The sequence below is a fragment of the Aquarana catesbeiana genome, linkage group LG09, assembly GCF_042186555.1.
Source record: "Aquarana catesbeiana isolate 2022-GZ linkage group LG09, ASM4218655v1, whole genome shotgun sequence".
NCBI classification, from domain to species: domain Eukaryota; kingdom Metazoa; phylum Chordata; class Amphibia; order Anura; family Ranidae; genus Aquarana; species Aquarana catesbeiana.
In genome coordinates, this window is record NC_133332.1 from 166,025,630 (window position 1) to 166,130,217 (window position 104,588).

Sequence of the window (104,588 nt, forward strand, 5' to 3'; positions counted from 1 at the left end):
TGTAAGGTAACAAAATGCATACACCTAGATATGCCTAGACCTGCCAACCCCCGCAGTTGTTTATTATCTACCTCAGGTGGGAAATCTGGATTATAAATCACCAGAGTTAATGGAGATGGATAGGGAGAAAGGCCTTTTATAGGGAACGTCTGAATAAGAACTGCAATTGTAGCCCCAATTGTGGGATGCGACTTCAATCCACGAAAGTGTTTGTGGGCGGCCCAAGGAAGGCAGACAGAACAATCGGTGATGCCTGTTGTTCAATTTGCACCCAAAGTTTAGTCTGCTGGGACTACACCATGATACCACTCTAGACAAGTTTACAGCTCGGCGATATGAGATCAGGTCAGGCAGTCCAATTCCCCCCTTGGATTTAGGCAGAACTACATAGAATGACAGAGTCTGGCCGCTTTATTACTCCAAATAAATTTAGTCAGCATTGTTCAGCACGAGAGGAAGAAGGCTTGAGGTAATTTAATACGTATTGCTTGCATTAAGTATAAAATCTGGGGGGAGCATTGTCATCTTAAATGCATTGCATCTCCCGAACCATGTGAGAGTAAGAGTTTGCCAAAATTGATGCAAGATGCATTCGCATTTTGGATAACAATGGTCAAAAATCAAAAATTCATCTTATGTAATCGAGCAGTGTCCGGAGTCAGTTTAACCCCCAGATATTTCATAAATGACTGAACCCAGTTGAACCAATATTCGCTTTGCAACTTAGTAATACACTTCGTAGAGAGAAGTATACTCATCGCTTCGCTTTTAGCGTAATTTATACAAAAATTAGAAAGATACTTAAAGAATTTCTTGGAAGTATCTTTAAAAGAAAAAGTATATAAATAGTAAGAAAGGGCAGTCAGATCATATTGGCCCCATAAAGAATGATATAGGGAATCTGGTTACTAAGGATGGAGAGATGGTGAAGGTATTGAATTTATTCTTCTCCTCAGTCTTTACGGGGGAAACGGGGGGCTTCAGTAACCAAAACTGCAATGTTTATCCTCTTGACACGTCACAGGAAGCACCCTCATGGCTAACAGAGGATAGAATTAGAAATAGACTTGAAAAACTTAACATTAATAAGTCACCGGGACCCTTGCACCCAAGGGTCCTTAAGGAACTCAGTCAAGTAATTTCCAGACCATTGCTCCTAATTTTTACAAACAGTCTACTCACAGGAATGGTACCAGCTGATTGGAGAAAAGCCAATATAGCACCAATATTTAAAAAAGGGCCTAGATACATCCCTGGGAATCACAGAACAGTTAGCCTAACATCAATAGTATGCAAGCTCTTGAAGGGGATAATAAGGGACTATATACAAGGTTTTAGTAATGAAAACGGTATCATTAGTAGTAATCGGTATGGATTCATGAAGAATCGATCTTGCCAAACCAACCTATTAACCTTCTATGAAGAGGTGAGCTGCCATCTAGATTAAGGAAGGGCTGTAGACGTGGTGTACCAGGATTTTGCAAAGGCATTTGATACAGTTCCCCATAAACATTTACTGTACAAACTAAGGTCTGTCAGCATGGACCAAAGGGTGAGTACTTGGATTGAAAACTGACTACAGGGATGAGTTCAAAGGGTAGTGATAAATGGGGAGTACTAAGATCCGGTGTGGAAAGCGGGGTCCCCCAGGGTACAGTCCTGGGACCAATCCTATTTAATTTATTCATAAACGACCTGGAGGATGGGATAACCAGCTCAATCTCAGTATTTGTAATAATACTCCACAGGATGTAGAAACCTTGCAGGAAGATCTGAACAAATTAATGTGGTGGGCAACTACATGGCAAATGAGGTTTAATGTAGAAAAATGTAAATTAATGCATTTGGGTGGCAAAAATATGAATGCAATCTACTCTCTAGGGGGAGAACCTCTGGGGGGAATCTATGATGGAAAAGGACCTGGGGTCCTAGTAGATGACAGGCTCAGCAACGGTATGCAATGCCAAGCTGCTGCAAGCAAAGCCAATAGAATATTGGCATGCATTAAAAAGGGGATTAACTCTAGAGATAAAAAACGATAATTCTCACACTCAAGACTCTGGTTCGGCCGCACCTGGAGTATGCCGTCCAGTTCTGGGCACCAGTCCTTAGGAGGGATGTGCTGGAACTGGAGAAAGTCCAGAGAAGGGCAACAAAGCTAATAAAGGGACTGGAGGATATTAGTTATGAGGAAAGATTACGAGTAATGAACTTATTCTCTGTGGAGAAGAGACGCTTTAGAGGGGATATGATTTCAATGTACAAATACCTTACTGGTGACTCCACAATAGGGATAAAACTTTTCCACCAAAGGGAATTTAAAAAGACATTCGGCCATTCCCTAAAATTAGAAGAGAAGCTGTTTAAACTTAAACTGTGTAGAGGGTTCTTTAGTGTAAGAGCAGTAAGGATGTGGAATTCTCTTCCATAGGCAGTGGATTCAGCGGGGAGCATTGATAATTTAAAAAAACTATTAGATAGGCACCTGAATGACCACAACATACAGGGATATACAATGTAATGCTGAAATAAAAACATACACACAGGTTGCACTTGATGGACTTGTGTCTTTTTTCAATCTCATCACCTATGTAACTATGTACTACTTTGTTCATAGACCTGTCAGACTTAGAGTTTTTTTCATCAAGCCCCCTTCCCCCATTTTCTCTAATATTTTATCTTATTTTTCACATACATTGTATCATGAGTTTGGATAGCGCTTGTGTGCATGTGGCTGTTTGAAGAGGTACGCACGCATATAACCATATTTATCTGCCGGTGCGTGTGTTGTGGTTGTGTTTTTGCATATGCATATCCATGTGCGTTTATCTGTGCAAATTAGGTTACTCACACATACAGTTGTATGCAAAAGTTTAGGAACCCCTGACAATTTCCATGATTGTCATTTATAAATATTTGGGTGTTTGGATCAGCAATTTAATTTTCATCTATCAAATAACTGAAGGAGACAGTAATATTTGAGTAGTGAAATTAGGTTTATTGGAGTAACAGAAAATGTGCAATATGCATCAAAACCAAAATAGACAGGTGCATAAATTTGGGCACCCCAACAGAAAAATCATATCAATATTTAGCAGAGCCTCCTTTAGCAGAAATAACAGCCTCTAGATGCTTCCTATAGCCTGTAATGAGTGTCTGGATTATGGATGAATGTATTTTGGACCATTCTTCCTTACAAAACATCTCCAGTTCAGTTAGGTTTGATAGTTGCCAAGCATTGACAGCCCACTTCAAATCACCCCACAGATGTTCAATGATATTCAGGTCTGGGGACTGGGATGGCCATTGCAGAACATTGTACTTGTTCCTCTGCATAAATGCTCGAGTAGATTTTGAGCAGTGTTTTGGGTCGTTGTCTTGTTGAAATATCCAGCCCCGGCATAACTTCAACTTTGTGACTGATTCCTCAACATTATTTCAAGAATCTGCTGATATTGAGTGGAATCCATGCGACCCTCAACTTTAACCAGATTCCCAGTACCAGCACTGGCCACACAGCCCCACAGCATGATGGAACCTCCACCAAATTTTACTGTGGGTAGCAAGTGTTTTTCTTAGAATGCTGTGTTCTTTTTCTGCCATGCATAACGCCCCTTGTTATGACCAAATAACTTAATCTTTGTTTCATCAGTCCACAGCACCTTATTCCAAAATGAAGCTGGCTTGTCCAAATGTGCGTTTGCATGCCTCAAGCGACTCCGTTTGTGGCGTGTGTGCAGAAAAGGCTTCTTTCGCATCACTCTCCCATACAGCTTCTCCCTGTGCAAAGTGCTCTGAATTGTTGAAGGATGCACAGTGACACCATCTGCAGCAAGTTGATGTTGTAGGTCTTTGGAGGTGGTCCGTGGGCTGTTTTTGACCGTTCTCACCATCCTTCGCCTTTGCCTCTCCAATATTTTATGTGGCCTTCCACTTCTGGCCTTAACAAGAACTGTGCCTGTGGTCTTCCATTTCCTCACTATGTTCCTCACAGTGGACACTGACAGCTTATATCTCTGCGATAACTTTTTGTAGCCTTCCCCTAAACCATAAAGTAGAACAATCTTTGTTTTTAGATCATTTGAGAGTTGTTTTGAGGCCCCCATGTTGCCATGAGAACAAGAGAACAACAGCTTGCAATTGGCCACCTTAAATACCTTTTCTCATGATTGGATGAACCTGTCTATGAAGTTCAAGGCTTAATGAGCTAACGCGTAGGGAGTGGCTGGAATTAGACGTACATTGGAAGTGATGTGAGAAGACACTGAGAATGCCATTTGAATTGTTCTTGCTTGTTTTTTATGTTTTTAATGTAAGAGTCCACCTATTGACACTATAATAAATGTACCCCTAGTATTTTAACACACTACACTATTGGAGGCATCCTTTTTTTCTCTCTTTTCCCCTTTTGGCTGTGGCATTACACCGGAGCTTATTATGGCTGCCCAGTGGAGGATTGCTAAAGATTGAGAATAGGTTTATGACCCCATCAACAGCGTATTCTAGCAGGAAAAGGCTCCAATAGGAAGCTGTGGAGAGTCCTATTTATCCATTGATGCGATTTTCAACATTTCTATGAGGTGAGAGTTCTGTGAGACTATTGCTTCAGGAGGCAGTTTGTGGAGTATTTTATCGACTATCTGCTGCTGTTCACTTGCCTGTTTCATATATTATCCATTGGTTGTACCACTTTTTTGATTTTTGATTTTTAGGACGTTATCCATTGGTGTAAAAAACATTTTTTGGGACTTCCGTTCTATATAGGGCTATTATTATTTTGCTCAGGACTTTGAGTATTATTTGCATTATTTGCACCTGCATATCTTTGTGGAGTTTTTTTTTTTTTAATTCTTTATTTAATTTATATATATCCATACATGAAAAAAAAATTAACAATAATCGTACTTCAATACATTAATAACTCCCCTCATAACCCCTTAAACCCCCCCTCCCACCCTTCTAAACCAAGAACCCCTCCCCCTCCCTCCCCCGCAGACTCCACGCTTGTATTTCCTACCAGGTACCATTGCCTACTTGCCCCACTGGTATCGAATCAACACAGCCTCTTCTCAGCATACTTTGCAGACTTCTTAAAGGCCACCCAACTTGCCCATCTACCTCCCATTGTCACCTGCTCCCTAATTGACGGGTCTCTCTCCTTTTTCTCAAGATTATATGTTTCCTGCACTCTAATGCCCCGTACACACGGTCGGATTTTCCGATGGAAAATGTCCGATTGGAGCGTGTTGTCGGAAATTCCGACCGTGTGTGGGCTCCATCGGACATTTTCCATCGGATTTTCCGACACACAAAGTTGGAGAGCAGGAGATAAAATTTTCCGACAACAAAATCCGTTGTCGGAAATTCCGATCGTGTGTACACAAATCCGACGGACAAAGTGCCACGCATGCTCAGAATAAATAAAGAGATGAAAGCTATTGGCCACTGCCCCGTTTATAGTCCCGACGTACGTGTTTTACGTCACCGCGTTTAGAACGATCGGATTTTCCGACAACTTTGTGCGACCGTGTGTATGCAAGACAAGTTTGAGCCAACATCCGTCGGAAAAAATCCTAGGATTTTGTTGTCGGAATGTCCGAACAAAGTCTGACCATGTGTATGGGGCATAAGGAACCAATCACTGATCTTGGGGCCTTCAAGCTTCTGCCATTTTTTAGGGATTTCACTTTTTGCTGCGTTCAATAACACGGGGATAATGGACACATTATACTCCCTTTTTCCTCCCTCCAAGCTGTGAAACAAGCATACCCATGGGTCATAAGGGATTATTTTACCCGTAATCTCCTCTGTTATTTGGATTACTTCCAGCCAGAACTTTTTGACCACCGGGCAGCTCCACCAAAGATGAGCCATAGTCCCCAACACCCTACAGCCCCTCTAACAGTTCGGAGACCTATCTGGTTGGTATTTATTAATTTTATCAGGAGTAGCATACCATCTGGATAAGCACTTGTAGTTTGTCTCTATTGTTTTTATATCTATTGCCGAGCTGTGTGTTGCCTTCAAAATGTTTCCCACTGCGTTTTCCTCTAGTGTTGCCCCCAGGTCCCTTTCCCATTTTTTAATGAATGGTGGCATTTCCATCTCTCCACTGTTTAATAGCATTTTATATATCACAGAGACAAACCCTCTGGACTTGCTACTGCAGAATATTTTCTCTATTGGTCTAAGATCTTTTTCCTCTCTTATGGGCCCGGGAAGACTTTCAACAAAGTGAGAGAGCTGAGCATACCGCCAGACATTTAATTTCATTAAGTCCCTTTGTGTGGCTAAGTGCTGAAAAGTGCAAATTTTCCCTTTCTTCATAATATCTTTTAATTGTATTTCATTATTCATGATCCAGTTTCCACCTACTTCCTCCATCCCCGGGGGAAACGGTTCATTATTTTTTAAATATATCAGTGGTGAGTTATATTCCCAACTATTGTTTATGTGCATCAGGTCCCAAATTTTAAAGGTGAGTTGTGTGATAATGTGTGTGTCTGGACCTAACTTTCTAAACCGTGGAGGATTCCATAACAAATATTTCAAACGTGCACTACTTAAACTCATTTCCAAACTAACCCATCTTTTATTATACCCTCCCTTGACCCATTCTACCGCCCGTGCAATTACTATTGCATTATAATATTTTTTGAAATCTGGCATAGCCAACCCCCCTTGTGCTTTTTCTCTACATATCACCTTGTGTGCTACCCTAGGTTTCTTATTATTCCACACAAACCCATTTAATATTTGTGTCAATTTTTTAAAAAAAATTTGAGGCAATGGGATTGGGAGCATCTGCATTTTATAGAACACTTTTGGGGCCAACACAATTTTAACTGAATTAATTTGCCCAATCCATGAGATCGGGCGATGAACCAACCTTTTTACTTCTGCACGGATTTCGTCCAATAGAGGGATAAAATTGAATGCATAGATCTTCTTTACCGAGTTTGATAACTTGACCCCCAGGTACTGTATATTTTCTCTCACTGGAAAGGGGAATGTATTTCTAATCCACGCCTCTTCTTTCTTGTCTATGTTGATGTTTAGAGCTTCGGATTTTCCCAAATTAATTTTGTAATTTGAGAGCTCTCCGAACCTCCTCACTATGGATAATAACGTAGAGAAGGACGTCGTCGGCATAAGCAGCCAATTTATGCTCCTCCTTCCCAACAGTACAGCCTCTTATATCCGGGTTTTTTTCGTATGGCAGCTAACAGAGGCTCCAGTGTTAAGACAAATAGGAGGGGGGAAAGCGGGCAACCCTGCCTAGTGCCGTTCTTCATTTCGAACTGAGCTGAGGCAACATTGTTGACTTTCACAAATGAGGGATGATTATATAAAATTTGAATCCATTTTATCATTTTCTCTCCTACACCCAATGCTTCCAGCGTGTTAATCATGAAACCCCAGTCTACTCTGTCGAAGGCCTTCTCGGCATCTATAGACAGAAATAGTCCTGGGGTTCCGCTGCTCTTAAAGGCTTCTGCAATGAGCAAGGACCGCACCCCATTGTCTCTACTCTCTCTCCCTGGGACAAAACCCACTTGATCCGGGTGGACCAGGTGCACCATTTTCTCCTTAAACCGTGTTGCAAGCACCTTCGCATACAATTTAATGTCTGCGTTTATAAGCGCTATAGCCCTATAACTGGAACATAGGGTGCGGTCCTTGACCTCCTTAGGTATTAAGGTCACAGCCGCCAGCAGAGCACCCTCACTCAGCGTGCCCTGCGTCCCGAGCTCATTCCAGAGCCAGCACAGCCTCGGGACCAAAGAGTCCCCAAATGTTTTGAAAAAACAAGCCGTAAATCCATCTGGGCTGGGGCTTCTCCCAGTGGGCGAAGATCTTAGAGCCGAGCGGATTTCTTCCTCCGTTATGGGGTTATCCAGATCTTTTATATCCTTTTCAGCCAGTTTATTAAGCCCTGCCTCCTTTAAAAAGGTCTCGACCCTTTCCTTTTTCCCACTACTACACCCTTTTGTATCAACAGAGTACAAAGATGTAAAATACTGTCTGAATTCCTCGCCAATTTCTCTCGAAGAAAACCTCAGGTCCCCTTTTTTATTTTGGATCCTATCGATAAAATTTATATCTCGTTTTCTCTGCAGAATTTTTGCCAGATGTTTACCTACTTTATTTCCCCACCTAAATTTGACTCTAAGATGTCTATTCATAATTTGGTTAGTCTCCTCGTCCATTAAATCTCTTAATTTGTCTCTTCTGATGGTCAGCAATTGCAATGAGGTCCTATCAGATCCTGTATGGGCTTTATGTATCTGTTCTAACTTAAATATTTCTGCTATAAGTGTTTCCTTTTTTATTTTTATTTCTCTTTTCAGTCCCGCCCCAATAGAGATCAGGACCCCTCTTATATAAGCCTTAAAGGCTTCCCATACAGTAGCCCCCGAGATCTCTATCATTTATTAGAAAGAATGCTTCTATTTCCTGTTGAATTTTTTCAGCAATCTTAAAATCCTTAATTAAATTCTCATTTAGGCGCCATGTAAACGGGGGTTTTTGCACTCCTTTTAGTCTTAATTTCATTGTGACAGGGGCGTGGTCTGACAGTGTTCTGATCTCAATCCTGGTTTCTTCAACTGCCTCCAACAGACTATGATCCACCATCAGATAGTCCAGTCTAGAATAAGTCCCATGCACGGGGGAGAAGAAGGTATAATCCCTGACCCCAGCATTCTGAACCCTCCACACATCCATCAACTGACAGTCATGTAATTTTTTCCCTATTCTTCTCAGGGTACTCTTACTCATCCCCCACGCATTTGACGAACTATCTAAGGATGGGTCCAAGATGAAGTTAAAATCTCCTGCTACTATCATCTCCCCCTCTCTAAATTCCAACAGACAGTTGAGTACCTTAGAAAGAAATTTGGTCGGATCCCTATTCGGGCAATTAACATTGGCAAGGGTGAGGGTCTTCTCTCCAATTCTAATCTTCAAAAAGAGAAATCGCCCTTCTGGATCTGTCTTCCTATCTATTAAAACAAAATTCAAACCTTTTGCGAAACCTATTGCCACCCCCTTTGCCCGTTTCAAAGGAGAGTCACTATATATCCATTTTGGAAAATGCCTAGAATAAAGCTTTATACCTGATTCCCACACTAAATGGGTTTCCTGCAAAAAGACCACGTCTGCCCCATAATGGTGCAGTTCTCTCAACACTGTATGCCTCTTATTGGGAGAATTCAACCCTTTAACATTATATGTCAAACATTTAAAATTCATTTAACCTGGACCTAGAGCCTTACTTAAGACCTGGTATTTACCTGCGGCGCTCTGTGTCGAGCGAGTCTGCTCAGGAGAGAACCCCCCCTTCCTCCCCCCCCCCCTCTTAGTTTACTCCAGATTTTTGCTTTCTCCTCAAATTGGTGGAACTTCACTATGACATCCCTGGGCGCCTCATCTCTCGCATTTGGGGGTTTTCTAATCCTGTGGACTCGATCGATTTTTAACTCACACTCCGGATTTCTTCCCAATAGAGGATTGAAAACTATGGTCAAATCTTCTCCTCTCTGCTCTAGTAGGGATCTGATTCTTAGGTTTTATCGCCTATTTTGGTTTTCCTGTTCTTCTAATTTATACAACAACTCGCATTGGCACCTCTGTAGTGTTTTTACTTGATTCTTTAACGTAGAGATTTCTTCACCCTGCTGTTCCACCACCTTCTCTACTTCTTCCATTCTCTTAAGTAGGTGGCCCATGTCTGTCCTTACATTAAGAATTTCCACCTTAATTGCCTTTTCCAGCTTCAAAAACATATCTTGTATCACCACTTTTGTGGGGAGTGCTTCACCTGCCGGTCCTACAGGGTCTGTCTCCATACTCAGATCTGGTTCTCCTTCAGAATGAGTCCCTGCATTGACCGTCCCCCTTGGGCCCCTTTGTTTTTAGTTACGGACTTTTTTTTATCCTTTGTCTCTTGTTTGTTTTCCGTGCCTGGACTTTTTAGAAACTTTTGGATTGAATTCAGACTGTCTCTGGGCTTGTTAAGGTCTGCAGATTTTTGGGAACGTCCTCTCATGTTCACCCCTCCACAGCACACTGCCAGTTCCCTTTTTGTGCTAGCTTTTATCACACACTATAAACACAGTCCTGCTCAAGGCCCAGATTTATCCCACAGTATGGAAAAACCGATACAGCTTGTATTCAAATCTCAGTGACCGACCCTTTAAGGAATTGCAGCAATTCCCTTAACTGATATTATGACCGGATGAGGGAACAAGCAATAGACACAGCTCCACTCTGAACCTTTATTCTCCACTCCTGAGACAGTAGCAATATAGCACCATAGAGTCCCCTTACAATCTCCAGGTTAAATGATCGGTTTGGTTTCCTTCTGAGGTCAGCTATGACAGGCAAATATCACAGTTCATGTAGAAAAAATTCAGCCAAGCTGATCCTACCTGGATCCAGGGGCCCTCAAGGGGGGGAGTCACAAATTTCGGTGTGGGCTTCTTAGCCCCTTATCAGAGCCAGCACTGTAGTGAGAAAGAGGGGGGGTCCCCGCGCCTCCTGATCTTCTGGTTGCCGCCACGGATCGTCCTATTTAAATATGTCACTTCACATCAGTTCTCCGTGACCTGTCACAGCGCAGCTGCCAGGCTGGGGAGAGCAGGACGGAGCACCGTCGGGAAGCCACAGACGAGGGGGGAAAGCCAGGGGACCCTGCAGCCGCGAACCTCCGCTCCGCCAGACCTCCGTAGGCTGTGCTGAAACCAGCACCAATCCGCGGCTTCCGTATGGCCGCCTCTTCTGCTCCCTGGAGCCAGCTGTCTAGCGGACCTGTCTGCCATTTCGGAGGGGGTTTCTCTCGTCCGCCACGGGCTCTCACCCCGTGCTTTCTAGGACGCCATCCCGTTCAAACTTACTTCCTCCACCGCCCCACCACCGGGCCCCGCCCCCAAACCTCGGCACGTCACATCCAGCAATCAGTTATTCCCCTGTGGCATTTGTGCTTTGTGGAGTTTTAATATATTTTTGCACTTTTAATATCGTTCACTTTATGAATCCTTCTGTGGATTTTTCATTAGGATTAGCTGTAGTCAACTGGATATAATCAAGATACTGCACTGGATTTTTACTCTCATTATTAGTTAAGAGATGGTTGAATGCTTAATAATAAAGAGACGAATGTTGTTTATGTTATTTAATTTTCTTACAAGCATTTAATTATTTATTAACAAACCATATATCCATTAATCATTTACTTGGTATCTTGCAGATTGTAATATTATGCATTTAATTATTGTGTATATCAATAATTTATTGCTATATCAATTATCAACTAATTGTTTTTAATGCGAGAGATCTTCTTATATTGACTTAATGCGTTTTTACTCTGTTTGTTTAAATAGATACTATCACTTTGTTTAAATAGTACTTCTTCCCCTTGCTACAATGCAATCAAATGTATCATCCATCTCTGTTTGGCACTTTATTCTCTGTCATTTAAGCTGTTACAGCCCCTCTGCATAGTGTGGTTCTCCCATTTTGTCTCAACACTGCTGTGTATATAAAATACTGGCCCATTCCCTGTGCGGACCAACTTGACAAACTTGACAGTACCTGTTGGAGGTACACAAGGGATGGCCATAGATGCTACCGGCTTTATCTCCATCTCTGGCAGATCCAGCTCGATTGGAAGTAGTACATCACCGAAACAGCTATTCTGTGATTTTTCATTTATTGCACAGCTTCACCCTTCCTGCCCCTAAGTGTGTTATTTCTTTTTGGAAAATAAATGATTCTATAAACTGATCCTTCACCTTTCTGTTTGCCCTCTTACATGTACATGGATGGATCAATCCAAGTTAGGAGTAGCAGAACCTCTAACTTACTAAAGATTATTAGACATTTATTTCATGAACTGAATATTTGCTCCATCATATAGAGTGTGTTGTTGTTTAAAACACTATAGAAAGAGGGACTAGGGACTAGGGACTAGGTATATCAGCGAACATCTGGTGAATGAACCTGGAAAGCGACAAGCAATTTGTCACTTCTGGGTTTACACATGTCATTCCCTGACAGAGCTAGAAAACAAGCCGATCAAGCATCAGGGGCAGACTTGGCTAGGGGGCAAGGGGACAATTGTCACCCGTGCCACTCTGATGCCCTGTAAAAAGGCCACACCTGAGCCTTTGATCATTGCCCAATGTGGGTCTTGGTGTCTCCACCTTTGTGCTTGGAGAGGAGATTTGGAATCTGGGGGCAAGAGGAAATTTGAAGGATTTGTACTAGAAGGGGAGATTTATTTGGGGGGGGGGACATTTGTGCTGGGGGTTTCAGCAGGGGAAGCAGATTTGTTCTGGGAGTAGTAAGTATTTATGCTTAGCGGATAAGTATGCAGATTAGTGCTCTTTTGTTCTTTTTTTTTGGGGGGGCTTGCTGACACATAATGCTATAATGCTCATACATCTTGGGGGGGGGGCCCAGTTTGGCATGTTCGCTTTGGGCTCTAGAAGACCTTGTCCCAGCACTGCCTGTTACTCAACATCTCATTCACACAAATCCTGTGAATGAGATATTGAGAGACAGGATTCAGAGTGAACAGCCCCACCCATACTCCACCCCCTGATGTGGACACACATACAGCCCTGTTCTAGAAGTATGGAAGGTGTGCGTGCCACAGGCTACAAATTGGAGTACAAACTCACTTTAGGCTGCAAAATTGGTGAGTGAGTCCACTGTCTAACCCCCCTCCCCTCCACCTTGACAATTGCGTGTGTCCCTCCCTTGCCTCCGCTGCTCTGAGTCTCTAATCACAGCAGCAAAAAATAAATAAAAAACTTGGAGATTTGGAGTCTAAGAGCAAGAGAAGGTGCTTTATTTTTTAGGAATACGTACCTGAATAGAATTTTCTTATTTCAAACCAGAATTTAGTGACTCTTTAAACAGCATTTTTAGGCAGCGTTAACAATGAAATTTCCACCATTCTCTTGTAGCACTAACTCACAGTGAAGCTGCTAGTTTAAGCGGGTCTGTTACCTTCACTTTGCTTCCCTCTGTTTCACCGGCACCGGGTCTAGGGGTTCCGTTGAGTTTACCTCTGGACGACACACGCACCAACACTGGAGTACGTTTTCAATGCTTTATTGAACAGACAAACTTTAGGAAGTAGGAGGAAAGAGGCGGAAAAGGAAACTCTCAAGAGAAACTCAAATATCTTCTTGCAAAATCTTAGCGACAAATGTCCCAGTAGAATTTAGATAATTATGTGGAATGTGCTCCCCTTGTGGGACACACTCTTTGCTCGTCTGGATAGGCCTCTCTCACCAGTCTAGCAGCCAGTACGCAGCACCAATCTAAAGTCTCTGCCACAGACTAGTTTGGGGGGGGTAAATCTGCACACTCCTCTGCCACAGGATGTATCAGATTCTCTGCGGTGAACAGTCAGTCACAGTGCCTGAACCTTTAAGCCGAACCGTCAACACTATGCTGTATGGTTACTTCTTTTTGGATATGTCCTCCAGCCGAGTCACCAGGCCCCTCTATAGACCAGCACGCTGCGTGATCTCTCCAAGACGGGTCCTCCCCTGGGATCTCCTCGGCCATCCAGCTTCGTCACACAGGACCAACAGCTCAGGACCATTCCTCGTCTGCGGTGGTAGGCCCCAGACAAGCCTCTGGACCCACCCCTGCGCCGCAGCATCGTGGGCCTCCCGATCAGAGGACCACGAGGTAGCTTCTTAACGCATACCTGTCGGCCAGGAGAGCCAGCAGGTGGCTGTAAAAAACGAACCCTAGAACATGGCGTCTGTCCCATAAATACCCTCTTCCCAGAATGCAACTCGGAGGACCACCTCCACCGAGCTTGTCTCCGAGACAGAGGAGCATCTATACACTTCGACACGTTGCCTTTCTAACACTGACCAGTGGTAACAGCGACACCCACCGGTCAGCAAGGAAGCACACACAACGTCAGCCAAGCTGGAACAGAGGCGAATTTTTAACCTTCTTAACACACAATTTACAAAATTTACCTAATCTGCAGTAGATTGTAAATCTACCAGCGTTACACTCCTCTCAGGTTATAACATTTCAAATCAGGTATAGAGTCATGCTGTCTGCATTGGCTGTTGAAATGTGAGAGAAGATGTTGACCTTGTGTGAATACTGTATTTCCATCAATCTACTGCCATCTACTCCTGCAGTCTTCAAATGTTTATAGTGTTGTCATGTTTCAGGCACTGGGAGAGGGTGGAGGAAGTGAACAGTTAGCACACACAGGTTTAAGAATGCGGCACTCAGGGACCACATAATGAATTTATCAGAAGATCAAAAGATGCATTTACAGGCTCCAAGCTAAATAGTTATAAAGCATGAAGATACATTTTCTTATCAAAGGCTATCTGCATAAAAAGATAAAAAGTACAAAGTATAAGGATCCAAAAAAATGAAAACACAAAAGCAAGAGAAAGGAACGGAAGGGGCAGAAAGGAAATACAACAAAGGTTCACTCTTCTCCAGTCTGGGTCAGGTATGTCACCTTTTGCCAGTCAAAGAGTTATGAAGTCTCCATCAACTCCCACTATTCAGAAGTGTAAAGGAACTTATGCTAGTAAAACCATTTGTAAAAAGAATTTGTCACACGTGCCCCTCTCAGTCATTATCAAATATTCCATCTCACATACTGTATATCATTAGTTTTAGCCAACCACATAACCTGGAGAGTGACTGCTGTTGTGTCCAGACATCTGGGATACAGCTTTGTGCTGCACTGATTAAATGAGGCAAGATTGCTCGCCAATAAGAGGAGCTAGGGAAGTCATTATGTTGCAACAGAAAGAAGGCAGAGTTCAATGGAAGTTCATAGTTTGTAACCCTTCTGTTAGGTTGGGCCATAATCATTGGGAGCAAACTCTCCCAACCCGCCCCCACCATTACCCACTCACAGACCCTCAACTGAGTGTGTCAGTCCAGAGCAATCTCCATTCTTTAAGAGCAACTTAAAGAAGGCAGGGTTCAATGGAAGTTCATGGTTTGTAAATTTCTGGGTAATGTGGTGTACCTCAGACCAGAATGTACTCAAATTATCACATGATCAGAAAATGTGCAATATGTCTCCCAAAGCCTCACCACACCACCTGCATAATTCAGAACTCTGCAGAAACATGTTATGTAATCTATGTGGTGTATAATACCATCCTGGTTAATATTTTAAAACCAGATTCCTGGAATTTAGAATATATAGAAGTTTTGTAAGTGAAGAGCAGCATTATATCATTTTCTGCCGTGGAGAGAGTAATCTGCAAATCACATTCACATTTAGATATGAATGAATTTGAAATCCAGATAATTAAGCAGTACATGAATCAAGGATAATGCATTTCGAAGGGGGAGGGGGGTCAAAGAGTGGCACAGTTGTTCAAATTGTGTAAGATCCCATGATAAAGCTGATGCTGGTCGGAGAAATGTCAAGTAGTGCGAAAGCTGGGCTTTGCTACAGAATGTCAAGTTAGGCAAATGCGGATGCAATGTAATTTTCTCTATCGTGGGTCATCGGCCCCTAACCACAAAGTGGTGGGCTCTAAAGAATCACAGGTCCAGTAAGACTCTAAAGCAGGGGTCTCCAGGCCAGGCCTAAAGGTGGGATTCCCCTAAATTGGCATAAGTGGAGGAGAAGGCTAACAGTCCAGGTAACTCCAATGGTGGGATCGGACTTAAGGGAGTGCAGTATCCCAATCGAGTACCATGGAAGGGCAGGAAGGGGCAACACTGAAGCCCATTGCTTAAGGGAACTATTTCTGTACAAGTCAATAACTCTAGTCAACTGGCCTGCAGTGTGGTAGAGAACAATGTCAGGGAGTGCCATTCCACCATGTAACTTCGCAGGTCAAAGGCGCATTTGAGTAAGTCTCAGAGGTTTACAGGTCCAGGGAAAATGCTATGTTTAATGACTTCAAATAGGAGGTTGGCACCTGTATCAAGAGAGCATGCACAAAGTTTAATATAAAATTCAGGGCATAATATTAAATAATGGGGCATTATTCCTCTCACTAGTACCCATGATGGGGCACTATTCCTTCCACTGATACCAGCATTGGGGTACTATTCCTCTCACTGGTACCAACAATGGGACATCCCACTGACACCAACAACGGGGCAGTATCCATCCTACTAATACTAATAACAGGGAACTATTCATCCTACTAATAATCATAGACGCTATGTAATTTTTTTTCACTCTCACTGGCCACCAAGATGGAGGCATTGTTTAAACCCACTGACACTGAGGCATTTACTACTCTAATTGTCCACAGTTGGATCCCCTAAAGTATGATTGACAGTAAACTGGCCTTTGGTTTACAAAGTTTGGAGACCCCTTCACTATTTAAAAGCTGGATTGAAGACTGAAAGAAAATACAAGCAATCTCACCTTTCTCCCTTATTCCTTCTCAATGTTATTGCTTTGTTTGACTTTGTGTGCTTTTATCCTCAGTTATATAGGGCTGCCCTGTATACGATGTACTGTTTTTGCTTTTCTGTATATTCTAAAATGAAACTTTCTTAGTTGCTTTTTTGCATATATTCTACAGCTACCATCTGCAACTCACATTGTGCTCTTTATTTTGTCTGACAAATTATGTCTATGTAATGTGATGACTGTCAATAAACCTTTTGTTAAAGAAAATACAAACAATCTCACCACAGCTGCAATTCTCATTTAACCAGTTTTGAATTATATTTTAGTCATTCATTAAAGCGTAACTAAACTTTCTCAATCAAAATTCATTATTTTTAATCCTTATGCTGCTAGCATTAGTAAATAAATACAAAGGAACATTGTATTTACTTGGATTAAACTTTTTTTTTACATTTCTTCAGTTGCTTCCTGGTTTCTGGCCTAGGCTCAAATGATATAATACATGCCAGAAGTATTTCATCTGGAGGTAAGTGCTTTCTCAGCTAAGCACACACTCTTGCCTTCATTCCTGAGCTAAGGGCAGATGGATCCCAAGAAGTACATTTTACATTAATCATCTGCCCTTTCTCAAGATGACCACAGCTATAAATGCTAGGGGGTGTTTTTCGAATTGATTTCTCAACAAAAAAAAAGCATGGAGGCATGGTTGGTGAGTTTGCTTTGAATATTAAAAATTACCTAAATAGTGTTTTCAGTTTGTGGTGCTCAGATACATAGTTCTGATTTGAAAAGTTTAAGTCATGTCTAAAATGTCATTCTATCTGTATTACATTCCTTTACTAGTTACAATTTCATTGGCCAGTACATAAAACTAGAAAATAACTAAAAAAAAAAAAAGATGACTGAATAAAATTGACCTATGGGCATATTCAATAAGTGGTACAATGGAGTAGGATACTGCAGTTCGCACTTGTCTGGCTTTATTATATTATATTTGATAAAACATTTTGGGGTTGATTTACTAAAACTGGAGAGTGCAAAATCCGGTGCAACTCTGCAAAGAAACCAATCAGCTTCCAGGTTTTTTTGTCAAAGCTTAAGTGAAAATTAGAAGCTGATTGGCTACCATGCACACCTGCACCAGATTGTGCATTCTCCAGTTTTAGTAAATCAACCCATTATGTTTTTGAAATAGAAAATATTGTAAAATATACAGGAAAACATAATGTTCATGTTCAAGTTCATGTAAACACATGGGCAAAAAAGAGAAGACATGAATTGTGCAGTTTCCTTTCTAGAACGAATAAAAACAGAATAATTAGTACTAGGCCAACACAGCAAACATAATGGCCAAAATTTGAAAGGAGAGAAATAATTGTATATCGCTGTCACCTTAATCAATATTGTGCACTTGTTTACTTAAGTTGTTTGGCAAGTAAATGTGCAGTCTCTACAGGTACGGTAATTTATTTCTTTCAATTTTCTGCTCTGTAAAACCGAATGTTGTAAATATTATGTGTAGAAGGCTGGCACAGGAACTGCATATTTAAGTGTGGACACTGATATTTTGCTTGGACCATGCAGTAAACCACAAACTGCACTGAGGAAAGCAGCTCTGTTTGTATAGAAGGGAGAATGGTTGACCTGCTTTTAAAAGAAAAGTGACAAATTACACTATGGATGTGTGAAAATGAGATTCATAGTTGTATAATGCCCTTTACTTTATGTGGAATCTCACATCCTACCCATGTACAGCAATAGCTGAGATGTAAGGTTCCATAGTCTGCATAACGCTTGATACAGTTGTGAATGCTTTGTGGTCCCTCTTGTAGTAGTGATAGGCAGCTTCCAGCAAACTGTGATTTGAGTATGAGGGTATGAGTATGAGTAGCTTATTTCAACAGTATACAGAGTCAGATGAACATATGTGGGGCTGTCACAGTCAAAGGGTTAGGCTCGGAGACCAGTAGCTATAGCAGTAGAGAGGTTCCCACCAACCAGCTGGAAAAGTACACAAGTAGGTCACACTGGCGGATGACACAGGCTCGTCTGAGGTGCGGCCAGAGCGCCTAGCATTTAACTGCTTGCCGACCAGCCACCGTCATTATATGGCAGCAGGATGGCATGGCTGCACGAATCGTAGGTGTATGTTGGACGCTTTAAGAGCTATAGGGGGGCGCACGCACCCGCACCACAGCGCTGGAGCCAATCGCTCCATAGAGAGCCAGAACGGGGATCTGGCAATGTAAACAGACAGATGCCTGTTCTGTCAGGGAAGTCAGCCCACTCCCCCATAGTTATAAACACCTCCCTAGGGAACACTTAACCCCTTGATCGCCCCCTAGTGTTAACCCCTTCCCTGCCAGTGACATTTACACAGTAATCAGTGGCTATTTTTAGCTCTGATCGCTGTATAAATGTCAGTGGTCCCAAAAAAGTGTCAAAAGTGTCCGATCTGTCTGTCGCAATGTCGCAGTCCCGCTAAAATCATTTAAGTTCATTTTTTTTCTCATTAATGTACACACAGCACCTTATATTGACAGAAAAACACAGAATTGTTGACATTTTTGCAGATTTATTAAAAAAGAAAAACTGAAATATCACATGGTCCTAAGTATTCAGACCCTTTACTGTGACACTCATATATTTAACTCAGGTTCTGTCCATTTCTTCTAATCATCCTTGAGATGGTTCTACACCTTCATTTGAGTCCAGCTGTGTTTGATTATACTGATTGGACTTGATTAGGAAAGCCACATACCTGTCTATATAAGACCTTACAGCTCACAGTGCATGTCAGAGCAAATGAGAATCATGAGGTCAAAGGAACTGCCTGAAGAGCTCAGAGACAGAATTGTGGCAAGGCACAAATCTGGCCAAGATTACAAAAAATTTCTGCTGCACTTAAGGCTCCTAAGAGCACAGTGGCCTCCATAATCCTTAAATGGAAGACATTTGGGACGACCAGAACCCTTCCTAGAGCTGGCCGTCCGGCCAAACTGAGCTATCGGGGGAGAAGAGCCTTGGTGAGAGAGGTAAAGAAGAACCCAAAGATCACTGTGGCTGAGCTCCAGAGATGCAGTCGGGAGATGGGAGAAAGTTGTAGAAAGTTAACCATCACTGCAGCCCTCCACCAGTCGGCACTTTATGGCAGAGTGGCCCAACGGAAGCCTCTCCTCAGTACAAGACACATGAAAGCCTGCATGGAGTTTGCTAAAAAAAACACCTGAAGGACTCCAAGATGGTGAAAAATAAGATTCTCTGGTCTGATGAGTCAAAGATAAAACTTTTTGGCCTTAATTCTAAGCGGTATTTGTGGAGAAAACCAGGCACTGTTCATCACCTGTCCAATACAGTCCCAACAGTGAAGCATGGTGGTGGCAGCATCATGCTGTGGGGGTGTTTTTTCAGCTGCAAGGACAGGACGACTGATTGCAATCGAGGGAAAGATGAATGCGGCCAAGTACAGGGATATTCTGGACGAAAACCTTCTCCAGAGTGCTCAGGACCTCAGACTGGGCCGAAGGTTTACCTTCCAACAAGACAATGACCCTAACCACACAGCTAAATTAACAAAGGAGTGGCTTCACAACAACTCCATGACTGTTCTTGAATGGCCCAGCCAGAGCCCTGACTTAAACCCAATTGAGCATCTCTGGAGAGACCTAAAAATGGCTGTCCCCCAACGTTTACCATCCAACCTGACAGAACTGGAGAGGATCTGCAAGGAGGAATGGCAGAGGATCCCCGAATCCAGGTGTGAAAAACTTGTTGCATAATTCCCAAAAAGACTCATGGCTGTATTAGATCAAAAGGGTGCTTCTACTAAATACTGAGCAAAGGGTCTGAATACTTAGGACCATGTGATATTTCAGTTTTTCTTTTTTAATAAATCTGCAAAAATGTCAACAATTCTGTGTTTTTCTGTCAATATGGGGTGCTGTGTGTACATTAATGAGGAAAAAAATGAACTTAAATGATTTTAGCAAATGGCTGCAATATAACAAAGAGTGAAAAATTTAAGCGGGTCTGAATACTTTCCATCCCCACTGTATTGGCCTAAACTGAGGAAGAAATTAGTTTGTCGCTCTGTTTTTGTTAATAGCTTAAAAAATAAAAAATGCAAAGGTGATCAAATATCACCAAAAGAAAGCTCTATTTGTAGGAAAAAAAGGACATAAATTTTGTTTGGAAACAACGTTGCACACCTGCGCAATTGTTAGTTAAAGCGACGCAGTGCCAAATTGCAAAAAATGGCCTGGTCATTAAGGGGGTAAATCCTTCCGGTCCTTAATGGTTAAACAAAATTTCTGTGAATAGTAGGAGAGAGCAGAGAGATGATCTTATTAGTCTGTTGCTGGTCATCTACTATCCAGTCAAAGTTTGATGTCAGGAAGGTGACCTAGCTGTGTTTCTTAAAGTGGAATTTTAGTCAGAAAATTAAGTCCTGCTAGATCACTTCACCCTGGCCCTTTTTTCAGGCATAGCTTTGTAGAACATTAAAAATAAGTGCCTATACTGTTTAAAATCCAGTAATACACTGTCTCACCCTGCCCTGCACATGCTCATTTGCGCTCTATTTTTAGGCACTGTGCCAAATATATATAGGCTGATCTGCTGACAGCCTAAAGATTCACTGCTGTTCAGGGGCTTGGGGCTTCAAAGTTTGGCTTTAAAGTCTATCCTCTACCTGAATGGCTCTAAAATCATTCTCTCACATCATATTTTTTTTGTTATGTTTTTTGCTTCAAAGTCTGCTTGCTCTTGCACAGTGCTTTCCAGTATTCTGATAGCCACTTTGATCTTTTATACTCTGATTCACACACAGTACAACATTTTATAGAACTACTAAAGTAACTAAAGACCTTTGTGTATTTAAGTCCCAAGGTCTTCCCTCGGTTTTCTTCCCTCTTGATCTTTCCCCAGTCTTTGATACAGTTGCAGTAGACTACTGATCCTGATTAATTATCTGTGCACAGGTGGCATTAGCAATTACACACGTGTTTTTCATGTTGCTGTAGTATCATATCAGTGTTTCTTTTTTGCCTCTCCTTTTATTTCTCAGATCATTTTTGGGAGTAGCCTTATCCTGCATGGCTGTGACTATTTTAAAGTCATTTCCAGGGAACCTAATAATAGGCCAGGACATCAAAGCCTATACCCATAAAACTTTATTGAAGAATGACAAAGCATTACAATTCCCAACAGGAATTCGTTTTCAAAGTTGTGTTACAAATTTCTTAAAGGGCAGCTTGAGTAAAACAGCCAAATAGACCATTGAAGCACATACATAGGAAAAGTTTTGCTTATAATATAAACTAACTCCTGTAACTTCTTTTTTTTAAATTCCTGCCCACTCTGTTTCATTGTTTCACGTCTTGCCTGCACTTTGGAGCACTAGTGAACAGATTGTTTGACATTCTCTGAGCTCTTTTTGTCCTAAAAGCCTACCAACAGTAAGTACTTCTACCTCCAACCTGTCGCAAGTGTAGTATGTGTTTCTCTTTAAAGTTTATTTGTGGGGTACCTTTTTGTCAGGGCTGCTGTGCCTGTCTGTGTTTCTGCACTCTTTAACCTGTATCACTGCTGTGTTTGTGCCTATTTAACCACTTCAATACCTGGCACTTTTATCTCCTTCCTGCCCAGGCCAATTTTCAGCTTTCAGCGCTGTCACAATTTGAATGACAAGATGCGCAGTCATGCAATACTGTCCATAAACTAAATTTTTATCATTTTGTTCACACAACTAGAGCTTTCTGGTATTCAATCACCACTGGGTTTTTTATTTTTTTGCTAAATAAACAAAAAAAAAACAGACATGTTTGAAAATATTGCGTTTTTCTCTGTTTCTGTTATACAATTTTGCAAATAAATAATTGTTCTTCATAAATTTAGGCCAAAATTTATTCTGCTACATTTGTTTGGTGAAAATAACCCAAATCAGTGTATATCATTTTGTCTGTAGGAAAGTTATAGAGTCCACAAACTATGGAATATATCTGAAAATTGATCAATCCTGATGTACTGAAGGCCTATCTCATTTCTTGAGGCCCGAAAATGTCAGGACAGTACAGATATACCCCAAATTACACCTTTTTGGAAAGTAGTCATTTCAAGGTATTTAGTAAGAGGCATGGCAAGTTTTTTCAAACTGTATTTTTTTTGTCATAATTTTTGGAAAATGAAGAAATTAAAAAAGAAAGAATTTTCACAATTTCTTTTTTTCTACATACTGTCACCAGTGCAGTACAGAATCATCATATAATTGGTGCAGTGGTGATTAGGGACTGGTGACAGTACGAAAAAAAAAAAAAACTTAAAAAAAAATGTATTATTTATTACATCTTTTTATGTTTTGTTTTTTTTTCCATAATTTTTATTGTTTTCTGGATAATTTGTACAAACAAGAGGTTATCATACAGAATGTGTCAAATAACGCTTATATTGGAAGAATGGTAAATACAGTATGTGTGGTTCATCTGATAATAATAATTTGTACTCTTAAAGTAATAGCAATTGTTATTTTTTATTTTTTTTTTAAACACACTGTGACCACAGCAATATATTTTTACCATACTAACATTGTACTACTCTGGGGAAGTGATCTGGATTTTTTTTTTTATTATGCTTGCTTATAGCCAGTGGCATCGCTAGAGGGTGGCTATTGGGGCTATAGTGCCGAGTCTGGGCCCCAAGTCTCTTATCGGGTGGGTGCAGTATGTCCCGGTCTGGAATGCAGGGGACAGGGGCGGACTGAGCTGTGGTAGCGCTGACCTCAACCTGATTCTACTCTTGGTCACTGATTGCTAGAGCCGCCTAGCATCTAGCAACCAGTGACATCACGGCTGCAACTCCCTTCCTGACCAGCATTCAAAGCGGAGGAGGATTCCACTTCCTCCTTCTCTGCACTAGTGCTTGTGGGGCCTAAAGAGTCATGGTCCTGGGATTCCTGGACTGGAGTGTCCCGCCGCTGGTCCAGTGGCGGCGTGGGGTGCAGAGCAGCGGCATCAAGCAGGGAGGATGAGGACTCACCGCAACCCTGAGCAGCATCCCCGACGCCTCCCCGAGCCTGCTCTTCTTCTCCTCTCCCAGCTCGCTGTGACTGGAACAGGAAGAAAACAGGCTGACCGAGGGCGGGTGGGAGATAGGTGGATCACACATACCTACCCACACAGACAGGGGCTGGAACAGTAGGGATTGCAGGCTATGGGGTCTCTCATCCACCCCCCCTCTCTCTTGGCCCTGTCTGTACCATGTGATCACTGTGACCAATCACAGCTAGCAACACAATTGTACACAATGGATGGCATAAATGGTTTGCGAAAGTCAACTGCTGTGATTGGTCACAGCAATTACATGGTACTGGCAGTGAGCTGGTACACTAAGCAGTTATCTGCTGTGTCCGATAGACACAGCCAAGGACAGGTCATGCCACAGGCGCTAGGCACGATCCGGGAGGATGTCATATGACGATCAACAAAAGGGCCGTCCGGCCATCATTTTTCCATAGGCCTGACGGGAACTGGCTAAAGGCTGGTTTCTAAGTCTGTTCTGATTCTGTCTGCTTATGCAGTTTTGCTGGAAATTTCTATTTAAAATATCCTGTTATCTGACCTGTATTGGCTCATGTAGTGTTCTGATTTGACTAAGAAGTAATTTGGGAAAACAACTGAGCCCTGTGGGAGACCAGCAGATCAACACTACCAGCAGTGTCAGTTGAGCAATGTTCTACCGCATGGGTAGCGGGAGAGGTATTTACTAGCTTCTTTTTGTAGAAAGACCTTTTTTAAAGCTGAACTTCAGCCTTACCTTCAGTCTTGGACAATAGTTTGTATCCTCTCCTGTTCTAAAATTTCTTATACTTGAAAGAAGGTTGAAGTTCATAGTTAAGTGTATTCCTGGGTTTTCTGTAAGTTTGACTGGTTTTGGCCCACTGGTTTTGTGCGATGCAAAAAGGAACCACCTAGGGGGATAAAGCCTGAACCTAAAAAGGGAAAAGAGTAAGGGATGGCTGGAGTCAGATGGGGCTCAGAAATGCAGGGGTTGGAATGCTGCCATGCTGTCATCTGAGCCTGGAAGACCAGAGACTTTCTGAAATCGGTGTTTACCCCCTATGGACTCATCCAATTATGGACTTAAGCTAAGCAGGTATGCTGGGGCAGCCACAAGCCTGAAGATAGGGATTAGGGATTTTAGGAGCATGTCTGCACTTTATTCAGAACTGTTACCTGTAATTGTCACTGTGTTAATTTATTCTTCAGTAAAGCTTTTTGAACTTTGCCTGGTCTGAAGTTACTAAAGGGGTGCAATGTAAGTAATGTAAGCACATATAGTCTACACATCGGGTCACTAAATACATGAGTATATGAAGACATTAGTACAAGAGTTATTACAGTGTGAACATACAAGTGGTTACCAAGGGGAACAAAGGTTTCTTTAGCAGTCTGTCGTAAGCGTGTACATGTAGGAGGTGAAATAGTCTCTTGCAGCAGGGGAGATGTTATTGGCACTCCTTCACCCCACAATCCGTCTCGCTTAGCAGCGGGAGCAGATCTGCACCACAGGCACGGAAGAGAAATAGTTAAGTGAAGTTTACGCATGGAGTTCACGCATGGAGTTCACGCTAAGTGCATCGCGGGACCCCACACAGGTAGTGGGAGTGGGGTAGCAGTGATACGCTGGACAGGTGGAGATGGCATTGGCTCTGTGTGTCCCTCCTAAATGCACAAGTGACTGTGGTGATGCTTAATACATCAAGAGAGTTTACTAGAGTTTGTTTATGTTTGTCATCCATCAGGTCATGAGCTCAAGTAAAGTTACCCCAATGTGTAGTGCACTGACCCTATCCAAAGTGCCTAGCATAGCCCAGAAGAACCAAACCCAAGCCTGTTATGTGACCCTTGATTGGCACCCAATGAAGAGGGAAACATGGAGGACGTGATGACCATCCTGTCACCCTGACCTTCTCCACATACTTGTTTCATTGCTCTATCTGTGCTTCTCGTGTTGCATAGTAGGATCTACAGCAAATAAAATAGAGTCCACCGCATTTCGTGGCTGGAAGACACGCAGTATCATCTAGCTCTTTCCTTCGGAGCCTGACTGTCCCTGGCAAAGACCTTGCAAAGACCTTGCAGCCTCTGGTCAGAATTGGGCCAATCACCATACAATTTAAAAGAAAAGAGACCCAGTGCACCCCATTGTGTGCTCTTGGTCTGTTTTTTTTTACAATGCAAATGCAGCCCACCTAGGAACACCCACTCTTCCATACTTACATCAACCCATCAAGGTATTGTGATTAGAGGTCGACCGATATGGGTTTTTCTCTGGCCGATGCCGATATTTAGAAATCGCGGTGGCCGATGGTCGATATATGATGCTGATTTTTTTGGGCCGATATGTTAGGCTGATTTTATTTTTTATTTTTTTTCATCTCATAAAATCTAACAGTTAGACCCCTTTCACAATAGGGCGTTTTTCAGGCGCTTTTGGGCTAAAAATAGCGCCTGTAAAGTGCCTGCAAAATGGCTCCCCTGCAGCCTCAGTGTGAAAGCCTGAGTGCTTTCACACTGAGGCGATGCCCTGGCAGGATGTTAAAAAAAAGTCCTGCAAGCAGCATCTTTGGAGCGGTGTATACCACTGCTCCACCACTCCTGCCCATTGAAATGAATGCACACCGCTGCCGAAGCGCCTGCAAAGCGTTTCGGCAATGGCACTTCAGGGGTGCATTTAACCCCTTCCTTGGCCGCTAGCTGGGTTATAAGCGCCCCACTAGCAGCCGAATAGCGCCGCTAAAATGACGGTAAAGTGCCGCTAATACTAGCAGCGTTTTACCGTCAATGCCTGCCCGCTCCAGTGTGCAAGCAACCTTAAGTAATAAGTGATACAGAAAATTTTTTACATTTAAACATTTATTAAACAAAACAAACCTCCAATCAGTTCACTTGTACGTATAATTTAGATTAAAAAGAAAACCTATATCTTAAATATTAAATACACAAAAACAGGTAATCAAAACTTTTGGACAAAAAAAAATGGGCTAACTTTACTGCTTAGCTTTTTTTTTTAATTCATTAGTGTATTTTTTCAAAAAAAATTGCGTTTGAAAGACCGCTGCGCAAATACCATGTGACATAAAATATTGCAACAACCGCTATTTTATTCTCTAGGGTCTCTGCTAAAAAATATATATATATAATGTTTGGGGGTTCTAAGTGATTTTCTAGCAGAAAATACAGGATTTTTACTTGTAAGCAACAAGTGTCAGAAAAGATTTAGTCTTTAAATGGTTAAACTGAGAACTTCTACACACAGCTCATTGATAAGTGTAAACATTGTATCTCTTCAGGTTCTTTTATCAGATTTGGCAGGCTGTCCAGAGAGGAGAGAAGTCACTTCACAGAAGACTTCAGGCAACTTGCATTGACTTCTATTACAGAAGTCATTTGCAAGTCGCGCTGAAGTTATAATCGACCTTTTTTATCAGCACAATCGGCCGATGCCGATTAAATAAAAAACGCCAAATATCGGCCGATATATCGGTCGACCTCTAATTGTGATATTCACATAACTGCCTTATGAGCCAGCCCACTACTTATGTCAATGCTGAGGGTTCTTGGGAGAAATACCGAGGCAAAGAGCTAAGAGCTTTTGGGAGAAGAACTGAGGCAGTAAAGAAAAATGCACATGGACAGGGCATTTGACAGAACAATACAATAGAAAAAAATCACAGCACATTAACCACCTAGTCAGCATAAGAAAAAAAAAATTCTACACAGTTGCATCTATTAATTTATGGTATAAATGTAGGTTTTAGTTGCACTCCTATGCCACTGAGAGGCAGTTAGGGACTCCCATGTGGCTTGGTGGGCTAGCAGTTCAAACTTCAGGGCTAGACCAATGTAGCTATGTATAAAATATCCAGAACTGGAATCCCTCGTAATCTGAGACCTGAGTAAGGGAATGGACACAACTCCCTTTACACAAGGCAGGGATATGCAATTAACGGACCTCCAGCTGTTGCAGTACTACAAGTCCCATGAGGCATAGCAAGACTCTGCCACAAGCATGACACCCAGAGGCAGAGACATGATGGGACTTGTAGTTTTGCAACACCTGGAGATCCGCTAATTGCATATCCCTGTCATAGGGAATCATGCACAGCTGAGGCTGTTAATCACAGGCTGTGTCCTGAATGTGCCCTTCCCTGCCCCCTTGATTATTTAAAGTTACTACAACCTGTAGCTCTCCAGGACACTCTTCAGCAGTGAAGATTCCCCTGATGCTTCAACAATGCTCCAGCTTCACTCCTCCTTTATAAGCCTGTTAAATTCCAGAGTCCTTTAACACATCCTCTTCTCTTGGCAACAGCCTAGGAGGCAAGAACAAAAGATCCTTCTGGAAGCTCACCCTAAATATTGAAACCCTCCCCCAGCATGCACCAGTGACAAAAACATTTCTAGTGGTTGGCCATGGAGACATAAATATTCATAATTCAGACCTATTGCATTTCTTGGTTTGTTGCCGGGGCATTCCCTAACAGAATGTGGATGCAAACAATAAACTGAGCTTAGGAAAAACCCAATTAAAACAAAACCATAATAATTTCGAGCTTTGGCTGACTACAGCTTAGCTACAACATTGAATTTAAGCCAGGGACACTCCTGCTTAGGACATGGTTCATACCTTTGATGAAACCATTGTCTCATCAAGACTCCTCTGAAAAGTGTTGTCCCTAACTCTAATCTAACAGAGCTCCCACTTTGGGACATACTTAGCATTTAATAAATTGAGGAAAATAATGCCTGAAGGTAATTCTTCCCTACTTAAAGTGGAACTTTACCCATAACAACTTTATAAAATATATATATATATATATATATATATATATATATATATATATATATATATATATATATATATATATATATATATATTTAACAAGGAACATAAATTTCTAAATTCATGTGTGCTGTAAATTGCCTCCAATATTGCTCCTTTTTTTCTTGCCAGAGGCTACCATTTTGCTGAACCCCAGAGCCCCTGAGCAGCGGTAAATTTATAAGCTGTCAGCAGATCCACCTCTAGTGGCTCTGATTTTTGGCACAGTGCCAAAAATAGAAAGCAATAGAAAGCAACTGAGCATGTGCAGAGAAGGGAGAGACATTGTTTTACCATATTTTCAAGTTTTACGTAGCTATACCTGCAAAAGCAACAGGCATGAAGTGATTTAGCAAGACTTAATTTTCCAAGTTTTCCAAGTTAAGGTTCCACTTTAAGTGCGTACACACGAGAAGTCTAGCACCACCAAATGGCAGCTAAGATTTCCAGTGTGTTTCTGCACCAAATCCAGAAAGCAAACAAAAATGGCAATGGCTCCAAGAAATTAATTTTAGCTTTTTAGTAAAAGGTGCACATGGACATGGCATTTCACAGAACAGTACAATACAATGATCTCTGCACATTTTGACCTGATTAATTTCGGCGTTCTTAAGCCTACACCCATGTGAAGGCCCATATAGGATTAACAGGTGTTCAAGGCATCCTGTGCAAGCAGTCTCATTCAGGTCATTTGGGACTCAGTGACTGCATGCACACAGCCGCTGCTCCCAATTTGACATCATGTAGGTGCGGGGGGCGTGTCCAGAACTCACACAATATGCATTTGGGGACATTTAACCACACCCATATGGATGTCAAATCGGGAACAGCGGCTGTGTCCATGCGGCCGCTGCATCCCAGTTTACATGAATGGGGCTGCTTGCACGCAGTTGCTCAGTACACCTAAGCATCTCATGCGGGCAAAGGCAACCCTCACTAGGATGTACACTTAACTACACCCCTGTAAATTAGGCCTTACCAGGTAGTCATCAAAAGAAAATTATACACTGTTTCAAGAATGAGTTAAAAAAAACTGAGATATTGGTTGTATATACTTTCAAGGATATGTGGAAGCCATGCTACCTCGTCAAGGCCCCTCTCTAAACTGTAGTCGCTAGACTAGAGTTGCAAGTCTTGGGTGAGTTGTCAGAGAGGGTCCAGGGTGGGGTCTCATGTTGTTTGCCTGAAGCAATAAAGTTTTATCTATGTGGGATTCTATGGTGTGCCGCTGGTCTTTTCCCAGTGACTCACAAATGGCTATAAAACCTGGCAGAGCCTGTAACCCTCTCTCACTCTATCCAAAGGTTAAAAAAAAAGTTTGTCTGGACTTGGGTTTTAACTGCAGTTGAGAAATGTGCAGACTTGCCAGTGCTCTCTTGTAGGGGTCATGAATTGCACAACTAGCTAAATAAAAATGAAGATCCTTTGGCAGGTAAAACAGTTTACATTTCTGTATCTTAAGCTGTTTGCCTGATGTTCAGTTTTATCATTTAGACTAGCTAAAAATCCTAAATTTCAGTTTATCAGATCCTGGATGATGTTATTTAAGATTATTTAAACCAGAAACAGCATGAAAACTTGAAATAAAAATGCTCAGCTTTTCCTTGACTGTTTGCTGGTCCACTGTTCACTTATAAATTGTACAAGAGCTCCCCCTATCTTGCTATTAGACCTCCTTATAGTTTAGTTTAGCTCCATGGTTTTCCTGCTGATGGAAAAAATTACTGCATACGAATTGGCCCCTCAACAGTCAGATATTGTTTTTAAATAATAACTATTTTTTTTGTTTAATTTAGTGTTTAGGGTTCTTTCACTTAGTTAGCAGTCTCTGCGGTGGATCGCTTTTAGAGGGTGGTAAAGCAGCAGCTGTCAGGTGTTCAAAGGCAATTCTGGCACATCTGGAATGTCAGTTTTTTTATTTTAATTCATACCACCAGGTGAATTTTGTATTAAAATACCACTCCGCAACCGCAAGCCAAGCATTTGGCTAATTGTTGCGGCACACGCTCATCGATTAATGAACACATAAGACAGGTGATGCCACCTGTCAAACTCTGCAAGTTGAGATAAAATTTCTGCAATCCCAAAGCAAAGCATGGTTCATTTTTTCACAATAAACTTTTTATTGTTTAAAAAAAAAATTAAGGTAAAATCAAATCAGTTTGTAAACAGTGGCATTTTGTTTCCTTTTATATCTTATTATTAGTTTCAGAATTACCGCATATACCTGAGTATAAGCCAACTTGTTCAGCACATTTCTTATGCTGAAAAAGCCTCCCACGGCTTATACTCGAGTGAGGGTCTCCCACGGTCTCATGTCCCGCTTTATCGTCCCCAACTGCAGGCTGTTCGGCAGCCATCCACTGTAACAAAGCCCCGCCTCCTCCTCGTCTGTAATACACGGAACACTGAACACTGATACAATGCTGGGAAACTAAATCAATGTTCCGTCTATCACAGACAAGAAGGAGGCGGGGCTTTGTTACAGTGGACCGCCGCCGAACAGACTGCAGTTGCATGACACAGTGGGAGACACCCGCTGTGTGTAATCAAAGATGAGGCTGCAGATGGGCACAGTAAGGCTGTAGATGGGCACAGTGAGGCTGCAGATGGGCACTGATGATACAGGTGGGCACAGTGAGGCTGTAGATGGGCACAGTGAGGCTGCAAATTGGCACAGTGAGGCTGCAGATGGACACAGTAAGGCTGCAGAAGGGCATTGTTTACCAGTAGCCGCTGCATTTCCCACCCTAGGCTTATACTCGAGTCAATAAGTTTTCCCAGTTTTTTGTGGTAAAATTAGGTGCCTCGGCTTATGTTCTGGTCGGCTTATACTCGAGTATATACGGCAAGTTTATTGTATTCCATGTGAAAATTTTAAGATACCAAGAAGACATCACTAAGGAGGGCCAAATAGCCAACCTTCTACAATTCTTATACAGTGCTTTGTAAAAGTATGCATAACACCTTGAAATTTTCCACATTTTGTCATGTTACAACCAAAAACGTAAATGTATTTTATTGGGATTTTATGTGATAGACCAACACAAAGTGGCACATAATTGTGAAGTAGAAGGAAATGATATATGGTTTTCAAAATTTTTTACAAATAAATATGTGAAAAGTGTGGCCTGTATTTGTATTCAGTCCCCCTGAGTCAATACTTTGTAGAACCACCTTGCTGCAATTACAGCTGCAAGTATTTTTGGGAATGTCTCTACCAGTTTTGCACATCTAGAGAGTGAAATGTTTCCCCTTTCCTCTTTGCAAAATAGCTCAAGCTCTGTCATTGGATGGAGAGTGTCTGTAAACAGAAAATTTCAAGTCTTGCCACAGATTCTCAATCGGATTTAGGTCTGGACTTTGACTGGGCCATTGCAACACATGAATATTCTTTGAGCTAAACCATTCCATTGTAGCTTCTGGCAGTATGTTTAGGGTCGTTGCCCTGCTGGAAGGTGAACCTCTGCCCCATTCTCAAGTCTTTTGCAGACTCTAACAGGTTTTCTTCTAAGATTGCCCTGTGTTTTGCTCCATCCATCTTGCCATCAACTCTGACCAGCTTCCCTGTCCCTGCTGAAGAAAAGCATCCCCACAACATGATGCTTCCACCACCATGTTTCACGGTGGGCATGATGTGTTCAGGGTGATGTGCAGTGTTAGTTTTCCGCTACACATAGCATTTTGTTTTTAGGCCAAAAAGTAAAATTTTGGTTTCATCTGACCAGAACACCTTCTTCCACATGTTTGCTGTGTCCCCCACATGGCATCTAGCAAACTGCAAATGGGACTTATGGCTTTTTTTCACAAATGGCTTTTTTCTTGCCATTCTTCCATAAAGGCCACGACTAATAGTTGTCCTGTGGACAGATTCTCCCACCTGAGCTGTGGATCTCTGCAGCTCCTCCAGAGTTACCATGGGCCTCTTGGCTGCTTAAAGCTCTCCTTGCCCGGCCTGTCAGTTTAGGTGGCCGGCCATGTCTTGGTAGGTTTGCAGTTGTGCCATACTCTTTCCATTTCTGAATGTGTCAGGGCTGTCAGGGCTGGGCTCAGCCTTTCCTTCTCTGAGCTGGCTGCTCAACTGTCGGCTAGTTGCCAGCTCCTATCTCTCCACAATGACTCACCTGCTCGTCAGTCCTGTCTACTTAAGCCATCTAGTCCAGATGATCTCTGCCTTTGCCTTGGTCACATCTCTAGAGACGCTCTCCTGTGTTCCTTTTAAAGACTTGCTTGGCTGACATTCCTTCTGGCTCCAGATCCTGCTTGCTGTTCTACTACGCTGTTCTCTAGCTCCCTGACATTTTGGCTTGTCTGACTATCGGTTCCGGTTCCTGAACTCTGGCTAGGTTTTGACTATGTTTACTCTGTTTACCTTTTTTATTGTTATTAAACAAGTGTGATTTAACTGTACTTCTGTCTCGGTCTGATTCTTGGTTTCTGTCAGTAGGCGAAGGCCATGAATTCAGAAGATGCAGTCAATCCACTTGTTGGTAATATTTTTTCCAGATTGGATGAGCAGGATCACTGCATGGATCAGTTTGCCATGGCGCTGCAAGCATTCCTGAGCCGCACGGCTCACCTGGAATCTCCCACTGTGGCTGCTCCGGTAAAACCTGTGTTGCAGGCCGTCCCTGCTGCTGTCCGGTACAACCTGTGTGCAGGCACCCGCCTTGGGTATTACATCTATAAGAGGTATGTCTGATTCTGCTCCACTTCCCCAGCGATTTGGGGGCGATCCAGTCCAATGCAGAGGGTTTCTCAACCAGGTTGAGATATACTTTGAGATGCTGCCCCAGGTGTTTCCTACGGACAGAAGCAAAGTAGGTTTTGTGATATTTTTGCTTTCTGAGAGAGCCTTGGCCTGGGTAAACCCTTTATGGAAGGTGCAAAAACCTGTTGTCTTGAGTTACCCTGAGTTTGTGGCTTCTTTTAAAAGGGTATTTGACGTTCCCGCATGCTCCGCTTCTGCTGCCAAGTGCCTCATGTCCATTAAACAGAGTACGAGAACTGTTGCCAATTACGCCATTGAATTCCGTACTCTGGCAGCAGATGTTGCTTGAAACAATGAGGTCCTCGTGGCTGCTTTTTCTCATGGTCGCTCGGATACCATCAAGGATGAGATAGCAGCCCGAGATATACCCACTGAGCTGGAGAAGTTGATCATGTTTGCCATCCTCATTGACTCCAGACTCAGATAAAGACGAAAGAAGCCTCCTGTACATTTGCCTCGGAGCTTTGCAGTCCCACCCTTGCCTCCCTCACCCCCCATGCCTCCTGGTACCGAGTCAGTCAGTGAAGATGAACCCATGCACTTGGGCTTCACGTATCTCTCTGCAGATGAGAGAACCGTTAGGAGGAGGGAGAGATTGTGCCTTTATTGTGGCCAGGCAGGTCACTTTTTGAAGTCTTGTCCTAGCCGTCCAGGGAACACCCGAACCTTGAGGTCCTGTCATGGACAGACCATAGGTGGCGTTGTTTCGTCCCCAGTTATCCAGAAGGATAAGCCCCTGGTTTTGGTTACCCTTTCTTGGGCTGAGTCATCCGTCGAGATACAGGCTCTAGTTGACTCTGGGGCTGCAGGCCTGTTCATTGATGCTGCCTTTATATCGAAACACTCCATTCCGCTGCAGCTGCGTGACACTCCACTTGCCATTGCGGCTCTTGATGGGAGACCTCTACAGCCTGCCCATGTGACTCATGAGTCTATTCCATTGTGCAGCGTTTTCTTGGCTTTGCCAACTCTTATCGGAAGTTTATTCGTAACTTTTCGTCTCTGGTCAAGCCCCTGACTGATATGATAAGAAAGGACGGTAACCCACAGAGTTGGTCTCCAGAATTCATTAAGGCCTTTGAGAGTCTCAAGGCTGCCTTTGTTTCTGCTCCGGTGTTGGCACATCCTGCTCCTACGTTACCTTTTATCCTTGAGGTTGATGCTTCTGAGACTGGAGTTGGCGCCCTTCTGTCCCTCTGAGAGTGCTATGCATCCTTGTGGCTACTTTTCCAAGAAATTGTCACCTGCGAAGTAGAGGTCAACCGATATATCAGCCATTATAACTTTAGCACGACTTGCAAATGACTTCTGTAATAGAAGTCAATGCAAGTTGCCTGAAGTCTTCCATGGAGCGACTTGTTTGTCCTCCCTGGGCAGCCTGCCAAGTCTGATAAAAGAACCAAGAAGAGATACAATGTTTCTACTTATCAATGAACTGAACTCTGTGTGTAGGAGTTCTCAGTTTAACCATTTAAAGACTAAATCTTTTCTGACACTTGTTGCTTACAAGTAAAAATCTTGTATTTTCTGCTCGAAAATCACTTAGAACCCCCAAAAATTATATATATATATATATATATATATATATATATATATATATATATATATATATTTTTTAGCAGAGACTCTAGGGAATAAAATAGTGGTTGTTGCAATATTTTATGTCACATAGTATTTGCGTAGCGGTCTTTCAAATGCTATTTTTTTGGAAAAAATACACTAATAAATAAAAAAAAAACCTAAAACAGTAAAGTTAGCCCATTTTTTTTTCGTCCAAAAGTTTTGATTACCTGTTTTTGTGTATATAAATGTTTAAATGTAAGAAATTTTCTGTATCACTTATTAATTAACGCTGCTTTCACACTGGAGCGGGCAGGTGTTGACGGTAAAACGCTGCTAGCTTTAGCGGCGCTTTACCATCATTTTAGCGGCGCTATTCGGCTGCTAGCAGGGCGCTTATAACCCAGCTAGCGGCCAATAAAATGCGCCCGTGAAGCGCCGCTGCCGAATCGCTTTGCAGGCTATTCGGCAGCACTGCACATTCATTTCAATGGGCAGGAGTGGTGGAGGAGCGGTAAAAACCGCTCCAAAGATGCTGCTTGCAGGACTTTTTTTTTTAACATCCTGTCAGTGCATCGCCTCAGTGTGAAAGCACTCGGGCTTTCACACTGAGACTGCAGGGGAGCTGTTTTGCAGGCACTTTACAGGCACTTTTTTTAGCCCAAAAGCACGTGAAAAATGCTCCAGTGTTAAAAAGGGTCTAACTGTTAGAATTTATGAGTTGAAGGGGAAAAAAAAAAGAAAAAAAAATCGGCCTAACATATCGCCCCCAAAAAATCGGCCTCATATATCGGCCGCCGCGATTTCTAAATATCAGCATCGGCCAGAGAAAATCCCATATCAGTCGACCCCTACTGTGGAATGCAATTACGAGATTGGTGACAGACAGCTGGTAGCGATCATTTTGGCCCTGAAAGAATGGAGACATCTCCTCGAAGGTACCACTGTGCCGGTTCTCATTCTTACTGACCATAAGAATCTCACATTCTTGTCTGAGGCTAAACACCTCTCTCCCAGAAGGGCGCAATTGGCTCTTCTCTTGTCTAGTTCAAAATTGTTGCTGCTGAGGTCCATGCTCCTCCTGAGAAACCTTGTGCCCGCTGCTTTGTCCCAGAGAGTCTCCGTACTGCCGTGCTCCAGACTTACCATTCTCCCAAGGCTGCTGGCCACCCTGGGAGGAGTCAACTCTTTTGGGCCATTTCCCAACAATTCTGGTGGCCTAGTCTACGTGATGATGTAACCGCCTTTGTAGCTGCCTGTTCCGTGTGTGCTCAGAGTAAGGCTCCATGACACCTTCCAGTGGGCCTCCTACAACCCTTACCCAATGGAGAGAGGCCCTGGACCCACCTGTCTATAGATTTCATTGTAGAGTTACCCAACTCCCAGGGCAACACAGTTTTCCTTATGGTGGTTGACCAGAGAAAATGTCTCACTGTATTCCACTTCCATTTTTGCTCGGGAGATCTTCTGCTTACATGGGCTACCCAAAGTGATTGTCTCGGACTGGGGTAGTCAGTTTGTGTCCCGGTTCTGGCAAGCCTTTTGTGCATAGTTGGGAATTCAACTTACTTTCTCCTCTGCGTATCACCCGCAGTCTAATGGGGCCGCAGAACGAGCCAATCAGTCCTTGGAGCAATTCCTACATTGCTACATTTCTGACCATCGTAACAACTGGTCAGACCTCGTACCGTGGGCGGAGTTTGCTCACAATAGTGCCTTGAATTCTGCTTCCTGATTGTCCCCATTTATGGCGAACTATGGTTTCCAACCTTCCATGTTGCCTGACTCATTTGTTCCGCAGAGTATTCCTGCGTTAGAGGAGCATCTCTGTGGTCTTCGTTCTACTTGGGCACAAGTCCAGGAGGCTTTGCGACATGCTAATGATAGGTACAGACTCCACGCTGACCGCAGACACCTGCCTGTGCCTTCTTACCAGGTTGGGGACAGGGTCTGGCTGTCATCACGCAACCTCCAACTTCGTGTTCCCTCTTTGAAGTTTGCACCTCGGTTTATTGGGCCTTTGCTTATTCTTCGCAGGATTAACCCAGTGGCTTACGCATTAGATCTTCCTTCTAATATGCGTATTTCGAATGTTTTTCATGTCTCCTTATTAAAACCTTTGGTCTATTAAGTGAGTACACAAAATAAGAAATAACTCACAGGAGAAGGGTTAAAAAGACTAGTCACAAGGGGGGGCTCGATGCGTAGTCCTGATCCAGATAGCCAGTGGTGTGGGGTGCTTCTGCCATCTCGCTAGCTGCAGGGGTTTCCATCACAAAGCCCTGTGTCCCACATCCAGTGACATCACAGCCGATGGGGAGACGACTGTCAGCTTGACTCTTGGAGCCTTGGAAACCCCTGCAGCTAGCGAGACAGCAGCAGCACCCCACACCACCGGCTATCTGGATCAGAACTACACAGCGAGCCCCCCCTTGTGACTAGCCTTTTTAACCCTTACTCTATGAGTTATGTATAATATAGTGAACCACAGAAGGGAAATTGCATCACCTTCAGTATGTTGCCAACATCCCAAATTGGTATAGAAAAGTAGGGACCCTGAAATAGGGAACCCCCGATACAGCGGGACTTTTTAGGCGAACAAAACAATTGAGTTTTTAGTAAAATCCTTATTTATTTTTTGTTAGAAAAAAAAGAAGCATAAAAACAGGACAAACTAAACATAGACCTATACAAGAGTGCCTATACAGTAGATTTCCTTTCATACTGAACATTATATACTTTTGTCCATAAATACATATTTCTCTATATGCCTGACATGTTTCAGGACTATGTCCCTTCTTCAGAGGTGTATTGTCAAGAGAAAAATATATGTATCAAGGCGTATTCTGAAAAGACAAGCAAGAACAGTTTACATATTTAAGAATATTATATGGAATAAGCAATTCATAACATGACATCCGACAGTGTCCAACATACATACCAGAATCCAATCTTTTTAAGAAAAAATACTGTGCATAAGATGTGCAAAAAGCAACCTTTTGTATCAGTAGAAAATTGCTAAAAAAAGGCGATGGCCACCAACTAGCCAGAACTGGGCGTGGCGGCTCTCCCTTGGGCTCAGGAATAACTCCGCAAAGGCCCCCAAATATAAGGACGGCCCTGCCACATCCTCACTGTAGCTCTGAAAAAAGGTAGGGGAGAAAAAGGGGGGAAAAAGAGGAAAAAAGGAGGGAATTTATATAAGTTAATTATATTAGACTACTGCGAGCTTATCAGATTGCTATAGATTATTATCTGCATGATATCAAGCCAAATAGACAAATCTATATTATAGCCATAATGCTGATGGTCTTTTCATTGTTATACAAATACTTTTTTTTAAAAACAGGGTTGATATCCTTGTTTGGGTTCAAACTCAAAAAATATTGAATATAATAACAAAAGGCATATATCTAGAGGAAAGGAGAATATAACTCTCACTCCAGTAATTATGTTTCATGGGTCTGGCTCCATATGTGTATAGATGGGGGGGACCAGCAGTATAATTACAAATAGACTACATTGAAAATACAATGGAGGATATGGCAACAAAGTTGCTGCTCCTTCATTAGAAAAACATGGAAAGTGAAAAATGCACAACACAGCTTTCTGTTACTTACTTATTATTTAGACAGAGACCTAGGACGTGATGAGCATTCGTGGGTACGGTCTGACATAGAGCAGGACGCCGAGGCGGCTATAAATAGCCGCCGGCGCTTGCGCAGTGCAGACCACATCCACAGTGTCAGCAGAGGTGGATGTACGGAGTCGCGCATGACAAATGACGTCATAACCGCGCGACGTACACAAAAGTATAGACAGATGGTGACCCAGAGGAGACAAAAAAGGTTGCGTCGTTACTGTGAGGCCGCGCCAACACGTCCAACGCAGCAGCAGCATACAAAGACTGCATGACAGGTTGCCGGGGGGGACCACATCATCACCATGGCAACCAAAAAATAGATATATAATAAATAAATAATGAATTTATGATCTATGAATGCCCATCAAAAACTAAAACATTGAAAATGAGAGGCTGTAAAAGAGCAGGGGACTTGAGACTTGGGACATCCAACATGGAGGCCCCAGGGACAAAACAGCGCCCGCCCGGCGCCTAAGCGCCGGGGGAGCGTCATGCAGATGAGTCCCTCCGACGCAGGAAACACCGCTATGGCACGTCCGAAATAATCGGACATATCTGCGGTGTAAAAGAAGGCCACGCCGCCATTCATCGGAACCGGCGCGGCCTACGTGCGCCGGGCGGAGACAGAGCCCGAACCAAATGCATAAAGAAGAAAAATTGAAATATATATCAAAAACGCATGTCAAAAAAAAAATTTCAATTTGTTCTATGAATCTGGGTGTGAGGACACGGTCGGGTGCAGTGATGAAAAGGGGATAAAAATTGATGGGTGAATGAATGAATGATTTGTATAGCGCTGTAGTTGCGAACTGAATCGCCTCAAGGCGCTGGATCCGTCCTGTGTTGTCAAGCTTCTTAGAAGAGGAAGGTCTTGAGTTTCTTTCTGAAGGCCTGATGGTTTTCTTCCATGCGATCCATGGGTACAAAACAGGGCTTTGAACTGTGAAGCATCTGAAACAAAGGAAGGAGAACAACATAATCAAAGATAGCAATCTGGAACATAAGCACAATAGATACATTGTCATCTATATTGAGTACATTGAATACATTCATAACTGATATATATTCATAAGTACTACAACATTTTTGTATATTGAATGGACAGATCCACAGAGTTAGTTAACATATCGATCTTAAATTCTTTAAACATCCTATTTAAACATGGCCATAGAATATACAATAAATTATTCTTTTTCATATCCTCCTGATATAAAGCCGTCTAGAAATGGGCAACAACTCATTTGAGTATTCAAGCCTGGAAATTGAGTAGCGTTGAGGTTTGCGATCCAGCGGACCTCCCTCTGGAGCAAGATCTTATTCCAATCACCACACCTCGTATCCAGATGAATCCGGTCCAGAATGGTGAAATGGACAAGGGGAAATGTACCCGTGTGGTGGTCTCGCACATGTCGCCCTAGAGGGAGGTCCGGGTCCGCTTGCCTCATAATAGTGATGTGTCGTGCCACCCTTTTATGAAACTCTAATTTTGTTTTTCCGACATAAAAACATTTACATTGGCATGTGGCCCCGCCCCCCGTTATTTAAGAACTGTCAGACGAGGAGACGCCGTCACACAGCGGGAGCCTCCCTCCATGTCAGCATGGATGCGGAGCGGCCCGGAGAAGAAAATGAAGAAGAGAAGAAGAGAAGAAGGAAGAAGAGAAGAGGATGAAGAAGAAGATGAAGAGAAGAGCGGGAGCCTCCCCCCATGCCATGGGTGCGGAGCGGCCCGAGGAGAAGAAGATAGAAGATGCCGCGGAGGAGATGCTGGACGAGAACGCCAGAGGAAGAACCAGAAGAGCCAGAAGAACCAGAAGAAGATGAAGGAAGATAGAAGAAAGAAGAAGCATTTAAATAAAGGAATTGTCAAAAACTGTCTCTTGTCATTTTTAACATTTTTGACAGTTTTTTAGTGAAATGGTAGGGGTAAGTACCCCCTTACCATTTCACACAGTGGGGGGGCCGGGATCTGGGGGTTCCCTTGTTAAAGGGGGCTTCCAGATTCCGATAAGCCCCCCGCCCGCAGACCCCCACAACCACCGGCCAGGGTTGTGGGGATGAGGCCCATGTCCTCATCAACATGGGGACAAGGTGTTTTGGGGGGCTACCCCAAAGCACCCTCCCAATGTTGAGGGCATGTGGCCTGGTACGGTTCAGGAGGGGGGGGCCCGCACTCTCGTCCCCCCCTCTTTTCCTGCGGCCTGCCAGGTTGCGTGCTCGGATAAGGGTCTGGTATGGATCTTTGGGGGGACCCCCACGCCGTTTTTTTTTTTTTTTTGGCGCGGGGTTCCCCTTAAAATCCAATCCAATTTAGGGGGAACCCCACGCAATTTTTTTTTTAAATTTTGGCCGGGGTTCCCCTTAATAACCATACCAGACCTGAAGTGCCTGGTATGGAATTTAGGGGGACTCCCACGTCATTTTTTTTTTAAATTTTGGTTCGGGGTTTCCCTGTGTTGAATTCCCATGCCGTTTTTATCAATGAACTTCTATGTGTATTGTCGGCAATGCAATAGCCGCGGGTAGTTTTAAATGGAATTTTTCCTTCGAAATGTCATTTTGCTGTCAGACTGTTCTAAACACGGGAAACATGCGCCCCTTTACAGGCATACTATAGACACCCCCCAGGTATGAAATTTAAAGGGATATTACACTTTTATTGTTTGACTTTAAGCATTATTAAAATCACTGCTCCTGAAAAAACGGCCGTTTTTAAAACTTTTTTTTGCATTGATCCATGTCTCCTGGGGCAGGACCCGGGTCCCCAAACACTTTTTATGACAATAACTTGCATATAAGCCTTTAAAATTAGCACTTTTGATTTCTCCCATAGACTTGTAAAGGGTGTTCTGCGGCATTCGAATTTGCCGCGAACACCCCAAATTGTTCGCTGTTCGGTGAACTTGCGAACAGCCAATGTTCGAGTCGAACATGAGTTCGACTCGAACTCGAAGCTCATCCCTAGTCCTGAAACATGTCAGGCATATAGAGAAATATGTATTTATGGACAAAAGTATATAATGTTCAGTATGAAAGGAAATCTACTGTATAGGCACTCTTGTATAGGTCTATGTTTAGTTTGTCCTGTTTTTATGCTTCTTTTTTTTCTAACAAAAAATAAATAAGGATTTTACTAAAAACTCAATTGTTTTGTTCGCCTAAAAAGTCCCGCTGTATCGGGGGGTACATTGGTTCCCTATTTCAGGGTCCCTACTTTTCTTACCCTATGAGTTATATCTTATTTTAATTTTTTATCTTAATAAATTCATCATTAACCGTTTTAATATACTGTACTCAGATGAGCACCACTCATCCACATTGTTTACTCACTTTTGTTGCCAATGGTTTAGACTTTAATGGCTGTGTGTTGAGTTATTTGAGGGGACAGCAAATTTACACTGTTATACAAGCTGTACACTCACTACTTGAACATGAAAAGATGTAATAAAATATTTACAAAAATGTGAGGGGTGTACTCACTTTTGTGAGATACTGTATATATATATATATATATATATATATATATATATATATATAAAACTACTGTAAATATATATATAGATATAGATATATATAGATATATATCTATATATATACATATATATTACTCCATGCCTGTTATGAAGAATTTGGTTGGAAGTTATACCAGTGATTTTAGTAGCATCGCCTTGGCCAAGGAGCACACGGTTTGCAGACATAGTAGATGTGTCATAGGGTTTTTTCCTGCCCTTTTTGGACTCGGCTGGACCTTTGGGCCCATGGTCCAATCATCCCTCTTAGTTTAGGGCTTCTGGCTTGAAAAGCTTGGCTTTTGAAATTGTAGCACTACACTTGACAAAGGAGTGCGCATGCGCCCCACGGATGTTGCGCATGCTCTGAAACGCGTTGTGTCTCCTCTACCCGGCTGACGTCACACGCTGGCACTGCGAGCTGTCCTCTTCTTCCCTGCATGATCGGCTGTTCCCTTCCCGATTCCTTGTCATCATTGCAGCTATGGATTAGTGACACCCCCCCAGCTTGTGTTTTATCTGCAGCCCACTACCAGTTACCGACTTATGGAGAGAATTGTTCTTTGCCAATATGTAAGTGGCTATATTTCCTTTTATTACATGGAATTAGGCAGTTTTACTTAGAGGCGCTCCTCTCTCTCTTTTTTCCCTGCCAAACTGGAGAAAGTGATCAAGTGTGTCCCGCTGCCTAGACTGACCCGGGGTGGTCTGAAGAAAATGGTGTGGGAAGGAAGGATGGAAGGCGCGTGATCAGACACTAACATCAAATTCAACAGTTTATTCAAAAGTGATAAAATACATACATGTAAGAAATATAAACATGCTACGTTTTGTGAGAAAGGGTTACAAAATATATATACACACACGCTTGTAGTGTTGCAAATAGGACATGCCCAAATGAGGGCAAATGCAAAAAACTTGGCTGACGCGTTTCGAGGATAACCTCTTCATCAGAGCTTTTAAAAGATGAAAACCAGTCTGTGTAGACACATAGACCAACACATTTGCACATGGGAAGGAGTGGTTAGTAGTGGTCATGTAGTAACTATTCTACACATGATAAGTCTCCCTACTAACCACTCCTTCCCATATGCAAATGTGTTGGTCCATGTGTCTACACAACGCGTCAGCCAAGTTTTTAGCATTTGCCCTCATTTGGGCATGTCCTATTTGTAACACTACAAGCGTGTGTATATATATTTTGTAACCCTTTCTCACAAAACGTAGCATGTTTATATTTGTTACATGTATGTATTTTATCACTTTTGAATAAACTGTAGAATTTGATGTTAGTGTCTGATCACACGCCTTTCATCCTTCCTTCCCACACCTGCTGACCCCTGTCCTTTGTCCTGCTGACCCCTGTCCTCTATCCTGCTGACCCCTGTCTTCTGTCTTGCTGACCCCTGTCCTCCGCCAGCAAATTCCTTTTCTCTGTCCTACTGACCCCTGTCCTCCGCCCCCTGACCCTTTTCCTCCATCCTGCTGACCCCTGTCCTCTGCCCTGCTGACCCCTGTTCTCTGTCCAGCTGACCCCTGTTCTCTGTCTAGCTGACCCGTGTCCTCTCCCCTGCTGACCCCTGTTCTCCATCCTGCTGACCCCTGTCCTCCGCTTTGCTGATTCCTGTCCTGCTAACCTCTGCCCTGCTGACCCCTGTCCTCTGCCCTGCTTATCCCTGTCCTCCATCCTGCTGACCCCTGTCCTCTGTCCTGCTGTCCCCTGTCCTCTGTCCTGCTGACCCCTGTCCTCTGCCCTGCTGGCCCCTGTCCTCCATCCTGCTGGCCCCTGTCCTCCGTTCTGCTGACCCCCGTACTCCGTCCTGCTGACCCCTGTCCTCTGTTCTGCTGACCCCTGTCCTCTGTCCTGCTCTCCTCCGTCCTGCTGAACCCTGTGCACTGCCCTTCTGACCACTGTACACTGCCTTTCTGACCCCCTTACCTCTGCTCTTCTGATCCCTGTCCTCCATTTTGCTGGCCCCTGTACACTGCCCTGCAGACCCTTCTCCTCAGTCAAACTGACCCCTGTCCTTTGCGCTGCTCACCCCTGTCCTCCATTCTGCTGAACCCTGTAAACTGTCATGCAGATCCTTCTCTTCTGCCTGCTAATCCCTTTTCTCTGCCCTTGTGACCCCTGTTCTCTGTCTTACTGACCCCCGTACACTGCCCTACTGATCTTTGTCTTCTGCCCCGATAATCCCTGCTCTCCACCCAGCTGACCCTATCCTCTGCCCTGCTGATCCCCTGTACACTGCCCTACCTACTCCTATACACTGTCCTGTTGTCCTTGCATCCTCTGCCCCCCTGACATTTTTTACTGCATCCCCACATCAGACAGACTAGATCCAGCCCTGTTCTTGAGTAGGAGTGGTTATATAGGGAGACTTCCTGTCTGTTTTTTTTTCTGCCAGTGTCCATTCATCTATAGTTAGCTCATAACTCACATAGTCATGTTTATAGCCTGCTCTGCGTCCCATGATGTACTCCAAGAAATAGATTTTACAGGCAAGTATAAAAATCCAATTTTTGCTTCTCTTCCTCCCAAAACATTTTATTTTGCTTACAGATATTTCACTAAAAGTCTGCATCATATATAAATCATATTAAATTCTCATTCAATCTGATGCAATCTATTGTAGTAATACATGCTAAAATGTTAACACACAACACAATGTGCATTATGGTGTCATTCATTAAAAAAAACCTGCACACTTGCCCATTAGCTGCCAACCCACCTTCAATACAAGTAGTTTTCCTAAAAATACTGCAGGTGTGTTTTTCTCATTAGTGACAGCCCACTGACAGAAGTGCAAAGATAACCACTCATTCTAGGGGTAGGGGATGGAATGATTTTATGCCCCAAAGATTGGAAAGTGAAATTAGCATAGGCACCCATTTAAAAAATACACACTTGAGGACTGATTCATCACAAACACATTTTTTAATCATAAAACCAATAGCATAAAACAGTGACAGCGTGTTCCATAGACCACAGCCTGTTCTACAAAAAGGTATATGAATACTTTTAATGTATATTAGAGACTGCTTCTTCCACAGGGCTTGCTGTGAGTTTTCTAGGGGTAGGAGAGATTTTCACATATAAACTGAAGGTGGAAAGCCCCTTTATGTACCTATACTCTTTGTTATAAATAGGCTTATTACACCAAAACGGTATAATATGACATGCACACTATTTGTAAATACAAATCTGTTTTTTTTTGTAATTAGGTAGAGCTTAGAACTGCTTATATTGTTTACTTCCATTAGTAAAGCCCAGTCCTGTACACTTCAGCTTATAAGAAAATCAGCTCAGGACATGTTTAATGAGTGGAGTCAATGGAAAATCAGGGTTAGGGGGAACATGATGTGTTTTTTCTTTAAAAAAAAAACCCAATAAGAAGCTCTAGCTGCTAGAAATAAGTATTATTTATGTGCAATTTTCTTTTCCAGAATCTCTGAAAAGACTGAAGAATGTAGTCTTGCAAAACAGGAGAAAGTCATCCCGTCAGTTTTTACATGATGTGAAGGACAAAGATAGACTTTGTTCTGGAATGCCAAGAGCTCTACTGTAAGTGGTGTTTTTAATATCCATCATTGCAGTGTTACCCTCACTAGGTCAGCTAAGCAGAAAGAACAATGCAAGGAAAGACAAGACATCAGAATAAATGCCACAAAACTGCATTAGGTCTGGTGTAACATGTTTTGCCTACAGGACTTCATCAAATATTAACATCATGAAAATGCTAGCTTGTGGCTTTTTTACATTATTTGGTATGCCCTTTGCATGCTTTTTATATTTAATTTTGTATTTCAAATGCATTTTGAAATTACCTATTCTTGTTTGTCAGGATAACAAAGCAAAAAACGTTTTGTAAATAATGGTGTACATTTCTTTAAAAAGTTGGAAATAAATGAAAAGCTGTGCAGTTAAATTTCATTGAATTTACCAGTATGCAGCATGTCTCCTTTGCACATGAGTAGGTAGTTGCCACCTTGTGGTGTGTTAGCAGTAGTGATGATAAAAATGTTGTAACGTTTATTAGTATTAGTATTACAGTATGTTGCAGCCCTTCATTTTCAAGTTTTGAATTGAAATTTGTTCCATAGTTTTGTCTTGATTAAGCTAATGATTTTGGTACCCAGGCATCTAAGCAGATGTGACCAATTTGGCTTTAGCTGTTTTTTAGAGATTGTAGATTACACTCCTTTGTATAATATGTATATATGAAGCCTAATCAGTAAAACATATGGAATAGGACTTAAAAAACACCATTCAGGTGTCAGTCTTTCCTTTCTTTGGACCTTCCACCAGTACTGACCATATCGTATTGTACATCAGTGAGGTCTATCCAACAGAAGTACCCACAGATGGTGATTTTTGAATGGTGTGATGTTTATTAGTGGGATGCGCAAACTCTGGACACAAATCCACAGGTCATTACTGTTTTAGATCGATTTTGATATATCCATGACAAAGGCATATACTTTATATTTCATAATGTTGGTTTTTGTTTCCCAAATGTTGTTTTCTTGTTTCTCTAGAAAAGAGTCTGCTAGTGGTGGAAATCCAAAACTAAGTGGAGAAAGACAATGCCTACTTGCCTTCCAACATATTAGTTAATAATTGGGGTTCTAAATTCATTCTGGATGCACATGAGACATTTGCCTTTCACAAAAAATCCCACACAGAGATCTAGGCAAAGCAAGGAGAACATAAATCTACAATTGTCATAAGTCAGGGGGAAAAGTGAAAAATGCCTATGCATCTGGCTTATCAGTTCTCTTTTCCATACAACTATCAACCTATCACCTTGGACAATAGAATTGGTGCTTGCTGCATGCATTTTAGGCCCCATTCACACATAGCCCATGGAAAATGCGCCAAAATGCACATTTCAAAAATGCCCAAGGCTCACTGCAATTGGCATGTTTGTTGGATGTAGGGCAGCCCATTTAAGTGAAAGGGCTTCCCTATGCTGTTGCATGACAAAAATGCAAAAAAAAGCGCTAAACAAAAGCAAAGCGATGCAATGCGTCTTGAAGGTATGAATAGGGCCTGAAAAAGGGCCAGTAATATCTACCCTGGGTCCATCATCATAGCTACATAGGTTGAAAAAAGTCACATGTCCTATAAGTTTAGCCAAAAAACAAAAATAAATAAATAATAATGAAAACACTACAGCATCACAATCCATAACCTGCAGTTAAGAAAACGAAGGTAAACCCTCTTACAAAGCTTTGTCCAAATTGCTCTTAAAAAAAAATCCTGATCTCCGAAAGGTAAACATTCTAAGGTGCTATTTCTTATTAATATTAATAGCAATTTTATTTTGTCCACGAGTAAAGATATCTAGAACCTTTCTGAAGCAATCTACTGAGTTGGTTAGAACTTTAGAAGTCTATTGCATATTTTCACAGCTTACCGTAAAAAAGGTTAAACCTCTTTTCCTCCTGGTATAAAGAGTGCTCCCTGGTCTTTTGTACCTTAGCCATGTCAGCTCTTGCACCTGCACATCCCTTATAGACCAATTTTTTTACATTTACATTACAATTTTTACATTTCTGCTAGGGACATGTTTATTCAGCAATAACTTTGCCATTGCTAATGATAAATTAATCCATACATGTTTTTTTTTTAGGACAAACAAGGCTTTCTTTTGTTTATATTGGTTTGCTCAATCTATTGATAAAAGATGTAAAAGAACATTTAAAAACATTTTTTCTATTCTGAAAATGGGGTTACTGTATATAAAAAGTATAGATGTTATTTTTTAATTTGTCCTATTTACAATGACACTTTTTTTTAAAAATTTTGTACATTTTTAATGTGACATAAAAAATGAACAAACAAAATGAATAAAAAAACAAAAAAAGGTAAAAAAATGTTTTTTAAAAATAGAAACACAAAATAGCAGAAAAAATTATAGCTTTTGGGAGAAGGGAACAAAGGAGTTAATTAGGGCTGATTATAATTACTTAGGAATTAATAAAAGGTTTTGAAGCCCTACCCTGCAGGAGCCGTTTGGTAATTTGGGCTCCCTGTTCTGCACCTCGACTTCAACACCATCGGCCCCTCTGACACACCTGGTTGAATGAAAGTTTCTGCAAGCACTTATAAGAAGGTATAAATACCTTTAACGCGGCTGTGAATTAACACCAGGAAATAAACATAAAACCGTGTAGTGGTAAATTAACTCAATGTATTAGTGCAGGTTAGAATAAATGGTGGTTTGGGCACAAATGAACACACAGAAGGTAGGTTGAGTTACAGTCTGCTAAACAGTATAATCACTATGCAAGATAACTTAGGGTAGAGTTCTGTACCACTAGACTGGGAATAACTCATGAATCAGCAAAGTCTGCATTAACAGTGCATATAAGCATTAACTACAATGTGAATAATTATACTATAACTAGTCTAGAGTGCACTTTAGGAGAACAGCTAGGATATGGTGCAATGTCCCCCGAGAGGTACCTTTTAGCATAAACAATAAGCCTCTGTGTAACAGATGCAAAGGGACAGTTTTTTGCCCTAACTCTTCAGCCGGCTAGCATTTGGGCCCAGTTGTACCATTGGTGCACATGAGAATAGTTCCAGTCAAGCAGGCAGGCAGCAAAAAGGTTACTAGATGGCTGTATGGTCAGTTCCTAAAGGGCTCAGTCTCTCTCTCTTTAGCAGACGATAGTAACTCATAAAAACAGTTCACCAGTCCTAGCAGTATTGCAGCTTACCATCTGGTCACACACAGCAATTAGTCCACTCTGCTCTGCATTTAGGTGACTTTGGCTGTCGGCACACCTGTACTCAGCATATCAGATCCTGCTCAGGCCGCTGATGCAGCAGTGGTGGTGCACACTGGACAATGATGTGCACTCTTCAGGCTCTCTCATGGCAAGAGCAAGCTGTGTACAGCTTGACAAAATGCAGCCCTTTCCCTTCCCCCTGGCAATCTCCTTCAGGGAAATGCAGTTCAAATGCTCTTGATTACAGTAGAGTCTCTCTCCGCTGGACCACAATCCCCACAGTGTAATGCTGCCTGATTCAGTCTACTGAACTCTTCCTGTTAAACAGTTCCCTCCTCTTGCTGATATAGCTGCTAACCAGTTCAGCACTGCAGAACAGCAGCTAGATGCAGCCAATGTCTCTATTCTTAGCCAAGCACCTGGCTACAGTTAATTAGGAACAACTATTCATTTTAAAAAAATGTAACTTGAAAAGTTGCAGCATATGCAAATCAAAGTTCACCCCTATGATCTGCAGATGAATGAAACAGAGTATATACAAAGTAACAACTTGTTGTAAACACTGATCTGAAGGTGAATTTTTGACAGCAGTCCATAGAGCTATACTAGAACTATAATTGCTGGTAAAAGTGGTGTGGGTAGAGACAGTAGGGAGGGAGAGATTGGACATGCTATGTGTGCCCTGTGTGTGTACTTTGATTAAGTTTTTTTGGGCATATGTAGCACACCCAAGGCACAACACTGGTTGTGGTGAACAACTTTCCACCAAGTTTACTATGTGGACTATTTATATTCTTACACAAGCTGATCAGTGGCGGCTCATGGCGGGGAGTGGGTTCGGTGCTGCCAGAGCCATGCTCGCGAGGGGAGTGGGTTCAGTGCTGCCAGAGTTGCGCTTGCGGGAAAGTTGGGTGCTACCAGAGCCGTGAGTGAGGGGGGCAGTGGGCACAGTGGCTCCACATAATGGGCACAGGTGGCTGCATTTGACGGGCACAAGTGGCTGCATATGATGGGCACAAGTGGCTGCATTTCATGGGCACAAGTGGCTGCCTATGATGGGCACAGTGGCTGCATATGATGGGCACAAGTGGCTGCATTTGATGGGCACAAGTGGCTGCATATGATGGGCACAAGTGGCTGCATATGATGGGCACAGTGGCTGCACAGTGGCTGCATGGCGGGGAGTGGGTTCGGTGCTGCCAGAGCCATGCTCACGAAGGGAGTGGGTTCAGTGCTGCCAGAGCTGCGCTCGCGCGGGGGGGGGGTTGGGTGCTACCAGAGCTGCGAGTGAGGGGGGCTCGGTGGGCACAGTGTCTGCACATAATGGGTACAGGTGGCTGCGTATGATGGGCACAAGTGGCTGCATTTGATGGGTTCAGTGCTGCCAGAGCTGCGCTCGCGGGGAAGTTGGGTGCTACCAGAGCCGTGAGTGGGGGGGGCGGTGGGCACAGTGGCTCCACATAATGGGCACAGGTGGCTGCATTTGACAGGCACAAGTGGCTGCATTTGATGGACACAAGTGGCTGTATATGATGGGCACAGTGGCTGCGTTTGATGAGCACAATGGCTGCATTTGATGGGCAAAATGGCTGCATATGATGGGCACAAGTGGCTGCATTTGATGGGCACAAGTGGCTGCATATGATGGGCACAAGTGGCTGCATATGATGGGCACAGTGGCTGCACAGTGGCTGCATGGCGGGGAGTGGGTTCGGTGCTGCCAGAGCCATGCTCACGAAGGGAGTGGGTTCAGTGCTGCCAGAGCTGTGCTCGCGGGGGGGGGGGGTTGGGTGCTACCAGAGCTGCGAGTGAGGGGGGCTCGGTGGGCACAGTGTCTGCACATAATGGGTACAGGTGGCTGTGTATGATGGGCACAAGTGGCTGCATTTGATGGGTTCAGTGCTGCCAGAGCTGCGCTCGCGGGGAAGTTGGGTGCTACCAGAGCCGTGAGTGGGGGGGGCGGTGGGCACAGTGGCTCCACATAATGGGCACAGGTGGCTGCATTTGACAGGCACAAGTGGCTGCATTTGATGGGCACAAGTGGCTGTATATGATGGGCACAGTGGCTGCGTTTGATGAGCACAATGGCTGCATTTGATGGGCAAAATGGCTGCATATGATGGGCACAAGTGGCTGCATTTGACAGGCACAAGTGGCTGCATATGATGGAACAAGTGGCTGCATTTGATGGGCACAAGTGGCTGCCTAAGATGGGCACAGTGGCTGCATATGATGGGCACAAGTGGCTGCATATGATGGGCACAAGTGGCTGCATTTGACGGGCACAAGTGGCTGAATTTGATGGGCACAAATGACTGCCTCTGATGGGCACAAGTGGCTGAATTTGATGGGCACAAGTGGCTACCTCTGATGGGCACAAGTGGCTGCATATGATGGGCATAGTGGCTGCATATGATGGGCACACGTGGCTGCATATGATGGTCACAATGGCTGCATATGATGGGCACAGTGGCTACATATGATGGGCACAGTGGCTGCGTTTGATGGGCACAATGGCTGCACTTAATGGGCACAGTGGCTGCATTTGATGGGCACAAGTGGCTGCATATGATGGGCACAAGTGGCTGCATTTGACGGGCACAAGTGGCTGCATATGATGGGCACAAGTGGCTGCATTTGACGGGTACAAGTGGCTGCATTTGATGGGCACAAGTGGCTGCATATGATGGGCACAAGTGGCTGCATATGATGGGCACAGTGGCTGCATATGATGGGCACAAGTGGCTGCATATGATGGGCACAGTGGCTGCATTTGATGGGCACAACGGCTGCATTAGAGGGGCACAATGAGGCTGCAATTGATAGGGGGGTTTCAGTATTTTTCAGTGGGGGGGAGTGGGTTCAGTGCTGCCAGACCCGTGCTCGCAGGGGGTTGGGTGCTACCAGAGCTGCGAGTGGGGGGGTCTCAGTGGGCACAGTGTCTGCACATAATGGGCACAGGTGGCTGCGTATGATAGGCACAAGTGGCTGCATTTGATGGGCACAAGTGGCTGTATATGATGGGCACAGTGGCTGCGTTTGATGAGCACAATGGCTGCATTTGATGGGCACAAGTGGCTGCATATGATGGGCACAATTGGCTGCATTTGACAGGCACAAGTGGCTGAATTTGATGGGCACAAGTGGCTACCTCTGATGGGCACAAGTGGCTGCATATGATGGGCACAGTGGCTGCATATGATGGGCACAGTGGCTGCATATGATGGGCACACATGGCTGCATATGATGGCCACAATGGCTGCATATGATGGGCACAGTGGCTGCATATGATGGGCACAGTGGCTACATATGATGGGCACAGTGGCTGCGTTTGATGGGCACAATGGCTGCACTTAATGGGCACAGTGGCTGCATTTGATGGGCACAATGGCTGCATTAGATGGGCACAGTGAGGCTACAATTAATGGGGGGAGTTTCAGTATTTTCAGCGGGGGGAGTGGGTTCAGTGCTGCCAGAGCCGCGCTCGCGGGGGGTTGGGTGCTACCAGAGCCGCGAGGGGGGGGGCTCGGTGGGCACAGTGGCTGCACATAATGGGCACAGGTGGCTGCGTATGATGGGCACAAGTGGCTGTATTTGATGAGCACAAGTGGCTGCATTTGATGGGCACAAGTGGCTGTATATGATTGGCACAGTGGCTGCGTTTGATGAGCACAATGGCTGCATTTGATGGGCAAAATGGCTGCATATGATGGACACAAGTGGCTGCATTTGACAGGCACAAGTGGCTGCATATAATGGGCACAAGTGGCTGCATTTGATGGGCACAAGTGGCAGCCTAAGATGGGCACAGTGGCTGCATATGATGGGCACAAGTGGCTACATATGATGGGCACAAGTGGCTGCATTTGACATGCACAAGTGGCTGAATTTGATGGGCACAAGTGGCTACCTCTGATGGGCACAAGTGGCTGCATATGATGGGCACAGTGGCTGCATATGATGGGCACAAGTGGCTGCATATGATGGGCACACATGGCTGCATATGATGGCTACAATGGCTGCATATGATGGGCACAGTGGCTGCATATGATGGGCACAGTGGCTACATATGATGGGCACAGTGGCTGCGTTTGACGGGCACAATGGCTGCACTTAATGGGCACAGTGGCTCCATTTGATGGGCACAATGGCTGCCTTTGATAGGCACAGTGAGGCTGCAATTGATGGGGGGGTTTCAGTATTTTTCAATTTGTTTGCACCCCCCCAAAAAAATTTTGAGCACCAGCCGCCACTGAAGCTGATGATATCTTGCCTCTACGATATATATATACTATAAACTATTTATAAAGCTGAGATCCTCCAGCTATGAAGAAAGATTAGCTAAACTGAATTATATTTATGAATTTATTATTGAGCTAGAGGACGCAGATTCTATTATGTGACAGCCTGTTTAACTGAGTGCTTAAGTGGATATACTTGAGGAATTACAGAATTCATAGCAGAGCATCCCTACAGCAGAAGAAAAACTAAACATAGAACAATATGTTCAGTACACGAATATGGTTAGTGTTATAGCATTATATTTAATACTACCATCATCTGAGTGAATGCTTCACTTAAATTGTTTGTATTTTGAGGCAGTAGAGCCTGCCAAACGTGGTCTGTTGTATAAATTTTGCCACACTGCAACCATGCTTGTTTGAACTAACATGGCCAGTCTTGAAGCAGGTTGGTATGGGGCTGTAAAACCATGACTCTACCCCCTATTTTAATGCCCCCTAGCTGCCCATGTATATGAAGCCCAACTGACATCATATACTGTTTAGGCTGAAGCTTATCCCTTTGAAACCAAGTAGACTCAAAAATGCCAATTTTAGGCAAATTACAATTTTGGGCCTCTTTTACATGGGAAGCCAGAGTATGGTAAAAACAGTCAGTTGAACTGCAGTTTTACTGCTCCTGACGTCCCATCTAAAACTTACTATACAGCAAATTTTGAATAGCTTCTTGAATTGACAGGCTGTCAAACTCGTCCATTCAAGTCAATGTGGTTTGCGGCTGTGGTACTTTAAGAAAAATCTTCCTTAGGCAAAAAAAAAAAAAAAAAGGTCTTCAAGGTTCCCTGATGAAGTCACGTGATGTGACGATATGTGCCGGGATTGGAGCAATAGGTATCACTGGGATTTGATGGAAGGATATGAGCGTGACGCTCATGGATTGTTGCAGTTTGCTATTTTAAAAAACGTGAGCTTGTTTATCTTGTTTGTTACAATAAATTTTCTTAAATCGGATTACGCTATGCTCACCTTTCTTTCCTATGTTTAAACCCTACATACTGAGATTATTAGCGAAGGGACTCGGACACTAGGTATTACCAGGATTGAATGGAATCATACGAGCTCGGCGCTCGTGGATTCTTGCCTTTTTGTCACATTTTTAAAAAGTGAGTGCATCTATTTTTGTCTGTCACACTATACCCCCTTTTAATGGGATTACGCTATGGGCATTTTTTTCTTTTATGCTTAAACCCCGCATATCGAGACCAGGGCCGGTACAAGGCAGGGGCGGAAGGGGCAGATGCCCTGGGCGATACAGTTTACTGCAGGGAGGGGGGGCAAGGGTGACGTGGGCTTCTAAAAACTGGCTGTGTATGCGATTGTACACACCAGCCGCTAATAGCTGCAGTTGCAACACTGAGTGACTGCAGTGTGTATTGCACAAATAAGCAAAGCAGATGATTGCAGCTTAATTAACTCTGTAGATTTAGGGGGGGGGGGTTTTGGAGGTGGTTGAGGGGAGGCTAATTACCAATGGTATTACATTTCAGTAATGTACAGCATGGAGGGGGGTTAATGTATTGCCATTGGTCACTGATGCATTAGTGACCAGTAGCAGTTAATTAACCCCTGTGTGCTGCATTGGTGGCACCAGTATCAGTATTATGCTGCAGCATGAAGGGGTTAATGAACACTGATACTGGTGCCACTAATGCAGCACAAAGGGGTTAATTAACTGCTAATGGTCACTAATGCATCAGTGACCAATGGCAATACATTAACCCCCCCTCCATGCTGTACATTACAAATTGGGTCAAACACCAGTGATAAGAACAAAGTCCCAATTACTCAATTGCATGGACCTCCTATCACATGTAAGCGCATAGGGATCAAAACAAGCTGGCTGGCTAATCACAGCTACCCGTCCTTCCGGGATTCGAGAAGTGCAGTGACGTCAGGTGATGGAGCGAATCCCGGAAGGACAGGTAGCTGCGATTAGCCAGCCAGCTTGTTTTGATCCTTATGCAATTACATGTTTTTGCTGTAAAAGCAAAATTTTATACTTTAAATAAAGTTTTTAAATAATTTTACAGTATGGCTAGCAAGCCTTTTTGTATTTTGGGGACCATCTGTGATATTGTTTCCTGGATGGTGGGTCCACTTGCCATAAGGGGTTCTTTGGATGGTTAAAGGACCTGGTTGGGTTTAGAGCCACAAGTGTCACTGACCTTCCCTGATAGGAGGTCTGTGCAATCTGGTAAGCAAGCACTTTATCTATGGTGGAGGGTACTGTCACAGGATCACTCAATTGAAGGTGGTGGATGGTGCGGATGTTACCAAAGAACTTTTTTATCACATTGAGACTTTGTTTTTATCACTGGTGCTTGACTCAATATTAATTAGCGCAACTCTGTTTATGTATTTATGATTTGGGACTGTGTTATATCTCACAGTAGAATTTGCGGCTGCTTTAGATGTTCGTGTTTATTTTAGAATAATTAGCGCCGTTTTTTGCTTTATTTGATGCATATTACAAATGCCATTGGTAATTAACCACTTGCCGACCCATCACAGTACATATACTGCTATGGGGTGGCAGCTACAGGCGTATGATGCTGCCTGTTTCAGGGTGTCGGGCGCATGCTCCCACCCACCTACTCACCTGTGATTTGACACATCAGGACTGTCAGCAGATTCCAGCCAATGATTCATGGCTGGGACATGCTGATCGGCTGTGTCAAATCACAGCCCAGAACTCTGTGTTGACAATCAATACAGGGGCTCTTTACAGAGGGAATGATCACTTTTTTTCTTTTCCCTGCAAAGCACTGACTCTTTGTTTATACGGTGGGGGGGGCGCAGTTTGCCATCTTCGCCCTGGGCACCAAATGACCTTGTCCCGGCACTGACCGAGACTACTAGAGAAGGACTCATTAATTAAATCAAGAGGAACATCTGAAGACTGCCACCTGTGATTGATTCATGCTGTATACCTTATGGCAGTAAGGTGAGGGGCTTGCACATACACAAGTGCCATCACAGAAGATTGGCTAGGCACCGTTTTTTTGCTGTTTCACGGTGGAGGGATTCACTTTCTATGTGGAAAACTGTCACAGTATATTTTTCAGGATCACATTGTTTAAATCGTTGGATTTTCTAATATTTTACTTGGACTGCACCTTTCATTGTTTATTCAGTTGTGCACATTGGACTTTGTCACTTTGTTTCATTTGTTCAATATTTGTGTAGCACCCTCTACCAATAGGTAGGTGCTAGTAATAGGATTTTTACTAGGAGACTGTCAGCACAGATTTAGGCAGGCCTATGCTGCAAGCTAGGCCTGTCTGTTTTGATCTGGGGGCAGGGAGTGGTTAGAGTAGCAGTGGGTGTGGCCACCTGTGCTCTAGTTCTGAGGCTCCTCCCCTGCTTCCAGGGAGAATGTTCTGGAAGAGGGACAGGGTCTGGAACTGGAGTAGCGGGCAGCTCATGTGGGAGCCCTGACCAATCCCCAACTGGAATTGGCAGGGGACGGGCCTCCTATATAAGCTGAGGTAACATGTCACTGGGGAGAGTTGTCGACTGAGTGAAGTGGAGAATGGAATAATAGACAGCAGCAGGAGGGCACCCCCATCTGGGGGGGTGCACTGATCACAGGAGGAGGCATACTGTGAGGGAACTTCGCCTTTACACGGTCATTGGCGATGTCCTTATCATTACACAGTGATCGATAAGGAACTCCTGGAGCAGAGGGGGAGGTGAAGCTGTCAGAACGTATGGTCAGGTCAAGTTCTCCATCAAGGACTCAGGGCAGAGAAAGGTTGGTGAGTGTACCACAGTGGAGGGCTGGATGTGCCAGGAAGTCTGTGAGGGAACTTTGATTTACACGGTCAAAACCAGCAAAAAACTGTTCACTCCCAAGTGATATATGGGAGTCTGGCAGCGGGGTGAATTGGTGGATGTTTGTTACTAGTGGCAACTCCACCCCTACATTTGGAGGTCAAACCGAGATCCGCCTTCACGGTTAACCTGCTGGCCGTCGCCCCTAGCAACTGCAAAAAGCCAGGGGGGGGACTTTGCCTGTTTTGCCAAGTTTGGGGTACAATGAGGAAATTACTATGCTTGCTCTCACAAATTTACTTTTGCCACATGCTGTTGCCCGTAGCAACCAAACCCAAACTTGTCGCCAAGTGCTGTTGTCCATAGCAACCATCCAGGATCACTCACCCTGCACTCAGTTGTCTCAATGGACACTCACCACCACGATAAGCCCTGCAACCAGTGACTGTAACCATGTGCTATCACCTGTGACAACCACGGGGAGAGATCGCGCTCCGGATTACAAATATGTCCAGCACTCTGCAAGGCTCGGGCATTGTACACTGTATTGCAGAGAGAAAAAAAATTTTGACTTTATTAATCCTGCTTAACACAGTAAAAGGAGTTGTGGATGTCTGCTGTTGCCCCTAGTAACGGTATGCAACGAAGGGGTGTCTATGACGGGATGCTGCACGGTCAGTCCCACACAGTAGAATATCACAGGAGAGACTTTACTATGTTAAATTGTGATATAGTGTATAGTAATATTATAATGGTGTATAGTTTGCCTGCCTTCATTTCCAGCTTCTGTGACGCAGTTTTAAAACTAAAACTGGACAGTGCCTGCAATTCATAAGCATACTAGAGTGCACATTGTCTGAAGCCTGCTTACAGTCCTTCACACGCTGAACCAACGAGCGCGTGGGCGGAGTCACGCCCCAGTGGAGAACAGTGAGGGGATCAGCATACTGCATGCCAGACACAAGGCAGATGAAGATGGCGGAGGGTGATCGGAGGATGCCCGCTGTATAGCGACTACCTGAAATTCAGGACCGGGTGCTAGTCGACACTGGCATCCGACTGGAGCTCTGTGGAGGACTTGCTTTGGGGGAAATCAGAGGAGTGGAGCGGTTATGTATGCTGTGCCCCAGGTGCCGCCTACCTACGATCGGAGTCAACGCCTGGGCCCGGTGTGGTCACTGTGGGGGGCCACTAACCCGCTTAGGGCCGGTGCAGCAGGAGGGCGCCCCCATCTGGGGGGGTGCGCTGATCACAGGAGGAGGCCCGGGAACTTCACCTTTACACGGTCATTGGAGATGTCCTTATCATTACATGGTGATCGATAAGGAACTCCTGGAGCAGAGGGGCAGGTGAAGCTGTCAGAACGTATGGTCCGGTCAAGTTCTCCATCAAGGACTCAGGGCAGAGAAATTTTGGTGAGCGTACCACAGTGGAGGGCTGGATGTGCCAGGAAGTCTGTGAGGGAGCTTTGCTTTTACACGGTCATTAGTAAAGTCCTCGTCATTACACGGTCAATGATGAGGAGTCCTGGATCAGAGGAGAGACTGTGGGGATATGTGTCAAATCAATGTGGCCTGAGGGCACAGAATTTGCAAGCTGGGCTGGCAGGGAACAGTAGTCCACCATCCAACATGTGCTTTTAAACTACTAGGCCTCCGGGGAGAGGTGCTACAGTCCTCTTGCCTAGTAGCAGTGAACATTCAAAGCCAGCTTAAGGAACTATTCAGAGTGGGTCTTTCTTGCTTACAGAAGAAGATGTGGCATTAAATTACATTAGTAACTTAAGGATAAGTTTGTGCAGGAGGAGAGGATTTCTGGGAACATCACCCTTACACGGTCAAGAGTGATGTCCTCATCCTTACACGGTCATGGGTGATTAAATACTGGAAGCAATAGTCTGCGGGAGTGAAGCAGAGGAGGAGCAATAGTCTGCATGGTGATGCAGGAGAAAGATCTGTTGAACAATGCACATCATTTCTTCCAGCTCAAACTATTTGTAAATCTGAATAATCTCTAAATATGATGGCGAAATAAACTATTCTATGGGCATCCCATATACCCTTTTTCCCCAACCAAGTTGTATGTAGGGTTGCCACCTTTTCTTCAAGCCAAACCCGAACACTTTTACGTCGCACAGCAATTTTTTTGTAGTACACTCTATAGAATTGTAAAATACCTGGGACACCTCTTGGGTTACCCAATGAGAGTAGTAATGAGGTGTACTACGGTGAACAGTGGCTGTGGCCAAATTGCATTAAGAGTGGGGGGGGACTTAAAGGGGCATGGTTAAATAAAACAAAAGCATTTGTGTACACATAAAATGTGATTTGATTAATAAAAGAATTGTCAGTTAAAATATGAAACTAGCCCACCTTAAAAGTGGACACTGTCAGCCAGTAGAGCAGTGGACGGTGTCAGTAGGGCAGTGGACGATGTCAGTAGAGCAGTGGACGGTGTCAGTAAGGCAGTGGACGGTGTCAGTAGGGCAGTGGACGGTGTCAGTAGAACAGTGGACGGTGTCAGTAGAGCAGTGGACGGTGTCAGTAGGGCAGTGGACGGTGTCAGTAGAGCAGTGGACGGTGTCAGTAGAGCAGTGGACGGTGTCAGTAGAACAGTGGACGGTGTCAGTAGAACAGTGGACGGTGTCAGTAGAACAGTGGACGGTGTCAGTAGAGCAGTGGACGGTGTCAGTGGGGCAGTGGACGGTGTCAGTGGGGCAGTGGACGGTGTCAGTTGGGCAGTGGACGGTGTCAGTAGAGCAGTGGACGGTGTCAGTAGGGCAGTGGACGGTGTCAGTAGGGCAGTGGACGGTGTCAGTAGAGCAGTGGACGGTGTCAGTAGAGCAGTGGACGGTGTCAGTAGGGCAGTGGATGGTGTCAGTAGAGCAGTGGACGGTGTCAGTAGGGCAGTGGACGGTGTCAGAAGAGCAGTGGACGGTGTCAGTAGAGCAGTGGACGGTGTCAGTAGGGCAGTGGACGGTGTCAGTAGGGCAGTGGACGGTGTCAGTAGGGCAGTGGATGGTGTCAGTAGAGCAGTGGACGGTGTCAGTAGGGCAGTGGATAGTGTCAGTAGGGCAGTGGATGGTGTCAGTAGGGCAGTGGAACGTAACAGATTAAATATCAGACAGTGTCTGTGCCCCCCCAATAGAGAACTCCATTACAGCGAGACAAAAAAAACCCTTACCTTCCAGGAGCCGCTGCAAAGATGTATGTGTGTGAACCTGTTAGGGGAGGAGTCTGTAATACCATGCTTTCTCCTGCAAAAGTGTCCCTGTTTGCTAGGATACCAGTTCAGTGGCCCTCCATTCACTGTCTCTGGCGGCATTGGCGCCAGCGGCTGGGTGGGAGAGAGAGAGCGCACAGATAGTGCAGTGTGACCCGGCTGCAGGACATTAGCCCCGCTGAAGCTGGGGGAAGTGCGTGCTGTTTGGGGGTAGCTGACAGAGGAGGGGGTGGCTGACAGAGGAAGGGGGCTGACAGCTGACAGAGAGGAGGGGGGCTGACAGCTGACAGAGAGGAGGGGGCTGACAGAGGAGGGGGTGGCTGACAGAGGAGGGGGGCAGACAGAGAGGAGGAGGGGGCTGACAGAGAGGAGGAGGGGGCTGACAGAGGAGAGGGGGGGCTGACAGAAGAGGAGGGGGGGCTGACAGAAGAGGGGGGGGCTGACAGAGGAAGGGGGCTGACAGCTGACAGAGGAGGGGGTGGCTGACAGAGGAGGGGGGCAGACAGAGAGGAGGAGGGGGCTGACAGAGAGGAGGAGGGGGCTGACGAAGAGGAGGGGGGGCTGACAGAAGAGGAGGGGGGCTGACAGAGAGGAGGGGGACAGAGAGGAGGAGGGGGCTGACAGAGAAGAGGAGGGGGCTGACAGAGAGGAGGAGGGGGCTGACAGAGGAAGGGGGGTGGCTGACAGAGGAGGGGGGCAGACAGAGAGGAGGAGGGGGCTGACAGAGAGGAGAAGGGGGCTGACAGAGAGGAGGAGGGGGGCTGACAGAGAGGAGGAGGGGGGGCTGACAGAGAGGAGGAGGGGGGCTGACAGAGAGGAGGAGGGGGGCTGACAGAGAGGAGGAGGGGGGCTGACAGAGAAGGAGGGGGGCTGACAGAGAAGGAGGGGGGCTGACAGAGGAGGAGGGGGGGCTGACAGAGGAGGGGGGCTGACAGAGGAGGGGGGGCTGACAGAGAGGGGGGGCTGACAGAGGAGAAGGGGGCTGACAGAGGAGAGGGGGGCTGAGAGAGGGGGTGGCTGACAGAGGAGAGGGTGGCTGACAGAGGAGAGGGGGCTGACAGAGGAGGGGGGGCTGACAGAGGAAGGGGGCTGACAGAGGAAGGGGGCTGACAGAGGAGAGAGGAGGGCTGACAGAGAGGAGGGGGCTGACAGAGAGGAGGGGGGCTGACAGAGAGGAGGGGGGGCTGACAGAGGAGGGGGGCTGACAGAGGAGAGGGGGGCTGACAGAGGAGGGGGTGGCTGACAGAGGAGGGGGGCTGACAGAGGAGGGGGGCTGACAGCTGACAGAGAGGAGGGGGGCTGACAGAGGAGGGGGGCTGACAGAGAGGAGGGGGCTGACAGAGGAAGGGGGCTGACAGAGGACGGGGCTGACAAAGAGGAGGGGGCTGACAGAGAAGGGGGGGCTGACAGAGGAAGGGGGCTGACAGCTGACAGAGGAGGGGGTGGCTGACAGAGGAGGGGGGCAGACAGAGAGGAGGAGGGGGCTGACAGAGAGGAGGAGGGGGCTGACGAAGAGGAGGGGGGGCTGACAGAAGAGGAGGGGGGCTGACAGAGAGGAGGGGGACAGAGAGGAGGAGGGGGCTGACAGAGAAGAGGAGGGGGCTGACAGAGAGGAGGAGGGGGCTGACAGAGGAAGGGGGTGGCTGACAGAGGAGGGGGGCAGACAGAGAGGAGGAGGGGGCTGACAGAGAGGAGGAGGGGGGCTGACAGAGAGGAGGAGGGGGGGCTGACAGAGAGGAGGAGGGGGGGCTGACAGAGAGGAGGAGGGGGGCTGACAGAGAAGGAGGGGGGCTGACAGAGGAGGAGGGGGGCTGACAGAGGAGGAGGGGGGGCTGACAGAGGAGGGGGGCTGACAGAGGAGGGGGGCTGACAGAGGAGGGGGGGCTGACAGAGGAGGGGGGGCTGACAGAGGAAGGGGGCTGACAGAGGAGAAGGGGGCTGACAGAGGAGAGGGGGGCTGAGAGAGGGGGTGGCTGACAGAGGAGAGGGTGGCTGACAGAGGAGAGGGGGCTGACAGAGGAGAGGGGGCTGACAGAGGAGGGGGGGCTGACAGAGGAAGGGGGCTGACAGAGGAAGGGGGCTGACAGAGGAGAGAGGAGGGCTGACAGAGAGGAGGGGGCTGACAGAGAGGAGGGGGGCTGACAGAGAGGAGGGGGGGCTGACAGAGGAGGGGGGCTGACAGAGGAGAGGGGGGCTGACAGAGGAGGGGGTGGCTGACAGAGAAGGGGGGCTGACAGAGGAGGGGGCTGACAGCTGACAGAGAGGAGGGGGGCTGACAGAGGAGGGGGGCAGACAGAGAGGAGGGGGCTGACAGAGGAAGGGGGCTGACAGAGGACGGGGCTGACAGAGAGGAGGGGGCTGACAGAGAAGGGGGGGCTGACAGAGGAGGGGGGCTGACAGAGGAGGGGGGCTGACAGAGAGGAGGGGGGGCTGACAGAGGAGGGGGGCTGACAGAGAGGAGGGGGGGCTGACAGAGGAGGGGGGCTGACAGAGAGGAGGGCTGACAGAGAGGAGGGGGGCTGACAGAGAGGAGGGGGGATGACAGAGAGGAGGGGGGGCTGACAGAGGAGGGGGGCTGACAGAGGAGAGGGGGGCTGACAGATGAGAGGGGGGCTGACAGAGGAGGGGGTGGCTGATAGAGGAGGGGGGCTGACAGAGGAGGGGGGCTGACAGCTGACAGAGAGGAGGGGGGCTGACAGAGGAGGGGGGCTGACAGAGAGGAGGGGGCTGACAGAGGAGGGGGGCTGACAGAGGACGGGGCTGACAGAGAGGAGGGGGCTGACAGAGAAGGAGGGGCTGACAGAGAAGGGGGGGCTGACAGAGAGGAGGGGGGGCTGACAGAGGAGGGGGGCTGACAGAGGATGGGGGCTGACAGAGGAGGGGGGGCTGTCAGAGGAGGGGGGCTGACAGAGGAGGGGTGCTGACAGAGGAGGGGGGGCTGACAGAGGAGGGAGGGCTGACAGAGGAGGGGGGGTGGCTTGGTGCTGGGGGAAGAGAGCACACAGTGAGCTGCAGCATTCAGGATTCATTAGCCTAGCACTGCAATGACAGGGGTGAGGGGGACAGGACTGGGACCGACTCACCACTCTCACCATTCACCAGTGAAACTGGGAAAAATCATTAGCCCTGCTGGAGCGGAGGAAGGAGGGGGGCGCGTTGCTGCTGGCGGGAGAGAGCGCATTCAGGGCAGGCTGCTTTTGCCGATCGGCATTGGCACATTGATGGGGGAGAGGTGGATGGAGGGGAACTGTCACCACTGAAGCCACACAGGACAGGAGCCATCCGGGGAGCAAGTATTATTTGAGAGTGAGCATCCAGCGACAGGAGGGGGTCGCGCTGCTGACAAGACACAGCAGGACGGAGCGCAGTCTCAGCTACAGGAGGGGGGGGGTGCTAAACTGCTGGTGGGCTGGAGGTATGAACACTCACTTCCCACACTGGCTGGAGCCTATGCTGCTGTGTCCGGGTTTCAGGAGGAGAGAAACCCGGGCACAGCTGTCAAAACCCGGACTGTCCGGGTCATTCCCGTACAGGTGGCAACCCTAGTTGTATGTACCCTCCTAATAAACAAACAAAAACAAAACCAGCAAAAGACAGTTCATTGTCTCTGCAAGTGATATATGGGAGTCTGGCAGCGGGGTGGATTGGTGGATGTTTGTTACTAGTGGCAACTCCACCACTACATTTGTATGATTTATGTTACCGTATATACTCATGTATAAGTCCAATTTTTCAGCCCCTTTTTTGGGGCTGAAAGTGACCCCTTCGACTTATACACGAGTCACCGCCGTCTGTCTGTATGATCAGCGTGTCATGCAGGCAGACGGCGGCCAGCTTGTGCTGCATAGACTCGGCAGCGGCTCTCAATGTTCAAAAGCCACGCCTCCTCGTCTGTGATAGGCAGTCAGTGTACAGCCTATCACAGACATTCTCTCATCCTCGTCCGTGGTATGAGGATGAGAGAATGTCCGTGATAGGCTGACCGCTGACTGCTGGGAAATTGAGTTTTTTGGACGAGGAGGAGGCGCGGCTTTTGAACAGTGAATGGCTGAATACTACACTCTGATTGGTGCAGAGCAGTGCACGGAGGATGCACAGGACACAGGTAGGATGCACACACACACACAGACACATGCACACAGGTACATATACACATACACAGGACACAGGTACATATACACATGCACATATACACAGGTACATTACACAGGTACATATACACATGACACATGCACATATACACAGGACACAGGACACATGACACATATGCACAGGACACATGATACATGCAAAGGACACAGGGAGGTATACAGCTGCAGATGGGCATTGCTGACCTTCTTTTTCCACTTGCAGTAGCTGCTGCATTTCTCACCCTCGTCTTATACTCGGGTCAATAAGTTTTTCCCATTTTTTTGTGGTAAATTAGGGCCTCGACTTATACTCGGAACGACTTATACTCGAGTATATACGGTATATGTTTTACAATTAGCCACCATTTTCTATCATTTTTGTTTATTTATTTATTTGTTTTAAGCAAGTTTGTTTACGGTATTCCCCACTTGGCACTTTATCCCTTTCATGACTAAGCCTATTTTTGAAATTTGGTGTTTACAAGTTAAAATCCGTATTTTTTGCTAGAAAATGACTTAGAACCCCCAAACATTATATATATTTTTTTAGCAGAGAATATAGAGAATAAAATGGCGATTGTTGCAATATTTTTTATCACACGGTATTTGTGCAGCGGTGTTTTAAACGCAAATTTTTGGAAAAGTGACACTTTCATGAATTTTAAAAAATCCAAACAGTAAAGTTACCCCAATTTTTTTGTATAATGTGAAAGATGATGTTACGCCGAGTAAAGAGATACCAAACATGTCACCCTTTATAATTGCACGCACTCGTGGAATGGCGACGAACTATGGTACCTTTGAATTTCCATAGGCGGCGATTTAAAAAATTTTTACGGTTACCAGGTTTGAGCTACAGAGGAGGTCTAGGGCTAGAATTATTGCTCTTGCTCTGACGATCGCGGCGATACCTCACATGTGTGGTTTGAACACCGTTTACATATGCGGGCGCGACTTCCGTATGCGTTTTCTTCGCTGCGCGAGCTCGCGGGGACAGGGGCACTTTAAAATTTATTTTTTTTTTTTTTTATTTAATTTATTTATTTTTGTACTTTATAAATTGTGTTTAAAATTTTTTTTTTTTTTTTTTTTACTTTTATTGCTGTCACAAGCAATGTAAACATCCCTTGTGACAGTAATATGTGGTGACAGGTACTCTTTATGGAGGGATCGGGGGTCTAAAAGACCCCCGATCCCTCCTTTACACTTCAAAGTATTCAGATCGCCGAAAACGGCGATTCTGAATACTGTGTACTTTTTTAAATTCGGCGCCATTGGCAGCCGAGTAAACGGGAAGTGACGTCATGACGTCGCTTCCGCATTTACAACAAGAAGGCTGGAACGAAGCTGCTCGCAGCTTCGTTCCAGCCCGCCCCCAGCCGCCGAAGGCAGCCGAACGGACACCGGCCTCCCGATCGCACGGGAGGCCCGGTAACAGCGGCGGGAGGCGGCGGGAGGGGGGGGGAATGTCCCCTCCCGCTCCTCCGGTATAACAGCCGAGCGGCTTTTAGCCGCATCGGTTGTTATACTCGGGTAGCCGATCGCCCGCTGAAAACAACGGTACCGGGATGATGCCTGCAGCTGCGGGCATCATCCCGGTATAACCCCGGAAAGCCGAGTACGCATATGTGCGTTCGGTCGGCGGGAAGGGGTTAATAATTAGACAGTTTTACTGCACATATGCTTTGTATTAACGCTTACATAGCGCAACACCATTATTTATCTATTTATCTCTTCAAGGGGGAATGGGTGCTTAGCCACCTTCTGAAAAGTGATTAGTCAGTTGGCAATTGCTTGCAAGTGCAAGGGGTGGAATAGAGGAGCAGAAGGGCAGAAGGACATGGCATACTACACATGCCCTGTGTGCTTCCAATAAATTTTTTGGCCGTGTGTAGTATGCCCAGTGTCCATAACTCGTTAAGACAGTAGCATGGCCCATACATACACTTGCCAACACTGCAACAAAATGCTCTCTTGTACTTGCCATTGCTGCAATTAAGTTTACAATTGCACTTGCTGACTCTACACCAATGGGCACTTCTGCACTTGCCAACACCATACCAACACAAACTTTTGCACTCGCTTATACCACATTAAGGAGAACTTCTGCTCTAATCAACACACACTTTTCTACATTACGCCACACTGATGTCAACTTTTGCACTTAGCAATACCACACCTCCACACATTTCTGCACATGCTGGTAACACACTTCCGCACAGGTTTGTGCTAACCATCATCACACCTGAGCGCACTTTTGAACTTGGCAACACTTACACACACATACTTAACATGGACTTCTGCACTTGCCAGTACAGCAAAACTTTTTCTGCACTGGACAACACAACAACTGTGTGCCAACAGAGTATCAATTTGCCTTTTTGTACTCACCAAACCCCACCAACATGTACTTTTTCACTCAGCAATACCACAATGATGCCCAGTTTTGCTGTTGCTTATGCCTCAATGCATTTCTGCACTAGCCACAGCAAAAAGATTCTATTCTGCACTTGCCAGCATCAAAACCATATGTTTTTTTTTCGCTTACCAACACTGTAGCCAGCAATATGCACTTCTGCATTCCCCAACAACACGCTTTCCTTAATTTTTCAACCCTACAACTATGTACATTTGACACTCACTGACACCACAATGATGCACACTTTTCTACTCACTGAAACCGCAACACCACAAACTTCCATATTCTTTCCAATCAACGTTTGCTAGTTGTTTTCATTACATCAATTTAGTAAAAAAATTATTGATGTCTCACCCTTCTCATTGGGTCTGATTTACTGAAAGGAAATGCACAATAAAGAGAAATCACTATTAAGATTACAGGCATGTGTTTCTTGTGGGTTCACATAAGCTCTCAATCCTTTTCACAGCCAGTGAATGTAATTTCTTGATCTTTAAAGATGTACACACATGTTTAGTGAAATTGTACGACCTTGCCTTAATCTGGAATGTTATTAGTCTTTTTGTGTTGTTGAAGCAGCTAGACTGTAGTCAGAATGGGAGAAATCAAAAACTAAATTATAAATATTTATCCTCACTAGCCAATCACTGAGACATTGGTCAGTAGTGTTGTCTGAGGAAATGTGATATGTGTTTTGAGCAATCTCCCAAAGTGCTCTCTTCTATTCTTGGCTCTGCCTCAGATGAAGTGGGGAGGAAGGGTCTGTTTTGAATATTTTTTTCTGCTAAAAGGTCTGAAGATATTACCAAAAGTATTGGGACCCCTGCCTTTACTCACACATGAACTTTTTTTTTTTCTTTTGTACCACTTCAGCAAACCCTGTCAAGAGGCACATTCAGCTTAGTGTTCATTTACTGTATCCTTCTCGGTTTCACATCATTGTGGTAACTACTTTTTTCCTCTTTTTTTTTTTATTAGACTTTATTCTTTATTCAATTTTTCTTTCCCTTTAAGAACGTTTTTCTTTTTCTTTTTTTTTTTTTTTTCTTTCTTTTTCTTCCATACAGTAATTTAAAAGAAAAGTCAGTTAAACATTATCACAGCGACACCATATGGAGATAATTATTCCAAAGCAGAGGTCCAAGAAGAGGACAAGTACCCGTAGATAAACAGAAACAAACAAAACAGAAGCCATATAGTCTCACCAAGCCTCCCTTGCATCCCCTTTCCTAATATTGCATATTTAATGTAAACCCCTTATTTCCTCTGGTCTTTAACCGCCCTCCCCCCTCCCAATCTTCTATACACGGATCTACATTCTTAAAACAAGTTTCTCAAACTATTCTTAATTTGACCTGAAATGTATCTTGTTTTGGATTAACTAATCCAACCTTCCAAATTTTAATCTGGTACATCCTTTCCCTAATGGTTAACTATTCCATATATCTTGCATTTTACCTATACTCTTTCCTCTTTATTCGATAGGTCTCATTTTTTCCAACCACGGCCTCCACATCTCATCAAATTCCATAGAATTACCTCTCTTTATGTACACTGCTCTTTCTCTGCAGAGGGTTTCATTTATTGTACTAATCCAGTCCCTTACGGTTGGGGGTAACTTTGATTGCCATCTAGATGTAATCATTTTCCTGGCTTGGAACAGACATCTCAAAATTGCTACTGTGGTGTTCTTCTTCTCCCCCCACTCCCGCCGATACCCCAGTATACATACTATAGCCTCCTTCTCTAATGTAATTCCAAATATATCTCTCATGTTGTTAATCACCCCCTCCCAGTACCGGAACAGCTTGAGGCATCTCCATATCATATGTAAGATCCCCAGACCCCCTACATCTGGGACAACTATCATCAGCTCTGCAACCAAACTTAAAGAGCTGCTTGGGTGTATAATAGGCTCTATTTAACATAATCATATGTGAGATCTTCTGGGGGGGGATACCGACACCAATGGACTCAACTCTAGGATTCTAGTCCACTGCTCCTGAGTGACTGCCCCAATATCTTCCTCCCATATTGCTTTACAGAGTGGAGTTTCCCCCCTTTATTGACTTCTTTACTTATTTGCCCAAATATTACAGAAGTTAGACCCTTAGTAGGGCCCACCTGCAGAATACTTTGAAAAGGGGGAGTTTCTTTCCATTCTAGGGGGTGACTCCTAAATTGGACTTCAAGGGCATGTCTCAGCTGTAAGTAAGTGTAGAACATAGGTTATATTCTCGTTTCAACTCCAGAAATTTTTTAGGGCTATTACCCATATAAAGTTTTCTTAGTCTTTTGATGCCTTGTTTTTCCCACTCTCTGGCCATACCCATCTTAAGAATTTCCTGCAGGTTACTGTTGTTCCAAATGGGGGTATATATAGTGAACCCGTTGTATCTCATCTGCTTTTTCACTGTTTTTCAAATTTTAATTAACATTTTAATTGTTGGATACTTATATTGAAATTATTCTGCCTCAAGCGCCTCAATTATAGTATTATGTAGTGCCCCAGTTAATAATATTTTTCCATTGGGGGTACCTCCGTACTGGACACCACACCCCAGTAACTGCTGTAGTTGAGATGATATAAAATAACGCCCCGGGTGGGGCAGTGCAAGACCTCCTTCCCCCACCGGAAGCTGAAGTGTACTAAGTCTGATCCTAGCCTGTCCCCCTTTCCATATAAGCTCCCTAAAAAGGCTTTCAATTTTATTGAACCAGCTCTTACATATCCATACTGGGGAGTTGTGAAAAATATACAACAATTGTGGCATCCATATCATTTTAATTAAACTACACCTTCCAGCCACTGACAGAGGAAGCCGCTTCCAAATACTAATTTTTTGTTTAAACTTGGAAAGAAGTGGAACAAGGTTTTTGCTTATATAGTGAGTAGGGTCTTTCGTCATAACAATTCCTAAGTATTTCAAGGTATCCACTACTGCCAGCTGCGGCAGACCTGGAATCACTGGGTCGCTAATGGGGTCAATTGGTAAAAGCTCTGATTTCTCCCAGTTTATCTCCAGCCCTGTAAAACTACCAAACTCTTCTACAATACTCATTGCTCTAGTCAAGGACTGGCTCATATCCCCCAAGAAAAGCAGAATATCATTCGCATAAAGCGCGATCCTTTCTTCGCCCGTCTCTCTCTGAAAGCCTGTTATCCCCGAGCTCATTCTTATAGAGATAGCCAAAGGTTCATCGCCAGTGCAAAAAGCAAAGGGGACAACAGACACCCCTGTCTTGTCCCCCTTTCAAGTACGAAGCAGTCTGAGAGTTCGTTATTAATTTTTAATCTTGCACTTGGCCTGTCGTAGAGCATTTTGACCCTTCCAATAAAAGAGGGACCAAAACCAAATTTGCCCAACACCCGCCAGATATATCCCGATTCCACGCTGTCGAATGCTTTAGTCACATCCAATGACAATACAGCTCTTGATCCCTCATTCAGCAACGGGGATTGTAAATTTAAAAAAGCCCTTCTTATATTTGTACTTGTAGTTCTATTAGCTGTAAATCCCGCCTGGTCTGGGTGAATCAGTTTAGACATAATACTATTTAACCTTGCACACACATGAACTTTAATGGCATCCCAGTCTTAGTAGGGTTCAATATTAAGTTGGCCCACCCTTTGCAGCTATAACAGCTTCAACTCTTCTGGGAAGGCTGTCCACAAGGTCTAGGAGTGTGTCTATGGGAATTTTTGACAATTCTTCCAGAAGCGCAACCTGATAGAACACCTTTGGGATGAATTAGAGTGGAGACTGCGTGCCATGCCTTGACGTCCACATCAGTGCCTGACCTCACAAATGCGCTTCTGGAAGAATGGTCAAACATTCCCATAGAAACACTCCTAAACTTTGTGGACAGCCTTCCTAGAAGAGTTGAAGCTGTTATAGCGGAAATGGGTGGGCCAACTCAATATTGAACCCTACAGACTAAGACTGTGATGCCATTAAAGTTCATGTGCGTGTAAAGGCAGGTGTCCCAATACTTTTGTTAATATAGTGTATCTGCCAGTAGACAGCATATTGAGCTGAGGTTATTCTGTGCTGACGTAAGTCCAGATATAGCTTGCTAAAAGGTGCATCTTGATTGGCAAGAAGGATTACTTACTAATCAGAGGGAAGAGACTATAAAGGCTTTTATTTTGTCACAAGTGTCACACTCACTAAGCAGAGAAAAGATACTGTGATTGCACTTACAAAGTCATAGACCTGAAATGTAGTTGCTCTTACAGGGCCAAAGATTACCAGCTGAACCAGAGAGAAGGCAGACACAAGCTACACAATAATTGGGATTTGGAAATTTGTGATTCACTCCACTACCCCTCTGAAATTTTCAGCAATAAAGTGAGAAAAAAAAACCACCTAAGTGAATTAGGCACACATTTTTCATCCCACCATAAGCCAGGGATTCTCATCCTGATCACTGCCACACCAGTCACCAGACCAGTGTGTAGCCAGTTACTGGGCTACAGCAATAGGGAGGTGGAGACATTGCCCTTTATTCTTCTCTCCCTCTACTGAGATACTGATGTTATGCTGCACCATCCTCCTTCGGCTAGCAGGGGTAGAGCTAAACGCAAACAAGCCCATAGACTTCTATGCAGAGTGCTGAGAGTCCTGGGAGTGATAGTTTGAGACAGCAGACATATAATGGCTACTCTATAAGGATTACACTATAGATCCCAATGTGCACTGTGCAGTAGGAGTAGAGAGATGATTTTTATTAAACTGTCTGAGAAAGCACTTCCTCTTGGTACCGAGGGAGTTAGAGAGAGAGTATCTATGTCTAGATTTTCACCTGCCAGCGGGAGACCATACGAGCAGAGACCCGAGCCTGAGACTGCTTCCCACCGCTGATCATCAGAGGCTTTCAGGGAGAGACCGAGGGGGCCCCCTACCTTCTACAGTGAGAAATCACCGCAGCATCTTCACATCTCAGGTGAGAGGGCTGTTTGCCCATTGCTGATACTGCTAGCAGGAACCAAGCCCCTGATAGCAGGACACCAAGTGTACCCAATCCATACTGCACCAATACTGCACACTTTACTACACTTTTCTGAACCTAGACTGCACCTATACCAACCCTATGCCGCATTAAACCAAGCTTTAACCACATCTGAACCACATCTGCATTGCACTTGTTCAGAGACTATACCATAGCTATACTGTACCTCTACTGCATGCAGGTTAACTGGTCCTGTCATCAAGTACAAAGACGCTATTAAAGGGCCCCAATGATAGCCAGCAGAAGAACATCTCAAAGGACTGCTCATCCCATAATAATTATTCTGCAAGTGTCCTTTGTTCCCCTGTCCCCTCCACTACCATCCTCCTTTTCTTTCGGACAGTACATATCTAGCCAGTCTAGGACTAGCATTGCTGCTATAAATGATCTCTGGCAGTATAGTTCCAGCACTTGGTAAATTAAACATTACTACTGCTCACTGCTGCACTTGAGGTGGCCTTGCTACTGTTTATGCTGATCTAGATGCCAAATGTCATCCTTTGCCTAGTCCTTGCTGTTAATCAGGTTGCATGCTAAATTGTATTATTACCATTGTTAATCCATTTTAAGCTTGCCTAGTTACCAACTATATTGAGAGACAGTATATTAAAGTGTTTGTTAACCCACATGTCTTACTTTATATAATCCGCTCTATCTCCTAAGGATATGTCCCCCTGTGTCTGTGTTTTTTTTAAAAATGCCGTATATACCTTATTTCTGAGTGCTAATTAGCAGTTACGTGACCACCTCTCTTCTCTCCCCGTCTGACAGATGCAGTGGGAGGGGCCAAGATTCCCCCGCTGACATCAGTCTGGAGGGGAGGAGGAGATGAGGAGAGAGGTGGCAGGTCACATGACCGCTGACCAGTGCTCAGAAATATGGTATATATGGCATTTTTTTTATAAAACACGCACAGGGGGAAATATCCTTAGGAGACAGAGCGGATTAAATCAATTAGGACATGTTATATTAGCAGCAGGAGGTGGGGGCCCTGACACAGGAGCTGACAGGCAGGGAGGGAGGGGGGAGAGGACGGAGGAGAGCACAGAGGAGGACAGAGCAGGGCTGCGGATGATCGAGACACGTAAACTGACCATGATGTTAGGGCTTAGCAGCCACGATTATTGTGGACAGTTTACAGGGGGGAGGGCAGAAACTGGCAGGATCAGCCAGGTATTTCAGGTGATACAATGCGCCAAATGACACAGCACAAGCACTGTGCTGTATAACATGCTTTAAGGAAACTGGATCATATATTTTTTTTAGGTTAACAAACACATTGAGTTTGCCTTTACTACCTGGTTCGGTGCCTGTTTTCTTTGATATAGCACTACTATTGCGTACTAAGTATTATTTTAAGTGATTTGCTGTGATATTGTTTGTATGTACACTCAACCTAGCGTATCTGAGGGGCTGAAGTTCTTGAGAAGGCTGAGGCTAAGAACAGAAGATCCATCATATCCAACGGCTCCTACGGGGGGAACGCTACAGTGATCCTTATCACTTCAACACCAGTGTAAGCCAGTAATGCTGTCCTTAATTGTCACCACACCAGTCTCAGTGTCACTGGACCAGTGTAAGTCAGCAGGAGTGTTCCTGCCACAATAGTCCCTAGTGTCGCCAGACCAGTGTAAGCCAGCAACAGTGTTCCTGATCACCACTACACAAATCTCAGTGTCACCAGACCAGTGTAGTCAGCAACAGTGTTCCTGATCACCGCCACACCAGTGCAGTGTTGCCTATGCCTTCCGCCTGTATGTCAATGACCCTGTCCTGTTTATTGACCATGCTTCTGCCTGTTGCCTTTGACTGTGTGCTGACCATATCTCTGCCTACCACCTGAACTTACCCATCTTCACGCCCAACTGACTATGTTCCTGCGAGACACCAGTATCAGCCATCCCCTGCGGACAACTGCACTACTGGAACCACAGGAACTCTTTTGTTCTTCTTTTCTTCACCTTTCAATGTTTGGACTGATTATGTATTGGCAGGGCTGCTGTTAGAAATTACGGGGCCCTATACAGCCTACCGGACAGCGCGCCCCCGAATTTATGAAATTAAATTTTTCCTAAAATGCGATGGTGTGCTTGAGTACAGCCCTGTCTGACTACATTGTTAGGATTTGGGTGCGCAGCCAGGGGTGCAATAAATCCATGGCTCAGCCACCCATGTGAAAGAGTCCTTAGGCTGCATTCACACTTTGTATTTCCTGAACGTGTGACAAAGGGCATGGGAAATCGCACGCTTTGCATGCATTTTAGAAATGCACTGCAATCTCGCATACCGCTTGTGGTGCTGTTAATGGCAAATGCTGTTGTGACAAACTTGCAAGGCTGCACGCCTGAAAATGTTCTAGACCTTCTATGGTGTGTTTGTCAAACGCAGGGCAGCCCATTCAAGTGAATGGGCTGCCCTATGCATTAAAAAGCTAAAAAAAAACAAAAACGCGCAGGAACATGCGTTCCCGCTATGCTAAGTGTGAATGGAGCCTCAGGACTGGCATATAGAAATAGTTGGTGCATTGTGGCTGGTGGAGATGTTTGTCAGCTGGAATTCTGAACTTTCTGCTGCTTCACCCCCCCCCCCCTTTTCCCAGTGGCGGCTGGTGACGTTTTAGGATGGGGGGCACCAGACCCCGCCCTTCCTTTTTGACCCCTCCCACTTGGTGAAAATGGGCGTGGTTTCAGCGAAATAGTGGGCGTGGCTCTAAGGTGGTGTAATGAGTGTCTGAGATGAACGAGGGATGGAGGGAGAGGGAGACAGGGATGAAGGGATAGCAGGCCCAGATCCCACACAACAATAGAAATATGTGTATTCTAGAAAGTTTTAACAATCAGCAGATAAAGATATTTCAAACACCTGGTGTTAGCACTTCAATCATCCCGGCACCATGGTGGTTATGGTGTCAGGATGACTGAAGCGCATTATTTCTATTATTACATTGTAATATAAAATGAAATCATTCAACTCACCATAATGCAGAATCAGTGGGAGCCCTGAGCGTGTCACTAGCCACGTCGCCTGCCACCAGATGCCATCAGGTCCGTCCTTACATGCAGCCTGTGTCCCATAAAATGCAGCCTGTGTCACTCAAAAAGCAGCCTGTGTCACACAAAATGCAGCCCTTGTCCCACCAAATGCAGCCTGTGTCCACCAATGCAGCTTGTGTCCCACCAATTGCAGCCTGTGTCCACCAAATGCAGCCAGCCTGTGTCCACCAAATGCAGTCTGTGTCCCACCAAATGCCGCCTGTGTCCCACCAAATGCAGCCTGTGTCCACCAAATACAGCCTGTGTCCACCAAATACAGCCAGTGTCCCACCAAATGCAGCCAGCTTGTGTCCACCAAATGCAGCCTGTGTCCACCAAATGCAGCCTTGCCTGTGTCACATCGAACCCCCCCCGTTCTCCGTGGGAGCATAGCGGTACTATTTTGCTGTGTGGTGTCCTCTCCTACTGTGTGGATACTGGCAGCAGCAGTGGAGGAGTCCGCTCCTCTCATACTTCCTGTTTCCTCTCTCCCGGGAGCAATGGGAGAGAGAAAACAGGAAGTGACATCAAACTGAGATGTCAATCAAACTGCCCGGCCGTAGTAATAGATACTACGAGCGCCGGGCGGAAGCTACTCGGCGCCTCGGAAAGCGCCGCAAGGCGGGATAAATGCCCGCAAATGAAGCACCGCGTCTGCAATCTTGTGATTGCATAGACGTGGCGCTTCCCATAAGTGCACTGTGTCCAGCGTCCGAACACAGTGCGCATAGAAACCTTTTTTTAGTATTTTTTTTAAAGGGCCAGTATTAAAAAATTTTTTTTTTTTGACAGTTTTTTTTTGTGACTGCCTGGAAGGGGGGTAGCGCCCATGCGCCCCCTATGGACGGCTGCCACTGCGCTTTTCCCCACTCACCCCTTTCCAGCAGAAGCACTACAACATTCAAACCCTACAGCCACAATGCACACAGAGCATGGTGTGGAGGTCAGGAGAGCAGAGCTCAATACTAAGGGAGGAGCAGGCAGAGAACTTCTTCACTCCTTGATCTTTCTTATTTGCCAATCACAAGGGGAGGGGAGGGGGTGTTTCAGGAACCGGCAGTGTAATGATTTAAAGGCAGAAGCAGAGAGCGACAGTGAGCAACTGTCCCTGCTGCTCTAAAATCTGGATGCAGCTCGAGAACAAAGCCAGCATGGGACAGCTTGCTAAACAAAGGGGCTGTAGGCAAGTAAGTAGAATAGAGGGAGAAAGCTACCAGCAGTGCAGGGGGTTTCACAGGAGTCACAAGGCAGAACAGCCGACTCTCCTCTCCTGCAGGTGTCTGGCCCCCCTTTTGGATTGATGAGGCTCGGGCCCCCTACAGGAGGGCTGGCTTTACTGCCTTATCAGCGGCCCTGCCTATAAGCCAAGCAAACCTAGCCTACTTGTACATGACTATCCCCAGGAATGCCATGTTCACTGTCCATGAAGTACAGGAACTTGTGCCAAAAAGTCTTCAAAAGTCTCACCATGCCTGTTAGAAAATACCTTGGGCTGTTTGCTTTCCAAAATCAGATCATTTTGTTTTTCCTGTCCTGGCATTTCAGGGACTCAAGTAATATGATAGGTAGTCAAAAAAATTAGATGCATAGTTTATGTTTCTTGAAAGCCCAAAGCTGCTCCTTGGACTTTGGGGCCATACATCTATACATCTAAGCTGTGAAGTCTTACACCTGTGGTATCCCTATACTTGGGAGGTGAAGCTGAATGTGTTTTGGGGTGTATTTGTAAATATGCCTATGCTGGGTGTGAGGAAAAAAAAGTTTAAAATGACAAACTTTGTGAAAAAAAAAAACAAAAAAACAAAAAAAACATTTTATTTAATTTCTTAATTTCCCCATAAAATTGTGACAAAAAATATCAGTTAAAAAAAACTCACCATGCCTCTAACTATATACCTTGGACTGACTACTTTCAAAAATAGGTTCATTTGGGGAGGTATTTGTACTGTCCTAGCATTTTAGGGCCTCAAGAAATGAGATCGTCAGACAGTCAGCACATCAGAATTATTTTTAAATGTATATATACCATAGTTTGTAGACTCTATAACTTTCGCACAGACTAAATAATATACACTGATTGGGTTATTTTTACCAGAGAAATGTAACAGAATATACAGTGCATCTGGAAAATATTCACAGCGCTTCACTTTTTCCACAATTTGTTATGTTACAGCCTTATTCCAAAATGGATTTAATTCATTATTTTCCTCAAAATTCTACAAACAATAGAAAGAAGTTTGTTTGAAATCTTTGAAAATTTATTAAAACACAATAATACAGAAAAAAGGCACATGTACATAAGTATTCACAGCCTTTGCCATGACACTCAAAATTTAGCTCAGGTGCTTCCTGTTCTCACTGATCATCCTTAAAAGGTTTCTACAACTTATTGTAGCCCACATGTGGTAAATTCAGTTGACTGGACATGATTTGGAAAGGCACAAACCTGTCTATATAACATAGCTGCCAACTGTCCCGAATTTCCCGGGACATTCCCGGGACTTGGACTTCATTCCCGGATTTGTGGTGTCCCGGGAAATGTCCCGAAAAATTCGGTTCCGGTTTTTGAAACCGCCGCCGCCGCCACTAGAGGTCGGCGGCCGGCGGAGACATTGTCTCCGCCGGCCGCCATTTTGTTGAAGTTCAGGAAGACGGCTGGGGGGAGGCTAGACGAAGCTTCTGCGTCGCCGCCCACCCCCTGCCCCGCTCCGCCTCGGCCCGCCCCGCTCCGCCTCGCCCCGCTCCGCCTCGGCCCGCCTACCCCCCGCCCCGCTGCCAGTCTGATATGGAAAGGGGCGGGGGTTCTAGGTGGGGGGTGAGCGCGCGCACCGCTGTGGGACACGATGTGAGTGAGTGGGGGGGGGCACTGGGGACACCTGATGTGGGGGGGGGCACTGGGGACACCTGATGTGAGTGGGGGGGGGCACTGGGGACACCTGATGTGAGTGGGGGGGCACTGGGGACACCTGATGTGAGTGGGGGGGGCACTGGGGACACCTGATGTGAGTGGGGGGGGCACTGGGGACACCTGATGTGAGTGGGGGGGCACTGGGGACACCTGATGTGAGTGGGGGGGGCACTGGGGACACCTGATGTGAGTGGGGGGGCACTGGGGACACCTGATGTGAGTGGGGGGGGGCACTGGGGACACCTGATGTGAGGGGGGGCACTGGGGACACCTGATGTGAGGGGGGCACTGGGGACACCTGATGTGAGGGGGGGGCACTGGGGACACCTGATGTGAGGGGGGGCTCCGCCGGGGACTCTTGGTGTGAGGGGGCTCCCTTGGGGACACCTGATGTGAGGGGGGCTCCGCCGGGGACACCTGATGTGAGGGTGGGCTCCGCCGGGGACTCCTGGTGTGAGGGGGGGCTCCGCCGGGGACTCCTGGTGTGAGGGGGGGCTCCGCCGGGGACTCCTGGTGTGAGGGGGGGCTCCGCCGGGGACTCCTGGTGTGAGGGGGGGCTCCGCCGGGGACTCCTGGTGTGAGGGGGGGCTCCGCCGGGGACTCCTGGTGTGAGGGGGAGCTCCGCCGGGGACTCCTGATGTGAGGGGGGGGCTCTGCCGGGGACTCCTGGTGTGAGGGGGGGCTCCGCCGGGGACTCCTGATGTGAGGGGGGGCTCTGCCGGGGACTCCTGATGTGAGGGGGGGCTCCGCCGGGGACTCCTGGTGTGAGGGGGGCTCCGCCGGGGACTTCTGATGTGAGGGGGGCTCCGCCGGGGACTCCTGGTGTGAGGGGGGCTCCGCTGGGGGCACCTGATGCAAGGACGGACTCTGCTCGGACATCTGAAGCAAGGACGGACGGCTGGTGGCAGGCGACGTGGCTGGTGACGCCCACAATTTCGCGTAAACCACGCCCATTTTTCGGCACGGCGCGCTTCGCGCGCCGCACTTGTCTGTTTTTGCCAGGCCATGCCTGCTGATGAATGCCCCACCCCCTAATTATTGGACAGCTCCGCCTACAGCCACAAAAGTGTCCCACATTTTTTTTTTACAATGTTGGCAACTATGATATAAGGTCCCACAGTAGTGCATGTCAGAGCACAAACCAAGCCATGAAGTTGAAGGAATTTTCTGTAGACCTCTAAGACAGGATTGTATCAAGGCACAGATCTGGGGAAGGGTACAGAAACATTTCTGCAGCATCGAAGGTTCTAATAAGCACAGTGGCTTCCATCATCCGTAAATGGAAGAAGTTTGGAACCACTGGGACTCTTCCTAGAGCGGGCTGCCCAGCCAAACTAAGTGATCGGGGGAGAAGGGCCTTAGTCAGGGAGGTGACCAAGAACCTGATGGTCACTCTGACAGAGCTCCAGCGTTTCTCTGTGGAGAGAGGAGAACCTACCAGAAAAACAACCATCTCTGCAGCACTCCACCAACCAGGCCTGTATAGTAGAGTGGCCAGACGGAAGACACTCCTCAGCAAACAACATATGACAGCCCGCCTGGAGTTTGCCAAAAGGCACCTGAAGGACTTTCAGACCATGAGAAACAAAATTCTCTGGTCTGGAATACAACAAAGATTGAACTCTTAGGCCTGAATGGCAAGTTTCATGTCTGGAGGAAACGAGGCAGCGCTCATCACCTGGCCAATACCATCCCTACAGTGTGGGGATGTTTTTCAGCTGCAGGAACTGGGAGACTAGTCAGGATCGAGGGAAAGATAAATGCAGCAATGTACAGAGACATCCTTGATGAAAACCTGCTCCAGAGTGCCCTGGACCTCAGACTGAGGCGAAGGTTCATCTTCCAACAGAACAACGACCCTAAGCACAGAGCCAAGATAACAAAGCAGTGGCTACGGGGCAACTCTATGAATGTCCTTGAGTGGCCCAGCCCAAGCCCAGACTTGAAACCGATTGAACATATCTGGATGTGCCAAGCTTGTAGCATCATACTCAAAAAGACTTGAGGCTGTAATTGGTGCCAAAGGTGTTTCAACAACGTATTGAGCAAAGGCTGTGAATACTTATGTACATGTGATTTTTTTAAATTTTTTATTTTTAATACATTTTCAAAGATTTTAAACAAACTCCTTTACTTTGTCAATATGGGGTATTGTTTGTAGAATTTTGCGGAAAATAATGAATTTAATCCATTTTGGAATAAGGCTGTAACATAACAAAATGTGGAAAAAGTGAAGTGCTTGCGAATACTTTCTGGATGCATTGTATTCTGGCCTAAATTTATGAAGAACTAGAAAATGTTATAACAAAAACAAACTTTTTTTTTTTGCAAAATTATACGTCTTTTCAGTCTCAGCAAAAAAAAAAAAAAATAGTGGTTAAATGCCACCAAAAGAAAGCTCTATCTGTCTCAAAAAACGATCTAAAAAGAATTTGGGCACAGTTCTGCATAGCTGAGTAATTGTCATTCAAAGTGTGACAGCGATGAAAATTAAAAAATGGCCTGGGCAGGAGGGGGTGAAACAGTCCAGTCTTGAGGTAATTAAAGTACCTTAGGGTCAGTTTTACTCAATAGCCCACCTGTAAAAGAAGCATGGATATACTTATCTTCTTGCATCCCATGTGTCAAAAAGCAGATTTTTCTTTTTGCCCCAGCTACATGTTTTGTATACTTGCTCCTCAGCTAGTCACTCTGGTCTCTCCACTGGCTTGCACATCACTACAGGATGAACAAACAGGAGTTACCACAGCGTATGGCAGGGAAGCAAGTGATCCAGCCATCAGGTTGGTCAAATACTTCAGAGGCTTTTCTAAACACATGCCACAGAAATAGAAGTATATTCCCTCTGCTATAGACAAAGTGACTCTGTTGTGACAGGGTCACTCTAAAATTAAAATTATTAATTATATATATAATAAATATATATAAATATGTAACAGAACTGCAAATATCATCCACAACTACAAATGCAAAAACACCCACACTGAACAGAAATTGATATAACTGACAATAATGTAATTATGCAGTACGGCTTCTACATTAGCTACCATTGCTCATACTGTTTACAGTATAATCATGTGTCATATAATCAATAACATTTTCCTTGCTCTAGATTCAGACTGCATAACAAAAAAGTCATTAAGAGTAACCTCATCAACAAGGATTGAACATTTTCAAAATTTTTATTTTCATTAAATTCTGCATAAAAACAAAAAATCTAAGAGGATTGAAAAATGACGATACATAGATCAATATTTCTTGTTAATTTGATCAGTTTATTGATTCAAGGAAATATCTTTATGTAATATTCAAGGATGAAGATCAGTGCAATTTGTATGATTTACAGGCTGCCATGAAAACAAACGTCATGAAGAAGAGATTAAGATTATGATACATTAGGATTGATTTACTAGAACTGGAGAGTGCAGACTTGTTCACCCAGACTGGTTCTCTACTAATCTTGTGGTTCCTGGCATCCTAACTGTGGGCAGCTGGCTATGCTGCTTTCGCTTCACAGCCAGCTGCCCCCCCCCCAAAAAAAATGATATGCCAAATATGGCAGAGCAGGGTGGAGGAGCACCCAAAGTAGAACTTCCCTTTTTGGGTAGAGGTCCGCTTTAATTGAATAAGCAGAAGCTGAAAGCTGATTGGCTAGCATGCTAACAGCTGCACCAGATTTTACACTCTCCAGTTTTAGTAAATCAACCTCATTGTTTTCCCAGATTACAAAAATGAAATGCAAATCTTGGACCTATTTCTATTGTTATCAGCCTTGATCGCTTAGCATAAACCATCCTTTAAATCTCATTCACAAAATCTACAATACCAATTTATCATAAGGGTCTAATTGGAAGAGCAGTGCTGGTTGCATGGATTGTTGAGGTTGGAAAGGAACTTGTGTAGAACCTTATGTTTTTGGTTATTCATACTGATATGCTTCTCTGTAAGATGGATGCTAAATCCTAAGTAGGACTGAAGGGGAAGGATTTCTGAAGTTGTCAGTGATATTCATGATATTATCCCTATTTCTTGGGTTCGAGGTTAAAGCAGAACTCCAGGAATTATCTTGCCAATTTCGTGCCAATGTACATTGGTTCAGTTTGGTATGATATAATTATCTATTCCTTATATCCGGAGGGCCACTGGGAATGCTGAAAGTCACTGTAGTATCCCACACTACATACAGCGATAGCCTCAATCTTCCTGATTCTGCTCAAGCAACTTCCCCTCTGTACACTGAACACAGTAGGTCACTTAGCACCGCTACTATTCAGAAAACATCTTGTATTTTTTTTGCGATGAATACAAATCAACAAGGTGGAGAGGATAAATTAATGAGGTTGTGATCTGCCCTTGTCCAATCAGAGCATAACTTATATTCACTGAAACAAATACAAGCTGTATGATTACGGCTATCATTGTGCCAATCTGGACCAAAGTAAATTAACAATAAAAATAAGTCCTGTAATTTCTCTTTTATGTAGGGATATGGAAACAGAAAAAAAAGATATATGATAAGATAGAGGTCCTAACTCTTCCCCAATCTTCACCTAGAAAATTGCTATTACTTGCAACCTTTGTCTCTATACTTTTGTTTGTGGTCATACATACTGTCCTCAAAAGGGAAAGATTTTCCTCAATTTATGTGTGGTCATTGGACACAAAGTGAGGGTAAACTTCCCCAAAGAGGACACAAAATGAAAGGAAACATCCCCTTTGAAGACATAGCATGCAAAGAACATGAAAAAGGCTGGCACAAAAGGGATAGTCTTATATGTCCTAAATGCCACAAAGGCACGGGTGATTTACTCCACATGCTTTGGACTTGCAAAAAAAATACGACCATTTTAGTCAAATATAACCCACTTTATATGTACTAATTTTTATTTATCCAATGTGTGAAGTCCGAAGTGGTGTATTCTAGCCATGCTGGAAGATGTTGATTTTCGTTCACATCAAAAACAATTCCTATGTTTTTTACTGTTTTATGCCAGAAAAACGGTAGTGTTGCAGTGGATATACTTCACAGTGATCTCCCTCAATCAATGGAAGATCTTGATTAATCAGGTACTTCCGACCGATAAACTCACCTACAGTATGAGGCTAGGGGGTGTCCTAATAAATTTGAGAAAATCTGGGGTCCATTGACTGAACTTTCTGATACCTGTGTATTACCTGAACTGTGATCTAGACTCCCGATGTATAGGAATAGGAGTGGGTTCACTATATTTCAATGATGCTTAGGAGCCTTTATTTCTATGTGTTACCTGTGTAATAAGCTTATTGATCCCAAGTTTCTAATGTGCAGTACTCTACATGCCAGTGCTTAGTTGTTTAAGTTTTGTTTAGTTTGGAACTGTTTTTCTATTGATACCCCCGCTTGTTCGGGATTATCTAAATATTTTTTCTTTTACAATAGTTTCCCAGATACAATTTATATTGTCAGATAGAAACGATGATTATGAGTTGCTGTTATACTTATATTGTACACTATCTGAAAATTGTTTCTATTGCTGAAAATAACAATAAAAACACAGTTTAAAAAGAAAAAATAGCTGGAAAATAAATGTGCTAATTGGAATTAGCTTGACACATAACTGTGTTCAGTTTTCAAATGCATAGGTGTAAATGGACCTTTAAGGTAAAACTCCAATTTTATTGAGAAAAAAATATTCTCTCCAGGACATTTAAATACATTGAAAGGGTTTAGCAAAATGCTAATCGTTATCTGTTCTGATTATCTAAATACTGAGAATGTCCATTGCACTAAATCCATCAACCAGACTTCTGAGTGGACGGTTCTGCATTCTATAAATAAACAATGAGTGAGACTATTGTAATAAAATAAACCTGTACCTCAGTATCCTTCCAGTTGTGGGGTACTGTTGGCCAGGGCCGTCTTTACCGCAGGGCAAAAGGGGCAGCTGCCCAGGGCCCTGTCATTGCTTTTGGGCCCAAAGCAGAGATGCCCCTTAAGCCCGCGCTGCCCGCAAATCGGGGCCCCCAGCGGCATTGCAAATCCATTGTCCAGAGTGACACAGGCAACTGGCATCAGCATGCAGTGCTGCTGCATTTTCTTGAGCAAGGAGCGGTTGGAGCCTCGAACTCCACTGACACTCCAACCCCACCCCCTGCTATGCATGCTGCCTGTACACTAGAGGCCTCGGGTAGGACCGTGTAGTGGAGTCGATATCAGAGTTCTAGACCACAGCACTGGTGTGTGCCTGCCCGTGGATGGTGATCGGAGATGAGCTGGCCAGGATCAGGTAGGTCTTTCTCCTTCCCTGGCTTCCCAGGACTCCATATGTAGAGTTTTAAAACCCTGTCCAGGCCGTGGCTGTATTTATTACAGCACACGCACCATGGGCAGGGCCACCAGACCACACAGTGCTGTACAGTATTTCAATGCTTCATGGGCTTATTTTAACCCTGGTTTACATGTATGCGAGTTTGCACAGGCACAGCAGCCCATTCATTTGAATGGGCTGCCATGCCTGCCTTTTCTGCAGAAAAAAGGTGCATGCAGCATTTTAAAAATGCAGTGGCCTTGAAATCCAGTCTGCGTTTGCACCATGCAATTTACCCTACAGTTTCTGCAGTGGCAAACTTGCTTCGTTTTTACATGTGCGGGCCACGATTTTAAAAACACAGTATGTTTGGGTATGCAGGAACTGCAGGTAAGTCACATGATGCTACAAGCAGGAAGCGATTTCAAGGCCACTGCATTTTTAAAATGCTGCATGCACCTTTTCTGCACCCATTCAAATTAAAGGGCTGCTGTGCTTGTGCAAATGTGGGCCGTCAACCCACATACATGTGAAACAGGCCTAAAGTGGTATTAAAGTAATTTGCAAACAAAAACACTTATGTGAAAATGGCTGCAATGTAAAGGGGCACTGTGATGTGATAAGGGGTATGGTAATGTGTAAAGGGGCACTATGACGTAGAAATGGCTGCAATGTAAAGGGGCGCTGTGATGTGGAAATGGCTGCAATTTAAAGGGACGCTGTGACGTGGAAATGGCTGCAATGTAAAGTGGCGCTATGACGCGGAAATGTCTGCAATGTAAAGGGGCACTGTGATGTGGAAATGGCTGCAACGTAAAGGGTCGCTGTGACGTGAAAATGGCTGCAATATAAAGTGGCGTTATGACGCAGAAATGTCCGCAATGTAAAGGGGCACTGTGACGTGGAAATGGCTGCAATGTAAAGGGGCTCTGAGATGCGGAAATGTCTGCAATGTAAAGGGGCACCATGACATGGAAATGGCTGCAATGTAAAGGGGCACTGTGATGTGGAAATGGCTGCAATGAAAAGGGGCGCTGTGACGTGAAAATGGCTGCAATGTAAAGGGGCGTTATGACGCGGAAATGTCTGCAATGTAAAGGGGCACCATGACGTGGAAATGACTGCAATGTAAAGGCAGTGGTGTCACTAGGGATGGTGTCACCCGGTGCGGTAAAACATGGTGTCACAGCCCTCCCTAGCAGGACAGGCAGTAGGGCACTGAGCGGGCTAGCGCATCACACACCTCTCACGCCACCCCCTACCCCCCAGCCTGCCACAGTGCTAATTGATAGTGGAATTCCTCTCAGAGAAAAGGTGCAGGAACTCAACCACGCTCCACACCTTTCCCCAAGTAGGGGGGTGGGGGGTTGAGCGCGCCACAGCAACTGGGTGTGGGAGGGTCCTTAAGGGTCATTAAACACTATGAGGGTGCTACATACAGAGTGTAGAGTTCAAGAGGGTGCAGGGCGCAGAGTTCAGGTGGGTGCAGAGTGCAGAGTTCAGGTGGATGCAGAGTGCAGAGTTCAGGTGGGTGCAGAGTTCAGGTGGGTGCAGAGTGCAGTGGGTGCAGAATTCAGGTGGGTGCAGGGTGCAGAGTGCAGGTGGGTGCAGAGTTCAGGTGGGTGCAGGGTGCAGAGTTCAGGTGGGTGCAGGGTGCAGAGTTTAGGTGGGTGCAGAGTTCAGGTGGGTGCAAGGTGCAGAGTTCAGGTGGGTGCAGAGTTCAGGTGGGTGCAGAGTGCAGGTGGGTGCAGGGTGCAGAGTTCAGGTGGATGCAGAGTGCAGGTGGGTGCAGGGTGCAGGTGGGTGCAGAGCACAGGTGGGTGTAGGGTGCAGAGTGCAGGTGGCTGCAGGGTGCAGAGTTCAGGTGGGTGCAGAGTGCAGGTGGGTGCAGGATGCAGAGTTCAGGTGGGTGCAGGGTGCAGGTGGGTGCAGAGTGCAGGTGGGTGCAGAGTGCAGAGTTCAGGTGGGTACGGAGTTCAGGTGGGTGAAGGGTGCAGAGTTCAGGTGGGTGCAGGGTGCAGAGTTCAGGTGGGTGCAGGGTGCAGAGTTCAGGTGGGAGCAGGTGGGTGCAGAGTGCAGGTGGGTGCAGAGTTCAGGTGGATGCAGGGTGCAGATATCAGGTGGGTACAGGGTGCAGAGTTTAGTTGGGTGCAGAGTTCAGAGTTTAGGTGGGTGCAGAGTTCAGGTGGATGCAGAGTTTAGGTGGGAGCAGAGTGCAGGTGGGTGCAGGGTGTAGAGTTCAGGTGGGTGCAGGGTGCAGGTGGGTGCAAGATGCAGAGTTCAGGTGGGTGCAGAGTGCAGGTGGGTGCTGGTAGGTACAGGGTGCAGGTAGGTACAGGGTGCAGAGTGCAGGTAGGTACAGGGTTCAGAGTGCAGTTAGGTACAGGGTGCTTAAAAATGCCAAACCGTGAAAAAACCCAGCTATTCTGCATTTATCAGCGTTTTTGAGCCATAAGCTTTTGTGGAAGTATAATTCTGTTAAAAAAATCTAAAAAACGCTACAGCTAAAAAACGCTGAAAAACTCATTCTACACCTACACCTTTCTACAGCTAATGCTACTGGCCTTTTTATAATGTCCAGTGTGCATGAGGCCTTAAAGTAGACGCCTAAACTGTGCATAGATTGCTTTATTGCAATGGAAGAACTGAGCATGAATTAAATTGTTAAAACCTGAAAGGAGGGAGTGTGTCAGTATTCTGTAAATTTACCTTATCATATCTTTTAACCAATAAAAAGCTTTGTCAGTGATATGGAAGCATTTTCCAGAGCACATGTACATTGGCTGACACCTACATTTCTAATTTATAAGGAATCAGCACAAGGTTACATTTAACATTTGGTTGACCTTTTCAAGGTAGATGTGAGTGTGCATTTTGCTGTTTTTTTTTTTTTTTGGCAAAATTCTACATTTGTGCTAAAAAGCCAGCAGGCTAGCAGAGATAGCAAACAGTGAAAGGCTAAATAATCTATGAATTGCAAGGTGGAAACTCTGCTCTATACTAAACTTGTCATTTCCTCCAAATTTTCAGCTAAAATGGAAAATTGTATACTTACCTGACGGTAATTTTCCTTTCCTGATGCAAAGCATGACAGCATACACAAACGGGATAGGCTCCGCCCCTCACCCAATCAGGACTGGTTATGCTATATATAAATGAGTCGCCTCCCCCAGGCGGCATTCTCGTAACTATGCTCAAATGCAAAACCCACAAGGGAGGGACCTGTATGCTGTCATGCTTTGCATCAGGAAAGGAAAATTACCGTCAGGTAAGTATACAATTTTCCGTTTTCCTGACACAAGCATGACAGCATACACGAATAGGATGTAGCACGCCAACAAAACCTATAAGGGAAGGCCATGCTGAAGCGTTTGAAAAACAGAACTAAAGTCAACTCCCCTGCTTCCAATGTTGCTTAACTGACTTTGCAATAGGCAAATATAGTGGTTGCTCATAGATTACTGTCAGGTTTTGGCTTGAGTAGCTATAAAAAAACAAATGCTGCTGCATACAATGGGTACGTAGATACCATTGTTGTATTCAAATGACAGTTTCAACAGTCCATTGTTTCTACAGCTACAGTAAACAGGTATGTTTTCTGTTGTTTGGTAACTATGGTAAACAGCCTGACTTAAAATAGGGATTCAGGCATAAGCTAGATACAAGAAAAGGTGCCTGGTCTCAAGGAGAATCATTGACAATGGAGATCATGAACATACAGTAACAACAGTTAAGTAACTTTTAAGTGTATTTGTACTGTTATAGACCATAGGCTGTTCATTTGCTAGGCATTTTGCTTGTTATAGATATCTGTCAGTCTTGTATTGTATTCCTAAGATTGTAATAGTTTTGTATGTACAGCATCTTTGTATAGTAACAGCATATTTTCACACTGCAGAAGTCTCAGCTTCCTTGCTTATACTACAAAGTAACCTTGCTAGATAGATGCAAGCAAAACATTTGGGGGCTTGTCCAGGATCTGTGCTATAATTCAATTGAAGCAGACCTGTTTTTCTGTAGTGTGTTGTGTAGCTTGTGCTAGGTAAAATGCTGCGTAAGCTGTTTAGGAAAAGCAAGGCTGCAGAGGGTTCTGGTGGCCAGAAGGAACTGTGCAGCTTACCTATCTGAGCCAGAGACAATGAGTGGGAGCCTCTTGCTAAAGAATTTGTGAAGTATGCTTCTCCCTTGAAGCTAACTTGGGGTGATAAAGTCTCAGATCATTTTGTAGATTTTAGCCTTAAGGGGTTGGATTTAAGTAAAGCAGAGAAGAGGACAGTGTCCACAGTGGGTTGGTACTTTGTTAATGCTATTTATACCGAATCACAGAAGGCAGAGGCAGAAGTTAAGGTATTAAAAGACCAGCTAGCGGTTGCTTCAGAGTATGTACGTTCAACTGCTAGAGGGGCTGATGATTTGCAAGAGCGGTGTGCAGCCCTCGTGACCAAATCAATTAATGCCTTAAGGAAAAGGAAGGGCCGTAAACCTGTTAGTAAAGCCAGGGTACGTGCCTTTGTCACATCCCAAAATTGGGATTGTGAGGATGTGCTCTCCTCAAACGATAGTAAGGATGAGGAGATAGAGTTTGATATTTTGCATGATGATCTGCTAGTGGGAAAGAAAAAGTATGCTAGACCTCTCATTACTAAGCATAGGAAATGGCAACATGATAGAGAGGATAGGGCAGATGGGGAGGTGCATTATCGCAATCCCAGAGATGTTGAATTTGATGAAGTACGGGAGTTTACACAAACTGAACTCCATGAGCTTACAAAACAATACAAACAAAGGTCTGGGGAGCCCCTATTGAGTTGGCTCCTACACTTATGGGATGAAGGGGCGGACAGTGTTGTTTTGTCGGGTAAGGAAGCAGTGGCTATGAGAGTGTTAACCCATGATCCACAATTGCATCAGGCAATGCGAAAAGCCCAAGAGTTTAGCGTGAATTTTTCACTGTTAGATCTTGTGAGAGATGGAATAGTCCGAGTATACTCTAGTTGTACTGACCTGGAAATTATCTACTCCTGGAGATCAATAGGAGAGGGTATTTCCAGGTTACGTGAGATGGGTTGTATAACCGGATTAAATACATTTCCAGAATGGATGGGTCCAGATATGGAACCCTTTACGTCTGCTCTGCGCTCTAAGCCAATGAAGTCTGCGCCATTTAATCTCAGGGCTCCATTATTGTCCTTGTTGGGAGGCCTGGGATTAAACAGCAAGAGTTATAAAGCCACAACTCTTAAGCCAGCTGGGGGAGCTAGAGGAGACTAAAACAAAACCTGTCAGGGCAGTAGATAAGGTCAAGGCCAGACAGGAAGAATACAAGCAGAAAAGAACAGAGAAAAAAGGGAATGGGGTAGAGAAGACAGGAGGTGAAGAGAAAACCAGGCTAGTTATTTCTAGGAAAGAAATGTGGGCGGACCTATTAAAGGCAGGAGTACCTAAAGATGAGATAGATGGCATTTCTACTGCAGAAATGCTGAAGAGGTGGAAACATTTAGTAGGGAAAACTGTCAGGGTTAGAAACATTACTCCTAGTGAAGATAACATCAGCCTAGAATTAGAGGAAACAGAACAGACCCCTCCTGTTAGCCCCAAACCAATTCCCAAAACTGAACATGAACCCAAACCCAAATCCCTTTATCCTGGGGAGGAGTTAGAGAGAATCAGAAAAGGAGATTGGGAGGTTCCTTATCCTTTATGAAGGGAAGGTGAGTCTCCTGTATTAGCAGTGAGGGCAGTGACAGCAGGAGACCGACGCCCATATGCGCCTGTCACTGTATGGTGGGGGAAGTCATCTTCTCCTACACATGTAATGACTTTAGTTGATAGTGGAGCTGAAGTTACACTTTTGCAAGGAAATCCTTCCCATCACAAAGGAGAATTGATTTATGTAGAAGGTTTGGGAGGGCAAACTACACCAGCAGTTAGTATACGGGTGAAATTGGCTATTGGCAAGGGATCAGAATTTATGACAAATGTTTTGGTATCAGAGTTACCCAAAAATATTCTTGGGATGGATGTACTTCAAGGTCAGTCAATTCAGACTGAAAGAGGTACATTCACATTCGGGTATCCTGATTAAGCGTATCTGGTAAGGGCGGTGAAGGCTGTGGTCAGAGGTCATGTAAAATGGACCCCTGTCTACATTCCTCCACCAGAGAAGCCAGTCTGTCTCAAGCAGTACAGACTTCCTGGAGGCCACAAATAAATTGGGGAGACCATCCAAGAACTGTTGAGAGTAGGGATCCTTAGACCTGCTGTAAGTCCTTTCTTGTCTCCGGTGTTCCCAGTAAAGAAACCTGATGGGCACTGTTAATTTTGTCGACTAAAACATTTTAGTCGACTAAAATAAGACTAAAACTAAAACAATTGAGATGACTAAAATACGACTAAAACTCAAATGACATTTTAGTCAAAAGACTAAAATGGGATGAAAACTAAAGTCAAAAGACTAATGCCACGTACACACGAGCATACTTTTCAACCAGACTGGTCCGACATTCTATCTGACAGACTTTCGGCGGACTTCCGACGGACTTTCCGAACAAACGGACTTGCCTACACATGATTACACCAAAGTCCGATGGATTCGTACGTGATGACGTACGACTGGACTAAAATAAAGAAGTTGATAGCCAGTAGCCAATAGCTGCCCCAACGTCGGTTTTCGTCCGTCGGACTAGCATACAGACGAGCGGACTTTTCGACCAGACTCGAGTCCATCGGAAAGATTTGAAACATGTTCCAAATCTAAAGTCTGTCAGATTTTCGACCGAAAAAGTCCACTGCAGGTCCGATGAAGCCCACACATGGTCGACTTGTCCGCCGGCCTCTGTCCGTCGGACCAGTCCGGTCGAAAAGTCCGCTCGTGTGTACACAGCATTAGACTAAAACTAAATTGAAATTTAACTTCAAAATTAACACTGGTCTGTAGTGCATGTTCATACCTCAATACCATAAATAATAGCATATTAGATTCTTCACTCCAGCAGTATATAACGAGTTTGGAAATTGTAGAGAAATGTTAAATAATGCATTACAATTTAATTACACCCATTAGATTTTAGACAACTAAAATGAGTTTTAGTCTACTAAAATGTACTGGAGATTTAAGTCGACTAAAACGTAGGACATGTTAGTCGACTAAAATGTACTGGAGATTTAGTCGACTAAATACGACTAAAACTAAAATACTTGCAGAAGACTAAAATGGGACTAAAACTTAAATGCCATTTTAGTCCTAAGACTAAGCCTAAAACTAAATCAAAATTTGCTGCCAAAATGAACACTGCTGATGGGACATATAGAATGACTATGGATTACAGAGGTCTAAACAAAGTGGCACCTCCATTGAAGTCAGCTGTACCAGATATGATCTCAATTGTTGAGAAAATTGCTAAAGATGCAGGAGAATATCATGCTGTGATAGACCTGGCTAATGCTTTCTTTTCGATTTTGATAGACCCAGAGTGTCAAGTTTGCTATGGTGTGGGACGGCCGCCAGTACACTTTCACCATGCTTCCTGAAGACTATGTTCATTCTCCAATTTGTCATGGACTGATTGCCTGAGATTTAAGTACCCTGAGTTTGAAAGTCGCTGTGTTTCACTACATTGATGACATCATGATCTCTGGAACAAAAGAAGATGTAACTGAAGCACTGCACCTGCTGATACATCACATGGAGAACAGAGGGCTATCGACAAAGACAAAGTCCAAGGATCTGCCACAGATGTGAAATTCCTGGGAATGATGTGGACTGGGCCACAGAGGAAAATTCCAGAGACAGTTGTGCAAACTATCCAGGCTCTGTCGCCCCCTACTACCAAAGAGGAGGCACAGAAGTTCATTGGAGTTATGGGGTCCAGGAGATGGTCCATCCCACATCTTGAACTAATTCTAAAGGGCCTATATGTCATATCACCAGAAAAAATACTGCGTTCTCATGGGGTTTAGAGCAGCAGACTGCATTCCTGGCTGCTAAAGAAGCTATTTTGCAGCATCAGGGATTAGGACCCGTGAGACAAGGAGTACCATTTCAGCTGGATGTAGTGGAGCAGAATGGTACCATATCTTGGAGTCTGTGGGCAGCCAAATGAAAAGAAAGGACTGAGAGCAATACCCATTGGATTTTGGTTCAAACAACTGACAAGGGCACAGAAGAGATACACGCCCCTAGAGAAGTAACTGTTTGGGGCCTACACAGCACTTCAACATGTAGAGACCATTACAGGAAAGGACAAAGTCACCATCCATACTGCATTGCCAATAGCAGGATGGGTGAGAGATAATGGACTGACCACTAGGGCAGCTGTAGCCCAGAACCAGACACCGATGAAATTGAAGTGGTACCTTTAAGAAAGAGGGGGTATTGCAGCTGGGGATGTTAGAGACATTTCAAAACAGTTGGCTGGGCTTGTTACTTTTACAAGCACCTGGCCAGAAGAAGAAATTCCTGTGCTGCAGTCATCCCCCATTCAAGAGGCTCCACCCTTTGAGTCTCTGTTAGAAGACATGAAGGAGTCAGGGTGGTTCACTGATGGTTCAGCCATAGTCGCCTCATCTGGGCATAAATGGACAGCAGCAGCCTACAACCCAAGTACAGACACAGTCCTGCAGGAGACCATAATTGGAGGGTCCAGTCAGTATGCAGAGTTGAAAGCTGTAGTGATGACTCTTCAGGAGGATCCTTCTTCCCATGTCACTATCTACACTGACAGCTGGGTGGTTTTTAAAGGACTGACAACTTGGATGCCCACGTGGAAGTCCAATGAATGGATGATTCATGGAAAGGTGGTGTGGGGAGGCAAAGAAGTCTGGGACTACATCTGGAAGGAAGCTCACTCCCGCACCATAAAAGTGGGGCATGTTGATGCACATGTGCCCCTAGTCCCAGACTTTGAGAACTATAACAGAGTTGCAGATGAAATCGCCAAAGTGAAGGCAGTTGTGCCAATTGATCCTGTCTTGATGAACTTGGCCAACTGAGCCCACAAGCAATCTGGACATTTGGGGCAGAAAACAACATATGAATGGGCACAGCAGAGAGGATTGCCTATATCCATGGACATGATAAAGACTGTAATAGGGAACTGTACAGTGTGTGGAGAAGTGCGATAATGGCCATTGCAAAAGTACTCCACCGGGTCGATTAAGAGGGGTGAGAGGTCTGCAGAGATCTGGCAGATTGACTTCATTGGTCCCCTGCCTCAGGGAAATAATGGACTGAAATATTGTTGCACTGCAGTGGACACCTATTCAAGACTTATGCTTGTTCATCCTTGCAAACATGCAGATCAAGCCGCAATGCTTCAACTGCTCCAGAAACTTGTTGTTGCTTATGGTTGTCCCAAACGAGTCCAAAGTGATAATGGCTCACACTTCACCGGATCCACAGTACAGCAGTGGGCCAAAGATTCTGGAGTATACTGGTTGTACCACATCCCATATCATCCACAGGCAGCTGGTTTGATTGAAAGATACAACGGGCTATTGAAGGACCAGATAATCAAACTTACACCCACACATACACTAAGGGGGTGGGATTGGGTCCTCACACAGGCAGTCATGTTGTTAAATTCTAGGCCAATAGCCAAAAGCACACCATATGAGAGGATGGTAGAGGCTGGGGCACAGATTCCACAGCTGGAGTGCAGAGTTCAGTATTTATGTAAGGTTCCTGAAAGAACAGGGCTTAACAGATACCATGTTACTGCTTCCCATGACATAGAAACCAAGAGTGATGTATCTGAAGCTGAAGTCTATCTAGGAATGAGAGGGAATCTGGCAGGAAGGTTTTAAGTTATATTTGCATTGGCAAATTCAAGACAGTGGCTGAGACTCTGACTGGTTAGTGGATACTTCTCAGCAAGAGTGGAAAGTTAGGCTCGGTTCACACATGGGCGGCACGACTTGCAGGTCGCCTCAGCGAGGCGACCTGCAAACGACTGCCGGGGCGACTTGCGAGACGACTTCTGCATAGAAGTCTATGCAAGTCGCCCCAAGTCGCCCCCAAAGTAATACAGGAACCTTTTTCTAAGTCGGAGCGACTTGCGTCGCTCCGATTAGAACGGTTCCATAGCACAGAACGGGAGGCGACTTGTCAGGCGACTAGGTCGCCTGACAAGTCGCCCCAGTGTGAACCGAGCCTTAGGCTACATAACATCAAACTTTCCAAAATAAACAGCAGTGATTTTCTGGGAAATATCAGTATATTTCCTCTCCTCCCTATTGATGTTCTTTGGGAGGGTCAGAAGTGGGTACAGGCAGGGGGCAAAGTGTTAGTCAGATATCCAAGAAAGAAGAGGAGAGATTGTAGCTGAAGGGCTTGGATCTACTGTGTATGTATTATTAGAAGGAACAGATAATCAGCTTTGTTTTCCACTCCACAGGCTGTCTCCAATTTGATCCATAGGAAGACCTGAGAAAAGTGGTTACATGATGGAAAGAATGACAGAAGATCGCAAGAGCTGTGGAGAGCAAGGCCTTTGATGTATTACAAGCCTGGACTTGTTTCTAAAGAACTTTAGAATGGACTTTCTAATGAACTTTTTCGTTAAAGACTGAAACACCTTCTCAATGACATAAATATGGGAGGTGTTGCAATCAAGGAAAATCAATGTTTAGAATGAGTTTTCTTAGTAATGAAGTGATTTTCTGTATGGAGTCTGAAAGAAAAAAAATCTACGGCGGAATGTGTTGCGTTTGTTAAAATATGATTTTTTTTATATTAATCAGATATAACATTACACAATACTGGTTGCTCATAGATTACTGTCAGGTTTTGGCTTGAGTAGATATAAAAAAAACAAATGCTGCTGCATACAGTGGGTACGTAGATACCATTGTTGTATTCAAATGACAGTTTCAACAGTCCATTGTTTCTACAGCTACAGTAAACAGGTATGTTTTCTGTTGTTTGGTAACTATGGTAAACAGCCTGACTTAAAAGAGGGATTCAGGCATAAGCTAGGAAGACATCATCATGCTTTAAGATCAGAAGCCACTCATGATACAAGAAAAGGTGCCTGGTCTCAAGGAGAATCGTTGACAATGGAGATCATGAACATACAGTAACAAAAGTTAAGTAACTTTTAAGTGTATTTGTACTGTTATAGACCATAGGCTGTTCATTTGCTAGGCATTTTGCTTGTTATAGATATCTGTCAGTCTTGTATTGTATTCCTAAGATTGTAATAGTTTTGTATGTATAGCATCTTTGTATAGTAAAAGCACATTTACACACCGCAGAAGTCTCAGCTTCCTTGCTTATACCACAAAGTAACCTTGCTAGATAGACGCAAGCAAAATAGAGTGCTAGCAATTTAGCCAAACTAGCATTCAGTTGCTTAGCATGTGAATGGCTGGGACCGAATTTCTTTCAACGGTTTCGAAACTGGGGTAGGGAAATTTGCCTGCTATAATTGGATTTAGGTGTACCGCTAGCAGATTGCCCGCAAGTGCTTGGGACACCTAGTTCTACACCTTCATTCCTCTCAGTGCAGGTCTCTGAGAGGACTGAAGGTATAGTGGGGTTAGAGATCCCAGCTGATGAGGAGCAAGAAGAGGTCCGCCTTGTTCTTTGGTGTGGGTCTTTTAAGTACTGTTGCCAACGGACTGCATGGGAGCTCAACATATGTCTGGTCAAGCATGTGGTGCCCAAGCGGCTGATGTTTTGGCCACGCTTGATACGCTTCAGACATATGTTGCAAACAGCAACAGTGTGATCTGCTGCACACGTCTCAAAAAATGCCCACACCAAAGAACTTTTGAAAAAACGCATGTCAGCAGCGCCCTGCACATGCGGAGCTCTGCCATGTGATGAAGTCGGTTGGCTAGCCCTTAAGCTGGCCCCTGGAGGGCATCCTGCCTCATTGGTGATGTGCCTCCTCCTCTCTTCTATCAGGCACCCATGTAGAGTCAGTGACCTCATCATCCCCTCCCTCCTTGCCACTGAAGCAAACCTGGCAGTATGCTGCAGCTGGGGGAACATGACTGCCAGTTTCTTGTCCTTCTTGGGCAGCCCCTCTCTCTGGGCTCACGTTACTGCCTTCATCCTCAACCTGGGTACCATCATCGGAGCCTTCAAAATGCTGCGCATCCTCCTGCAGCATGTACCCGACACTGTGGTCGAACAGTTCGGGGGACTCCTCAGGACATGATGGTGGGGCTAGGGAAGGAGTGACTGATGCCATTGTGCCGATGGAAAAGGCCGCTTTGGTAGCTGCATTGGCAGCCGAACTTCTCTGAGCCTACCTGGGTGACAGAGGATGAGGAGGATGAGGATGGCTTTGTGTTCCACTCTACCAACTCTTCTGCATGTTGTGGGTCAACACGGCCAGCTGTCCAAAAAAACGCAGCCACGTGCTGAGGATGCACTGGGTCCATGACCAACACTATTGGCTGTAGACACAGAGCCTGCTTGCCCTCTTTTAGTGGCCTGTGAGCGTCTGCCTTTCCTTGGTGGCCTTCCAGACATTCTGTAAAATTGGATTAGCAAAAAAGAATTACATCAGGAATGGCCTGTAGTCAGGAATAGGCTTGGCTAGACTAGAATGCAATGGATATATATGTAGGAGACTGTATATATATCTTTATGCACTGCAGATCACTGAATCACCTGCCTGGCCTGCCTGCCTGAAAGTATCTTTGAATACTTACACTAGGATAGGCCTGTAGTCAGGTATAGGCTTGGCTAGACTAGAATGCAATGGATATATTTGTAGGAGACTGTATATATATCTTTATGCACTGCAGATCACTGAATCACCTGCTTGGCCTGCCTGCCTGAAAGTGTCTTTGAATACGTACACCAGGAATGGCCTATAGTCAGGTATAGGCTTGGCTAGACTAGAATGCAGTATATATATGTAGGAGACTGTATATATATATATATATATATATATATATATATATATATATATATATATATATATATATATATATATATCTTTATGCACTGCAGATCACTGAATCACCTTCCTGGCCTGCCTGCCTGAAAGTGTTGGAATACGTACACCTGGAATGGCCTATAGTCAGGTATAGGCTTGGCTAGACTAGAATGCAGTGCATAAAAAACCTATAAACCATGCGCTTACTCCAAAAAAGTCATAGATGTAAGCAGCTAACACAACAAATAGAAAATTTGTAATAAATCATATATAACCAAGTGTAGCGCTAAAAAATGAGAAAGAAAATATTGCTATACCACATATAATAGCAAAATGAATTGTGAAAAGATAGTGTTTTGTATACTTTGTGAACATTCATACATATAGAACACTTATGTTATAAAGCCTTAGGGTCACCAAAAGTGATAACAGGATGTAAAAATGGCAATAAAGTCCAAAACTGAATGTGCAGATACGGTGAACATAAATTTCGCAATGGTGATAAATTCCAAAACATATACTCGTGAGAGATTTCTGTATGTAATCCAACATGTGCTGACAGACCCTTGTGCGAAACCGCCACCTAGGATGACTGGAGGCTTACCAGAAAGTTGGGACCCACCTAGCATACGCTATATGGGTCAAACAGGCTTGGATTGCTCACTGGCAATGAAGGTAGGGAACCAAGGGCTGGTGAATGGTGAAGTTGTAACGTTGCTATCCCAAAGAGGTCTTCTTCATATGGAAGCTCGGACACCAACGGACATTACCCACATGTAATGAAGAAGGGGCTCATAGCGTAATTCCGTAAACCATAAAAAATGTATTAAAAGGAAAAACACTTACATTTCAGAATAAAAAGCGCTTGCAAGTAAAATGGCGGCAGTGGAGTCCTCCCGACGCGTTTCGTCATACAAGACTTCGTCTGGGGTTAGACTAGAATGCAGTGGATATATATGTAGGAGACTGTATATATTTTATGCACTGCAGATCACTGAATCACCTGCCTGACTGCCTGCCTGAAAGTGTTTTTGAAAACGTACACCAGCAATGGCCTGCAGTCAGATATATGCTTGGCTAGACTAGAATGCAGTGGATATATATATGTAGGAGACTGCATATATATTTTATGCACTGCAGGTCACTGAATCACCTGCTTGCCTGGCTGAAAGTGTATTTGAAAATGTACACCAGGAACTACCTGCAGTCAGATATAGGCTGGGCTAGACTAGAATGCAGTGGGTATATATATATGTAGGAGACTGTATATATATTTTATGCACTGCAGATCACTGAATCACCTGCCTGCCTGAAAGTGTATTTGAAAACGTACACCAGGAACAGCCTGCAGTCAGATATAGGCTTGGCTAGACTAGAATGCAGTGGATATATATATATATAGGAGACTGTATATATATTTTATGCACTGCAGATCACTGAATCACCTGTCTGTCTGCCTGAAAGTGTATTTGAAAACGTACACAAGGAACTACCTGCAGTCAGATATAGGCTTGGCTAGACTAGAATGCAGTGGATATATATACGTTGGAGATTGTATATATATTAAATGCACTGCAGATCACTGAATCACTTGCCTGCCTGCCTGCCTGAACGTGTATTTGAAAACATACACCAGCAATGGCCGGCAGTCAGATATAGGCTTGGCTAGACTGGAATGCAGTGGATATATATATATATGTTGGAGACTGTATATATATATTTAATGTACTGCAGATAACTGGATTAGCAAAACACAAAAATTACACCAGGAATGGTCTGCAGTCAGGTATAGGCTTGGCTAGACTAGAATGCAGTGGATATATATGTAGGAGACTGTATATATATCTTTATGCACTGCAGATCACTGAATCACCTGCCTGGCCTGCCTGCCTGAAAGTGTCTTTGAATACATACACCGGGAATGGCCTATAGTCAGGTATAGGCTTGGCTAGACTAGAATGCAGTGGATATATATGTAAGAGACTGTATATATATATCTTTATGCACTGCAGATCACTGAATCACCTGCCTGGCCTGCCTGCCTGAAAGTGTCTGAATACGTACACCAGGAATGGCCTATAGTCAGGTATAGGCTTGGCTAGACTAGAATGCAGTGGATATATATGTAGGAGACTGTATATATTTTATGCACTGCAGATCACTGAATCACCTGCCTGCCTGCCTGCCTGAAAGTGTATTTGAAAACATACACCAGGAATGGCCTGCAGTCAGATATAGGCTTGGCTAGACTGGAATGCAGTGGATATAGATATGTTGGAGACTGTATATATATTAAATGCACTGCAGATCACTGAATCACTTGCCTGCCTGCCTGAAAGTTTATTTGAAAACGTACACCAGCAATGGCCTGCAGTCAGATATATGCTTGGCTAGAGTAGAATGCAGTGGATATATATATGTTGGAGACTGTATATATATTTAATGCACATCAGATCACTGAATCACTTGCCTGCCTGAAAGTGTATTTGAAAACAAACACCAGGAATGGCCTGCAGTTAGATATAGGCTTGGCTAGACTAGAATGCAGTGGATATATATATATAGGAGACTGTATATATATTTTATGCACTGCAGATCACTGAATCACCTGCCTGCCTGCCTGCCTGAAAGTGTATTTGAAAACGTACACCAGGAACTACCTGCAGTCAGATATAGGCTGGGCTAGACTAGAATGCAGTGGATATATATATGTAGGAGACTGTATATATATTTTATGCACTGCAGATCACTGAATCACCTGCCTGCCTGCCTGAAAGTGTATTTGAAAACATACACCAGGAACGGCCTGCAGTCAGATATAGGCTTGGCTAGACTAGAATGCAGTGGATATATATACGTTGGAGACTGTATATATATTTAATGCACTGCAGATCACTGAATCACTTGCCTGCCTGCCTGAACGTGTATTTGAAAACATACACCAGCAATGGTCTGCAGTCAAATATAGGCTTGGCTAGACTGGAATGCAGTGGATATATATATATATATATATATATATATATATATATATATACATATATATATATATATATATATATATATATATATATATATATATATATATATATATATATATGTTGGAGACTGTATATATATATATTTAATGCACTGCAGATCACTGGATTAGCAAAACACAAAAATTACACGAGGAATGGTCTGTAGTCAGGTATAGGCTTGGCTAGACTAGAATGCAGTGGTTATATATGTAGGAGACTGTATATATATCTTTATGCACTGCAGATCACTGAATCACCTGCCTGGCCTGCCTGCCTAAAAGTGTCTTTGAATACTTACACCAGGAATGGCCTGTAGTCAGGTATAGGCTTGGCTAGACTAGAATGCAGTGGATATATATGTAGGAGACTGTATATATATATCTTTATGCACTGCATATCACTGAATCACCTGCCTGGCCTTCCTGCCTGAAAGTGTCTGAATACGTACACCAGGAATGGCCTATAGTCAGGTATAGGCTTGGCTAGACTAGAATGCAGTATATATATGTAATATGTAGGAGACTGTATATATATATATATATATATATATATATATATATATATATATATATATATCTTTATGCACTGCAGATCACTGAATCACCTACCTGGCCTGCCTGCCTGAAAGTGTTGGAATACGTACACCTGGAATGGCCTATAGTCAGGTATAGGCTTGGCTAGACTAGAATGCAGTGGATATATATGTAGGAGACTGTATATATTTTATGCACTGCAGATCACTGAATCACCAGCCTGACTGCCTGCCTGAAAGTGTATTTGAAAACGTACACCAGCAATGGCCTGCAGTCAGATATATGCTTGGCTAGACTAGAATGCAGTGGATATATATATATGTAGGAGACTGCATATATATTTTATGCACTGCAGATCACTGAATCACCTGCCTGCCTGGCTGAAAGTGTATTTGAAAATGTACACCAGGAACTACCTGCAGTCAGATATAGGCTGGGCTAGACTAGAATGCAGTGGATATATATATATGTAGGAGACTGTATATATATTTTATGCACTGCAGATCACTGAATCACCAGCCTGACTGCCTGCCTGAAAGTGTCTTTGAATACATACACCGGGAATGGCCTATAGTCAGGTATAGGCTTGGCTAGACTAGAATGCAGTGGATATATATGTAAGAGACTGTATATATATATCTTTATGCACTGCAGATCACTGAATCACCTGCCTGGCCTGCCTGCCTGAAAGTGTCTGAATACGTACACCAGGAATGGCCTATAGTCAGGTATAGGCTTGGCTAGACTAGAATGCAGTGGATATATATGTAGGAGACTGTATATATTTTATGCACTGCAGATCACTGAATCACCTGCCTGCCTGCCTGCCTGAAAGTGTATTTGAAAACATATACCAGGAATGGCCTGCAGTCAGATATAGGCTTGGCTAGACTGGAATGCAGTGGATATAGATATGTTGGAGACTGTATATATATTAAATGCACTGCAGATCACTGAATCACTTGCCTGCCTGCCTGAAAGTTTATTTGAAAACGTACACCAGCAATGGCCTGCAGTCAGATATATGCTTGGTTAGAGTAGAATGCAGTGGATATATATATGTTGGAGACTGTATATATATTTAATGCACATCAGATCACTGAATCACTTGCCTGCCTGCCTGCCTGCCTGCCTGAAAGTGCATTTGAAAACAAACACCAGGAATGGCCTGCAGTTAGATATAGGCTTGGCTAGACTAGAATGCAGTGGATATATATATATAGGAGACTGTATATATATTTTATGCACTGCAGATCACTGAATCACCTGCCTGCCTGCCTGCCTGAAAGTGTATTTGAAAACGTACACCAGGAACTACCTGCAGTCAGATATAGGCTGGGCTAGACTAGAATGCAGTGGATATATATATGTAGGAGACTGTATATATATTTTATGCACTGCAGATCACTGAATCACCTGCCTGCCTGCCTGAAAGTGTATTTGAAAACATACACCAGGAACGGCCTGCAGTCAGATATAGGCTTGGCTAGACTAGAATGCAGTGGATATATATACGTTGGAGACTGTATATATATTTAATGCACTGCAGATCACTGAATCACTTGCCTGCCTGCCTGAACGTGTATTTGAAAACATACACCAGCAATGGTCTGCAGTCAAATATAGGCTTGGCTAGACTGGAATGCAGTGGATATATATATATATATATATATATATATATATATATATATATATATGTTGGAGACTGTATATATATATATTTAATGCACTGCAGATCACTGGATTAGCAAAGCACAAAAATTACACGAGGAATGGTCTGTAGTCAGGTATAGGCTTGGCTAGACTAGAATGCAGTGGTTATATATGTAGGAGATTGTATATATATCTTTATGCACTGCAGATCACTGAATCACCTGCCTGGCCTGCCTGCCTAAAAGTGTCTTTGAACACTTACACCAGGAATGGCCTGTAGTCAGGTATAGGCTTGGCTAGATTAGAATGCAGTGGATATATATGTAGGAGACTGTATATATATATCTTTATGCACTGCATATCACTGAATCACCTGCCTGGCCTTCCTGCCTGAAAGTGTCTGAATACGTACACCAGGAATGGCCTATAGTCAGGTATAGGCTTGGCTAGACTAGAATGCAGTGGATATATATGTAGGAGACTGTATATATTTTATGCACTGCAGATCACTGAATCACCAGCCTGACTGCCTGCCTGAAAGTGTATTTGAAAACGTACACCAGCAATGGCCTGCAGTCAGATATATGCTTGGCTAGACTAGAATGCAGTGGATTTATATATATGTAGGAGACTGCATATATATTTTATGCACTGCAGATCACTGAATCACCTGCCTGCCTGGCTGAAAGTGTATTTGAAAATGTACACCAGGAACTACCTGCAGTCAGATATAGGCTGGGCTAGACTAGAATGCAGTGGATATATATATATGTAGGAGACTGTATATATATATTTTATGCACTGCAGATCACTGAATCACCTGCCTGCCTGCCTGCCTGCCTGAAAGTGTATTTTAAAACGTACACCAGGAACAGCCTGCAGTCAGATATAGGCTTGGCTAGACTAGAATGCAGTGGGTATATATATATAGGAGACTGTATATATATTTTATGCACTGCAGATCACTGAATCACCTGTCTGTCTGCTTGAAAGTGTATTTGAAAACGTACACAAGGAACTACCTGCAGTCAGATATAGGCTTGGCTAGACTAGAATGCAGTGGATATATATACGTTGGAGATTGTATATATATTAAATGCACTGCAGATCACTGAATCGCTTGCCTGCCTGAACGTGTATTTGAAAACATACACCAGCAATGGCCGGCAGTCAGATATAGGCTTGGCTAGACTGGAATGCAGTGGATATATATATATATATATATATATATATATATATGTTGGAGACTGTATATATATATTTAATGTACTGCAGATCACTGGATTAGCAAAACACAAAAATTACACCAGGAATGGTCTGCAGTCAGGTATAGGCTTGGCTAGACTAGAATGCAGTGGATATATATGTAGGAGACTGTATCTATATCTTTATGCACTGCAGATGACTGAATCACCTGCCTGGCCTGCCTGCCTGAAAGTGTCTTTGAATACGTACACCGGGAATGGCCTATAGTCAGGTATAGGCTTGGCTAGACTAGAATGCAGTGGATATATATGTAAGAGACTGTATATATATATCTTTATGCACTGCAGATCACTGAATCACCTGCCTGGCCTGCCTGCCTGAAAGTGTCTGAATACGTACACCAGGAATGGCCTATAGTCAGGTATAGGCTTGGCTAGACTAGAATGCAGTGGATATATATGTAGGAGACTGTATATATTTTATGCACTGCAGATCACTGAATCACCTGCCTGCCTGCCTGCCTGAAAGTGTATTTGAAAACATACACCAGGAATGGCCTGCAGTCAGATATAGGCTTGGCTAGACTGGAATGCAGTGGATATATATATGTTGGAGACTGTATATATATTTAATGCACTGCAGATCACTGAACCACTTGCCTGCCTGCCTGAAAGTGTATTTGAAAACGTACACCAGCAATGGCCTGCAGTCAGATATATGCTTGGCTAGAGTAGAATGCAGTGGATATATATATGTTGGAGACTGTATATATATTTAATGCACATCAGATCACTGAATCACTTGCCTGCCTGCCTGCCTGAAAGTGTATTTGAAAACAAACACCAGGAATGGCCTGCAGTTAGATATAGGCTTGGCTAGACTAGAATGCAGTGGATATATATATATATAGGAGACTGTATATATATTTTATGCACTGCAGATCACTGAATCACCTGCCTGCCTGAAAGTGTATTTGAAAACGTACACCAGGAACTACCTGCAGTCAGATATAGGCTGGGATAGACTAGAATGCAGTGGATATGTATATGTAGGAGACTGTATATATATTTTATGCACTGCAGATCACTGAATCACCTGCCTGCCTGCCTGAAAGTGTATTTGAAAACATACACCAGGAATGGCCTGCAATCACATATAGGCTTGGCTAGACTAGAATGCAGTGGATATATATATATATATATATATATATATATATATATATATATAGGAGACTGTATATATATTTTATGCACTGCAGATCACTGAATCACCTGTCTGCCTGCCTGAAAGTGTATTTGAAAACGTACACCAGCAATGGCCTGCAGTCAGATATATGCTTGGCTAGAGTAGAATGCAGTGGATATATATATGTTGGAGACTGTATATATATTTAATGCACATCAGATCACTGAATCACTTGCCTGCCTGCCTGCCTGAAAGTGTATTTGAAAACAAACACCAGGAATGGCCTGCAGTTAGATATAGGCTTGGCTAGACTAGAATGCAGTGGATATATATATATATAGGAGACTGTATATATATTTTATGCACTGCAGATCACTGAATCACCTGCCTGCCTGAAAGTGTATTTGAAAACGTACACCAGGAACTACCTGCAGTCAGATATAGGCTGGGATAGACTAGAATGCAGTGGATATGTATATGTAGGAGACTGTATATATATTTTATGCACTGCAGAT

At 44.4% G+C, this 104,588-nt stretch overlaps 1 long non-coding RNA gene across 1 annotated transcript; it reads left to right on the plus strand.

Annotated features, from left to right (window-relative positions):
* The first annotated feature begins 21,678 nt into the window (after positions 1-21,678).
* On the plus strand, positions 21,679-94,656 carry LOC141107252 (uncharacterized). Its single transcript, XR_012235838.1, has 3 exons — positions 21,679-21,852; positions 45,207-45,324; positions 93,981-94,656. It is a non-coding gene; the product is annotated as an uncharacterized lncRNA (long non-coding RNA).
* Positions 94,657-104,588: the final 9,932 nt, after the last annotated feature.